The 144179-nt window shown below is 46.5% G+C and overlaps 2 protein-coding genes across 4 annotated transcripts; one reads left to right on the plus strand and one right to left on the minus strand.

Annotated features, from left to right (window-relative positions):
• Positions 1-5986: 5986 nt before the first annotated feature.
• Positions 5987-91517, minus strand: LOC142489516 (septin-10-like). Of its 3 annotated transcripts, none has more exons than XM_075590443.1 (11): positions 91422-91517; positions 78257-78316; positions 73139-73256; positions 60164-60359; positions 58849-59035; positions 43877-44038; positions 43355-43451; positions 41662-41833; positions 9967-10099; positions 8881-9065; positions 5987-7660 (listed from the first exon to the last, which is right to left on the minus strand). In XM_075590443.1, the coding sequence occupies exons 2-11, from the start codon at positions 78293-78295 to the stop codon at positions 7651-7653; spliced, it is 1299 nt and encodes a 432-aa protein (XP_075446558.1). In that variant the 5' UTR covers positions 78296-78316; positions 91422-91517; the 3' UTR covers positions 5987-7650. The 3 variants fall into 3 exon arrangements, with proteins under 3 accessions (XP_075446558.1, XP_075446557.1, XP_075446560.1); XM_075590442.1 differs by lacking the exon at positions 91422-91517 and adding an exon at positions 91252-91344; XM_075590445.1 differs by lacking the exon at positions 91422-91517 and adding an exon at positions 88785-88934.
• A 33869-nt stretch (positions 91518-125386) lies between these two features.
• SOWAHC (sosondowah ankyrin repeat domain family member C) lies at positions 125387-128674 on the plus strand. Its single transcript, XM_075590446.1, has one exon. It carries the CDS (start codon positions 125602-125604, stop codon positions 127078-127080), a length of 1479 nt encoding a protein of 492 aa, XP_075446561.1. The 5' UTR covers positions 125387-125601; the 3' UTR covers positions 127081-128674.
• Positions 128675-144179: the final 15505 nt, after the last annotated feature.

The raw sequence follows: 144179 nt of genomic DNA on the forward strand, positions 1-144179 counted from the left end.
GACTGCAGGGTCTCTCTCTCTCTCTCCTATGTGACTGCAGGGTCTCTCTCCTCCCCTATGTGACTGCAGGGTCTCTCCCCCCCCCCCCTATGTGACTGCAGGGTCTCTCCCCCCCCCACCCCCTATGTGACTGCAGGGTCTCTCCCCCCCCCCCTATGTGACTGCAGGGTCTCTCCCCCCCCCCCCCTATGTGACTGCAGGGGTCTTTCCCACCCCCCCCCTATGTGACTGCAGGGTCTCTCCCCCCCCCCCCCTATGTGACTGCAGGTCCTCTCCCCCCCCCCCCCCCCCTATGTGACTGCAGGGTCTCTCCCCCCCCCCCCCTATGTGACTGCAGGGTCTCTCCCCCCCCCCCCCTATGTGACTGCAGGGTCTCCTCCCCCCCCCCCCTATCCCCCCTATGTGACTGCAGGGTCTCTCCCCCCCCCTATGTGACTGCAGGGTCTCTCCCCCCCCCCCCTATGTGACTGCAGGGTCTCTCCCCCCCCCCCCTATGTGACTGCAGGGTCTCTCCCCCCCCCCCTATGTGACTGCAGGGTCTCTCCCCCCCCCCCCTATGTGACTGCAGGGTCTCTCCCCCCCCCCCCTATGTGACTGCAGGGTCTCTCCCCCCCCCCCCTATGTGACTGCAGGGTCTCTCCCCCCCCCCCCTATGTGACTGCAGGGTCTCTCCCCCCCCCCCTATGTGACTGCAGGCTCTCTCCCCCCCCCCCCCTATGTGACTGCAGGGTCTCTCCCCCCCCCCCCTATGTGACTGCAGGGTCTCTCCCCTATGTGACTGCAGGGTCTCTCCCCCTATGTGATTGCAGGTCTCTCCCCCTATGTGACTGCAGGGTCTCTCTCTCTCCCCCTATGTGACTGCAGGGTCTCTCTCTCTCTCTCTCTCTCTCTCCCTCTCCCTCTCCCTCTCCCTCTCCCTCTCCCTCTCCCTCTCCCTCTCCCTCTCCCTCTCCCCCTCTCTCCCTCTCTCCCCCCCCCCCCCTATGTGACTGCAGGGTCTCTCTCCCTATGTGACTGCAGGGTCTCTCCCCCCTATGTGACTGCAGGGTCTCTCCCCCTATGTGACTGCAGGGTCTCTCTCTCTCCCTATGTGACTGCAGGGTCTCTCTCTCTCCCTATGTGACTGCAGGGTCTCTCCCCCTATGTGACTGCAGGGTCTCTCTCCTCTATGTGACTGCAGGTCTCTCCCTATGTGACTGCAGGTCTCTCTCTCTCTCTCTCCCTATGTGACTGCAGGTCTCTCTCTCTCTCTCTCTCCCTATGTGACTGCAGGTCTCTCTCTCTCCCCCCCTATGTGACTGCAGGTCTCTCTCTCTCCCCCCCTATGTGACTGCAGGTCTCTCTCTATGTGACTGCAGGTCTCTCTCTCTCCCCCTATGTGACTGCAGGTCTCTCTCTCTCTCTCTCCCTATGTGACTGCAGGTCTCTCTCTCTCTCTCCCCCCCTATGTGACTGCAGGATCTCTCTCTCTCCCTATGTGACTGCAGGGTCTCTCCCCCCTATGTGACTGCAGGTCTATCTCCCTATGTGACTGCAGGTCTCTCTCTCCCTATGTGACTGCAGGGTCTCTCTCTCCCCTATGTGACTGCAGGGTCTCTCTCTCTCTCCCCTATGTGACTGCAGGTCTCTCTCTCCCTCCCTGTGACTGCAGGTCTCTCTCTCTCTCTCTCTCTCCCTCCCTATGTGACTGCAGGTCTCTCTCTCTCTCTCTCTCTCCCTCTCTCTCTCCCTATGTGACTGCAGGTCTCTCTCTCTCTCCCCCTATGTGACTGCAGGTCTCTCTCTCTCCCCCTATGTGACTGCAGGGTCTCTCCCCCCTATGTGACTGCAGGGTCTCTCTCCCTATGTGACTGCAGGATCTCTCTCTCCCTATGTGACTGCAGGGTCTCTCTCTCTCCCCCTCCCTATGTGACTGCAGGGTCTCTCCCCCTATGTGACTGCAGGGTCTCTACCTATGTGACTTCAGGGTCTCTCTCTCCCCCCCTATGTGACTTCAGGGTCTCTCTCCCCCCCCCCCCCCCCCTATGTGACTTCAGGGTCTCTCTCTCCCCCCCTATGTGACTTCAGGGTCTCTCCCCCCCTATGTGACTGCAGTGTCTCTCCCCCCCTATGTGACAGGGTAGGGTCTGTCTGTCTGTCTCTCTCTCTCTCCTCTCTCTCTCTCTCGTTCTCAACACTGGCATTTTTATTCACACACTGTTACTAATGTACACATTACAAGTCTTATATATGTTAATACAATTTTATTATTTTTTCTTATCCCCCTTAGAGGTAGTTATCTTGACCGGTCTTTTTCATTGGTCCGAATATAGCCATGGTCATTATTCACCTTCTGAATAAAACACCAATACCAGTTTGTTTAAGACTTTAATAGGTTGAGTGCAGCGTTTAAGGGGGCGGTGGTGAGGGGAGGTGAAGGGGGGGCAGAGGGGAGGTGAAGGGGGGGCGGAGGGGAGGTGAAGGGGGGGAGAGGGGGAGGGTTAGGTAAGTGACAATGTATCATGTGGCCGCTTGCTCCCCCTTCCCCCAGTGTCTGCCGGTCGTCTGTGTGTCCCCCCCCCCCCCCCCCCCGAAACCTTCCGTCTGTTGTGGACCTCTGCAGACGGGGGCGCGTGCATGCGTCGGCCGCTCCCTCACCCGTCCGCCCGCTCCCACGCGGATCTGAGGCAGGAGGCAGCGTGTTGTGGCCGCTCCCCCGCTGATACTAGCGGCCGGGGTGTGAGCTTGGAGGCAATGCGGGAAGGGAGGGGAGGCGCAGGGGTTGGAGGAAGCGGGAGGCACAAGGGTTTTGCGCTGGGAGGGGAGGCGCAGGGGTTGGAGGAGGCGAGAGGCACAGGGGTTTTGCGCTGGGAGGGGAGGCGCAGGGGTTGAAGGAAGCGGGAGGCACAGGGGTTTTGCGCTGGGAGGGGAGGCGCAGGGGTTGGAGGAAGCGGGAGGCACAGGGGTTTTGCGCTGGGAGGGGAGGCACAGGGGTTGGAGGCAGCAGGAGGCACAGGGGTTGGAGGCGGCGGGAGGCACAGGAGTTGGAGGCGGCGGGAGGCACAGGGGTTGGAGGCGGCGGGAGGCACAGGGGTTGGAGGCGGCGGGAGGCACAGGGGTTGGAGGCGGCGGGAGGCACAGGGGTTGGAGGCGGCGGGAGGCACAGGGGGTTGGAGGCGGTGGGAGGCACAGGGGTTGGAGGCGGCGGGAGGCACGGGTTGGAGGCGGCGGGAGGCACAGGGGTTGGAGGCAGCGCGAGGCACAGGGGTTTGAGGCGGCGGCAGGGTGTGCGCTGGGAGGGGAGGCGGCGGTTTAGTTACTTACCTGAGCGGGAGGTGTGTGTGTTGGACCTTTGGCCCGTCACTCCGCCTCAGGCCAATGAGAGGTGTGCGGGGGCGGGCGGGCGGACAGGCCAATGAGAGGTGTGTGGGGGCGGGCGGGCCAAGGGAGCCATCTCATTGGCCTGAGGCGGAGTGACGGACCAAAGGTCCAATGCGATTGCCCCTAGACACAGAGAGACACAGGACAAACAGACACGCATACAACGGTTTGAGAAATATATATATATATATATATATATATATATATATAGATGAGTGCCTTATTTGTGGTTTCTGTTTTTTTCATGCATTGTTCTGCCTCTCCGGTGCACAGCTAGCTTTGCATTAAACCCTTTGAATTCTGCTAGTGGAGTAAATAAAAATACCACTTGTGGGAACCCTGCCTTTCCCCATTATCTCTTAGTATACAATGCTTTCACTGCAGCCTGGGATTCTGGGTAATGACATGCAAATGAGCACACAATGTGTCACTTTTTACTTGTCCATTGGAGTATGTATGTATGTATGTATATCTTTTTTTATATAGTGCCTTACAATACACGTGACATAATATTATAACACAATGGGAATAAGCGCTTCAAACAAACAATAGGAAAATGCGTCACTGCCACGAGGAGCTTACAATCTAAGTGTGTACAGAGAGTTGATAATGGGTGCTCTAATAGTTCTAGAACAGAGAAATTCAATAATAAAGTCTGAAAATAAGACCGATAGTAGAGGAACTCTTGCATGGAGTGGGTAATGAGGTGCGATAAGTGACATGCCCTGTCTTGATTGATAATAGCCCTCCTGAAGGAAACAGTGAATGAAGGTATCCCACAATGCTGTTGCCTCATTGGAAGTACAAATACACATACATCAGTAAGACAAAATAACTCACATTACCTCTTAGATTGATTCTTTCTTCTGTAAATTGCCCAAGGTATATATCCTTGCCCACTCCTAGAGCCTCCTACTGTCCTTGTGAGGCGTGATGAGCTGCAAGTTGAGAAGTCCAGGTAGAGAAAGAAAAACAGCAGCGCCCAGCCAAGGGAGCCAGATTGAAAAAGTAAAAAAATCTTTATTTAATAATGCAACATCACACAAAGGAGGTGTGAGAACCTCCTAAGTGTTTCGACCCTCACGGTGCTTTATCGATAAAGCACCGTGAGGGCGCGAAACGCGCAGGAGGTGCTCATACCTACTTTGGATGATGTTGCATTATTAACTTAAGATTTTTTTTACTTTTTCAACCAGGCTCCCTTGGCTGTGCGCTGCTGTTTTTCTCTATTTCTCAATCTAAGTGTGTAATTTAGCAATTGTGTAGAGTGTTTGTGCTCCAGTGCGAGGTGTATTTGGGTAAGAACAGTTACTTAGGTTAGCAAGGTACAGTCAGCTGTCTTTCTGGCTCAATTCATACACAGATGTATCTTAACCCTTTTCAGAAAATGGTTTCTCTATATGTCTACAGTGGGATGGGAGCTGCAGCCTTAAAGCAAGTTAGTAGCTGTTGACATGCAGTCTTCTACCTTGCCTGATGAGCTCTGTTCTTCCTGGCACTCACTCAGATTAAATTCTCTGAATATTGGCACCGTTGCTATATATATGTTTAATATTGTATCACTAGGCCAGTAATATGAGTGTAACAAATGGATAAAATAAAAATATAATAACTTGCACTGTGTTACAGGGTTGCCTAAACTCAGACATGCGTTTGTTGTGATAATGTTATGAGAATGAACTTTGCAAAATCAGACACAAAGGCAAAGTACAGAGCTGGTAGTTTTCTTTCATACTGTAGCTTTCCTCTTTGGGATACAAATCAAAGTTTGGGATGATTCCTACATTTCTCCCCCTGATAGATTTTTCCTTAAATAGGCTAATCAGATCCGGCTGGGAAAGCAAAGCCAATTAATCAAATGTCGCATTGAATCTCAAGGCAGAGTTGGATAGTAAGTTTGCAGTGTTTTGATAAATTGGATCAGTGGTATTCAAACCTGTGCTCTATGGCATCTATGCAATCCAATGTTCCCCCCAGGAAGTCAACTGGACTTCCACAAAAACAATACTTTAATGCAGCATTTGTTCATTTTTCCAATTCAGTCCAACTTCTTTTTATATGTCTTTTTAACACTAGTTATTCAATGCGATATGGAAAGCAAAAATTGCAATACTTTGATGTTAGATTATTCTGCTTAAATCAGGGATATAATATCCAACCTTGTTGTTAGCAGCCTGCCTTCTCCTGAGCAAGCACATGTTGCACCCCAACTCTTACCTTAATGCAGTGGTACCCAATATTTTTTAAACTGGGCCTCCCAAAAGCATTTGTTTTGCATTTGGCCTCCAAGTTCTGTATTCACTGCACAAATGTTAGGGCTAGACCTCCTAAAATTCAATGGACAAAAAAAAGGATTCCACACATTGCAATAAATGAATTGGGTTATTGAGCCAGGAAACAGTCTTCCCATTGTCACTATTGCTAACCCCCTCCTATCTGTTGGTCACTGAGTGACCCCCTTTTATTTTCCATTTTCTGTATGTCCCAGTGTCTGTGTCCCCTCCTGTCCTCTCCTTCTAAACCTTCCACATTGGAAAAACATCATCTTCATGTTTCATTTAAAGATGAGTCTCATGACATTACATCCACCCCCCTCTGATGTCAGGTGACCAAAATGCATCAGATGTATTTACATGAATGATTCTTTTATTAATGTTTTATTCTGAAATGTATACTTTTTAAAGTCTTTTTCATCTTCACAGCACTGTTTTCAACGGGCATGCCTGGAATAGGATTTCACACACACACACACTTGTACTCAAGGCATCAGGCACCATGCAGTTAGCTTACCACCTAATTTAAAAAAAATGGGTTATTCACTCTCTTATGTTCTCCAATGGAACACCAGCAAAAAGTTAGTCCGGAAACACAAAAAGTCATATTTGCTTTAATGTCGCTCAAGCAAAAGTGACATACTGAGTGTTTAAAATACAAGTTCTTTTTTCTATAAGTTTACTTTTTCTTTTTTTTTTATAGAAAGGGTTAATGTTAAAAATATACATATAAAAAATATTTGTTTATATAGATGCCTGCCGATAAAAAAAAAAAACCCCCCCATCTTAGAAATGTCAAACATTGTAAAACAGGCCTTCTATAAACTCATATGAAACATACCTAACAGAGATCAGGAACCATTTGAGATGTGACATTACTGCAAAAATCAGCTAAAAGCCAAATACAAGTTTTGGCATGCTTGATAGAAACAATCAATATTTTTAAATTATTTGTAAGAAGGGAACATATGTCTGCTTGAAAAACGCTGGTTTCATTTGCATGAAACAGGAGTCTTTGTAAAGCTCTGCAGCCGATTCTGGCAGAGGAGACGATGTCGTATGTCTGCTCTCGTGGCAGTAAATAATGTGTACAATACGTCCATGTACAAGCAGTTTCATGCACGCCCCTGATACATGCGAGCATTGTTGGCATTTATGCGCCAGCCCTTACCTCCACCCCTAAAAAGGAATCAGACCTATTTGTGGAACCCTTTCACTGCGGTATGGGGACATTTGGTCACAACCAAAACACAGCCGGCGTGCTGCCGGGGCATTTGGTCGCAGGGCAGTTCGCCGTGATGTCCACTCCTACGCCCGAACGCCAGCTCGACGCAACAAGCCGGCCGCTCCGACAACTGCATGTTTAAATGCCTCGAGCGGGCAGTCGGGCGCGGCAGACCTGGCTTGACGGGCGCGGACATCGTGGCGATGTGTCCCAACGGCGTTTTGCTCGCGGCCAAACGCCCTAGAGCGCTTTCACTGATGCCAAAGTATTGTGCCATCAGCAACAACATTGTTATTAACCTTTTGTTTGTTATGGTAACAGATTCACTCTTTTTAAGAAAAAAAAGATTGAAAAACTGAAAATAAACCTAAATTCAATTGTCAGGGAATTACTATTACTATTGTAACAAAGCTGAAAATATGCCCACATGTCTTCTGGGGTTGAAAGCAGTGCTCTGTCTGTATTTCTCTTTGGTACCAGGCAATAGTGCACAGGCCTGGGAAATCCGAGGCTACACAAAGATCTGTAGGCATTAAGGAGTTACAGGAAAGGCATCAGGGATAGTTTGATCAGACTCTGCACTATTTCAGTTAAATGAATAACCCACATTGAGAGTACTGGGGCGGCCCAAAGCACACTGCATTTACCATTTTGCATTTCTTCCGTGCGTCTTTTGGACAGCGGCTGTGCGCACGAAATACATTTCATTTGATAAGAATACATGGAAAGAGAAAAGTAAATAACACTCGTGGCGGAGTTCTTGTTGTTTTCGTCATAGTGGCGTCTTCTCCATTACATGAAACTGTTAAAGAAATAAAGAAATACGAGAGAAAATAAACAGAATTGGATAGTGAATATTTCCAACGAGACTGAGCTGGTTGAGAAAGATTTCCTACTCTCTTGTTGACTTTTATGACTGATGTCATTAAAGGAGCAATCAGGCAGTTTGTTCTTTTTTTTTAATACAGGATTGAAGCAGGGGGTCTCTGCAGTTGAACTCAATTTCAGCTCCGGTGACCCTCTGCTTCCAGAGATACTTATCTCCAAAGGGGGCTGCCGGTATCTCTGCCGTTTAAAGCTCCCGGTCACATGGGCCAATAGGAAGTCGCACCGGGTGACGTCACGGCTTCCTATTGGCCCGCAAGGCCCGGGAGCTTTGAAAATCAGCCATAATGTGAACCCTGGGGTGACTACCAGCACCTACTACAGAGGTAAGGACCTGTATTTAAAATAGGCTCAGTTTGCGCTTTTTAAAATAAAAGTGCAAAACATTAGTTTAAGTACCAGTGTCTTTAAATGGGATGTTACTAAGGACTACCACAACTCTTTATTTAGAAACCAAGAGTAGCAATACAATTTATAGTAGAGGTTCTCAACCTTCTTGTCTTCACAGCATAAATATTGTATAAATATATCTGAAATGCCCAAATGTTTTAGAAATGTAGACGTTTCTGAATTAACAGCCGTGCTTTTCATGCCACTTGGACCACTGATGCATAATATATCATTTTTGGGAGGATTGTGTCCTCTTGTTTTAGTATCAACTCATGCCATAAATGTTGTGCTAAATGGCAAGGACACCCCATATTTGCAGTCAAGGAGGGTTTCCTCTATAAAGATAGCAGAGGGAACAGTAGCCAGAGAGAAAAAAAAGTGTGTGTTGGCACTACTCATTTTGGGTTAGCTTTCATATGTATGGTGGCAGGATTCCCATCTTGTAGCGAAGGGGTGTAATTATGATGAGAACTTTCCACACAGATGCTGCCATGTTAATTTTTTTTTATACAGAACATCCCTACTATCGTCGATCACAGCAATAACACAAAGAGGCGATCTAAACCACAGCAGGGTGCTTGCTGGGTAGCCCAGGCCAAATGGGAAACAGCAGCTGTAATTATCGCAGCTATAAAGGACTGCCATGTTGGTACGTCATTGACTGCAAATGCATTTTATTTTGTATAACATTCTCAGGGCTTCTGCACGAATACCCTGATAACTAATTGTAACAAACACGACACTTACGTTTTGCGATCCTTTTTCAAACTGGTGTTCCCTACACTTCCGAAACCCTGTGCTTGAAGGAGCTCAGCAGCCGCTCTTCTTTTATTAAACTCGTTCACTTCCTCTTGCAGATCTTTCCTCTTGTCCTCCAGGTTCCCCCTTTCATCCTGATGAAGCCTCTTCAGTTGTTCAAATCTGTTCTGCAGCTGAAATACATAGTCCACACACAAGATGGCAGCCTTGGTCGTGCTATCATTTATCATATCGTTACTTATGTCATACAGACACAGTTATGGGTTGACTCAGCAGTTAACTAAACCCATCGCATTTTGACTTCAAAATGAGATTGGGCTGTTTTAGTTCAAATCAAAATAGTAGACTGCAACATGGTTTTAGTTTTCTTACAAACTAACAGATTGACTCCATGATATTTGTAGTTATAAACTATGTTGCCATGTAGTGGTTTTTTTATCTTTTCAAAAAGCACGGTTGTGGCTTCACCTTTTGACCTGAAAGAACACGTGTGCAGAATGTTATTCTGCAGGCGCGCAGAACTTCGATTTAGGAATTTGACGCACTTTGCCCTATTGTGAGTAAGCAGGATAGTGTGTAAAAATGAGTGCAAGGTAAGAATCTCACCCTACAAAACAATTCAAAAGCTTTTAGAATGTGCTAAACGGTGCCTTGTTTGTTTGAATTTTTACCCCCAAAAACAACAATAGTAAGTACAACTTTGTTATTATTACGCCGGGAATTATGGTGATAATGCAGCATTGCTACTTATGTTGCCAAACATACGGTGCAGATTATAGGTCTCTGGAATAACAGTATCCTAGTCCAGGGGCGGAATCCCTCTTAATACTAGGGTAAGTATATCAGAATTTACCATTTGTAAAGGCTGACCATGTAAATGTCACATTGTTTTGTTGTCTTTTTAATGACTAATCATACAAGCATGGCAGCAATGAAATGGTGTCCCGCTGTGTGACCATCAATACACAATCAGGTACAGTAGGGTGATGACGTGTTCCTTCCCTAGAGACATGCAATAAAAAGCTTATGTACTGTTGTTTGGGGCAGGACACAACGATATATATTCAAATGTACCTCTCTCTCTGCTTCTTTAAGCACGGTTTCTTTCTCTCTCACTCGCTGTACAAATGTCTGCCTCATCTCCTCCTCCTTTCTCTGCTGCTCTTCAAAGAACTCGTGTCTCTTGGCTTCGTAGGTCTCCTGCAGACTGAAGTACAACGACAAACCATAGCATGATACCTTATGCAGGACAGACATCATTAAAACCAGTGTGAGGAGGAACAAATAGATGTAGCAGCACTGCGGGTACTAAAGGGGTGAACTTTCTCCTCTGTAGAGGTTTAACGGGAGGAGTTAGAAGGAGAGCTATAAATAGCAGGTTTCCTAGTAATAACTTGAGTGTAAATTCAGAATAGGGCAACCAGTTACATGCCCTGAAGTAAAGTCCAGCTTATACTTTAGAGTGCAACAAAGGAGCACATTGTGTCTATGGACAGTGCTAGGGGTCAGCGGTAAAAGGAGATAGTTCTGCCCTATTAGTCCGTGATGGATTTACCTAGTGCAGTGTTTCCCAACTCCACTCCTCAGGGAACCCCAACAGGTCAGGACTTAAGGATATCCCTGCTCCATCACAAGTGGCTCGGTCAAAATGACTGAGCTGCTGATTGACCCACCTGTGCTGGAGCAGGGATATCCTTAAGACCTGACCTGTTGGGGTTCCCTGAGGACTGGAGTTGGGAAACACTGACCTAGTGTGTAACCCCTGGGAAAGACTGTTTTGGACCACTCGCCGGACCATTTAAGATTGTGCCCCTTTTAGACAGGACCACAGGATCTTCCTGTTAGAAGCAGTTTTTTTCTTTGTTTGGACCCAACGGTTTTCTGTCCTACCTAGTCCAGCGCAAACTCCCTTCCGATATGGCTAACTCAGGAAATAACCGTGTGTTCACATGCACCTTCAGTGTCGGCTCTAGAGATGTGTGAACCTGCAGAGATTCGCTTCACAGCAATTCAAAAAATCTCCCAAAAAGTTGATCTAACGTTTGACATAAAAAGTTCTACTGAAATGTCCCAAATTGTTACAAATTCTCTATTTCGCCTTTGTAAAGCGGCAAAATAGTTTGATAACAGTTTGAAAGTCCCCAAACATGCAATACTCATTGACTTTTCAGTGGTAATCGAATTTGACACAAACTCAAAGCGAACTTCTTCACCAAATCGAAGTAGGTGATATTTCTCAAGTTCGACTAAGCGCACAAACAGTTTGCACATCTCTAGTCAGCACCGCCCTGTAATTAGTCATTGAACCACAAAATCTCTGCCAATACCAGAAGGGTGTTTACATAGACAAAGAAACCAAGTCAACACAAAACAAACACAAGATGTGGTCAGATAATGTGCTCCAGTTAGCAGGCACTTGTAAATGTTAACGTCATTATTATGTTTTTACAGTTTTTGTAGACAGTGGTGCTGTCTAATTTAGAGGTATCTTTCTAATCCCAGGGCAGAGGCACGCTGACGCCAAGATGAGTTGGATAGGGTGCACGTGGGTTGGATAGGGTGCACTTTATTGACCCTTGGACCACCTATTGACCCCAATCACATCAGAACATAAAAGAGACGGCTTAAGAGAACAGCAGCAGAGACGGTGGATTAGAAGTACACCATCATCATCATCATCATACATCAAATACAGGCCTCCACTTAAGGGGGCATCACAAAAAACGTTTACAGTCAGTTTGATAACAACCACAATTAAAAACAATTTTTTTTTACACGGGAACAGACAGGAAAAGCCAGAATTATAATAATAATACATGGTTGCATTAAATGAACAAAGGTTATACATTCAGTTTGCAGACATTTCATAGACAGAGATATGAAGTACTGTGACGGTAGGGGGTCTTCATTAATAAAGGTAAAGCCCGGATGGCTGCCCCTAAAAACCGTATGTCAAGGGCTGTCAGCTCTTGCGTCTAGTTGTGCGCCTTGATGTATTTCCCGGTATTTCTGTTCCCATTTTACCGTCCCCTGCAGGAATGTAAGCTAGGGATGCCAGGTATAGTTATGATCCCTGTTAGGAAATAGCTACAGGGACTTTGGGAACAGGAGATTAAGGGTGGATATTAGGGAGTAAATAGGGTTAAGTGTATTAAGTGTTGCTGACCGGAGTAGCCGGTAGTACTGTTATGTTACCCGCAAATAGTGTTAAATTTGCGGGTACCCGTCTGTAGATGAAGACGGGGTGTATTATGGAAGTGCCGTGCAAAGCAAAGTCAAAACATGACCTGTTTAGGGGCTTTACCTGTTCCCCTTGTCCCAGAGACACAAAACTTCGGGAGTGTAAGTTTTTGGTGGGATATTTGGGTTGAAATATATTTTTGTTTGCAGGAGTTTAGGGGACAAAGTTACCGGAGGTCCAGTAATTCTCCCCGACGTGTTTGGTGAGTGGTGACAGGTCCAGAGCACAGGGGGCACCCCACCCGAGCCCCTTTGTGACTGCCAGACCTGGTGGAGCCTGCCCCAGCGGGTGGCAATAGGTTAGCTGGGGTTAAGATGCTGCTCGTAGGCGCTTTTCCCATTGACTAATTCATATTTCCTGCCCCCTCCTCTGACATCAGCAGCCAGACGAGCCCCCGTTCTCATTGGTTGGTGGGAGAAATTCCCACGGTCTGATTGGCCGCTAGTCCCAGTTCCATGTTAGACATAGGACACCAAGGTCTTTGTAAGGGACTGCCTGATCAGAGAGCTCTCTCTCTCAGATTTACAGGCAATCTTGGCACTTGGTCCAGTGACGCGCCGGCAGGCTTTCCAAGGTGTTTTGCTCGCAATAGCAAAGCACTAGGCATTGAGGTGCCGGAGAAGCCTAGCCAAGAACAAGTTCTGAGGACCAATGTTACTTGCTCCATGCTTAGTCCAGTGATGTGGAGCGGACAACGTAAGCCTTCCTGAAGCAGGCGCTGTCATGGGAGAGGGGGTTTGGCCCGGTATTAAAGGGGTTACACCCCATTTGGCCACCCCCTGCTCTCACTTGGGAAGCAAGGGGTTAACTGGACTGCGGTCCAATAATACACGGGAGTTGATGCGGGACGGAAGGGGTTAATGTTAATTCAGTGTTTATAGCCCTTTGTTCCCTTTTCCCGCCTTTTCAGGCTTCATTTTGCAGCCTCTCATTGGTCGCCATTGCAGCTCCATGCATTCCAATGGCGGATCTGGCGGTTTTGGGCCTGTTTCCAGCGAAGACCAGCAGGTGGCGTCCGAGAGGAGGAGCGACGGTTTCCCATTGTAAGTCAATGGGGCCATTGACTTCAATGGGGATTCCTCGACGCCAACCTCCAGGAACGGGTTGGTAGCCATCCAAACCGCAGACCGCAAGAGCGGATACAATGTCTTTGAAAAGAGCTTTTATCACTGAGGTCAAGTTCACCTACAATTGGCGTGGGAACCTTAGGTTCTAGGGCACCCAGAAATAAAATTCTTGTTGCCCCTAACCCCTAGGATCCCCCACACACGACCACCACCGGGTCCGAGAATGAGGGACTTCCGTAAAGGGTCGAGCTCAGCAAGAAGGTCGCGCCATTGACTAATGGCGGAGCGGAGGTCCCATTGAATCCAATGGCGGCGCTCGCCCATTCATTTCCTATGGCGGCGCCGGCCATTGAATCCAATGGGAGAAAAGCCGCGTGGCGTTAAAACGGCTAAGTCCAAAACGGAAAATGTGTAAGTCCATATCTCCGGTTCTGTGAGGACCAGAGGGCTGGGATTTGGGTCGCATGTAATCACTGCTCCGGCATGACTGCATGGCCATTTCCAGCCCTCTCCGAACAACCAGACAAAGTATGGGCCAATGTAAAGGTTGGTGATTTTCCTGATAGACTTCAATGGCGGCGTTACTCAATTGAAGGGCTATGGCGGAAGAACCCTATAGACTTCAATGGCGGAGTTTCCCCATTGAAAGACTATAGCGGCGGAACCCATTGACTTCAACGGCGGAGTTGCTCCATTGGAAGCCTATGGCGGTGGAGCCCGTTGATTTCAATGGGAAAAGAGTGAAAAGCAGAGATTCATTTTTGAGCGGAGAATCCTGTATTAAAGTAATAAGAGTTTTAAACTGTTTTTGTGTATCTCCGGTTCTGGGGGCCACAGAGAGCTGAAACTTGGCCACCATGGAGAGTCACCTCCGGCATGAGGGACTGGCCCGTTTCAGCCCCCTGGGCCCAACAGAACGGATTATATTAATATGTGAAGATATTAAAGTATGAATTGTATTTTGGGTCTGGTATAAAAACTCAGAGCCCATATGTTATGTTAATGCTCAGGATGGGAGACAAATGGTCGATCATAAACTCCTGATCAAAGACTCCCCCACCCTGCTTGTGTATGCGAACACAAAGGAATGCAGGACATGGGTGATTGATTAAGTGTTGTACTTCACACCTTGGACAAAGTGTATCCTGGCAAAGTCAGACTGGAAGACGCCAGTCTTGTGGGAGGGAGGCTGAGGAAATAAGCCCCCTGATTAGAATATTACCCACCCAGTGGGCAGGTATTACGGTGCCCCTCAGGTGAGGTGGTAAGGAGAGATTGGGTGCAGGTAATTGTTCTCCAATGGCCTGCACTCAATAATAAAGTATAGGATTGGTATTACATATAAACCAGTGTCCAGCCTATACTCTGTTGTCTTCGTGTCTTTTCGTGATGTCTACATCTGAACCTGTATTGTGGAAGAAATTGCCAATCCTGTATCCTGATTGCTTTCTTGTCCAACCCCTTAAGTAAGTGTCTATATTTTGCCTGTTATTTGTATATCTTGTGTGTTCACCTTCTTTAAGGAATAAACTGTATTTATTATATCTAAGCCATGTTCAGTTCAACCCAGTTATTTTGGTGTATATTATAGCCTCTCACAAGTTCCCGTGACAGGCGCCCTGCACCTATTTGAGGCTAGTTTTCACTCCCAGTAAGTGTGTATTTCAACTGTATTTTGTATTTCATTTGTGTGTACTCTCACTGCACACACTCCCAGCACTCACTGCACACTGCTCACAGCACACACTCTCACTGCACACTCACACTGCACACACTCCCAGCACACTGCTCACAGCACACACTCTCACTGCTCACAGCACACACTCACTGCACACTGCTCACAGCACACAGCACACACTCTTACTGCACACTGCTCACAGCACACACTCTTACTGCACACTGCTCACAGCACACACTCACTGCACACAATCCCAGCACTCACTGCACACACTCCCAGCACTCACTGCACACTGCTCACAGCACACTCACTGCACACAGCTCACACTCTCACTGCACACTGCACACATTCCCAGCACTCACGGCACACACTCCCAACACACTGCTCACAGCACACACTCACTGCACACTGCACACACTCCCAGCACACACTCCCAGCACTCACTGCACACTGCTCACAGCACACACTCACTGCACACTGCTCCCAGCACACACTCTCACTGCACACTGCTCACAGCACACACTCTCACTGCACACTGATCACAGCACACACACTCTCACAGCACTCACAGCACACTCACAGCACACAGCACTCACAGCACACTCTCACAGCACACAGCACTCAGCACTCACAACACACTCTCACAGCACTCACAGCACACTACACTGCACAGCACACCACACCTCCCACTCCCCCTCCCTACCTTTGGTGTCGGCTGCTGAGATCGGAGCGGAGCTGGCATCAGGAGGAGGGGGGTGTCAGGAGGAGGGGGGGGGGTGTCGGGAGGTGGGGGGGGTGTCGGGAGGTGGGGGGTGTCAGGAGGAGGGGGGGTGGTGTGGATGCCAGTAGGGGGGGTGAGTGAGGAGCAGGCTGGGAGTCGGGAGGGCCGCGTGGGCTAGGCCCAAAACTGATTATGCCGCGGAGGGCCGGTAGGTGTGGGGGCCTCAGGGGGGGGGGGGGGGGAGGAAGTGGATGCCGGTGGAGGGTGATGGATGCCGGTGGTGGGAGATAAGGAGCAGGTTGCGGCTGGACTTGGAGGGCCGTTGCTGGGGGACGTCTAGGGCTTCCGGCCACCTCTTTCTTCCTTCCCTCCTTACTCCCTCCCAATCAGGCGCGCGGCGGCCATTTTTTTTTAAATTAGCGCGACCCCGGTTCTAGCGCGGTCGGATCGGGTGGCCCCCGAGGACGGCGCTATAACGGGGTTTAGCTGTACCATTTACAGATAGGATTAAAATTGTGTTAGGAGAGTAAGGATTAGCCTGCAATGTGTTAGAGGCCCTGCCTCAAATAGCTTACAACCCAAAGAAGAGGATACTGGCATACAGTAGTCACAGAGAAAAAGGTGGATCTTTACAATGTTACAGAAGAAAAAGCAACAGATTTTAGCTGGAGAATGAATGTGAATGGAGGAGAAAGGCACCACATGTTGCGTAAGAAAGTGGATCAGGGTTCAGTTTTCTGTTTACTGTTGTGGAAGAAGGGGATATAGAGTATATGATATAAACATTCAAATATATACTGTACATCTGTGAAATGTATAGACTTATCTGAGGGGACGCATTAGAGAGATACACGTTTTAACCGTTAGGTGAATGGTAGTCTCATTATTTTAGGGGTACCGGTATACTAGCATGGAGATAAATGACACTAATAATGTGATTATAGTTATAGTTACTAAACACTTTAGTGAAGTTGGGATATATTGCGTTTAATCTGCAGTGTTACCAGCATGATCTTCTAACAGGGGTGAGCAAACTTCTTGCCTTGCGTCCCCCTGCCAGCTCTCCCCCACTGCTCGTGCCCCCCTTACCAGCTCTGAAGCGTCAAGTGACGCTGCGGGGTCATGTGACGTCACGTGACCCGGCTGCGTAATTTGACACCACGGCGACGTGTAGCCGACTGAATCACGGCAAGTAAAGTTGCAGAGGCCTTGCGCGGTCCCACATTTAATTTAAATCCCTTGGGGAAGAGCGCGGGGCCTCTGCAACTGCCGCGCCCCTAAAAAATCTCGCCCCCCCCAGTTTGTGCACCCCTGTTCTACATTAATTTTTCTCTTTTACTCTAATGGTGAAATATTACACAGTTAATCTCAAGCACACTTGGTTAATGTGTTTGAAATTAAAACTAATGTAATTGATGGACAAGTGCACACGGATTTCAATCAAAAAATTTATTGTGCCATAGAACTGGGGGGTGGGGGCGTGAGATTTTTCTGGGGGGTGCGGGCGGTTACAGAGACCCCACATTTTCCCCCAAGGCATTTAAATTAAATGCCGGGGGATCGCATGAGGCCTCTGCAATACTAAACGTACCGAGATTCAGATGGCTGTGACGCGTCGCCATGGCAACACGGTGTCAAATGACGCAGCGGGGTCATGTGACGTGACCCTGCAGCGTCGTTTGATGCAGCTGCAAGGTAGGGGGGCGGGTGCGAGTACCGGGGCAGGCAAGACAGAGGGGCACAGCAGTAAAAGTTTGCGCTCCCCTGCCATAGAACACACAAAGTGTCGGCCTGCTGGCCTTTCTCAAGTGAAGTGGCATTAAGACTAGCCATCAATGTGCTTCTCAACTGCGTATAAGGAATTTTGTGTTATATAAATTTTAGGAGCACCCAGCGGTGGTTATTCATTAAGGTCCTTTATGGGTTAATGCATCCGATCCAATGTCACCTCACATTGATTTTAATAGGTGTTAACGCCAGATTGGCCTTACCCATAACGGATCATAATGAATAACCCACAACAAAAGGTACTAGGACAAGCTAAAACATCATCATTTGTAAATCACTTTAAGAGGTGAATGAAGCAGACACTATCATCCAGATAAGTCCCTCTGTAATGCACTCAATGTCTGTATGAGAGTAACCTTATTAAGTGGCTATTGTGCAGTGAGAAGCAAATAATCTGGTCCTATATGTACAGAAGTATGATTGGTTTAAAATGCTTATTACATTAGAATACATTAAAAATGTCTTTGAAAATTGTTTAAAAAAAACAAATGCTACACGTATTTTCTCATAGTACAGAACTGATTTATTTAAAAAAAATACACATGTAGGATATTGCTTGAACTGCAGCTTTAATTGACACTTTATTTATTAACAGTAACCTGAAGTTGGCGTATAGTAGTAGCAAGCAGCAATATACAGACAGTAGGTGGCAGCAGACACCCACTGAAGGTGAGCACATTTTTCACCAAAGTTGTAAATTGGTGGGGGGAAAAATATATACAGCTAAACCCCGTTATAACGCGCCTCGTTATACCGCGATTCGGTTATAACGCGGTTTTCCCGTGGCTCCCGTTTTTTTAAAAAAAAAAAAAAAAAAAAAAAAATTTTTTAAAAAAAATTTTTTTACATTTTTTTTTTTGCACACTGCACACACTCACTGCACACACACTGCTCATTGCTCACACTGCCACACTGCACACACACTGCACACTGCACACACACTGCTCATTGCTCACACTGACACACTGCACACACTCACTGCACACACACTGCTCATTGCTCACTGCCACACTGCACACACACTGCACACTGCACACACACTGCTCATTGCTCACACTGACACACTGCACACACACTGACCACACTCACGCACACTCACACACACTTACGCACACTCACGCACACTTACGCACACTTACAGACACTCACACACACTCACACACACACACACACACTTACACACACTTAGACACTCACACACACTCACACACACTTACACACACTTACACACACTTAGACACTCACAGACACACACTCACACACACTCACACACACTTACACACACTTACACACACTTAGACACTCACAGACACACACTCACACACACTCACACACACTTACACACTCACAGACACTCACACACACTCACGCACACTCACACACACTTACGCACACTCACGCACACTTACGCACACTTACAGACACTCACACACACTCACACACACACACACACACACACACTTACACACACTCACACACACTCACACACACTTACACACACTTAGACACTCACAGACACACACTCACACACACTCACACACACTTACACACACTTACACACACATAGACACTCACAGACACACACTCACACACACTCACACACACTTACACACTCACAGACACTCACACACACTCACACACACTTAGACACTCACAGACACTCACAGACACTCACACACACTCACACACACTCACACACACTCACACACACTTACACACTCACAGACACTCACACACACTCACACACACTTACACACACTCAGACACTTACCCACACTCACACACCCATATACACACACACACTTTCTCTCCCATATATACATACACACACACTCTCTCACTCTACACAGACGGGCCGCGACCAGCACCACCACCCGCTCCCCCCCCTCCTCCCGCGCAGGCAGCGGGAGCACCGGGGACAGCGGTGGGGAGAAGAAACCCCCCGCTACCACCTCCATGCAGGCAGCATGGTTCTGAGGTAAGCGGCGACCTGAGGGGACATCCCCACTCCCATCTCCTGCCCCGCGGCCTGTCCCGAGGTGACAGGGGGAAGCGGGGACAGGAGAGACATCCCCGCTCCCATCTCCTGCCCCGCGGCCTGTCCCGAGGTGACAGGGGGAAGCGGGGACAGGAGGGACATCCCCGCTCCCATCTCCTGCCCCGCGGCCTGTCCCGAGGTGACAGGGGGAAGCGGGGACAGGAGAGACATCCCCGCTCCCATCTCCTGCCCCGCGGCCTGTCCCGAGGTGACAGGGGGAAGCGGGGACAGGAGGGACATCCCCGCTCCCATCTCCTGCCCCGCGGCCTGTCCCGATGTGACAGGGGGAAGCGGGGACAGGAGGGACATCCCCGCTCCCATCTCCTGCCCCGCGGCCTGTCCCGCGGTGACAGGGGGAAGCGGGGACAGGAGGGACATGCCCGCTCCCATCTCCTGCCCCGCGGCCTGTCCCGAGGTGACAGGGGGAAGCGGGGACAGGAGGGACATCCCCGCTCCCATCTCCTGCCCCGCGGCCTGTCCCGAGGTGACAGGGGGAAGCGGGGACAGGAGGGACATCCCCGCTCCCATCTCCTGCCCCGCGGCCTGTCCCGAGGTGACAGGGGGAAGCGGGGACAGGAGGGACATCCCCGCTCCCATCTCCTGCCCCGCGGCCTGTCCCGAGGTGACAGGGGGAAGCGGGGACAGGAGAGACATCCCCGCTCCCATCTCCTGCCCCGCGGCCTGTCCCGAGGTGACAGGGGGAAGCGGGGAGCGGAGGGACATGCCCGCTCCCATCTCCTGTCCCGCGGGATGAATATGCGCTAAAGCGCGGCGGCCATTTTTTTTTCTCGCGACCCCGTTAGTAACGCGGTGGTCTCGGGGTGGACCCCGAGACCCGCGTTATAACGGGGTTTAGCTGTATATATATATTTCAGCAGTTTTAAATAGTCGCAAAATTCCCAGAGTTTAAAAAAAAAAAACACCTACACCCTTCCCCGTCAATTTAGGAAATGTTATTTCATTATCCAGCAGTACTGCACTCATCTTAACTTGGAGACCAGCCTTTCAAGTTATCAGCGTTTCATTCTTTCAGTTACAATAACAAATAAAAACAAGATGTCCCCCCGAGTCACGCAATAGAAAGCCACAATGCCACGTTCCAGTGATGTTTGGCTTTCTACTGGTCGTTAGAGGACGGCTGACCACTGTGGCCATCGTGTTACTTTTGGATAACAATTCACCCCTGAAAATTGCTCCAGCTACAGAGCACCCTTAATTCACATACAGATGTAAGAAGACTTACTGTCCCCAGCGCCGTGGCCCAAAAAGCAAACGGCCACAGCACTGGGGACCGTGCCTGCCGTGATCGCGCTGCGGGTTGGTCCGTGATTCCCCCCCCGTATCATTAATCCGCCCGGGCTAAGATCGTCGCAGGCACTGGAATGCACGCTGCCTCAGCAAGACAAACAGTAAGGCATGTAATATACTAAGCACATGCGCGCTAGCGGACATTGCAAAATACCTGTCTTCCTACCACAGTATATCCACTGCCGAGGCGCGCGCACGGCAGACTGCGTTGGCGCGGCAGTTTGGTGGAAATACAAAGAAATTAGTATCTTCGAGCGGCTGCCGTGCCACTGTGAGCCAATCACAGTGAGACCTACGCTTGTGACGTCATGGCCACACCTCCTAGCAGCGCGCATCATCGTTTGGCCTATAGGCACAAAAGGCGCGCATCATCGTTTGGCCTATAGGCACATGAGGCGCGCACCATCGTTTGGCCTATAGGCACAAGAGGCGCGCACGCGCAACGTCGTGCGCTTAGTATAATACATGCCTAAGACTCGCTATATCTGCAATATTAAAAAAAATAATAAAGATTATCAAAGATTGTGTCTCTAGACCAAGTTATCCAACAGGTCTGGTTTTCAGGATATCCCTACTTCAGCACAGGTGGCTCAATCTGTGGCTCAGTGGAAGACTGCACCACCTGTGCTGAAGGATATCCTAAAAACCTGAGCTGTTGGGGGGGGGGGGGTCTTAAGGACTGCAGTTAGCCACCCCTGCCCTAGACCAGGGGTGTGGAAACTTCCTGCACTACGCTCCCTCTGTGTCAGGCCCCCCCATACCTTTAATGCTGCGTCAAATGACGTCACATCACCACACGGCGTTGCCATGACGATGTGTGGCCCAAAGCCGGCTCATTTCAGGTAAGTGAGTTATAGAGGCCTTGCGCTGAAGAGCACGGGGCCTCTGTAACCGCTGCCCCCCCCAAAAAAATCTTGCGCCCCCCAGTTGCGCACCCCTGCTCTAGACTGTAAGCACTCACAAGCAGAGCCCTTATTACCTTTTGTATCTGTTTGCGCTTGTTTCTCCTTATTTGCTATGTGTTGCAGGGTACATGCAACCACACACGCGGGTTCTCTTTAAGGCTTATTTATTGAGCCTTAAATCCGTACAGCACACAAAAACAAAATAGCTTCTCTTCAGCATACAAAAACAAAATAGCTTCTCTTCAGCATACAAAAACAAAATAGCTTCTCTTCAGCAGACAAAAACAAAATAGCTTCTCTTCAGCATAGAAAACAAGGCAGCTTATCTTCAGCATGCAGGACACAGACAGTTATCACACATGTACTTTGAAAAACAGACCTTATAGCAGTAATCTCTTCAGTATTTCACTCCTGTCCCCTGGCCAGCTAGCCTGCATGTGTGTACAGCCTGGGGGTTTAAAACACCTTGATATGCAGCTGGGGTCAGACTAATTAAGCAGCCCTTATCAACTGAAACTTAACCTCGTCACTGCTGCACTGCAAGCCTAAACATAGGTTTGCCAGGTATATGGCTGGTGACGTACATTCACCCTGTCACACTATGTCATTCTGCTTAACTAATATATGCATTACTCTGTCCCCTATTGTACCTCGCTGCAGAATAGGATAGTGCTTAAAAAATAAGCGATAATTGCTGCTTTAAAGAACCAATTGCAACCAGCTTCAGCACTAATAGATACACGTGTTCATGGTCATTATTTCCCATATGCTTGTTCCATTGTTTTTATGATTAGATTTTTCCCTCATCTCAAAATTTTAATCAAGAGGAGGATTTGCATGTTTAGTGTGCAGTAGGCATTTTAAAGTAAGTCTTGTGCACTTCCAACTGGATATAGTTTCATGACAACGGCTGTATTACTGACGAAGGCTAAGATTATAGTACCTGCGTGACGGAGCGCATAGCCTGGCGTACTTTTGCTGTCCCAGCGATCTGTGAAGTTGGCTGCAAGAGATTGGGGAGGCGTGGCGGAGGCGTCACAAAGCTGTTTCGCCCTCATTGGCTGAGCCGTTTCACGTGATGCGGACGTCACGCGACCATCACTTGGAAAGGCAAAAAATTTTGTCTTTCCAAAACGCGGTCGCACACACTATGTGCACTTCCATTGAGATGAGGTATTTGTTCCGGCAATCACGGCCTTAAAAGTCTGTGCTAATCGTACTTATATATTAGCCTGTTAGCTGCCACAACACTATTCACAACAACGCTGATACGTTAGCTTTCTTCGTAACAAAAAAGCTGTGTGTGCTGTGCACGCGCATAGTAAGTGAAACTTCTTTGACTTTTGTCACAGAAATTGTATTTGTATTGTGATGTTTTTATTAAAAATCAAAATACAATTTCAGTGACAAAACGCAAATAAATTTGACTTATAATGCGCGTGCTCGGCACACATCCCCTGTATTAGCTATTTGCACTAAGTGTGAATTCCTCGTGTGTATGTGTGTCAGCCAGTGTGTGTGTGTTTGTGTCAGTCAGTGTGTGTGTATGTGTGTCAGTCAGTGTGTGTGTATGTGTGTCAGTGTGTCAGTCTGTGTGTGTCAGTCAGTGTGTGTATGTGTGTGTGTCAGTCAGTGTGTGTGTGTGTGTGTGTGTGTGTGTGTGTGTGTGTGTGTGTGTGTGTGTGTGTGTGTGTGTGTGTGTGTGTGTGTGCGTGTGCCAGTGAGTGTGTGTATGTGTGCCAGTCAGTGTGTGTATGTGTACCAGTCAGTGTGTGTATGTGTGCCAGTCAGTGTGTATGTGTGTCAGTCAGTGTGTGTGTGTGTGTGTGTCAGTCAGTGTGTGTGTATGTGTGTCAGTCAGTGTGTGTGTGTGTATGTGTGTCAGTCAGTCAGTGTGTGTGTGTGTGTGTGTCAGTCAGTGTGTATGTGTGTCAGTCAGTGTGTATGTGTGTGTGTCAGTCAGTGTGTGTGTATGTCAGTCAGTGTGTGTGTATATGTCAGTCAGTGTGTGTGTGTGTGTGTGTGTGTCAGTGTGTGTGTATGTGTGTCAGTGTGTGTGTGTGTGTGTGTGTGTGTGTGTGTGTGTGTGTGTGTGTGTGTCAGTCAGTGTGTGTGTGTATGTGTGTCAGTCAGTGTGTGTGTATGTGTGTCAGTCAGTGTGTGTGTATGTGTGTCAGTGTGTGTGTATGTGTGTCAGTCAGTGTGTGTGTGTATGTGTGTCAGTCAGTGTGTGTGTGTCAGTCAGTGTGTGTGTGTGTGTCAGTCAGTGTGTGTGTGTGTCCTACTGCAGCCAGGGGCGGGGTGTAACATTGCGCACCACCTTCCCCCCCCCTTCCGCAAATTCTGCGTACCCCCCCCCCTCGCGGTGTACATGCGCCCGGCACGGGTATGAGTGACTGCGGGCGAGAGGTGAGGTTGCCTGTCCGCTGCCCGGCCCACCCTTTCTTGCAGCAGCAGGAGAATGCCCCCGGCGCCGAGCCCCTGTGCCGCGCGGGTTGCGCCCGGGTTTGACCCGTGCCACCGCTTCCTGCGGGCGCAGGGGGCCCGCGAATGCTCACGTCAGTTGAGGGCGGAATGGCGCCGTTGCCAGCCGCTTCTGCGCATGTGTGGCGTCCGTCAGCGGCGCCATCACAACTTCGCATGCGCGGCATGGCAGCGGGCGGGGAACAGCGGCTGTTAGGAGCGGCGGCGGCCGCATGTGACAGGGGACGTGTGAGGGGAGCGGCGTCCATTACATGACGTCACTTCCGTTTCACATTTCGCCCCCCATCTCTCCAGTTTTGTCCCATCAGGACTAGGTGCCACTAAAGAAGTTTCACTTCAACAAGAGTTGGCTAGAGTGAATTTAAGGTCAACAGATAGGCACTTAAAAAAAAATCAGCTCATACTTTGAGTACACAATAATAAACTAAAACATAAGGGCCTCTGAGACTTACTTACTGTTTGTGAACTGGTCTGATTAATGGGCTATTTCGTGAAATGGAGGCAGAACAGCTGCTGTGAATTCTCTCGCTCACTGTGTTGGTAAAAAGTGTTTGGCTCTGCTGTGGCCTTCAGTATTTCCTGGCACTTTTGCCAATGTAAAAAAAATGGCATTAACAAACATTTTTGTGTTTATACTGTTATTCAAATGAATACCACAGGTCTTCTGCGGTGCAGTCTTTCTAATAATATTACATTATGACAAGGGACAGTGTTTTCCAAGAGGGCCTTTTTAATGACTCCTATTATGAAGTTAAGTTACTGTATGCCTCAGAACATTAAATGTGACGTAGAACGCAATGAACAAGTCACAATGTGGAGCATATAATATGGGCCCTTAAAACCAGATTTCGCCTGACCACGTGACAAACCTGTTAACCACCATGTCCCAATCCCGACTGATAATATACCATAAATGTAAGTTTGGATCTAGTGAGTAATACATTTACAAATACTGTTTTTCATAAGTGATTCCCATGGGGGTGGGGTAATTTTCAAAAATAAAAAATATAAGATGAAATATTTCACAGACTCTTAGTTATATTTTAATGTCAAGTGGAATTAACATAACAGGATAATTGTAACTCCACTCTGAATCAACAATGGCCATTTCTCCTATATGTTGGTTTTGCCTGTGTTACCTGCTCTTGGCATATGACGAGAATGTGCCCCTACACAAGATAAGTGAGAAATTCTCTTTGGAGGTATAATATAGATCAGGCCTGCACAACTCGTTAAGTGAGAAGGGCCGAACTGCTCCAAGGAAAACAGATTTGGGCCGCATGGGTAAAATCATCATCATCATCTCTCCTCCAGCACCCCTCATCGTCTTCATATATCTCCCACAGCACCCCTCATCATCAATCTCTCCCAGCACCCATCATCATATATCTCCCCCAGCACCCCTCATCATCTTCATATATCTCCCAGAGCACCCCTCATCATCATCTTCATATATCACCGCCAGCACCCCTCATCATCAAACCTTTGCGAGACTCCCCATCTATCTCTCATACCCCCAGCTCTCCCCCTCACCCACACACAATACTCCCCCTCCACAATCAACACACAATACCCCCCTGCACACCACACACATCCCTCTCCCCCCCTGCACCTCACATCAACCCCCCCGCACCTCACATCAACCCCCCCTGCACCTCACATCAACCTCCCCTGCACCTCACATTAATCCCCCAGCACCTCACATCAACCCCCCAGCACCTCACATCAATCCCCCCAGCACCCAGGGGGGGGAAGAGCGAGAGAGTGGACTCCGGAGGCGGAAAGGAGACAGGACTCAGGGGGGAGAGCGGACTCTGCCGGGGGAAGCAGAGCGGGAGAGCGGACTCCATAGGTGGAGGGGAGAGCGGACTCGGGAGGAAGGAGGAGGGGGGGAAAGCCGCATGTTGGGAGGACAGTGAGTGCGGGCGGGCCGCATGTTGTGCAGGCCTGATATAGATAGATCTGCATCCATTTTGCATACAGTAAGTAAACTATATTTCTTTACTGGTATATAAAGTGATGTAAAATAGGATGGTTATGGTGACGGTAGGAGCAGCCTGGCTCAGTATATTAAAGGTTAAGCCTGCTAGTTGCCCTTACCTATCAAGATGGCGACCTAGTTATTGGGTCAGACTGGCCACCTTACTACAGACAATAATGGCTGCCAGCACTGGTAATGTGTTCCCTCTGGTAGCCATCTGTACCAACTGCTTATTTGATGTTTGTGATTCATTGTAGGTTGGGCCCGTAATTCACTAAGCAAGGCCAGCCTACAGTGAAGCCAAGGATTGTACATCGTATTGGGCCAGGTACAGTATTGCGAAACAAAAGGGAGTTGGGTTGGGACACAACCCCCTGCTGGGAGAGTACACACTCCAAGGCCAGAGTATTGTTATCTACCCGGCAGTTGGGTGTCTCGCCCCGCAGGAGCTATGGAGCTTAAACTGGGGAGTAATGCCTGGCCTAGCCATGTCTTCTTGATCCCTATTGGCCAGTTCATATTTCTCTCTCCCTCAGGCCCCGCTCCTTGGGATCGTCCTAAAGCACTGTACCAGTCCCCAGTCCTGATTGGTTTGTCTCTGACAAGTCCTCGGTCTATGATTGGCTCAGCGAAGACAATCTCTCTGCTGATTGGTTTTCAGGTGGAATCCGGGGTTCTATGTCAGCCGATGCCAATCAGAGTTCCACAGTCATTCGTGGTTGGTGTCGGTATCAAGTGACCAACTGGAAATGCGAATAGTGACCAGTTAGGCAGTGATCCCTTTTAACCGGGATATCCTGAGATGGACGGATCATAGAGATCCTGGATAAACTTGTTCTGGCAGCGCCAGCACCTAGTAAGCTAGGAGTCCCCCCGTAACCACCTGTCTTAGTAAGTTGTGACCATGTTAAGCATCTGTGTTGCTTCCTGTTGGTTTCAGTCAGAATAAACCTAGTTTATTTAACCTCCTCGTTCTGTCTGGTGTTTGCAATCTTGGTGTAATTCGTCTGGTCTCCCGTGACAGTTATAAACCCAGGTTTTTTTATTTAATATATTGATATGGATTTTAGGACTCTATTATGCATATTTTGATAATGCAATAACAGAGTTCAAGGGAAAGGTGCAATATTGATGACCCCTCTCCCTTGGGCTTCCCACTTTCTCTCTCTAAACTCTTCCTTTGGCCTTGACCAATGGACTGCAGCAAGCACCCACAAGGATTTTCACAATCTGGACTTGGTTTTCACAAAATACTGTTCTTGCTCTGAAGTCTTCATTTCCACCTTTCCTCTTTCTGACCATCACCTAACCTCATTTACTCTCTCTGTTCTCCTCTTCTTCTTCTCCATTTCTGCGGAGACTTGCGTTCCAATAATCTATTGGCTCTTGACACCACGTTGTGGTCCTCCATCTCCTCTCTGTTCCGCTACAGACTGACAACCTGGTCAGGAACTACAACTCTGCCCTATTCTCCTGTTGATCTACATGCCCCTCCTTATCTCTACCATTCTCACTCTCATAACCCCAGATCCTGGCTAAACTGCCACACAAGCATGCTCCGCTCCTCTGAACGCCTCGGAAGGCAATCTCATACTCTTGTAGACTTTCCTTCACTACAAATTGATCCTATCCTGTTTCAACTCTGCCCTCTCCCAGGCTAACCACACCTACTTTTCTTCACTGGCCACAACATAAAAGAAGGGAACCCGCACACTCAATAAGAGACACTAAGAGGATATGTGAATCAAAGTTATTTTACTGAAAAAAAGTATAAAAAATACCATACAAAGTGAATACACTTACACAGATGAGTAAGCTCAAAGCCACAATAATGCAAAGAATAAATCAAGCAACCTAGCCAAGGCCAATATTCTAGAAGATTTTAGCCTCTCACCAGTGATAGGGTGCCTGGGTAAGATCTAAACCACCCCTCTCCCCCCTGTAGGCGTTGTGATCAGTGATGTCACTAGTAGGTATAAATAGTAAGGATAGAAGCTTCTGGAACTCGGGTTCCTAAGAGACTTACAGTTAGGTCCGGAAATAATTGGACACTGACACAATTTTGATCATTTTGGCTCTGTACGCCACCACAATGGATTTGAAATGAAACAACCAAGATGCAATAGAAGTGCAGACTTTCAGCTTTAATTCAAGGGGTTGAACAAAAATATCGTATGAAATGTTTAGGAATTGCAACCATTTTCATACACAGTCCCCTTATTTCAGGGGCTCAAAAATAATTGGACAAATTAACACAATCATAAATAAAATGTTCATTTGTAATACTTTGTCGAGAATCCTTTGCAGGCAATGACTGCTTTAAGTCTGGAACGCATGGACATCACCAAACGCTGGGTTTCCTCCTTTGTGATGCTTTGCCAGGCCTTTACTGCAGCTGTCTTCAGTTGTTGTTTGTTCGTGGGTCTGCCTTAAATTTTGTCTTCAGCAAGTGAAATGCATGCTCGATCGGGTTGAGATCAGGTGATTTACTCGGCCATTGCAGAATATTCCACTTCTTCGCCTTAAAAAACTCCTGGGTTGCTTTCGCAGTATGTTTTGGGTCATTGTCCATCTGTAAAGTGAAGTGCCGTCCAATCAACTTCTCTGAATTTGGCTGAATCTGAGCAGACAATATACACACTTCAGAATTCATCCGGCTGCTTCTGTCTTCTGTCACATCATCAATAAACACTAGTGACCCAGTGCAATTGTAAGCCATGCATTCCCTAGCCATCACTGCCTCCATCGTGTTTTACAGATGATGTGGTATGCTTCAGATCATGAGCCGTTCCAAGCCTTCTCCATACTTTTTTCTTCCCATCATTTTGATACATGTTGATCTTAGTTTCATCTTTCCAAAGAATGCTGTTTCAGAACTGGGCTGGCTGTTTTAGATATTGTTTGGCAAAGTCTAATCTGGCCTTTCTATTCTTGAGGCTTATGAATAGTTTGCACCTTGTGGTGAACCCTCTGTATTTGCTTTCTTGAAGTCTTCTCTCTATGGTAGACTTGGATAATGATATGCCTACCTCCTGGAGAGTGTTCTTCACTTGGCTGGATGTTGTGAAGGGGTTTTTCTTTACCATGGAAAGGATCCTACGATCATCCTCCACTGTTGTCTTCCGTGGACGTCCAGGCCTTTTTGTGTTGCAGAGCTCACCAGCGCGTTCTTTTTTTTTTCAGAATGTACCAAACTGTTGATTTGGCCACTCCTAATGTTCCTGCTATCTCTCTGATGGATTTTCTTTTTTTTTGCAGCCTAAGGATGCCCTGTTTCACTTGCATTGCGAGCTCCTTTAACCGCATGTTGTGGGTTCACAGCAACAGCTTCCAAATGCGAATGCCACACCTGGAATCAACTCCAGACCTTTTACCTGCTTAATTGATGATGAAATAACGAAGGAATAGCACACACCTGTCCATGAAACAGCTTTTGAGTCAATTGTCCAATTACTTTTGGTCCCTTGAAAAAGAGGGGGCTACATATTAAAGAGATGTAATTTCTAAACCCTTCCTCCAATTTGGATGTGAATACCCTCAAATTAAAGCTGATAGACTGCACTTTAAGCCCATATTCATTATTTAACTGTAACTTGAATTTATTTTGGTACACAGCCGAAAAAACAAAACTTGTATCAGTGTCCAATTATTTCCGGACCTAACTGTAAGTGGAGAAGCCTCACGTGTAAATAGGTTCACAGTAGAGGGATAGAGTATGTACGTAGATGTATCCCCATTTGTTGTTTTGTAGTCAGACAAGTGCCCCCTGAAGTAAGGTCCATAGTTATGCGAGAAATGAAGCGTAGAGGCTCCCATAGGGGGGTCTGTGTCCCTTAGGGCAGCGGTGCGCCCAAAATTGGGGGGCACGACCCCCGGGGGGGGGGGGGGCGGGAGATTTTGCTGGGGGGGCGCGGGCAGTTGCAGAGGCCCCGCGCTCTTCCCCCAGGCATTTAAATTAATGCCGGGGGATCGCGTGAGGCCTCTGTAACACTTCACTTACCGGGATTCAGCCGTCTGTGACGCAGATACCAGGGGGAGGGGGCGTGTGGGAGCGGGACAAGGAAGACGGGGCGTAGCAGGAAAAGATTGCGCTCCCCTGTATTAGGGGTTGCCCATCACATTGCCCTTTGGGGCAGGGATTTTCTTTTCTATTGTCTGAATTTGCTGTGCCTTATTGTATTTTCATAATTCCCTGTACTTTATTCTTTGAGAAGCGCCGAGTACAATTTTGGCGTTCTATAAATAAAGATATACATACATATAAATACAAGATTGGATCCATTGTTAAGAAAGCATATTTTGGATGCTGTGCAAAGGGAATTAGTTAACTCTAAGCTCTGAATCTCTGCTAGTTGTGTATAGCTGCTCTTCTCTGGTGCCGAAGATGTTAAAAAGGGAAGTGCATGGTGGGTGGAGGAAGTTATTAGTGAGATAAACATCAAGAGACCATACACAAACTCTGCCTTAAAATACACAGCCGCTGGAGGAAGAAAATGGCACTGAAAGTATCCAGTTACTACAGGACACCATCGCCTGGCAGGAAAACACAAAGTGCTGCGTGAAGCAACATATTTGGCTGCAATAGTAATTCAGAGCAAAGAATAGTAAACAGGATATAAAGTCCGAACATCCTGAGAATTTCTTTTTAACCGCTATAAAACTGCATGGGAAGCAGATTGCTTTAAAAAAAAAGCTATAAGCCATATCCTAATGCCACATTTTGGAATTTAATGCATTTCCTGAAAAACATGGCTAAAATATAAAAGCCAACGTCAAACAATGCTGATAAATTCGACAGCATAAAAAATTATACAACCAAACCCCCAAATCTACTAGCCGGATTTAAACAGTGATGTTTCTGATAATGTATTATATATATATATATATATATATATATATATATTGGTGATTGTGCCAGCTTTTTCTTCTTAATACACGTTTTTTGATATTCCTGAGTGTATATATATATACAGTGGTTGACAAATCACCAAAAAATCTACTCGCCACACAAAAAAAGCTACTCGCCACCTAGTACCAAACGTGTGCTGCTTGGGCCAATATTTACTCGCCCGGGGGTTAAATCCACTCGCCCGGGGCGAGCAAATGTATAGGTTTGTTCAACACTGTAATATATATATATATATATATATATATATATCTCACACCACACGGGGGGAGGGGGGAGGGATGAGCTCTAGTCACATTCCAAGATATATATATCTGTCGTGGAACAGGATTTTACATTTCTCTGTCTCCCTTTGCAGCTCATAGGATTCATGTCTCCCTAGTTTAGCTGAAGTAGGAAGGAAGAGCCTGGGCACTACGAATTTCTGCTAGTGAAAAAAATTTATTAAGCCAAAAATGTATTAATCACACTGGCGTAATAATTTTTTTCACTAGCAGAAATCCGTAGTGCCCAGGCTCTTCCTTCCTACTTCACTTGGGATACCAACCAGAGATTCCTGAACCAGGAATTATTATTATTTTTTTTGTTGGGGAGTGCAGCATTCATCTTCTAATTTGTCCCTAGTTTTAGCTGCCTGCTATTTTCCCTGTCCCAGCAGCTAGCTGCATGTGAAAAGGCAACATTATTGTTACATGTTGTTTACACAGCCCTAGTCAGTGTTGGTTGCCTGCAATCTCCTATTCTCCTAGCTGAGAGTGGGCTATTGCTACCCCTCTGTCCTTGCTGACTGTTAGTATAGTCTTGCTTCACTTCTAGTGTGACCCTTGCCCCTCACTTCCTTTTCACCCTGGACTCTGAGTGAGTACCTGCCTGCTATTTGCCCCAGCAAGGCCTTTCTGTTTTAACACTGCCTGATACACTGCACTTCAGAGAGAGAAGCACTCTCTACCCACACTACATCTGCAAGTACCTTTCTTCCTGTCATTTTCCCTCAATAAAACTAAGAAAGACAAAAGGACTTGTTGTGCTTTGGAAGAGGGAAGGCATGAGTTAAGCTAACTGGAATTATTCATACATCATTCGTGACCCTGGTTCCAGGATAATATCAAATAAAAAGATCACTTGTGAGCACATTCACGTCTTAGGCAGGTCTGCAAACCTGCCTTTCACCATTATCCCCAGCATACACTACTCCCACTGCAGCAAGGGATCCTGGGAAATGGCATGCAAATGAGCACACGTGTCACCTTTTGTCTGAAAAACCATTGTTACATGGAGCCCATATAAACCAACTTCACACTGATGATAGCCATTAAGGTTATAACATGTCTGTGAATGGTTTCTCTGGCTTTGTATCTGATTACCATGCTGTGCTTTAAAGCTGTGTTAACAGCGAGCACTGGCTTATATGAGCTCCATCTAAGGCTGCGTTTATAGTGCCGGTGACATGACCGATGACGTCACCCGTCGCCGAAAGTTGAACTTTAAGTTTGAGCGACATCGCTGGCAACAAGGCCAGTGCCGTCACCAAAGGGGGAGGGCAGAGTGCAGTAGGCGCTCTGTGTTTAGTTTAGAGACAGTCACATGTGGCGACTGTCTCTCCCAAAATCAAATTTCACTGACTTCAAAATTTTGGGGCGCTATCGCGCTTACTATAAGCACATGCGACGGATTCAATGTATTTGTTTTGGTGCGACGTCACCGGGCACTATAAGCACAGCCTAAGGCCTTTTATTTTTCATGTAGAACACCTTCAAAACTTTAGGGTCGTATTATGTGCGAGGCCGTTCTATATTCGGTCCAATACGGTACTTACTGCATTCCCCACCCCACTTTATGCCCTTTTTATATTGTGTGCCCTGGGAAACAGGATCTTATCCGATCGATCACAGGAGAACAGATCGATCAGCAGCTTAGATAATGGCATTGCGCCTTGTAGTAGAGGGACAGTATGGAATATGCAAAGTGATTTTAGTGTAATTAAAAACAAAATGTATTCACAACACTGTGATATGGCGCAATATTTCATAAATCACGATTTCTCTATGATTTTTGTGAGCAAATACACCCTTACTCTCCAATCTGTCTCCTCTGTAGTTCCACGGCAAGGTAAACTCGCATTGTAGTAAGAAAGATACATCTGTGTAATCTAACTTGAAAATGTGATCTTTTATCACTACAGTGTGACTACGGCGTTATTTATTGAGTCCATTTGTATTTTAGTAATGAGTGATGTTCAGAACTACATCACTGAGGAAGCTTTTATAGAAACGCATTTGATGTTTTTAGAGCACCACAAGCCACCGTCGTTCACTCAGTCAGCTACCATCTAATTGGTTACTGACCTCCACAGACGTTCGTGCGCATGCGCAAATGTACTTCCAGGTTAAGCTTTCACCGCAAGGATGTCCCATCCTGGTTGTGCACGAGCCAGGAGAACCATAAGGATAGCAACAGGAGGAAAAATGGGGCATAAGGAGCGGATAAAAACGGATGCCGCCCAAGTCTCTACACTACAGGAGGAGGAGGAGGAGGAGGAGGGACAGGCGTGCATGGGCTGAACGGAGTCGGAATAAGACATGGCTGGAAAGATGAGCACACCCAGCAACAAAGGAAAGGGTTCTTTACACATTGGTTTAGACTTATTTACTTTATACATATTACCCAAGGGTATACACTGAAAAGTGTGCTTTTCTAACAATGTTTTAGACTGCCAATTTATCTTCCATATTTTCCCCTGCAAAAATCCCAATTTATTCCTTGTAGATTAGTCCTCGGTTTATTAAAATCTGCCTTTCTAAAGTTTAAAGTCTTTGTTGAACCCAAGTAATATGGTTTTTGATCATTTATTTCAAATGAGACCATGTTATGATCACTGTTTCCCAAATGTTCCCGGACTTGAATATTTGCTATTACTTTTACATTGTTTGATATTACCAAATCCAGTATTGCCCCTCTTCTGGTTGGTTCCTCAATAATTTGGGCCATGTAATTATCTTTAGAACTCCCAAAAACCTGTTTCCTTTTGTTGTAATGCTAATCTCATTGCCCCAGTCTATGTCTGGATAATTAGAATCCCCCATTATGCAAACATGACCTAGTTCTGATGCTTTCTCCATTTGCAAAAGTATTTTAGCTTCCTCAATCTCACCGATATTTGATGGTTTGTGGCACATCCCTACAAACATTTTCTTTGTACTTTTACCTCCACTGCTAATTTCTATCCACAAGGTCTCTACATTTTTATCATTCCTTCATAAACATCTTCCCTTATAATAGGTTTTAGACCCGGTTTAACATATAAACATACTCAACCTCCTCTTCTATTTGCTTGATCCTTTTGAAAAAGTGAATAACCCTCTAAATTAACTGCCCAGTAATGCGTTTCATCCCACCATGTTTCAGTAATGCCTATGATATCAACAGTTCGTTATCTGTTTCTTGTCCCTCCCCCCTCCATCCTAGTTTAAAATCTCCTCCAACCATTTTAACATTCTCCCCCCTAGCACAGAAGATCCCTCTTCATTGAGGTGCAATCCGATCCCTATAATAAAGATGGCACCTCTCAGAAAAGGAGTCGCAGGGCTCTAAAAAACCCAAACCCTACATCCTACACCACTTTCTTAGCCATGCATTTACCTCTCTAATCTCCGACTGTCTCCCTGGGGTAACGCATGGCACTGGTAGTATTTCAGAAAATACTACTTTGGAGATCCTTGCCTTAAGCTTTCACCCTAGATCCCTGAAATAATTTTTTAGGACCCTCCATCTTTCTCCAACTTTGTCATTAGTGCCAACACCGCTGGGTCAATCCCAGCCCCCGCCCAACAATCTGTCTACCCGATCCGTAATGTGCCGAACCAGTGCACCTGGGGGACAACAAACTGTTCGGTTAATGTGGTCATGGCAACAGATTGCCCTATCTAAAATCCTAATAATGCAGTCCCCTACCACCACAATCTTTCATTGTATCTGAGCATCCTGAGTCCCCTCTGTGCTTGAGGAATTATTCCCCTGGCTGCTAGAGGAATCAGTCTCCCCCAGCCTTGCCATTCCTGCTCTGACACTCCCAATATCTTCACTCAATATGGCAAATCTATTGGCATTGGCCAGCTCAGAACTGGCCTGCCTCGTCCTCTTCCCCTTCTAACTGTTATGTAGACAAATAGATCCAAAGAGGATCAGCAAGGTCCTCCACAAAGAATGCACTCATTAGCATGTAGGGGAAAAGGTACTAACCAAACGAGTCCTGCAGAGAATTCAACTGCTATGGCTCTTAAACTAGGATCAATTGAAAAATAATAAAATATTTATTGGTCAAATTACTGACAAATGTATTAAAACATAGGTAAATATGTAACAATGTGTATATTAAAATATTAAAAACCCCGTAGTGGAATTGTAGTGTACAGTATAATGTATGTGGGTGTACGGTATGTGACCCAGAGAACTTAATTAATTTGCATTAGTATGCTAGTCTCTGAAGGTAACACCCAAAATAATACTCTTGACATCAGTGTAGTAGTGGAAATAAAGATTTGTAGGTTGGTTTAACAGCCTATATTGGGATAAAGCTGTTACAATTGCTATGATAAATGCAACAAAAGTGACACCAATTCAATGAGTCCAAAAATGTTACAATGTAATTATTAGCTCTGGTTGCCAAAGCTGTTCATGTTTGTATATTAGTGTGTGTATCATATGGGTCAAAAACACAGATCTCTATGAATATGTAGCCAACGTGTCGCCGAAGAGCCGGCTGACAGCGGTAGGAGATGTTAGAGGCATCACGCCTCCCCCCAACTTCTGTAACCGCCACGCCCCCCCAGAAAATCTTGTGCCGCCCAGTTTGCGAACCCCTAGTCTACACCACTGGTGCACAATCTTTCCCTGCTGCGCCCCCTTCTTGCTTCCCTCCCTGCTCGCAACCCCCCCCTTACCTTCTCTCCGGCATCAAATGACGTCACGTTGCCATGGCAACGCATAGCCGAAAACAAGGTAAATGGAGTTGCACAGGCCTCATGCGATCCCCCTGGTGAAGTGCGCGGGTGGCCTCTGCAACCGCTGCGCCCCACCCCCCCCAAACAATCTTGCGCCCCCCAGTTTGCGCACCCCTGCTCTACACCAGAAGTCCCAGCCAAGGCCTGCTCAGTGAGCAGCAAACTCCTTTCAAGATTGTAAATGTCTCTTAATATTGCAAGTTTCCTCTTCAGATCAGCAATCTCTGACTCTAAAGAGACCACCCGCTCACACCTGTCACAGCGGTATGCTCTCAGGAACAGCTGCTCCAAGTGCACATACATGTGGCAAGATGAGCATTGAGTGGCATTCTCAATCATGCGCAGTTGCAACTATGGAGTTATAAGTAGTAACAATTAACTATACTTAAATATACTATACTCTCAATATACAACCAGCCCTCCTTGTGGTGCACTAGTTCCAAGCCTATGTTTATGTTAGTTTGAGTCTTTCCTTTTCTGGTTGGTCTCTTGGCCAACCAGATGTTGTATTAACCGATTGGCTGTCTTACAATATTCTGGTTCTAACTCCACACTTCCAGCCCTTGAAATCCACCTGTAATTGTGACGGTTCAGGGGATTCCTTCCTCTCCATGTGTCCCCGTCACCGCGCTTTCCCCTGCCTCTGATCTTTCCCCCTTGCCTCCTCGCTCTGCTCTCCCTTCCTCCTCCTGCACCCGTCCCTCTGCGGCATGCCCTGACGCACTCCCAGCTGCCGTGCGCGTTCCCCGCAGGGTGCGCGCATGTTCCCAAACACCCGATCCCCTCCGCGGCACTCTCTGCTCGCGGCGTCCCTCTGTCTCCCCTCCGGTCTCAATACCTTCTGCAGTCACTCCTCCGGTTCTCTCTCCGCGCGCTTTCTGACGCAGCATGTTCCCGCGCACCCCTTCCTTACAGAGGGCGCGCACACACGCTCCTCTTGTAAACCTCCCCAGACCTCTGGCTCCGCCCCCCATGCTGTACAGGCTATCTCCCTCTCTGATTTACCTGTCTCCTCCCTTTCTCCTTCTCCCCTATTCCTGCTGCCTCTCACTCTACCCTCTACTCTTCCTCTCTCCTCCATTGGTGTTCCCTCCTTTATAACCCCTGTCTGTCCTCTCACTCATTGCTCTGCATAGCTTCTTGTGACCCCTGTGTGTGCAGTCCTATGCTTGGTTCTCCTGTCTCTTTCAGCGTTTGTTCCTGTTCCTGCTTACCTCTGGATCTCCCTGGCTTGAACTCTGCTTTGTACTGGATTACCCTGCTCTCTCCTGCCCTTGAACCCTGCATCCGGATACGACTTCGCTGCCTTCTGTTACCCCTGGACTCTGGCTTACGGACATCACTATCCTGCTCTCTTTTGCCCCTGGACTCTGGCACACGGACATCACTATCCGAACTCTGAAACCCAAGGCGTTGCAAGTATACCTTAACCTTCTTTCTACAGGCCCGGCAACACACTACCACACTCCGGGCACGCTCTCACTGCTGTGGGTGCGTGTTATAACCGTACCCACCTCAGTACTGGGGACTGGCCAGGTCTGCGGGCATACAGGTGTTCCAGTAATCCAGTCACACAGATCAGGACACGCAAGCTCAGGATTCATTACAAGCCTCTGTTTTAAATAGGAAGCGACACCAACCAGGTGTGTTAGGTTAGCAATCAACTAACCACACCCACTAGAGGCTCAATCAGGCAAGAGAGAAAAAAAAATTTAGTAACAGGCTTTCAATTACCATACCATTTTAAAATAAATTAACCCACTGTACACTCCTTAAGTGTTGCTTTTGCATTAGTTGTATACCAGTTTGCAGCAAGGATACAGGCGGTCCTCGCTTTCCGATGAATGGATAGTACTGATGATTAAGCAACATACTATCAACATCTATGTTTCCCTATTTCAGACGTTGTCTCTCTCAGGTGGGCACTCATATTTTGTTCTTAGAAACAAAGGCTGCAACCAGCAATATCTTCATTTGCCATCTCTCAGAACCTGAATGTGACAAGACTTAGTGAATGCTGGTTTATAGGACATCTCTCTACTGTACGTTGCACTCTACACAAGTCGAGATACAGTAGCAATCTAACAAATAATACATCAACTGATTTGCATTTGTGCCATTGTAAATGACTTCTAAAGCAATGCATAGCTCACACTTCTATTCTGTGCTTGTGATTCTGTTTCCCCTCATATTCCTTCCACCCACAATGATTCTGCTCCACCCTTATATTCCAGTTCCTGTGTATCAGCTGATCACTCCTGGGAGCAGCTGCACTGTGTGTATGTGCAACAGGTGCTGGGGTCAGCAATTACGTGAGACCACAAGAAGAAATAATCAGAGCTCAATCCTTTAATCTCTGGGGCACAGCAGAAAATGCTTAAAGCTGCAGTTCAGTCAATATCCTGCATGTGTGTGTTTTTTTTAATAAATCAGTTCTGTAGTAAGAAAAAATACTTTTAGCATTTTCTGTTTTTAAAAAAACGACTTTGAAAGACCAATTTTCTTGTATTCTATTTTAACAGCCATTTGCTAAGGCACTGCCCCTTCATGTCCTGTCACAAGCCCTGGCACACCCCTCTGTCAGCCCTGCCCTCCCTCTAGCACTTGTCAGTGCAGGAATGCTCATGAATATTCATGAGCTTCCACTGCCAGTCAAGCAGATTATAAACAAATCCCAGCTTTTAATATGTCACCAAATTTCGACCTATCAATACATGGAAAACGAATTGACCTGCAGCTATACAGTTCTTTAGCTAATTAGAGATTGCACACATGAAACTATTGAAGTAAAAAAATAAATATTAAAAAAAAAAAAAAAAAAAAAAAAAAGACTGAACTGCAGCTTTAAGGGGCATCTTTAACCTTATGTATTGTCCTTGGTGCTTTTTCCCTCCTTATAAAGTGTTGTAAGCATTTAAAGCAGCTGTCCCTTTTAATGTATCTTTTGTTTTTTTTTAATCCACTGATTGTTATTCCTTTTATTTTTGGAAAATCTAAATTACAGTCGGCAATGTTATGTCAGTGAGCCAATGAATGAGGGGAACATTGTTATATTGTGCAGCATTCTCCTCACTAATTGGCTGCCTGGCCTGCATCTACAGTATTTATGTTTTATGCCACAAGAAACAGAAGAGCATTTACCCGGAGCCAGGGCTATCCCTTTGATGAGACAAGTTAGGTTCTGGTCTGCATCAATAGCAATAAATAAAGCTATTGAGAAACACAGGGATTCTGAGAACACTTAAATATTCAGGTCCCTATTTTTACATAAAGCATGTGTTGCCAGACCCCCCTCTCAGGCGCATTAGCGGGGCTGCAGGAGGGACCGGCATGGGGCTGGGGATCAGGCGCCAGCCATGTTTGTCCTCGCGCATGCGCGGGACACAGGTTGTGCGTGCGCAGAGATGCCAAGATCCCGACGGCCACAGTGAGGTTTGCGCATGCGCAGTACTGATGTGAGCATGCGCAGAAGCACGAGAGTTGCGGTGGCCATCTTGAGGCAAGCTCCGCATGGGAACTGCAAGTCCCATAGTACTTAGGGGCGGTATACCACATGGGCAGTGTTAGCCAATAGGGCTCCTCGGACCTCCTGAGGCAATATTGATACATTTGGCGCGCTCAGGACCTCGCGCTCAGTCGGTAGGAGGGTAAAGAAAGCAAAGTCATAGGTAGTGTCCAGAGGGCAGTGCTCCTCTGGAAAAGGCCTAGATTTGCCACTTAGGCCCCGACCATTGGTAGTTTGTGGCTGCTACAGGGCAAGGACATCTCCACAGTAGCCCTATCAGTGTTAGGCCCCAGTGACAAGATGCCGCGTGGTGACTTGCGGCCTGTGGTATGAGACCAGACCACCCCTGAGCTAAGAGACTTTTACGGTGAGACCCTCCAGTGGGAGCTCACCCCACGCAGAGGCGGACGCCTTCAGGGACGGATCGGACAGACCTACGTCGGTGGATCTGACGGATCCTTTTTGTTATTCGCCGGTACCTGGGTACTGGAGTGCCCGGGGCGGGATCACATCTAAGTGCACCAACTGGCAGGGGTAGAGCTACTCCCTACATTTTGGGTGGGGACTGACATTGGGTAAGGGGCACCAGGGATATTGGAGCCATGCACCCTATGTACTTTGGGGATACTCACCCTGTGTTATTGTATTGTGTGTGTGATACACTGTGGGGTACAGGTTGCCGTATCCTATGTTTAGTAAACCAGTTGATATACATGTGTGTGTTTACTATTGGTTCCTGTGAGGGGCTTATCCCGCTACGCTGGGATCCCTCGCAGGTGGAGGCGCTGCACTGAGGCAAACAAGAGATCACCCCAGGCTCCCAGCGGCAGAGGCTCAGGCCTTCTGTTAGCCAAGCAGGTAACGGCAGTGCCAGTAGTTCCTTTAGTGACGGGGAAAGGTGGCTACACATGTAATGTAAACATTTCATTCTGCAAAATCTGTTCTTCCTATGAGAGAAAATAGCAGCCATTTTATACACTCCCCAAAAGAATTAAAAAATACACGCCTGAATGTCCGGAATACAACAACACACAGAAGCAAGGAAAGAATCTCCATGGGACTGTGTGACCGTTACCAAACCAGAAACCTGAACAACAGTCGTGGATTGCACCTTCCGTAGCGAGGTGATACGTTTCACGTCGTGTTAGTTAGCTTAGACTGTCCTCAAGGTTGTTATTTTGCGTGTTCCAAGCAGCATGTGACTCAAAGGGTTCACGGATCTTTGGCGGGAGACTCGCATGACATACATTGGAGACTCAGAATGCAGACAAACACTCATCTTAAAGCACTAAAGCCCCAAGAAGCCTACATGAGTTTAACTCATATAATATTAGTATCTTGCCTACTGAGAAGTCCGGCTCTTTTTTCTTCTAGTGTTAAAAGAAACATGAATTTCTTAATCGTTAGCTTCTGAGGTTACCATGGTCACCTTTACACTGCACTGGGCTCTGGGGTAAAGCCTAATTATAACTTCCTGAACATAACATTTCAAACACATATATCTCCTGAACCCAGCATCGGATGTGAAAAATAAAAACAGCTTTAGAAAGGGCAAAAAGAGAATAAAATGCAATACAATGGCGGTCAGGCTGCTGCTGTAAACTGGGGCAAACAGACGGCATCCGGTGTAGGAAGGGTTTTAACCATCCACACCCCCGAAATGTTGTGGCTTGACCTCCGACTCAACCAATGGTGCTTCAGGCCCAATCCCTCTCACTCCCCCTGCCCAACAACTCGCAGAGGCCCATGGCTGGAGTCCTGGGCTCCGGCAAATAAGTAGACTCTCAAAAGCAACAGCTACAACACTAATCAATTTTTTTTAAACTATATGCATTGCCAATTTAAGAGATCCACCTTATCTACTACGTGGTGTCATCATATACAACTAGTAAACCAGAAGGGACAAATGGCTGGGAACTTTAGACTGCAGAACACACAGTCTTATTTAATTAAATGAATAACGAACAGAAAGAAAGAGGGAAAAGTTCCAACCACGGAACTAGTACCAAGGCTCATATGCTATCAGACGTTATTCTTCCTCTTCTGGGCTAAAGCGAGAGAGAACTGCAGCTTCCTGCTAAACGTCATATAATAACCATAATCACGGCATTGATTCTACTGAGCAGGATAGAGATTCAGCAGCTCACCTCACTGGCTTCTCTCCAGGACCCATGTTGTCTTGGAATCCCATCTCTTCCAACTTGCAGCGCCGGTACAGTTCATAATGCCTCGAGTGGGTCTGATCCCTTAGGTCTTCCATATTAGTGCAAATCAGCATCTCGCGCAGTTTTACAAAATCACAGTGGCTCTCATTTTCCACTAGTCAAAGGAGTGAAACAGAATAGTTACCCAGATAGATGATACAAGCACATTTGACACATAGCAAGATTTTGCTCCACTGCAGATAGTGCTTCAGTTTAACAGAATCACTGGTGTTTTCACCAAAAATAAATGCGGCTGCCCTTTTGTCCAGTGAAGAACGTCAATAAAACTTAAACAGACTTTCTCACTTTATACAAAGAAAATGACTTGGAAAACTTAATTAAGTTCTCAAGTCTGCCTGTATGTCTATTTTTAGTAGTTACGTGATCTTTTTGTACGGCTTTCACCGACGTCTCATATCTCTTTCATGCTATCTCTCTAGCTGTAACTTGTGTGTGTGCCAATTTCTGGTGCCTGATATTAAAGATTTTAGCAAACTGTGACTACAAGTCTCTCCTCAGCTTAAGTTCAGCCATGATTTGAGGAGCAATAATTCAACTGATGATAATATTCATTTTTTATCAATACTCAAATCTGGTTTGCGGTTAATGCAAGTTAAATTTGCCCACAGATAGGCCTATTCATTAAAGGGGAAACGTCTCCAATTTTCATTAAAAAACAAAAAAAAAAAAAAACCTGTTAAAATCAAATGACACAAAATGATTACATTTGTTTAGGTAAGCCAATTACACTCCTACATTACTTACACATTTTTTTTGTAACCTTATAACGGGCAATGATTTGTTTGCTCTGTTCACATTTAATTACATTTGATAATTACTTTGTTTTACTTTCCAAATCATTATTAGATGACTTTGGCTGCCAGCTCATTTAACCGATATATTCCCCAAGTGAATGTAAATAGTTTTTTCTCCCCTATTGATATTTTTTGATGCAGTTATTCAGTTGTAAATGTTATTGTAAGTGATCATCGATGCCTAAAAAAAAAAATATACAATTTTTGAGTGAAGCTTTTGTGTGAGATGACAGGAGTAATCCTCCAACCCTTAACTAAAAGGTTCCAATGCCAGATAATAAAATAACAGCAACAAAGCCCACAGTTGTACAGTGGGTACTAATGCACTGCAGGTCTCTGGCTGTGAATGTGCGTGTACTTTGCAGTGTGTGGTAGACCCGTCTGGGAACAAATACAGTAGGTTAGAATGAGCTGCCCATGTTATCTGCCTACGCAGCAAACTGCTTTCCAACGCAAGCTTCCTCCAGTGACAGGTGTTTTGGAACAGACAACAGGGATTTTGCATGAATCAATGTCTTCCCTTTCTATATTTAGTTTAACATTAACATGTTAAGTGATTTGACTTTCACAAGAAAATTGTTTCCTAGATTCATTTTCCATTCTGTTTAAAAAACAATAGAAACAAAAGCAATGACCTTTCAGAGTCTGACACAACTATAACTTCACAAGGTGAATGTTTTTTCCATTAGAGAAGCATCATGAGGGGGGGATGGGGGTGGGGCATTTTAATCCCGTTTAATAACTACATTTGGAAAGATTACAGCTGGGTTTTTAGCCTATGTTTATGTGCTATTGTGCAGTGAAACAGAGCATGTTCTTACCTTGTACGATACCCCAAGGGTACATCCGAGCTTTCACCATTTTGTTTCCAATCTTGATCTCCTCCATGCTTCCCACCACTGCAAATGGGAGCTGTGCCTAAAAACAAAATACCCGCATTCATTTTCTACTGCCTTTTACCTTCCTACACAAACAAGCAGATACTCTGGTGTCCATGTAAAATGTTCCTCATTTTTTTTTATGACTATTAAGTTCGTTTCTCAAGTATTACATTTGTACCCAACGATGGGTATTTTGCCCAAAAATATATGAAAATTAAATGAAAAAGAATAATGAATTTATGTTTCAATTAACTAATTACATTTGCAACTACTTTGTCAGTTATCTGATAATAACACGAAAATGATGTTAATGAACCTATACAACATATGCTCATATGCATTATTACCCTCTACCAATTATAACTTGTTCACTGCCAGAAAGTCACAAAACTAATTGCAGACTATTCTTTTTTTGGGACCTCTCCTGAAATGTTGGTGGTTAATGTAGCTATTTATACTTACATTCATGGATGAGTTCAGTTTACTAATGGTCTCATCGTAAGTCGGGAACTGGTATATCTGTACTCCGTTGCTGACCAATTCACTCATGAGTTTAATTTTGAACTTGTGCAGTTCTGATTTAGAAATCATGTCTGCTTTAGCTATGACCGGAATGATGTTCACCTGTGAAGAGAGCACATCACCAAATAAGGGATAGAACATGGAAGGTACTTTACACAGAATCCTGCCTACGGGAATCACTGGTGAGTCCAAGGTTGACAACGTTTACAATGCAGCACAAAGGCAGTTGTCTATGTACAGACTTTACAATGCATAGTATGTATGAATCATCTCAGAATAAACATGCTGCAAAATCAAGCACTATAACATGACAAAGCAATAGTATAAACACCTTAAAATTCAATGCCTTCCCTTATCTCTAGAAGTAGAGAGGTAGTCTTATCAGGTTTGTTCCCAAGGTTGGTTCCTTGAAGTCAACGAGTGTTTTTTGTGTGTGTTTATTTTCAAGGACTGAGATGAACAAAAATAAATGTTTTGGACAGGGCACTCACAAGCAAATAGTTATATTCGGCAGATACACTGGAAATAAACTATCCTACAATAAACTACAATAACAAATAGAAGGGAGAAGGAGCAACTCACTGAGTAAAGACACGGCCTCTGTAAACAATGACACTGAGTTTGAATCAGGGGAACCTGGTTGAATTCCCGGTGTCGGCTACTTGTGACCTTGGGCAAATCACATTGTTTCCCTGTGCCTCAGGCACCAAAATCATAGATTGTAAACTCATCTGGGCAGGGACTGTGTCTGCAACAATCCCTATGTGCTGCGCACTGCACACTGTACTGTAATTGTGAAGCGCTTTGAGTCCCATTGGGAGAAAAGCGCTATAGGAAATAAAGTTATTATTATTACACAAAACAGCTTGTCTTGATAAAGGTCCACAATGGGACACAGATGTTGACTCTAGCATTCATTATAGTTGGGGGAAAAAGGTGTCCAGAAAAAAAAAAATAGGGCAATGGAAGGCCAGAATAGTGTGGTGTCAATATGGGGTCAAATGATGAAAGACAAGACCTATAATACCTGCTCTGCAAATGAAACCCCAAAACACGAATTATATATCACTCCCACTTATCACATCTGTTTTGTTCCTAAAATCATCCATAATTCCTTCTATGTCAAACTGAAAAACCTATAATGTGGTTGTAACAGGGACTTTTCCCTGTTTAAATAAAGCAGCCGTAGCGCTCTGAGAATCCAGTAGAGAGATAGTTAATTGAAGCCACTCAATTAACTAGTCTCCACCTGGACTATTGAGAGCTCTGTAAAAAGCCTCATGTGTGACACAGGAGAGATTCCTTACCTCACAATTGGGCAGACATAAGAAGAAGGACAGAGCAGAGATTTCCTTAGCCAACTGGGCTGACTTGAGGAAAATATGATGTCTTGATGCACACAGAAGGAATGTATGCTGACAGCAAGACAAGGGGACAAGACCTCTATACCTGGACACAGAGAGTGCCATAGCACACAAGGATGCTGGCCCAGGAGAACAGAGGAGAGGCCTTCCCTACAGCTACAACAGCAGAAACAGATAAAGAGACTTTCTTGTTGAACTGTTGTATATCTATCTATATATATGTTTGGGTGGTAATCAGCTTAGCTACCCACCCAGTTAGAGAGGGCTGGAGTAAAGGGTTAGATATTCTCCAAAGCGGAGTAGGCCTTTATTTTGTTTATTTTGAATGTTTTGCCTTGTTAAAGGAACAGGCGCAATAAAGCCGGGATTTAATTTCACCCTAATTGGTCTCCATTAAATATACCTCTGCACACATCTCTTACAGTGGTGAAGAAGTATACTGTTGGTTATTATAAACTAGAAGAAAAAGGAAACCTAGTAAACAAGCACTCAATCACAAGGAGGGTATGTTGTTGTATTTAAAATTATTCTTTATTGTCATCAACGAATATAAAATATAGGGGTTTAAAATCAAACAGCATTGACTGACTGTAATCAGAGTGACATTGCTGTAACAGCTCTGTTGATTATACATATGGGAGATTCATGACAAATAGTCAGAATCTCATGCTGTATATAACAGCCTATTGAGGAATAGAGTAAAGGGGCCAGTAATTGACACTGCTGTATAGTAGAAACTGCCTGAACGGCCAGTGGTATCTGTTCGTGAAATATTCAGTAATATATAACTAGGTGGGTATGAACTGAAGTACCAGGACAATAAAGAATAATTTTAAATACAAGACAATAAAGAATAATTTTAAATACAATAGCCCTGGTACTTCAGTTCATACCCACCTAGTTATATATTACTGAATATTTCACGAATAATATATACAGCATGAGATTCTGACTATTTGTCATGAATCTCCCATCTGTATAATCAACAGAGCTGTTACAGCAATGTCACTCTGATTACAGTCAGTCAATGCTGTTTGATTTTAAACCCCTATATTTTATATTCGTTGATGACAATAAAGAATAATTTTAAAAAGAACATACCCTCCTTGTGATTGAGTGCTTGTTTACTGGGTTTCCTTTTTCTTCTAGTTTATGCCATTGTACCCTACCTAGTGAGCACCTCACTCTTATACTCTCTAGCTGTGCGGGGGCTCCCATCTCTGTGTGTAGCTACTGTTGGTTATTACAGTGAAATATAAGGCAGTGTAGCACCACAAAAAATCAACATGGTGCCACAACAATGGTGTGTGTGCCTGTGGCACTTGAAGCTATATTTTCTAGAGAGCTACATAGAGCTGACTTGTATAGAGATGATTTCCATCTAATTTTTTCCGTTAGTAGACAACATTGAATTGCAAATTCTCAATAACAGCAAGAGTCAATCAAATTCTGTGTCCTTTCTTCAACCATTGCCAGGCTTGGGGGTTCTGGGAAAATATTCTACGGGCATATATGGTCAAGACTTCTATAAAACCATTCTCTGCTTATGGCGTTTGTAGGTATATTTAAACTTAAAACATGGAGTTGACATTCCTCTGCGTGTCACTAATTGCCAGCTATGTACTTATCCGTCACAAATATCTAATCCACTTTAAAACTTAGTAAGACTATTTGATGACACAACATCCAATGCCAACGAGTTCAACAGGATTATTGTGTGCAGAATGAAAGAGTATTCTATGACGTAACCCTCAACACATTGCGATCGAGCAACACATGATCGTGATGTCACAGATCACGCGAATGCAAAAGGAGTCCTTCTCATCCATTCAGATCGTGTTCAGCGCTAGATGAGATCTCCCCTAGCACACAAGCAAAAAACCCATAACGTAGCTATTATGTCAAGGGACCACTGACATGCCAGACCTCATGTCAAGTGGCTATGTCATGCATTGCGACCATATTTTCCCCTGGGACATATGGGGACAAATTGTGCGTGAACGGCGAGCACCGACCGCTCATCCTCAAAACAGCAAGCGCTGAAAAAACTGGCCATTTTTTTTAAAAAGTCGGGACCCAGGACAAAGTCCAAAAAGCCGGGGCTGTCCTTACTAAATTGGGACGTCTGGTCACCCACTACCCATAAGCCTGAGTTTAACTCATATAATGCTAGTATCTTGCCCCCTCGATATTTCCTGCTCTAAAAAAGTTTAGCGTTAAAAATGATTCCACTGTATTCTTAATTTCTAGCATAACTACAGACTGCATTTGTCTCTGAGGAGACATCCATTTCCATCTTCCGGACACTTAATATTTCAACTGCACATATCTCCTGAACCAAGCATTGGATTTAACAAATGAAAACATCCACTCAGAGAAAAATAGATATTGTACAGTATAAGTGTATAAAATATTAATCTAAAATAATTACAGGCATACCCCGCATTAACGTACGCAATGGGTCCAGAGCATGTATGTAAAGCGAAAATGTACTTAAAGTGAAGCACTACCTTTTTCCCACTCATCGATGCTTGTACTGTACTGCAATCGTCAGATACGAGCATAACTGATGTAAATAACGCATTTGTAACAGGCTCTATAGTCTCCCCGCTTGCGCACAGCTTCGGTACAGGTAGGGAGCCGGTATTGCTAACAGGCGCAGGCGCATGCGCGAGCTGCCGTTTGCCTATTGGGCGATATGTCCTTACTCGCGAGTGTACTTAAAGTGAGTGTCCTTAAACCGGGGTATGCCTGTATGCACTCCTGTTTTAATATGTTTAGTTGTTTTTATATTTCTAAGGTGAAATGTCTCTTTACCTAATTTCTTAACCTTGTTTTTTTGCAACAGTAATGTTGATGCCATCATCATCAGCCAAACAAATGGATGACATGCTCATTTACATGTCATTCCCCAGAATCCCTTGCTGCAGTGGAAGCACTGTATGCGAAGAGATAATGGTGAAAAGCAGTGTTGCAAACCTGTCTGAGACATGCAAATGTGCTTACAAGTGATATTTTTATTTGCTATGATAAAATAAAAATTTCAATGAAGCTATTGAAAATAAAAATATTTATTTTTCACGGGAAAAGGAAGATTTTCACTTTAAGGTTAATATAATCTTTCTAGGAGAGCCAATAACATGTACATTAACCCAACTGCGGTCAGAGCAAAAAGGTTAAGTTCTTTTTGAACTGTACAGTGAATAACATCTAGTCACGGCTGGTTGTTGTTAATATTATGCTTATATATTAAGTCTAATACGTTTTGCCATGTTACACAGATTTGGTATGAGTATCCCCAATGTCTTATCACGTACTTCCCAGTTTGAACAAGAATTTACGCTTCAACAAACCCAATTTACACCTTTGAATACATAGGGGCCAATTCTATAAGCTTCGATAAGGGGAGAGACAGGGACTTGGAGCACAGCAAAAAGACAGGCTGGCGGCAGTGACTGCGTGCAAAAGCTTTATTCCGGCAACATTGCCATTAAAAACAGGACAGGTTCTCTGACGCGTTTCGTCTAAGAGACTTTTTCTCAGGCCGCCAGCCTGTCTTTTTGCTGTGCTCCAAGTCCCTGTCTCTCCCCTCCTCTTACTCACCTGTTCTGGGACGGATGCACGCTCCAAGAGAGCAGCGGTGAGGTCCCCTCCTCTGGAACAGACAGCCAGCAGGCACCAACGAGCCAGCTACACGAGTCCCTGCACTCCCTGCTCGAGGACCCGCCGGGAACACGTGATCCGCCACAGAAGGAACCGCCGGATGGGAGAAGCACTCCGGTCAGGTTAGAGATCATTTTCCTTATTATACGGCTATCCGAATTGTGCCTTATTGTGCTCAAAAGAAGTAATTCTCTATATAGGGGTACCTATCTCACTGCTCTCCTTTATCACCTCAAATCTGGCAAATCTGCCCTACCACTGCTACACTGAGGATTAAACAGTCCTCAATACCGACACCAATTTGAAGCACCACATTAGGGGTTAACTCCCTTATCTACCTATAAGCTTCGATAAGCCACTTATCGGCCAAAATGCCTTCCGCTATTCAGTAAGCCTCAATAAGTGGGCAATAAAGATATACATCGCCCAAATTTTCAGCAGTCAAAAAAAGATCGCCAGGTGAGCGGCAATAAGGCACTTATCGGGGGGTACTCGCCCGTTTTGGAAATTTTGCTATCACAGGTAATCGAGGCTTTCTGACTACGGTGATAGCAACGCTCACATTTTTTTATGAAAGCTTATAGAATAGGCCCCATAGGGTCCTATTCATTAAACTCCGATATTGCTGATGGAAAATTGGCCGAAAACAGCATACATGTACAGTATATATAAATGTACATATCGCACGGAATTGCGGTACTAACTCGCGTAATCAAAATCCGGTTTGGAAATGCACGTGCCTAGTTTAATAAATAGGTCCCCATAGTCATCTTGTTACACATTCATGAAGCGCTTGAAAGTAAAGGACTGCTTTGAAAGCACTAAAAATGTACCATGTCCTATGCAGTACACTAGAAGAAACCTACAAGGTTTCAAAAGTTCAACTGTGACGTCGGTCCCCTAAAAGGCATCACAACCGACACTGAATCTGCTTCTCTCTAGGACTACTAGAAGTCTGGAGCAAAATTCAATACTCAAATAATTTAGAGATATATTGAAGATCAGATGAACCCTTTGGGTGCCCTACGAAGTACTTGATGGGGTCTGGCACTCCAGGGGCCCCATGATCTCGTGGCTACTTACTGCCGTTTTCTAAGGGGAGCTCAGCGCAGAACGCGAGCTGAAACCCCGGAATCCTCTTCTGTTTACAAATGAAGTGACGTCGCAGTCATGTAATCTTAATTTGCCAGAGGGGACATGCAACCAAAGGGTTAAAGATGCTGTTGCACTTAACCTAGTCTACGTATGTGTGTGTGTGTGTGTCTGTGTGTCTGTGTGTGTGTGTGTGTGTGTGTGTGTGTGTGTGTGTGTCTGTGTGTGTGTTGTAGTTAGGCTTTTCGGGGCCTTTTTATCCATGTCTCCCATCAGCAAAAACGGAGCAAAATCAGTGCAAAAACAGCACCAGATTTATGAAAAGAAAATAGATTACTTTTAATGGAATTCACTTTCACCATTAAAGTGAGCGCTGGTTTTTGCTCCAATTTTGCAGCCGGGAGACCCCTTTGTGTTATGGCTTTTGGGTTGTTGAGCTTGCTAAGATTGGGAGTGTCACTTTAAATTGCTTGCAACTGGTGGAAAAGTTGGAATCAGGAACCGGTGCTGAGCATCGATTTCCAGGAAGCCAGATCTGCACGCTGGCACAACACGAGAAACTGCTGATAAAGAACGTCTAGAATAAAATCAACAGTGCACTGCAGAGTCACGGAAAGTGCTTTCTGGCCACTAACACGTGCTGGTCTCACGTGTGAAATCAAACTTGGCAAGAAAAAATGCAATGGCAATAACTCCACTAGTTTCGGAGCATTCAGATACGTTTGAAACAATGCCTAATAATGAAACTGCACAGGCAGGTTTTTGTTTTTTTATCCACTTACTGCAGATCCATATTCAACAATATGATTCGGCCAGGCCAATGCTGCCACCCTCAGATGTACAGGTGGGCCCTCCTCCCCACCCTTGTCAGCCTGGGGCCCACATTTACACGTCAGTCCTGGGCGCCGGGAAAGCTATCGGCGGGCCAGTGAGCAGGCATGCGTCGAGACTGACTTTTGTTTTCTACCTTGGTTTTGTCCTTTTTAAGAAAAATAAATAATAATATTTAGGAAATATCAGGTAAGATATCCTGTACGTTCAACTCCATTTCTGCTGGAACACTCAAGCCTCCTTTAACCAAACATTCTCATTTACATTTTTTTTGTCGGGTGAGGGCTCACCGCAGAGGGGCTGCCACGGGGGCCCCTCTCGTGGCGCTCCCCCTCCGCCCGGCAAGCCGGATGGACAAAGGCTTGGCTAAAGGGATGACTTTCAATAGATCGCAGCGAGGTAGCTGCTCTGCTACGCACGAAACCCTGACCCAGAATCAGCACATCCACGAATGATTTAGCATCAGAGGCGGCCCCCTTCTGTCCGCGCTCCGGTCCGAGGCGAGCGACTCTGCCCACCGACCAGCTGGCCGGCTATCCCAGGCCAACCGAGGCTTTGCGGTATAGTCACGTTTAGTGGGGATTCTGACTTAGAGGCGTTCAGTCATAATCCCACAGATGGTAGCTTCGCCCCATTGGCTCCTCATTTACTCTTCTTAACGGAACACGAAATTCTTTGTTATTGTTTTTCTGTCTTGCACCTTTTAATTGTGTGAGCCACTTTAATGTGCATACGTAGAGAAGAACATCATATATAGATAAGTGGTGAGTCACTTGGTAACACCTTTTGTGAGCCTAATGCTATATGAACACACAGCATAGTTTCCAAAATACTAAACCCATTATGAAGTGTAATGCCTGTGGCAATTAGGCGAGGTTACAGATACATTTACTGTAGCAGCACAATTGTATTGCTATAGTTACAAGTCTCTGATCCGTTAAACGTTAAATGCGTTGTTCGTTCGTTTTTTCTTATATTGAGCTGGCAGTGTACGCAGCGCTGTACATAGAAGTTTGCAGGCACAATGAGTTCCTTTCACGTAGAAGTAACAATCTAATTTTGGTGCCTGAGGCACAGGAAGATAAAGTGACTTGCAAAGGGTCACAAGGAGCTGACACTGAGTTCCTGGTCTGTGTCATTGTTTTCAGAGTCAGGGCCTTTAGTCACTGAGCCTCTCCTTCATAAAGAATTGTTGAAAGCAGATGTATTTGCGCACAGCTGTTGTTGGTGTTACTGCCTGACATCAATGAAAGAAGCAAAAGCTGAGTCAGGTCAGCAGCTCTGGGTGACAACCGTCCTGCCGGTTAGATCACTGCGATCCCCAGCGGGGCGGGAGTGTAAGGAAACACACATCAACTCAGCTGCTCATTTACTGGTGTAAACTGGTCACTTTTTTATCCCCTATCCATATCAGTCTGCTTAAAAGATTACCAAATATTGCCTATACGGGCCGAACTGAAACACCCGATACGATATGATGAAAATGCACTGTTTTGTACTCATTCCCTTATGAAAACCAATAAAAAATTTAAAACAAAAAAAAAAAAAAGATTACCAAATAAATAAATTAATGATTTCATGCTGCGGACACATTCAGCACTTGTGAAGTTCATTTAATATCTTCAGCCTACAAACCTCTGACAAATTGCGGGACTAAAGTCGTCGCTTTATGACAGAGTTCATTTTCACATGTGGGACAGGATTATACCTAACCACAAACATATGTAAAAAGGTAAAGATTGGAAATGTGTGTATATATATTTTCTATATTTGATAGAAGACACAATTTTTTTTGCCTGCTTCCATCTTTTCTGCACTCCAGTCCCCAGCGGTTTGCACCAGGCAATATATTACTTTCAGTGGAGTGCACAGATTAAAATAATCTGATAATAATAAGAGATGTGAGTCTCTGAAATCAGTGCATCAGAGTGTAGGATAGCCTTATAAGATATGTTTTCTTCTTAGTGTCTTTAATTTGGAAAACAGTTATAATAGTATCACCAGTGAGTGGAGAAATAGACTTGCGTGAAGAGCTCATTAATGGGATAAACAGAAATGCCTGTGTGTGGAGCTTTTGTGAGCCACAGACTGTCTGTAAAACAGCAATGGCTAAACAGTTCCTGTTAACAGGCAAATCACCCTAGAGCTATTACAGTTCAATCTTCATCCATAGAAAGGCCCTATAATGCCAGAATAAGTCATGATTTGCTGAAAAACTGTCTTCTGATGCGTGTATCCAGCCAGGAAATGTAGTAGAGAAAGGATCCAAACCAGGAAAAAATGCGGAGCGCTGCGTTGCAAGCGCAAACAAAAAAGATCGAAGTGACTGCCGCTCCAAGAGAAAAAATGTTGGAAACTCACCAGCTAGTCGAAGTTAAAATCCATTTATTGAGCCACGTAAAAAGCGGACAAGAATAGAACATAACTCTTCCTCCCACGCTTTTCACGCCCACTGTGGCGCTTTTTCAACTCCTATTTTTTCTCTTGGAGCGGCAGTCACGTTGATCTTTTTTGTTTGCTCAACTTATCCTGATCGACGATGCCATCGGGGGACAGGAAGGTGAGCCTGCATGCAAGCATTCAACCTGACTCACCACAGCAGGAGGAGAGGCAAGGCAGTGTTACATCGCGAGTACGTGACTCCACACCACAACCGGCCGGAGACGCGGGGAGAGGACTGGCATAGCTTTTTGCAGGGGTACACATTTAAGTGGGGACCGCTCACTCCGTGTAAGTACCTCGCTGCTTTGCCTCATTATTTCTTCATTTACCCCCATTCAACGTCTCCATCTCCCAGCACATGAATTATCACTTCCATAACCCGTTACGAGCTCCGCTTTTTATATACTATTATTCATCTATACTCATTACCCTTTACTACATTCCTTGAGCTGATATTCGTTTTTTTCTTTTCACTGCGTTGCAAGAAACTGGGGCTAAGCAAATCTAAATTTTTAAAAAATGCTTTATTTGTGGGGCGACAACATGGAGGTAAAGGAGGTTAGTATTCTAACACGTTTCACGCTATTACAGCGCTTCGTAACAGTGTGAAACGCGTTAGAGTACTAACCTGCTTTACCTCCATGTTGTCGCCCCATAAATAAAGCATTTTTTTTATTAGATTTGCTTAGCCCCAGTTTCTTGCAACGCAGTGCTCCATATTTTTTCCACGTTTGGATCCATTCTCGAGTGCACAAATTATATTTGTGTTATTATATATTGTAATATAATATATTATATATTATAATATAATCCTATATAATAAAAATGAAAGCACTGTATGCCTGTCTGCATCTTCCTGTGTCCCTAGGGGAAATCTCATTGGTCCCTTGGCCCGCCCGTCCCAGCACCTCTGATTGGCCTGAGGCGCAGTGACGACACACACACACACACACACACACACACACACACACACACACACACACACACACACACACACACACAGTGTCATACACACACACCTCTCTCTCTCTGTCCTCTCCCACCCCCCATCACACTCACCTCCCCCCCTCAGCTCCCCCCCGGTGCTCCGCTCAGCTCCCCGCTCAGCTCCCCCACGGTGCTCCGCTCAGCTCCCCGCTCAGCCCCCCCCCGGTGCTCCGCTCACCTCCCCCCCCGATGCTCCACTCACCTCCCCCCCAGATGCTCCACTCACCTCCCCCCCCCGATGCTCCACTCACCTCCCCCCCGATGCTCCACTCACCTCCCCCCCATGCTCCACTCACCTCCCCCCCGATGCTCCACTCACCTCCCCCCCGATGCTCCACTCACCTCCCCCCCGATGCTCCACTCACCTCCCCCCCGATGCTCCACTCACCTCCCCCCCATGCTCCACTCACCTCCCCCCGATGCTCCACTCACCTCCCCCCCCCGATGCTCCACTCACCTCCCGTCCTCCTCCTGTCCACTGTCCCGTCCCCCTCCTGTCCACTGTCGTCCCGTCCCCCTCCTGTCCACTGTCATCCCGTACCCCTCCTGTCCACTGTCGTCCCGTCCCCTCCTGTCCACTGTACCCGTCCCCTCCTGTCCACTGTCCCCGTCCCCTCCTGTCTACTGCCCCCCTTTCTGTCCCCTGTCCCCCCTCCTGTCCACTGTCGTCCCCCTCCTGTCCACTGTCGTCCCCCTCCTGTCCACTGTCGTCCCCCTCCTGTCCACTGTCCCGTCCCCCTCCTGTCCACTGTCCCATCCCCCTCCTGTCCACTGTCCCGTCCCCCTCCTGTCCACTGTCCCCGTCCCCTCCTGTCCACTGTCCCCTGTCCCCGTCCCCTCCTGTCCACTGTCCCCGTCCCCTCCTGTCCACTGTCCCGTCCCCTCCTGTCCACTGTCCCGTCCCCTCCTGTCCACTGTCCCCTCCTGTCCACTGTCCCCTCCTGTCCACTGTCCCGTCCCCTCCTGTCCACTGTCCCGTCCCCTCCTGTCCACTGTCCCGTCCCGTCCACTGACCCGTCCCCTTCTGTCCACTGTCTCCCCCCCCTCCTGTCCACTGTCTCCCCCCTTCCTGTCCACTGTCTCCCCCCTTCCTGTCCACTGTCTCCCCCCTTCCTGTCCACTGTCTCCCCCCTTCCTGTCCACTGTCTCCCCCCCTCCTGTCCACTGTCTCCCCCCTCTCCTGTCCACTGTCCCCCCCCTCCTGTCCACTGCCCCCCCACCCTCCTGTCCACTGTCGGCCCCCCCTCCACTGTTCCCCCTCCTGTCCACTGTCCCCCCCTCCCCTCCTCCGGTCCACTGTCCCCCACCCTTTCCCCCCCTCTCCCCCCCCCCCCTTTCCTAGCGGGAAATTTAACTCACGGGCAACGCCGGGTCTCTCAGCTAGTATGTTATATATATATTCACAAGTAATATTTTTTATATGCTATATACAATACTGTGGAGGTTTTTTAGGCACCTTTTCACCCACCATAACCTAAATAATGTGTGGTGAAGACCTACCCAAGTGTTAAATTGCAAAGCCAGTAAAACCAACCTCAGACTGATGAGACCCACAAGGTGGAAACAGTCTGTCTGTGAGTGGGTTTACTGGCTTTCCATCTCTTCCCTGGCTATGTTCAAAAGCTGTGTTTAAAACAGCGAGCATTGGCTTAAGGGTTCCCTGTAATAATGGCTTGTAAGACAAAAGGTGTGCTCATTGCATGTCATTTCCCAGAATCCCTTGCTGCAGTGGAAGCACTGTTATGCTAGGTGATAATTGTGAAAAGCAGGGTTGCAGACCTGTCTAAGACATGTGAATGTGCTCACAAGTAATATTTTTACTTGTATATAGTAAATATATATATCAATAGTAAATATTTATCATATAAAAATATTACTTGTGAGCACATTCACTTGTCTTAGACAGGTCTGCAATCCTGCTTCTCACCATTGTCACCTAGCATACAGCACCTAGCAAACACTCGTGTGAAAACGGCTGCGTAGTGTCAAATGACGCCATGATAACGGGACGCTACGTGATGTCACATTGGCAAGTGCATTTTCTTTTCAGGTGAGCGACATTTCTTATGATTTGTCGAGCCCTACAGGGCCCCTGTAGGGCTCGACAAATCATAAGAAATGTCGCTCACCTGAAAAGAAAATGCACTCGCCATCGTGACGTCACGTCTCATTGTCATGGCAGCGCAGCCGTTTTCACAAGAGTTCCAGGGGGAGACACTGGAGATTGAGGGAGAGACACAGGAGCATGCAGGGAGACGTCGCACCATCCCGCCGCTGGTAAGACTCGACAGCAGGCAAAATGCACTCACCCCAGGTGGGCGAGTGCATTTGTGGAGCCCTGTATTTATATGTATATGTATGTATGTGTGTATATATATATATATATATATATATATATATATATATATATATATATATATACAGACAAAAGACCCCATAACAAGCAAAGCAAAAAAAGGCCCCTTGATAATATGGGGTCATTGGGGCATAGATAGACACACTGGGGGACAGTGGCGCTGCGATGCACATATTGTTGAATTGTTTGTGATAAGCTATAATACGTGGTGCTGTAGTCCAGAGTTGCAGTCCAGGGTTTTGCTGGAACCTGCCTTTACGTGGCTGTTGTGGCCATTTTAGCCCCTGGCAAATCTCTCCCTGGACTTTGTGATTGCCTGCACCTGTTCCTGGGCTTAAATTGCAGCCTAAGCCTGCCTTTAGCGGCCAGCTGTGCAGCTTTGCAACTATTGGCTCTCCCTGCTATTTAGGGTCAGCCTCTCCCACCTGGAAGGGGCTGAACATAATCCTTATAACATGTGCTAGTCACAAGCACGTCTTCTTTGCCTTGCCTGGCCTATCCTGTTTCCCAAGGCCTATCCTGTTTCACGAGGCCAACCCTGCCTACCTTGTTGCTGAAGCCTTCCCTGTTTCATGAGGCCTTCCCTGTTTCCTGAGGCCTTCCCTGTTTCCTGAGGCTTCCCTGGTGTCGACCCCAGCCTGTGACCCCGACCATCGCTCCTGTGCCGCATGCCTTGATCCCAGCCTGTATCCTGACATTGCACCTTTGCCGCCTGCCTTGAATTCAGCCTGGATCATGACTACACTGCTCCCTCCTACGCTGATCCAGCTACACACAACTACGAAACCTGCATTCTGAACGCGGCTTCACGGCTCCAGGTCGGTGTTTCAATATTCCCACCTCGGCCCTGCGGTCCTGTCCTGTTTGTGGCGAGCGCCCGTTACAATAGGATCCCCACGATTGAGTATTGCAAAAACATTTATTGTGTTGCTATTTACATGTCTTGTCATATTGTCTGACTTCAGCCATGCTCTCCGCCGGCTGACTAGTATCACCTACACGCAGGGGATTAGGACTCAGGCCCCCACCCTAGTATACATCTAAATCAGTCTAGGGAAATAAAGAGGGGTAAAAGAGGGTGACATTAAGATTATCATATGTCTCCCTCTACTTGAATTTATTTTCACATCTAACAAACCAAACCATTGAGAACATACATCCTATGACCTCCTAAAACATCATTTGAGATGGATGCTTGGATACTTGCAGCTTGCCGTGGTAGAAAGCATACATTCATCCTCCCCAGGGAAAAAGCAGGAGGTGGAACACATTAGTACGTTTTCCACTGGAGTTCCAGGAATACATTTTATGTTACCCCTCAAATGCAGGAACTGTGATGAGACCACTCAAAAAGGGGAACCTTAAGTTGAAGAAAGAGTAACACCCAGGTAATACCAGGATTGTCTCTTTTTAAATTGTTTTACAACATTCTTCAGGCTATTTAGCACGTCAAGGAGAAGTCACAACTAGAATTTTAACTCCATTGACTTGCATCCTGCCTTTCAGTCCAAACAGAGCGAGAGTCAAGAGACTGAGGAGATTCTAGAATGATTGTAGGTTGTGCCGTAAATACATGCCAATCTGAATTGATGACGGCTCTTCTTTACAGCAAATAAAAATATCACTTATGAGCACATTCACGTCTCTGACAGGTTTGAAACTCTGCCTTTCCCCATTACCCCTTAGCATACAATGCATCCACTGCAGCCAGGGAGTCTAGGTAATGACACGCAATTGAGTACACAGCGTCACCTTTTGATTCTTGTCCGTTTTAACATGGATCCCTATAAGCTTATGCCTGCCGTATTACGCAGCTTTTTCAGCACAGGGTGGGTTAAATAAATGTATAGCCAGTAACCCTACTCACAGACAGCTGTTTCGACCTTTTGGGTCTTATCAGTGTAAGGATAGTCACTGGCTTTGCAATGTGAAGTGGAAATGGCTACAACCAGACACTAATAAATACGTTATGCTGAGTAACAAAGTGACAAAAACCCTCTTCTGTAAAAACAGTTTGCTAATAAATCCAAAGGCACGTCAACAAATAAACTACAGTGCATCAATGACTTCTTAGCCAAAATCAGAACAATGTACACTATTCTTTTTAAAGAGACTACCTTAAATGCCAACGCTCACAAAACTTTTGAGAGCACAAAAGATCAGTCTTAAAACGTTACCTTGCTGTCAAGCTTCTTCATAGTGATCAAATCTAGGGACTTTAGGGAATGGCCGGTGGGAGCGATGAAGTAAAGGCACACATGAATGCGTGAATCATGGTATCTGTATAATAAACGCTTAATCTTTAATTCTTCTTGCAGGTAGGCTTCAAATTGTGTGTCAATGTAATCCACAATGGGCATGTAGCTGAAAGATATTGTACGAAACATTATATAAGTGAGTCATTTCATGTCTATTGTGAGCTGAACAACAACATAGGAAATCCTTCATTTCCTAGCTCACACTCCTGTTTGTAAAGCCGCAGTCCCGTCTATTACTTTATTTTTTTTACATATTTGGAACCGGTGGGGACCTCCTCCAGAGCTGAACCATGATATTTTCGGCTCCAGGGACCACTTTGTTCCTGAGATATTTATTGGTGGCCTCACCAGTGCTGACGTTCCCTCCTAGTGGAACAATATGGCCTCGGTTTTCAAGATAATTACAGATACTTGCAGTTTTCTGTGCCGGTGTTTAAAGCTCCCACCAGAAAATCAATATGGCCACTAGATCTGGCGGGTCAATAAGTAGCCACAACGTCATTGGTTGTGGTTTCCTATTGGCTGACTCTGGCGGCCACGTTGGATTTTTCAAGATGGAGCACTGGTTCCGAAAACTGAATCTTGGGAACAGATGGATCCCTGGAGCTGAAAGTAAAACGGTGTCGCTCTGGTGAACCTGCCGGTTTCAATTATGTAAGAAAATATACAATGGCGGGACTGCTGCTGTAAAGCAGCAATTAATGCTGCGTGTTTTTTGAAAGGATTAGGGGGCGATCCTGGGGACCCACGGAACTCGACCACGCTGCTCCCATTTCCAGGGCTCCCCAGTTGCCATTCAATTAACCCCTTAATTTTCCACACAAGAATACTTGCCTTGAGAGAATATTATGGCCGCGAGTCAACACCAGTAAAAAACTACAAATATAGCCCCTGGGATCACCAATAAAGAGCCACAATATTTTATGGGGTTTGGGGGGGGGGGGGGGGGGGGCAGGGGGGTTTTTGGTAGAAAAACTACAAAACGGCAGTAGCGCGGTTGAGATCCGCAAGACCTCCAGATATTTTTAGGTACAAACAGAATTTCATGTTGGAGGGTGGGGGGTTACTGCTTTAACTGGCTCTTGCTTTCCAATAATCCAAGGTCTTTTCCTTTATTACTTTAAAAGAGCAAGTTAATCAGTGTACTCAGCAGACCAAAAGACTATCCACATACATAGAGGGGGTGGGGGAAGCAGAAAACATCCCCATAGCCTTGTATTTGTTGGAAACAAACCTGTCTTCTTTGTTTATCTGGTCTCCAAATCCTACTGTATTTACAACGGTCAGTTTCAGGTGCACGTTGCTTTCATTGATATCGTAGGTCTGCGCTTTCAGCTTTACTGACGGCTCAAAATGAGTGGATTCGTGTTCCTCAAAGTTAGTGTTGAACAGTGTGTTAATTAGTGTTGATTTGCCAATGCCCGTCTCTCCTACAGAAAAAACAAACATGGAAATAATAGAACAATTTAGTTCCGAGGTCCAATCTCGCCCCCAAATCAATGTGAGTGGACAATTATAACATACATGATAGAAATAGATTTTGACAGCAGATAAGAACCATGTGTAATCTCTTGTAAAACATCCTATCTGATCCGAGGCTATCCCTATCTGATCCGAGGCTATCCCTATCTGATCCGAGGCTATCCCTATCTGATCCGAGGCTATCCCTATCTGATCCGAGGCTTTCTATTTTTTTTAGAATAGCCTTCTGTCTAATCCAAGTATTTTGGAATTCCCTTACTGTATTAGACTTTACCGCCCCTGCTGGGAGGTTATTCCGCGAATCCACCACCCTTTCCGTGAAGAATGACTTCCTCCCATTCCTCCTTCACTCCCGCACTTTGTTGAAATCCTTTACATAATTAAAAGTTCCGATCATATCCCCTCTTCCTTCGCTCCTCCAAACTAAACATATTTGCATCCTTTAGTCTTTCTGATAAGCTTTATAATAATAGTACTGTAGTTGTATTAAAAAATCTCAACATGTTTAAACCCAGCAGTCATATATACACCAGAAAATGGTCTCATCTTCACCCCCAAAACATTGTGTCATTCCTTTCTGCTCGAATGTGTGAATAAAATAGCCAACACCTCTGTTTGTAGTGGCAAATACCTTGGTGCTGCAGTCGTTTGCCTTTTAAACCCAGCATTCACCCTGAAAGAGGGGAAAGGGCGGCTTTTTCCAATTGTTCCCATTTTTGTTACTCAGACATACAAATTCTAAGAAGAAAAGGCGTTCCTTTTAAAATGATAAGAAATTGGACAAATCCAACACAAAGGAAGTTAGACAAACGTTAGCCAACTTATAAAAGGACAAGTAGACTATAAAATAATATTAGATAACAAGATGTCTGTATGGGTGTTCAAGCGAAAACAAGAAAAAAAATATATGTGCTCAAAAGCGATTCAATAAAACCTACTGAAATAGTGGCTCCCGTTTGGGTGACATATATGAAATGGGTCTTACACTCTTCATAATGTATCCGTGATAAAGCACCAACTGGCGCGAAACGCGTTGGAGGGCTTTTGTTCCTCCTTTTTCTCTATGGCATAACTACATTCATAATTTTTTTTTTCATCAACTCAACCCCTGTCTCCGTTTGGCTGCGCGCTGCTTCAATCTCTCTTTAGATCTTTAAAATAATATCAAACGAAACCATAATAAATTGACAGACTTTAAATGGTTTTGCACATCTTTGACTAGTTTTTTTTGTTCAACCGGGTTCCTCATAGTTTGCATGTTTCACTCTTTTTCATGCGTCTTCATGTTTTCTCACTTTGCTCCAAGCATGATTTCCATAGTTACTCTTTCTCCTTTCCCACCCTTTTTTTTTTTTTACTTGCAATTATATCAGTACACCCGATTTTACACAACACAGCTTAAGCAATTTGAACTCATCATTAAGATAACATGTTGTGCCTTCAAAACCGTTGAAAATGTTGTCCTTGTATCACATTTAAATATACACTACATTTAGGGAGAATTTTTATTGATGTTGTTACCTCTCTGTAAATCGAAGCATGCGTCCCTTACATAGTATGTGTTGCATCATTAATAGCATTTCTTCATGTCCTCTATATTCGGAGGAGCTTTTTTATCCATTGCCTTAGTATTCATTTTTTTTCACCATGGTTATTATGACTATTAATACATTTGGCAATGTCCCCTTATTTGTTTTTCCATAGTCTTCAGCATTTCCAAATAGTTGGCTAATGAAAGATTGAATATGCTACTTATGAAAAGAATAGTTTTGTTCCAAAATTTGGCAAACTTGTCACATGACCAGGTTCAATGGGTAAAACCTGCTCCGCTGTGACCGCACCTCATACAATGGCCCTTCTTCTCCTGCTTCTACCATATATTTCCTTTGTCTTATGGTCATTTAAGCTCTGTTTATTATTTTAATATCTAGGACTGCTGAATTAAACTTGTGTTAAATGTTTCTCACAGGCCCGCACAGTTACCTCTTAAATAATAACATGTATACATTCCCGGGAGATTACTTGTTGTCGAACAGCCACAGTCCTATACTAGGAGGCCCCCTGGTCAGGTTTCATAAAGTGGATTAACATGTATTAGATGCTTCTCCTGCAGTGCACACAAAATAAATCAGGCTTCAGGCATCAAGTTATTCTTAGCAGGTACAGCTTGCAATTCTGTACCTCTCTGTACCAGTAACATAGCGCCCTGATGTCCATGTGCTTAGCTTATATAAATAATTGAAGACCAGAAAGCATGCCTATTGTTTCAAGCGGAACACCTCCCCCGCCCCTAGAAGCCTGTATGAGTGTAACTCATATAATGTTAGTATCCTGCCCCCATAGAGCGTTCTGCTCTATTTTTTCCTTAGTGTTAAACATCATGATTTTCTTAATCCCTAGCTTCTGGGGTTACCATGATCACCTTTGGACTGCTCAATTTTAACCCCTTGGACTAATATTTCAAATGCATATATCTTCTGAATGGAGCAAATAAAAAAATTAAAACCGCGTTGGAATAGGCAAGAAGAGATCTATTTAAGTAAACAAATTAAATGCAAAAAGATGGTGATCCCCACTGCAGCTATTTTAAACACTTGCTAAATGATTCTGTGTACAAATGACACCTACTGTAGATGACCAGCCATCTAACTCATGTCATTATTTTTATTGTTGGTGCTTTCAGACCCCAACGCTTAACCTGCGGCTTCTTTATAGTGGGATGTTTATTGCTGTTTCTATTTTGTGGGAAATATTCACATTTATTACATAGTTACATAGTAGATGAGGTTGAAAAAAGACGTACGTCCCTCAAGTTCAACCTATGCTAAATTTAGACAACAGATACTTTATCCTATTTCTATACTTATTGATCCAGAGGAAGGCAAACAACAAACCCCAGTGACATATCAACCAGTGATATCTCATAAGGGGGAAAAATAAATTCCTTCCTGACTCCAAAAATTGTCAATCGGATTAATCCCTGGATCAACATCCTTCCCATGTATACTTATTTGGTATATCCCCGAATATCTTTCCTTTCTAAAAATATGTCCAACCTTTTTTTGAACAAATTTATGGTATCTGCCATCGCAGTCTCCATGGGTAATGAATTCCACATTTTAACTGCCCTTACTGTAAAGAACCCTTTCCTTTGTTGCTGGTGAAATTTCCTTTCCTCCAACCTAAAGGGATGACCCTGTGTCCGTTGTACTGCCCCTGTGATGAATAGTTCTTTTGAAAGCTCCTTGTACTGTCCCCGAATATATTTGTATATAGATATCATATCCCCTCTTAGACGCCTCTTTTCTAATGTAAATAAATCTAATTTAGCTAGCCTCTCCTCATAAGTTAGATTGTCCATCCCCTTTATTCATTTGGTGGCTCTTCTCTGCACTCTCTCTAGTTCCATAATGTCTTTTCTCAGGAGTGGTGCCCCAAATTGTACTCCATAATCAAGGTGTGGTCTTACTAATGCTTTGTAAAGGGGCATAATTATGTTTACTTCCATCCATTGCCCGTTTAATGCAAGATAAGATCTTGTTTGCCTTTGCAGCTACTGTATGACTTTGGGCACTATTAAAAAGCCTGCTGTCTACAAGCATTCCTAAAACCTTCTCCATCAAGGATTCCCCCAATTTATCCCCATTTAATTTGTAAGTCGCCTTTTTATTCTTGCTTCCCAAATGCATAAACTTACATTTATCTGTATTAAACCTCATCTGCCATTTACCTGCCCACGTTTCCAGTCTCTCCAAGTCCTTCTGGAGAGAAATTGCATCCTGCTCTGATTCTACTACCTTACACAATTTAGTATCATCAGCAAAGATGAAGACTTTGCTCTCGATGCCAACCTCATGGTCATTAATAAACAAGTTAAAAAGCAGGGGTCCCAGTACCGATCCCTGAGGTACTCCACTCCCGACCTTAGCCCAACCTTAAAAAGTTCCATTTATGACAACCCTCTGTTGTCTATCCTTCAACCAGTTTTCAATCCAGGTGCATATATTTTTACTGAGTCCAATTTGCTTCATTTTGTACACCAACCTCGTGTAGAACCGTATCAAAAGCCTTTACAAAATCTATGTAGACCACATGAACTGCATTACCCTGGTCTAAATGCCTACTTACCTCCTCAAAGAAACAAATAAGGTTAGTTTGGCATGATCTATCCTTCATAAATCCATGCTGACTATTAGTAATAATTTTGTTTTCCATTAGGTATTCCTGAATATTATCCCGTATTATAGGCTAAAGCAGTAAAATTCTGGGCATTACTGAAATCCCTGCCCTCTGATGGGTTAGAATTCCGGGCATTATTCATTCAGTAATGGCTGGAATTTTTGTCAACTTGCCAACTCACCTTTCAGAGATGCAGGGGGAGCGTGGCATCTCTGTTCCTCTCCTCTCACAGAACGGCAACACAGGCTCTCTCACACAGCACATGCAGACACTCTCACACAGCACATGCAGGCTCTCTCACACAGCACATGCAGGCTCTCTCACACAGCACATGCAGGCTCTCTCACACAGCACATGCAGGCTCTCACACAGCACATGCAGGCTCTCACACAGCACATGCAGGCTCTAACACAGCACATGCAGGCTCTCTTACACAGCACATGCAGGCTCTCTCACACAGCACATGCAGGCTCTCTCACACAGCACATGCATGCTCTCTCACACAGCACATGCAGGCTGTGGCAGGACGGCCTGTAGCCGAGGTCAGGGAACAGTCCACACGTATAGTTTCAGGATAAATAAAAACGTTCAGTGGCTTTATTTCTCCACAGTAACGTAACATGCGGGTACACTGTGCCTTTAACAAAATAAATCCTGCTTCACTTTGGGAGAAAAACTGACTAATAACACAGCAGACCTATCTAGCTGGCTGGCTGGCTAAACCAGAACCAAACCTTAAGGGTACTTTAAGCAGTCAGTAAGCAAATGAATAATCCTTACTTTAGTTGAAGTAGTCTTTGGTGAAATCCCTCTGGCTAAGGGCTCACGCAGCAGTGTGCTTCTCTTTCTCTCTCTCTCTGGCAGCTACTGCCAGTCACATGATCCTTATCTACCTTGCTGGCTCTCAGGTGTCAGCTAAAGAGTTCTGATTTCCTAACCTCCACCTGAGTTAACCCTTATGAGTGCTGGATGAAGCACTCAGACATATGTCTCCCAGGCGTAACTGATAGGAGTTGACTTCACTCTGTCACATACCTCCCCTGTTTGTGTGTGGCTAGTGTTCCACACGGCTGAAGCCCGACCCTCCACTCCTTCCCTTGACAAAAAATCAGCATTTCCATCGTCCTTTCCAGGTCTATGCTGAATATCAAAAGAGAAGGGTTGGAGGGCAATATACCACCTGGTCAACCTTGGATTTGTGTCCTTCATGTTGTTTAACCACTTCAAGGGCGCATGGTCAGTGACCAGGGTGAAGTGTACTCCTGCGACATAATGTCTCAAGGCCTCAATTGCCCATTTTACAGCGAGGCACTCCTTCTCAATAACGGAATACCTCACTTCCCTTGGGAACAGCTTCCAGTTGATGAACAGTATGGGGTGTTCAACACCATCAAATTGCTGAGACAGCACTGCTCCCAGTCCTACCTCTGAGGCATCCGTCTGGATGATGAAGGGCTCTTTAAAATCTGGGCTCCGAAGAGCGGGGCCCTCTGACAGGCACTTTTTTAGCATGTCAAAGGCGTCTTGGCACTCCCAAGATCATTTAACTTGGGTCGGGGTACTCTTTTTTGTCAGATCTGTTAGGGGTGCAGATATTTCTGAAAAATTGGGGATAAACCGCCGGTAATACCCTGCTAACCCCAAAAGGGAGCGGACCTGTGTCTTTGTCTGTGGGGTGGGGACTTCCTTTATGGCGGCCACCTTGCTAGCTAGTGGCCTTACTATCTCTCCCCCAACGGCATAGCCCAAGTACTTTGAAGTGGATTTACCCAGGGCACATTTTTTTGGATTTGCAGTGAGCCCTGCTTCTCTTAAGGACGTTAGGACTGCCCTTAACCTTTTTATATGAGACTGCCAGTGTCTGCTATAGATGGCAATGTCATCCAAGTAGGCCGCGGCATATGCCCTATGGGGTCGTAGTACCTTGTCCATTAACCTTTGGAACGTGGCTGGAGCCCCATGTAACCCAAATGGCATAGTGACGAATTGGTATAAACCGAGAGGGGTGGCGAAGGCAGTTTTGCATTTGGATTCTTCCGCTAGAGGTATCTGCCAATATCCTTTCGTGAGATCTAGGGTGGAGATATACTCTGCTTTACCAAGCGAGTCAAGCAATTCATCCACCCTAGGCATTGGATATGCATCAAATCTGGATACAGCATTTACCTTTCGCAGATCCACGCAAAACCTCACCTTCACATCTGGTTTAGGGACCAACACGATAGGGCTACACCATTCGCTGTGGGACTCCTCGATCACGCCCAATTCCAACATGTCTATTATCTCCCTCTCTACCAGGTCTTTTCGGCCCTCTGGTAATCTATAGGGACGGGACCGTACTTTTACGCCAGGTTTTGTCTCAATCCTATGGGACACTAAATCAGTCTGCCCTGGCAACTCAGAAAAAACATCTGGGAACTGGTCACATACATCAAGTAGGTCTGACCTTTGTTCCGTTGTTAACTGCTCTCCCATGGGAACCTGATGGTCAGTGTACGTACTACCCTTTGGAAGCTTTGGACCCAAATCCGTCTCTCCTTCCCGAGGGTGAATGAACAGCGATCTCATCGTTTTCCAGGGTTTCAGGAGGTTCACGTGGTAGATTTGTTTACCCTTCCTGGACCCTGGTTGAGAGATCTCATAGTTCACCTCCCCGGTGCAGCAGAGAACTTGGAAAGGACCCTGCCACTTCGCAAGGAGTTTACTCTCTGATGTCGGTAGTAGTAGCATCACTTGGTCCCCAGGTTGGAAGGCCCTCAAGCGAGCATTTTTATTGTACTGCCTCTCTTGACGTTCTTGAGCAGATTTGAGGTTTTCCTTCGCAAACCGACCTATCATGTCTAGGCGGTTTCTAAGGTCTATGACATACTGAAGGGCATTCTTTGAGGGGGAGGGCTCCTCCTCCCAGGATTCCTTCAGTAGGTCGAGAATACCCCGAGGTTGGCGTCCATATAGGAGCTCAAACGGGGAGAAGCCTGTGGATGATTGGGGAACTTCTCGTACCGCAAACAACAGGAAAGGAGAAGTTCATCCCAAGCTCGCTTTTCAGTGTACACAAACTTCCAAGGCATAGTTTTTAAAGTACGATTAAACCTCTCTACCAATCCATCAGTCTGAGGATGGTAGACCGAGGTCCGGACGGATTTTACCTCCAATAACTTCAGGACATCCTGCATTAACTTTGCCATGAAATTTGTTCCCTGGTCAGTTAACATTACTTGGGGAAGTCCTACCCTAGAAAACAGTTCTAACAGCCTGTGAGCAACCTGTTTAGCAGTGGCTGATCTCAGAGGGAAGGCCTCAGGATATCCTGGTGGCATAATCAACAACAACGAGTATAAATTTATGTCCCTTCGCAGAGGGTTCTAAAGGTCCGACCAGATCTACCCCAATTCTCTCGAATGGGACGGCTACCAAGGGCAGAGGAACCAAAGGAGCCGGCTTCTGTCCTTTTTGGTTAACTGGCATTCAGGACATGTCTCACATAGTTTCATGATGTCACCATGTATGCCTGGCCAGTAAAACCGGGACGAGATGCGGTCCGTGGTCTTATCTCTGCCGAAATGACCACCCCATGGGAGAGTATGGGCTAGGGTAAACACTGTTTTAATCAACCCTTTAGGGACTAGCATCTGTCGAATGACCTCCCCTGTTTGTGTAACCTTATTCACACGATATAGTATGTCATTCAACAGTTTAAAATGTGGAAACACTTTTACACCTTGTTCATCTATTATCTTGTTGTTGACCTGTACCACCTTCTCATATTGTCTAGCCAGAGTTGGGTCCTCCCTCTGCCTCTGACGGAAGTCAGGAAGATCCAGGTCTGGCAACACTCCCGTATCTATCTGTTCCCCACCCTGGTCATCCCCGGCCATGACCTGCAGTCCTTTGGGCTGACTAATGTTACCAAAAGTCCCAGCCTTTCTTAACCAGTCCTCTTTTTCCGCACGTCTCTGTTTACGTGTCTTTGGGACATGGTGTCTACGGGGGAAAATCTCTGGGGGAAAAGGGAACAAGTCTCCGGGCTTCTCCGGTACCAGAGAAGTAGGCTCCGTAGGAGTAGGGGCCAACAATGTTTCGAGGTAGGGCCAGTCTCGGCCAAGTAGAACAGGAGCAGGTAGCCAAGGAGCAACTCCCACTAGTAGGCTAGCCTCTTGATCCTGGATACGCAGTGTAACGTTCGCCGTCGGGTATCTCTTTGTATCCCCATGGATACACTCGATATTCCAAGGAGAGTCATAAGATAGTCTATTGCTTGGAATTAGGCCCTCTAGTATCAGGGTTTTTCCAGAGCCCGAGTCCAGCATGGCGTTTACTTTTGTCCCCTCCAGAGATGCTGGGACTAACCATGGATTGTGGTCCCCTCGGAGACAAGCTGTGGCAGTGGTTCTGCCATATGAACAGTCCATCTCCTCATCTCCTGAGTCCGCAAACTCGGTCGTCCGCGGAAGCTCTCGACGGGGCTCGCTGTTTGGACCTCTCCGCTGTTGGATGGGATCCTCCCTTCTGGTTGGTGGGGTTATCCTCTCCACCGGGTGGGTGACAGGAGTCCAGGTTCTCGGGGAATACTGTGGGTGGCGGCCTCCCTTGAGTGATCCACTGGCCTCGGACCCAGGATGGGCGTCTCTGCGGGAGTTTGTACCAGGAACCCTCCGAGATGGGAAAGGGTCTTCCGATCGGGTTGACTGGATCTCCCGAGCTGGCGGGTTGTAGACCCCTCGATTGTCTGCTCTCCTACCTCTAGTATCACCGGAAGCAACTGGTGTTTGCACCGGCCGTTCCCAGCTATCCTGTTGGGTGTCGTCGCCCAGGAAGTTTTCCACCAAGCGGACCGCTGAATCCAGGGAAAATGCAGCGTGTCTTTTTACCCAGGAGCGGGAGGTGGGGGGCAGTATCTGTATGAACTGCTCGAGCACAAACTGTTCAAGGATCTCTGCCTTGTCATGTTTTCCCGGTTGTATCCACCTGGTACATAAGTCTACTAAGCGGTGGGCTACGACCTCGGGTCTGTCTCGGTTTGTATATTTGACTGTCCGGAACCGCTGTCGGTAGGTCTCTGGCGTGAGGCCTAGGCGATCCAGAATAGCAGCCTTTAGTTTCTGATAGTCCATGGCCTCGTCCGCTGGAAGAGCCTGGTAGGCTGCCTATGAGGAGTGGAGCCAGAGTCGTTACCCAGCGATCAACTGTCCAGCCGTGGGCCGTGGCTACCCTTTCAAAAGTGAGGAGAAATGCCTCTGGGTCTTCATTTGGCTTCATTTTAGGCAGCATCACCGTTGGGTTATTTGGAATCCCTGGTCTGCCTGGGGTTGGGCCTTCGACCAGCAGTTGGAGTAGCTTTTCCTCTCGCCGGGCCTGTTGCTCATCTTGCTGGGCTTGTCGCTCAGCTTGCTGGGCTTGTCGCTCATCTTGCTGGGCTTGTCGCTCTGCTTGCTTCTCTGCTAGCTGGAGCTGTTGCTCAAGGAACTGAGAAAAAAATTTCTCCATTTTTTCCATTTTTTTTTTTGTGTGGCCCTTAAGATACAGGGGCCGTCCGATATCCCACTTCTGACACCCCCTGTGGCAGGACGGCCTGTAGCCGAGGTCAGGGAACAGTCCACACGTATAGTTTCAGGATAAATAAAAACGTTCAATGGCTTTATTTCTCCACAGTAACATAACATGCGGGTACACTGTCCCTTTAACAAAATAAATCCTGCTCCACTTTGGGAGAAAAACTGACTAATAACACAGCAGACCTATCTAGCAGGCTGGCTGGCTAAACCAGAACCAAACCTTAAGGGTACTTTAAGCAGTCAGTAAGCAAATTAATAATCCTTACTTTAGTTGAAGTAGTCTTTGGTGAAATCCCTCTGGCTAAGGGCTCACGCAGCAGTGTGCTTCTCTCTCTCTCTCTCTGGCAGCTACTGCCAGTCACATGATCCTTATCTACCTTGCTGGCTCTCAGGTGTCAGCTAAAGAGTTCTGATTTCCTAACCTCCACCTGAGTTAACCCTTATGAGTGCTGGATGAAGCACTCAGACATATGTCTCCCAGGCGTAACTGATAGGAGTTGACTTCACTCTGTCACACAGGCTCTCTCACACAGCACATGCAGGCTCTCTCACACAGCACATGCAGGCACTCTCACACAGCACATGCAGGCACTCTCACACAGACTCTCACACAGCACATGCAGGCTCTCTCACACAGCACATGCAGGCTCTCTCACACAGGCTCTCACACAGCACATGCAGGCTCTCTCACACAGCACTTGCAGGCACTCTCACACAGCACATGCAGGCTCTCTCACACAGCACATGCAGGCACTCTCACACACAGCACATGCAGGTTTCCACTCTCCCCCCCCCCCCCCCTGCAATTGCTGTCAGAAGCTGGTGGGTCCCAAATAGTAACCTTGTCACTTGCAACAAAGTAATATTTCTTCCACCACTTGCATAGCTTTTGCTAAGGTCATTTGTATCTGTTTTTTTTTTAGTTTGTAGTTAAAATCACTGTCCCCCCACTTCTCTTCCCAGTCTCCACTTAACCCACCTCTCCCCCTCCCCTCTTCTCCCCCCCACTTCTCATCCCTTAACCCCCCCCATTTCTCATCCCATTCCCCCCTCAACACCTCCCCCTCCCCGTCACCTCTCCCCCTCCCCTCCCACCCCCCTCACCTCTCTCCTCGCGCTCGCTTCCCCCCTCACCTCGCTTCCCACCTCCACCACCTCCCTCAATCCCCACTCACCTATCTCTTCTCCCCCACCCTTGTCTCTCCTCCCCCCTTGCCCCCTCACCTCTCTTCTCCCCCCCCTCACCTCTCTTCTCCCCCCCCCCCACCTCTCACCCCTCTCATTTGCTACTTTACTTCTTTTTCCTACACAGGCGCATCACCGTAGTTCCGAGTTATATATCATAACAAAAGTGTCAATTTTTTATTAAAAAAGCCTACATTTAGCCTATAATAGTAATAATCCCCTCAGAACAGGGCATTACTGGCCAATAATGCCCTGCCTGGGTTAAAGTCCCTCGGCTTCGCCTCGGCCCTTCAACTCATCCAGCCAGGGCATTATTGGCCAGTAATGCCCTGTTCTTTGGGGATTATTACTTAATTAAAACTTCAAGTAGTTTGCCCACTATTGAAGTCAGGCTTACAGGTCTGTAATTCCCCGGTTGTGATCTAGCTACCTTTTAAAATATAGGCACCACATCTGCTTTACGCCAATCTTGTGGTACTGTGCCTGTGGAAATGGAGTCCTTCAATATTAAATGTAATGGTTTGGCTATTACTGAACTTAACTCCTTGAGAACTCTTGGATATATGACATTGGGGCCAGGTGCCTTATTTACTTAAATTTTTTCAAGCCGCTTATGAACTTCTTCCTCAGTTAACCAATTGTTCATTAATATAGAGGTTGTGGCTTCCTCCTGCGGTACCACTATTGAACTTGATTCTTCCCTGGTAAACATAGAGGCAAAGAATTTGTTTAATACCTCTGGTTTTTCCTTATCTCCAATAATCTGCCTACCCATCTCACACTGAAAGGGTCCTATATTTTCTTTTCTCATTTTTTTTGTTATTTATATGCACATTTTTTTTGATACCTCCATTTTTCACTCAAATCTAGACTTTTGACTAGAAGAAACACTGCGACCCTTCAGGGTATTTGAAGGATGTAAGTGGATCCTTACACATTATTTTGGGCTGTTTGTTACTAAGCTGAAATCGTCAATATTACAGATTTGTATTACATTGCGTGTGTGCAAAAGCTGGCAAAAAAATGAGAAGTGGAGTTTTGTCTAGCACCAGGGGCCCATTGGGCAAACTGGAAAAACAATATGGCTGCCGGGGTCAGGGCTCACTCTGGCAAACACCAGAGAAGCCACAGCGTCATTCTATTGGTGACCCTTGCAGCCATGTTTGTAATCTGTCAATGTATTTGTAATTTATTCTTGTGGCAAAACCGGCACACAAAAAAACCTACAAATATCTCCTGAACTGGAGGATTCTGGATAGTTAGGGGACCCCGAGTCCAGGTAAGATAAAGAAAAACTAGAACCCGGGATTGCTGCATGATAATTTTCAAGGGGATACCTGTACAGAAATGCACCTTTAAATGGCCCAAGCATGTCGACATTGGAATATTAAGATCAGATTGACATAACTAAGCTCATGTATGTGTTTCAAAACTCCAAATTGTTAAGCATGATGAAAAATGAAAATATGGGGCGTGGGGTTTGCAGACATTATTTTTTTAATTTCCAAAATAACGAGTCGTCATTTGATTAAATGTAAACACAAGGGCTCATTCAATATACTCTGAAGCGGCTCAAACAGTCATTTGCGTCAATGTATATTGGAGTATAATGAATCCGCACCCAAAAATCTTTTCAAATGACTCCTGAAAAAATAATATGAAAGCATATTGCTAGTATATTTATCAGCGCTATAGAAGCAGGGATTATAGCTTGAAAGATGGTTTTCTTAATACCCTTTGTTCGATTGACAAAAGTACATGATAACATAGTAAAATACAACGTATACAATGTGTCCACCACCTCTTACCAATGCAAAGGATGTTGAAACAAAATCCCTGTTGGATTGATCTGCGGACAAGCTGGTCGGGTAAACTGTCAAACCCGACATGACCAGAGAGAGGTAAGGAACGGACATTTTCACTGTGCTGCGAGGGAGAAAACAGTGTTAACAGGGAATAAAAGACCATATATATGCTCACACACATATCTTAGTGACCATGTTATTGCCTTTGAATGGGGCCCAGTTCAAATCCCAGGGTTATCGCTCCATGTGACCTCGGGCTAGTTACTTTATCTCCAAATTTAGAGTGTAAACTGTCTGGGACAAGAACAACGACTGTAGTTCTGGGAAAAGCTTTCCTCTTGATTTATAATCATTATTTCACTTTTGCTGTAACTCACCGAGTCTTCTTAAGGGCTATAATATAGCGTGCGCCTCAATGATAATTGCAGGGTATGACCCTGCAGTTGTTATACTACAGGCGCGCACACACGGCTGCGAGCGTTGGCGCGGCAGATCTGGGAAAATACAAGAAATTTGTATTTTCGCGCTGCTGCAGCGCTGCGAGCCAATTACAGCGCGGCCTGACGCTGTGATGTCAGAGCCACGCTACCTAGCGGCACACACCACCGCGTGCGCTATATTAACTAAATGCGCACGTGCTAAGCGCGTTTAGTTAATATAGCGCACGCGGTGGCATGCGCAGCTAGGGGTCATGGCTGACGTCACAGCGTCAGGCCGCGCTGTGATTGGCTCGCAGCGCGGCAGCAGATCTGCCGCGCCAAAGCTCACGGCCGTGCGCGCGCGTCTGAAGTATAGCAACTGCAGGGTCATACCCTGCAATTATCATTGACGCGCGCGCACGATATTACAGCCCTTACAGTCTGCACCTGGCAGAGGACCCCCTTCAATATGCTGAAGCTTTGAAATATAACTAGCACCATTTCCTGATGTGTCTCCATTGCCGTCCTTCTACATTGTAAGCTCCTATTAACCTCTTCAGTGCCCTAGTGACACCAAGAAAACTGGTGCCCAAGGGGCCCTTATTACTTCATTGGCCTCTGCTCAGTTTTTAGGGGCTGCACTGAAGTGAGAGAGCCCCCTCCCCGTCACATCCCATCAGGTCCAACACCCGGAACAAAAACCTCATTACCGAGGAGCGGTCACCTGATGCGGAACTGTTAGCACGGCTCTTTGGCACTGAAAGGGTTAGCATATATGTATCCCTTTGCCATACAATATTATTTTCCTCTCTCCTCATTGTACTGCGCTGTGGAATATGTTGTCAGCACACAAGAAAAATACAATAACAGTTTTTTTACTTCCTCACAATATAGGTGCCCCGAAAAAGGCAACAAATGTTGTTTTTTCTTTTCTAATTATGAGTGCTGAAGCCCTTACCCTATGCCAGGTGCACAATCACTACACCCTGTGGGGACAAACACCGAGTATCCTTACCCTATGCCGGGTGCACAATCACTACACCCTGTGGGGACAAACACCGAGTATCCTTACACTATGCCAGGTGCACAATCACTACACCCTGTGGGGACAAACACCGAGTATCCTTACACTATGCCAGGTGCACAATCACTACACCCTGTGGGGACAAACACCGAGTATCCTTACACTATGCCAGGTGCACAGTCACCACACCCTGTGGGGACAAACACCGAGTATCCTTACACTATGCCAGGTGCACAGTCACCACACCCTGTGTGCACAAACACCGAGTATCCTTACACTATGCCAGGTGCACAGTCACTACACCCTGTGGGGACAAACACCAAGTATCCTTACACTATGCCGGGTGCACAGTCACTACACCCTGTGGGGACAAACACCGAGTATCCTTACACTATGCCGGGTGCACAGTCACTGCACCCTGTGGGGACAAACACAGAGTATCCTTACACTATGCCGGGTGCACAGTCACTACACCCTGTGGGGAGAAACACCAAGTATCCTTACACTATGCCGGGTGCACAGTCACTACACCCTGTGGGGACAAACACCGAGTATCCTTACACTATGCCAGGTGCACAGTCACTACACCCTGTGGGGACAAACACCGAGTATCCTTACCCTATGCCAGGTGCACAGTCACTACACCCTGTGGGGACAAACACAGAGTATCCTTACACTACGCCAGGTGCACAGTCACTACACCCTGTGGGGAGAAACACCGAGTATCCTTACACTATGCCAGGTGCACACCCTGTGGGGACAAACACCGAGTATCCTTACACTATGCCGGGTGCACAGTCACTACACCCTGTGGGGACAAACACCAATTATCCTTACACTATGCCGGGTGCACAGTCACTACACCCTGTGGGGACAAACACCGAGTATCCTTACACTATGCCGGGTGCACAGTCACTACACCCTGTGGGGACAAACACCAATTATCCTTACACTATGCCAGGTGCACAGTCACCACACCCTGTGGGGACAAACACCGAGTATCCTTACACTATGCCGGGTGCACAGTCACTACACCCTGTGGGGACAAACACCAATTATCCTTACACTATGCCGGGTGCACAGTCACCACACCCTGTGGGGACAAACACCGAGTATCCTTACACTATGCCGGGTGCACAGTCACTACACCCTGTGGAGACAAACACCAATTATCCTTACACTATGCCGGGTGCACAGTCACTACACCCTGTGGGGACAAACACCAATTATCCTTACACTATGCCGGGTGCACAGTCACTACACCCTGTGGGGACAAACACCAAGTATCCTTACACTATGCCGGGTGCACAGTCACCACACCCTGTGGGGACAAACACCAAGTATCCTTACACTATGCCGGGTGCACAGTCACTACACCCTGTGGGGACAAACACCAATTATCCTTACACTATGCCGGGTGCACAGTCACTACACCCTGTGGGGAGAAACACCAAGTATCCTTACACTATGCCAGGTGCACAGTAACAACACCCTGTGGGGACAAACACCGAGTATCCTTACACTATGCCAGGTGCACAGTCACTACACCCTGTGGGGACAAACACCGAGTATCCTTACACTATGCCAGGTGCACAGTAACAACACCCTGTGGGGACAAACACCGAGTATCCTTACACTATGCCAGGTGCACAGTAACAACACCCTGTGGGGACAAACACCGAGTATCCTTACACTATGCCAGGTGCACAGTCACTACACCCTGTGGGGACAAACACCAATTATCCTTACACTATGCCAGGTGCACAGTCACCACACCCTGTGTGCACAAACACCGAGTATCCTTACACTATGCCAGGTGCACAGTCACTACACCCTGTGTGCACAAACACCGAGTATCCTTACACTATGCCGGGTGCACAGTCACTACACCCTGTGGGGACAAACACCAAGTATCCTTACACTATGCCGGGTGCACAGTCACTACACCCTGTGGGGACAAACACCGAGTATCCTTACACTATGCCGGGTGCACAGTCACTGCACCCTGTGGGGACAAACACAGAGTATCCTTACACTATGCCGGGTGCACAGTCACTACACCCTGTGGGGAGAAACACCAAGTATCCTTACACTATGCCGGGTGCACAGTCACTACACCCTGTGGGGACAAACACCGAGTATCCTTACACTATGCCAGGTGCACAGTCACTACACCCTGTGGGGACAAACACCGAGTATCCTTACCCTATGCCAGGTGCACAGTCACTACACCCTGTGGGGACAAACACAGAGTATCCTTACACTACGCCAGGTGCACAGTCACTACACCCTGTGGGGAGAAACACCGAGTATCCTTACACTATGCCAGGTGCACACCCTGTGGGGACAAACACCGAGTATCCTTACACTATGCCGGATGCACAGTCACTACACCCTGTGGGGACAAACACCAATTATCCTTACACTATGCCGGGTGCACAGTCACTACACCCTGTGGGGACAAACACCGAGTATCCTTACACTATGCCGGGTGCACAGTCACTACACCCTGTGGGGACAAACACCAATTATCCTTACACTATGCCAGGTGCACAGTCACCACACCCTGTGGGGACAAACACCGAGTATCCTTACACTATGCCGGGTGCACAGTCACTACACCCTGTGGGGACAAACACCAATTATCCTTACACTATGCCGGGTGCACAGTCACTACACCCTGTGGGGACAAACACCAATTATCCTTACACTATGCCAGGTGCACAGTCACCACACCCTGTGGGGACAAACACCGAGTATCCTTACACTATGCCGGGTGCACAGTCACTACACCCTGTGGGGACAAACACCAATTATCCTTACACTATGCCGGGTGCACAGTCACTACACCCTGTGGGGACAAACACCAATTATCCTTACACTATGCCGGGTGCACAGTCACTACACCCTGTGGGGACAAACACCAATTATCCTTACACTATGCCGGGTGCACAGTCACTACACCCTGTGGGGACAAACACCAAGTATCCTTACACTATGCCGGGTGCACAGTCACCACACCCTGTGGGGACAAACACCAAGTATCCTTACACTATGCCGGGTGCACAGTCACTACACCCTGTGGGGACAAACACCAATTATCCTTACACTATGCCGGGTGCACAGTCACTACACCCTGTGGGGAGAAACACCAAGTATCCTTACACTATGCCAGGTGCACAGTCACTACACCCTGTGGGGACAAACACCGAGTATCCTTACACTATGCCAGGTGCACAGTAACAACACCCTGTGGGGACAAACACCGAGTATCCTTACACTATGCCAGGTGCACAGTCACTACACCCTGTGGGGACAAACACCAATTATCCTTACACTATGCCAGGTGCACAGTCACTACACCCTGTGGGGACAAACACCGAGTATCCTTACACTATGCCAGGTGCACAGTCACTACACCCTGTGGGGACAAACACCAATTATCCTTACACTATGCCAGGTGCACAGTCACTACACCCTGTGGGGACAAACACCGAGTATCCTTACACTATGCCAGGTGCACAGTCACTACACCCTGTGGGGACAAACACCAATTATCCTTACACTATGCCAGGTGCACAGTCACTACACCCTGTGGGGACAAACACTGAGTATCCTTACACTATGCCAGGTGCACAGTCACTACACCCTGTGGGGACAAACACTGAGTATCCTTACTTTTCCAGTCTCACGTGTGGGGCTCTGAGGAGATCTCATTCCAAGATTTGATTGGGGAACCTAAGCAACAAAAAAAGAATACAATTCATTAACTCATGTCGAAACTAGTACCATGATCTGCAAATACTATTCCTACTGTCAGGTCCCTATTTTATTTGAAGTTCACATTACAGAGTTGGTGTACCTTGTCATTTTAGGTCACTAAAATGCTGCTAACTAAACTGTCCTTTTCACAAGCCTCGGCAACGTGTAGTGAAGCCACGAATGTCACGTAGCCAAGGTCAATTATTTTATTTTTTTAGCGCATGCTAGAGATTCATTACAACTGCTGTCCTCATCCACCAACCTGATACAGATGCAGCAGCCGTTATCCGAACATTTCACGAGTTGTATTCCTGGGCATACCCAGGTCGTGCCGCATTTCTTCAAACTTTCCCGCATTAAGACGCGTTTTTACTAGTGTTTTTATCAGGTGTAGAAAAGTTTAGCGTTGTCTGCCATGTAGCAAGGATTGCCGTTCACCAGGTTTTCACCGACGGTCGGACCGTTATTGCAAGCCGGTGCCGGTACATTGCTGGATTGGGATAGGTGTGACTGGTGTGATTGGCGGCATTTCCGGCAGCGTTCGTGGAAGAATACCGAGTGAATGCCGCGTGGAATACAGCAGAGTTCACGAAAACGGCTCCGTGAAATGTTCAGATAACAGCAGCTGCATCTGTAACGTGGGATTCATGGAACCTATCTAATCATTTTACTGTCTGTCCCTCACAGCAGCCTGAGAGGTGGACAGAGGGACAAGGGGTGAATGCAGTTTATCTGTGAATTATATGGAATATGTATTTTTTTTTTTTTCTAATAAATTGAAATGAACACAGAATTTGAATATCTCCTGTTCAAAAATCATCACGATTACAGAATGCAGAATAGCTCATTTGTTAACGTTCACCCATGCGTAAGGCATAAAACAACACCAGCAATGTGTATGATGACGAGGGTGGCTCAAGATTTGTGTTTGGCTAGAGATAAGGTAGAAATTCATCTTTCATTTTATTTAGTAGCCAACTTACATTTTACAAGCACACCGTGTATATTTTCTTATTGCGCTGGGCTTCTCCTGAAATTGTACAGACATCGGCAAATGTGCTCTAGTCTGGCAGAGCACAGAAACAGGCAGTGCACACTCACATACTGTGCTGTGCCATATGTCCCATAAAACATTGCGTCAAACACAAAACGGAATGAGTCACACAGGACCCATTCAATGCATAAGACATGGAATAGTGGATTCAAACACCGGTAAAATGGCTTCGTGTTTTACTGTCCCAGCTAAGCGCATTTTGTCTATAGACATTACAGTATGGTCAGATACTGCTCACGCATAGTACACAACTGCTTCGTTTTTATCTGATCTCTTGAATACAACAAACTCTACCTGCAGGTGGAACACAATAGTCAGCAAACAAACAGGTATCGTATGTCCAGTGGTGTGATTTTCCCAGTGACTCATATAGACAGGAAGCCAGATTTAAAGTTAGAGATGGGGGAGGGAAAACAAGTAAGGAATGTCCTACTGCCAGCAAAGGAGGAGGGGGAGACGTTTGGCGAGATAAAATCCCAAGCAGTGGCCATTTATTTCCTGTCAGAGAGGCCTGCACCACACATTATCCATCAGTACAAGAGAAATGACAGAACAGATGGAGGCTAGGGACAGTCTCTCTGTGGTGTGCTTGTCCTAAGCATGGCTACCAGTCTGTGGTGCGGACATTTTTAGATGCACCTGGTGCTTGGAATACATAAGCATTTCACCAGATATATATATATATACACACACACAATGACACTGCCTCTATCTGTTGGCCAGACTTCCTTGTCAGGGAACATTTTGCCAATCCTGTCAATTGTAAATATTGAAATGACCTCCACAATCTGGAACATGACTGTACAGGCCATGCACCTGGAAATTCATAGCTCAAAATATAGAATAGGTGAGTAACAACGTGTTATAGAAAAAGTGTGAAAAAGAGCACAAACCTCATAGTTTAGTATTTAATTTTTTTTTTTTAAATGACAAAAATAGAAGAATCACACTCACAGACGTCCATAAATCAGACAGCTTAAAATACAGGGGCTAGTGGGCAGTGTTATCAGCATTGTCTGAGCGTCCCTTGAGTCCACCATCACTGTGGGAAACCCTGATCATTCCGCAACACGTGCTGTGCGTCTTGACGTCACCACAGTCAGGTGGACCAAGTTACAGGGAGTACTTCTGCCTCCTCGCACAATCACTTCCTCGCTCGCTTTGCCGTCACCGCACCATACCAGTCGCCCTGAACCGCGTTTCGAGGAAACATCTTCCCTTTGTCAGGGGGTGTAGTTCTTCATGGAACTTCCCACTGTTTAAATGCCATTTGGTAACCCATGGCAACTGTGACATAACATTGCCATGGTGATCTGTAGCTTGGCTGCTCCCATTAGTCTACATCATAGAGGACTCAAAAGCCTCAATATTACACAAAACCATTAAAATATATAGTGTTAACATTAAAGTCTCACATTATGTAATTAATCATTACGCTCTTTATCAATGTAAAATTTGTAAGTACAGTACATTGATTTTATTCCTTCCTGCTTATATAAAGTGATTTACAGAATTCTGCTATATTGGCATTTTATCTTTGATCTTTTTCATATTTGAAAGATCCTGGAGTTATTCTATGACTATCCTATACCAAGACCATCACCACATATTCCACCATTGGTTCATAACGCTGAAAAGAATTTGGAATTTTTCCAAATTCATCTATTGAAGAGGCAGAGGCCCCAGCATGGGGTCGTAGGCTCCTTAAGGGCTGCGACGTCCTGATTGGCGAGAGCTGGTAGGGGGGGTCGGCTAACCCCCCTCCCCCTTCCCACACGGAGTGGGAAGGCTGCTTGTCCCCTCCCATGCAGGGGGAGGGGGGAGAGGGTATAAAGAGTGGGGCCCCAGGGGAGAGAGACAGAGCTAACGGAATTCCCACTCACCCATCCCTAATGTTTGGCTATTGTATTAAACTGTTGGAATGTTATATTAACATGATTTGTATCACACAGGAGCAGTTTGTCTCCTCGTCACAGCGGAGCTGCCGCGCCAGCCAAGCTCACAAGACGGAGAACGGGTGAGGACTTTAGGGTCCGCCTGTCAGCTGGAGCCCCTAGAATAGCGCGGCAGGCTGGAGGCGCCGGCTGTAGGGCCGGGCCAGCCTATGCCCAATCAAAGCTGGTAAAAGGCTGGGTGCCAGCTTTAGGGCTGGGCCTAAGCTGACCCTAGGGGCGGGAGGGGGAGGGAAGCAGCCCAACATCGGCTGAATGAGGATCTCCCCCTCCCATTTTACAGTGCTTTTGGGCGGGGGGAGGGAGCGGGCCAATTGCTGGCTGTCTGGGCAAGGATCTCCCCCCCCATGCACATTCTACGGGCGGGGGGAGGGAGCGGGCCAATTGCTGGCTGTCTGGGCAAGGATCTCCCCCCCATTTTGCATGGAGCATACTTGGCTGGCGGGCAGGCTGGTAGGATTTTAACAGCGGATGTTAAAATAAAGCTGTGACCTTTTCTTCCAACATTGTGTGGTCTCCATTATTTGGTTTAGCGTCACAAAGGAGGGGTGGATTAGTAGTTTTTTCATATATACACGAGAACTCATCTCATGAAGAAGAGACGTTTCCTCGAAACGTGTAGGGGTCGTTTTCTTTTGCCCAGTAGTGTTTGAGGGCGACTAGTATGGTGTGGTAATGGCAAAGTGAGCCAGGAAGTGATTGTGCGAGTCGGCGGAAGTACCCATGGAAGTTGGTCCATCTGACTGTGGTGACGTCAAGACGCACAACACATGGTGCGGAAGGTCCGGGGACTCCCACAGCGACGGGGACACTCAAACAACGCTGACAACACTGCCCACTAGCCCCTGTATGTTAAGCTGTCTGATGTACGGACGTCTGTGAGTGTTATTCTTCTATTCTTGTCATGTTTTATTAAACACTACACTATGAGGTTTGCACTCTTTTTTGAATTTTTTTCTATATTCCTTTCGAAGAATTTGGAGTTTGTCTCCTTTCTGAAGAGACCTGCATCCTCTGGATTCGACTATTACATTTGGAGTCAAGATAAATATATCCATGACTTTTTGTGAACTTATATATCTTATATACGTGTGTGCCCAATTTTGTGTTTTTATATCTTTATACTGCTATGGAATTTTAATTAAAATGTTAAGCTAATTTGTATCGGATTTTAGCGCATGTGGCTTTGGCTATTATAATTTGATTGGTAATAGTGTGTAGGTATTTATCCTCTTTTTACCACTTATAGCCTTGGGTTATACCTAGAGTGTTTTAGTATTGATTATTCATTTGTAAGCCAGTTCTTACATAACTGTCGAGTAACAAAGTATTATAGGCCTTCCCCCTCCTGTCTTTAAATTCTTATTTTAATAGTACTAAAGCTCAGATTGACACCGTTTACCCAATACAGAATAATAGTCAAGTATGTCCTTTCAAATTGATCTAGGGTCAGTTCTAACATGCAGTAGTATATTAAAATATATGGAATTGTGTTTCCTATTTATTTTCTTCGTGTGTAATGAGTATATATTTCTTTTGTATTTTGGGTTGCCAAATTCCTACCTTGGAATTGCATAACATCTTAAAGAAGCTATGTCCGGCTATAAATGATTAGACGATACCGTTCTGTGGCTAACAAAATGCTTTTATTTGTGCGAGTTTTCGAGATGCACTGATCTCTTCTTCCGGCGATGTTACATTGAATAAAGCAGGCAAGGGGTTTACTCAAAAACAGTGCAACTTGGAATGTGACGTGTGTGTGTGTGTGTGTGTGTGTATATATATATATATGGGAACACGTAACATTCCAAGTATATATATATATATATATATATATATATATACACACACACACACACATCTTTGCTCTTAACTAATATGAGCAGCCAGTTTTTACATGTAGTGAAGCAGTTCCACATTTCAGATTTTGCACTGAAATTCAACGGGCGCCTCTGATCTGCCTTCATCTTGCAAGTTACCTGCGAAAACTGTCAGAAGAAAATGTTACTTTTCAGAGGAATTTTGAATGCAGCGTCACTTTTCAGCATGAGACCCTTCGTCCGCAGGACTGTAACCTCCCATGAACGAAGTCTTTGCTGTGGGTTGCTATATCTTTATAAAGCGAGTACAGTAAGGCAGAGGCCTTGGGAGGAAGCTGGGGCAGTCAGAGCTGAGCTGCCTGGAACAGCCCACATTCTTATGTCACCAATTACAACAAAGCAGCGCAGTGAATGCACAGATGGAAAGCATTACTGCAGAAAGGAATTCCAGAAATAAGGAGTGTCTCTGGCCTTAACAATCCCTTCAGCCATGCCTAAACATCCCTTATGTTGAGCTGTTAGAGGCAGTGTATATTTTCTACCATAACAAATGACATTAAACAGTCATGGTATGTATGAAAACGACAGTACACGTTGCTATCGCAGCCGGTACAGTACGTTGTTAAATACACTCAAACTGATATTATTTGCCACTTCTCTGTCTCGAGGGCTGCTACATACCGTGTGCCAAGGGGTTAGGGTTATTCTACCAGTTACGGTAGTAAAATAACAGGGATTTAACTTATTAACTCAACTAACAATATTGTGTACTGTAATATCAGGACTGAGTGCTGCTCCCCTCTCCCCCCCTCCCCATGTTACATGGACCATAGTGTCTCCTGTAGCTGGACTGCCCCAGTTTTACCACCGGCAGACTGCTGCTTCATCTAATCTTTCGTCTGTTCTTCCCCGATTAAAAATAAAAATGGCGGCCGGCAACTTCTGTGCAGGTAACGTAAAGAAAATGTAATGATTTGTCACATTTCACTCATCCATTGACTCAGAGATTATTACATTGCCCGGAGCCATGGGACAATCAGGTCAATTATCTCCCGATCCAGAGGAGAACTGGGGCTTCCTGCTCCAAGGGAGCTTTTAATTCAGGTAAAGTTAAATAAGAAAAACATTTAGGGTGGGAAGGAGGCAGCTATAATATTTGGTTCCCAGACACGTTATACATTATATTTGAATAACATCACTTAGTAATTGTTCTTTACATTACTCCTCCATAATAGCTTTATACTGATCGATTTTCACATCCGATGAATAAGAAGATAACGGAAGCTGGGCTTGTAACACGTTGATTTCTTTTAAAAAAATGCTGAGTTGTCGATCGACCCGTGTGTTTTTTTTATCAATAAATCAGTTCTGTACCATGAGAAAATACTTGTAGCATTTTTTTATTTTTTTTAACAACTCTGAATGACATTTTTTATGTATGTATGTATGTATGTATATAGCGCCATTAAAGCAGACGTTAAAACAATACCCTGCATGTGTTTATTTTTTTATTTTTATTAAATCCGTTCTGTACTATGAGAAAATACTTGTAGGATTTAAAAAAAAAATGTTTTAAAGACATTTTTTAATATTTCTAATGTAGGAAGCATTTCCAAAGTGACAGCCCCCTTCCCCTTCTGACCGGCTCTGGCTCTTGAGCCCTGCCCTCTCTCTAGCAGTGCGCCAATTGTATCTAGTAACTGCCCTGTCAATCATATTCCAGGACTACATTGCCCAGAATGCTGTGCAAGAACTGAATTAAATAACCCGGAGCAAGCGATCGATTACAGGAGAACAGATCGATCTGCAGCTTAGCTAATTACTTGTCAGTGTGCAAATTGTATTGATGCACATATTGAATAGGGAAAAAAATAAATATGTTTTTTTTTTTTTTTTTTAAACGGCAGCTTGAACTGCAGCTTTAATGTACATAGCTCTTCACAGTAGTAATACACGTGACAATCATAAAAATAACAAATAATACAAATAACAGATCATGGGAATCAGTGCTTCAAACATAAAAGTAACATTTCGGAAAAGGAGTCCCTGCTCTGAAGAGCTTACAATCTAATTGGTATGTAGGAAGAACGTACAGAGACAGTAGGAGGGAGTTCTGGTAAGTGCGTCTGCAGGGGGCCAAGCTTTATGTATCATGTGTAAAGTATTAGCCACGGTGCTACTCATATGCTTCTTTAAGCAAGTGTGTCTTAAGGTGGGTCTTAAAGGTGGATAGAGAGGGTGCTAGTCGGGTATTGAGGGGAAGGGCATTCCAGAGGTGTGGGGCAGTCAGTGAGAAAGGTTTAAGGCGGGAGAGGGATTTAGATACAAAGGGGGTAGAAAGAAGACATCCTTGAGCAGAACACAAGAGCCGGGATGGTGTATAACGAGAAATTAGGGCTGAGATGTAATGAGGAGCAAGCAGAAGAGTGTAAAGCTTTAAAAGTGAGGAGGAGAATTGAGTGTGAGATGCGGGATTTGATAGAAAGACAGGAGAGGGATTTCAGCAGGGGAGACGCGGAGACAGATTTAGGCTGCAGTCCCAGTGCGTTCTACAGGAGAACAGATCGATTGGCAACTTAGCTAATTACTTATCATTGTGTGGATTGTATTGATGCAAATATTAAAGGGGGATTTTTATATATATACATGGCAGCTTGGACTGCTGCTTTAAGACCCCAATCCCAGTGTAAACATCTGGACTGGCTGGCATAGTCAGGTCCTAGTAGAGCTACTGTACTCCTTTGTTATCAGTGAGGGTTTTCAAGCTATTTAACCCACGTTTTCAGTTTTGTCATGCATCTTATTCTGTGTGTCTTACTTTTAGCATTAGGTGTTTAATAGACTTCAACTGAGCCTAGGAGACTGATGATGCTGGAGTCTTCAATATAGTCCAGATTTTTCCAGCAAAATGCTGTCTCTTGGCCATGAACCCCCCCCCCCCCTCCCCCTCCCAAATCACCCTGGTTTAGGTTATTGGAATCTGCATCTCTACTTCATTGTACAAAAAACCCTTGTTGATCTTCATGGCAGTAAAGAGGTCGAGAATAAAATGGCCAGCTTCTGCATGAGCATACTATCTATAAGGGATTCAGGCCCAGATCCACACAGGAGGGCTAAGCTTTAGCATACCTTTACTCCTATTCATATGTATAGGGGTAAAGGTGTGCTTAATCGTAGCACCCTTTTGTGGATCTGGTTCTCAGCCGGCCTCTTCTAAAGTGCACTACATACAAGTTGATGTGAGTAGTTGTGCGCTAACCTATATATATGAAATGCTCATGCTTTGCTACGTGCCACTTCAGAGATGCCAACCTCCAATGACCCAAAGTAGTGAGATTTGAAGTTTCTGTACAACAACAAAAAATAGGATTTTTATGGAAAACGTATTACTTCTACCAGTGAGACTCTATTGAAGTCCACGAGGCAGCTGTTGCTAAAAATGTGTGAGGCTGACTGCAAATTAGGGAGACGAACAGAAAAATCAGTGAGAAGGGTTTGCAGTCATGCGTTGATTTTGGGATAAATACATGGTTAAAAATATATATAAAAAATACACATGTATTGACTGGCTAAAGTTACCAAAAACAAAGAGCCCCAGTGGGGTAGAGGAAAAAGCCCCTTACATGAAGCAATACTATTTATTAAACAGAACAGCTAATTTAACTGTTGGGATCTAGGAGCTGACAATTATTAGTTGGCAGTTTCCCTGATCTACTTTGTAGCTGCAGTTGAACTTGTCCCGGCTTCATATGAACATAGTATGTTTAATTGATGAATGTGATTTATTTCGAACATTTATTATTAAAATTAGTTTAGAGACTATTTTAATTACACAGTTTTACATCTTCCCCTCTGTATAGCACGGTTTCACTTTCTGTGTGTACTGTATTATATGTCTATCCTGCCCGTCTTATCATATTAGTATTTGAGATACAGTTATCCTCTGCATATAATAAACGCATTGATTTTTCTAGTAGCTGTCACCATCTAAGGTGCTTTTTCTCTAACCCACTGGGGTTCTTGGTTTTTGGTCACTGTTTCCCTTTGATGCATATATGTACATGTACATGTATATGTACACGAAGCTGAGTGGGGGCCTATCTGTTTTGTTTATACAGTGTTCTGGCTAAAGTTAGGCATTAACTCTAAATGAAGTGAAAAACACACCTCAAAGTTTCCCATCTTCCATGCATTATTCTATAGCAGGAATTCTGACATTGTGGTCCCGGGATCACTGTTAATCACTGAAGCACAATTTCGGTTCAAGCCACTCTCCCCTGCAGCCTGGGTATGCCCTTGGAGCTGATCAGCAGTCCTCCGAACTCCTGGGAGCCCCACGGTTTCCAAGATATTTGTCATTTTTTCCACCAAGCAAGGTCTCTTTTGTCTCCAGGTGGAGAGAAAATGGCAGCTGCAGACAGATTTACTTCTTCGGCCAATAGACAGCGTTCTGTTGTTACTGTACTTGTTTTGTGTCCACACCTGGCACACACAAAAATATCTCGGAAACCAGGGGATCCCAGGGGGTTCTGGGAAATAGAAAAAAATGTATATGCTGTACTTAAAAAACGGGGATTGGTGCTTTATGGTGATATATGACAAAGAAACATTTCAAACCCCTTTTCTATTGTTAAAACAGCAGTTACTTCTGTTTATATGCTGTTGATGGCGGAAGCACGTGTACTCTGGTTTGTTTAAACATGATTTAGCTTCTCTTAAATGCCTTTTCAAGGTGTAATTACTTTTGCTGAGCGTAGTTACATCGGTCACATTACAAATTACATACTGGCATTATTCTAAGCAATCAAAGTGCATTAGGATGCAGCTGCTAGCGCAACACAAGTCAGATAGCGCAACACAAGTCAGATAGCGCAACACAAGTCAGATAGCGCAACACAAGTCAGATAGCGCAACACAAGTCAGATAGCGCAACACAAGTCAGATAGCGCAACACAAGTCAGATAGCGCAACACAAGTCAGATAGCACAATACAAGTCACACAGCGCAACACAAGTCAGATAGCACAACACAAGTTACACAGCGCTACACAAGTCAGATAGCACAACACAAGTCACACAGCGCAACACAAGTCACACAGCGCAACACAAGTCACACAGCGCAACACAAGTCAGATAGCACAACACAAGTCAGGTAGCACAACACAAGTCAGATAGCAAAACACAAGTCACACAGCACAACACAAGTCACACAGCGCAACACAAGTCAGATAGCACAACACAAGTAAGGTAGCACAACAAAAGTCACACAGCACAAGTCACACAGCACAACACAAGTCACACAACACAACACAAGTCAGGTAGCACAACACATGTCACACAGCACAACACAAGTCATAAAGCACAACAGTTTATATGAGAAGTATCTTTGAAGTCTGGATGGAAAACCGCTTTGTTCTGCCTGGTGGTGTAGAACAAGAATAAACAGCAGAAGTCGCCATGTGAATACATGTATTCTACTGCAGGCCTTTTTAAATAAACATTTAAATACAAATACAGTTGCCAATCTACTTTAATGGCTATCACATTGAGCTTTACTTTACACCTATAAATCATCTGGGTGAAATGCATGCATCAATACAGCCTATATGCCATTCTCACCATAATATTAATTGCTCCAGACCTAGCAAAGGTCTCCGTGCTCAGGAGGAGGAGACTGGCACCAAAAAGGAGTCTGGGGAAGTGTCCACCGCTGTTACAGAAAAAATGACTGTACAGACGGAGAGCTCTCACAGTCACAATGCAGTTATGTACTGCTGCAATGAATAGAAATAGCATGCTAATTTATGTATGCCTGCCAATACAGACAAGTGTTTTATTATATGCCCCAGGAGGACAACACACAATACAAGCCAGTAAGAAAAACTAGGGACAATATTCAAGAAATGTATATTTTCTTTGATAAAATATTTTCTATATACCATGATAAAGCCGCATTTGAAAAATGACTTGTGATAACCAACCACTTGAAGGAGTCTTATAGAATAGCACTGCTGAGTAAACCTGGCCCACAATCCTTCAAGCCCAATACAACTAAATATTATAAGGTTTACACTACCAAAACGGAAGTGTTACAAGCCCGTATATTTCTGCTGTTTCTTGTTAAGATAGTCTAAATGCAAGTACATATACTGCTTTGTGTTGTGTTATAATGTTGTAGGAAAGTAATAATCTGCTAACTATTTATTGCACAAAAGACTGGGCTAATTTGTTCCATTTACATATCAAATTACCTATGTATTTTCCTGTCATATTTATGCTTATTCTAGAAACCTAACCCATTTCGAACAAAACAGGAAACAGACCTGCTGAACTAAAGTAGGATACATCAACCTCCTGTGTCTGTATGTGTGTAGATGTATGTATATGTGTGTAGATGTATGTATATGTGTGTGTGTGTGTGTGTGTGTGTGTGTGTGTGTGTGTGTGTGTGTGTGTGTGTGTGTGTGTGTGTGTGTGTGTGTGTGTGTGTGTGTGTGTGTGTGTGTGTGTGTGTGTGTGTGTGTGTGTGTGTGTGTGTGTGTATATATAGAGTTTAAATTTGAATTTATGAAATGTCACTGTGGAGTTGTTGCAGGACCAGCAATGTATTGCAGATACCACACTAGCCCTGAAGTGAATGAAAACGTTTGTTTTATTTCCACGCCCTGTGTTGGTAATCATGCAGATGTGCTCATCTGGTATACATAGTTACCAACTCATTTTCTAACATTTTACTGCAAACTAAAGATGAAAAGGTATGTATGTGGATTCTACGTTAAAACAACTGGGTAGAAAACGCACTGAATAAGGAAATCCATTGAACACATCCTAGAATCTGCTGCTTTTTATAAGTGGCACTGGGATGTGCAATAAAATGCTCTGAAGAACCATCAAAAATGGGCTTTTTTGAAATGGAAAACAACACATTGATTTATCAAAGCTATAATTCAGCTAGGGAAAATACAGCTATGGATTTATCAAGGTAGGCATGACATGACTTTTGGGTGAAATCAGTCGATAAAACTGAGATCAGTAAGCCCCAGCTTATTGAGCATACACTATTAGTAGGGGGGGTAGTTTGAGCAGAACACATATGAAGCAATAGTGCACACAGTCTTCCCAAACTATGGACATGTACAAATTGGGCTGTGAAATTCAGAGCAAGCACAATGAATGGAACTTAGTTGTGAAAAAGGAAAGGCCCCAGGCAAGAGAGCACAGAGACTGGCTGTGTCTGCTGCATGTCCCATCTCTGTGCCCCTCATACTGGGTGTGACACTGTCGCATCTCTGTGCCCCTCATGCTGGGTGTGACACTGCCCCATCTCTGTGCCCCTCATACTGGGTGTGACACTGCCCCATCTCTGTGCCCCTCATACTGGGTGTGACACTGCCCCATCTCTGTGCCCCTCATACTGGGTGTGACACTGCCCCATGTCTGTGCCCATCATCCTGGGTGTGACACTGACCCATGTCTGTGCCCCTCATGCTGGGTGTGACACTGCCCCATGTCTGTGCCCCTCATGCTGGGTGTGACACTGACCCATGTCTGTGCCCCTCATGCTGGGTGTGACACTGACCCATGTCTGTGCCCCTCATGCTGGGTGTGACACTGACCCATCTCTGTGCCCCTCATACTGGGTGTGACACTGTCGCATCTCTGTGCCCCTCATGCTGGGTGTGACACTGCCCCATGTCTGTGCCCCTCATGCTGGGTGTGACACTGCCCCATGTCTGTGCCCCTCATGCTGTGTGTGTCAGACAGACCCATGTCTGTGCCCCTCATGCTGTGTGTGTCAGACAGACCCCTTGTGTGTCCCTAATATGGTGAATATGTGGTACTGACTCTCCGCCCCCCCCCCTTTTTTGTGTGTCCTTCTCAGCACTTTTTATCTCAGTTTGTCACTTGAGTCACAGAACACAACTAACTCCTGCACACACACACACATGGCTCAACAGGACGTGAGGACGTGTACATGTGCGACCGTGACACCTTTGTATACACACAAGTACGTGTACACACAAACACACACACATATATATATATATATACACACACAAATACTAAACACAAAGTTGTGTCTCACCAGATGCCGGGGGAGCTCAGGCGAGGCGTCCATAACTTTTGTACAGCAAGAGACACAACCCCAGACACACAACTCCGCCCCAGAAACACAACTCCGCCCCTGACACACAGCCCCGCCCCGGACACACCCTCTCCCAGCGCCCTGCACATACACAATCACAACCAACTTACCGTACTGCACAACACGCTGACCACAGCTAGTCAGTGTAACTATACACATGAACAACAACACAACCAATCTCACAATCTGCAGATTATCTCTCCAACTGCCATGGAACGTGCCCAGGAAACAACAGCACAACAAGGCACATTGCACACAACAGCACAACAAGGCACATTGCACACAACAGCACAACAAGGCACATTGCACACAACAGCACAACAAGGCACATTGCACACAACAGCACAACAAGGCACATTGCAACACAACAGCACAACAAGGCACATTGCAGCACAACAGCACAACAAGGCACATTGCAACACAACAGCACAAGGCACATTGCAGCACAACAGCACAACAAGGCACATTGCACACAACAGCACAACAAGGCACATTGCACACAACAGCACAACAAGGCACATTGCAGCACAACAGCACAACAAGGCACATTGCAACACAACAGCACAACAAGGCACATTGCAGCACAACAAGGCACATTGCAGCACAACAGCACAACAAGGCACATTGCAGCACAACAGCACAACAAGGCACATTGCAGCACAACAGCACAACAAGGCACATTGCACACAACAAGGCACATTGCAACACAACAGCACAACAAGGCACATTGCAGCACAACAGCACAACAAGGCACATTGCAGCACAACAGCACAACAAGGCACATTGCAGCACAACAGCACAACAAGGCACATTGCAGCACAACAGCACAACAAGGCACATTGCAACACAACAGCACAACAAGGCACATTGCAGCACAACAGCACAACAAGGCACATTGCACACAACAGCACAACAAGGCACATTGCACACAACAGCACAACAAGGCACATTGCAGCACAACAGCACAACAAGGCACATTGCAACACAACAGCACAACAAGGCACATTGCAGCACAACAAGGCACATTGCAGCACAACAGCACAACAAGGCACATTGCAGCACAACAGCACAACAAGGCACATTGCAGCACAACAGCACAACAAGGCACATTGCACACAACAAGGCACATTGCAACACAACAGCACAACAAGGCACATTGCAGCACAACAGCACAACAAGGCACATTGCAGCACAACAGCACAACAAGGCACATTGCAGCACAACAGCACAACAAGGCACATTGCACACAACAAGGCACATTGCAACACAACAGCACAACAAGGCACATTGCACACAACAGCACAACAAGGCACATTGCACACAACAGCACAACAAGGCACATTGCACACAACAGCACAACAAGGCACATTGCACACAACAGCACAACAAGGCACATTGCAACACAACAGCACAACAAGGCACATTGCAGCACAACAGCACAACAAGGCACATTGCAACACAACAGCACAACAAGGCACATTGCACACAACAGCACAACAAGGCACATTGCAACACAACAGCACAACAAGGCACATTGCAGCACAACAGCACAACAAGGCACATTGCAGCACAACAGCACAACAAGGCACATTACAACACAACAGCACAACAAGGCACATTGCACACAACATCACAACAAGGCACATTGCAACACAACAGCACAACAAGGCACATTGCAGCACAACAGCACAACAAGGCACATTGCAACACAACAAGGCACATTGCAACACAACAGCACAACAAGGCACATTACAGCACAACAAGGCACATTGCAGCACAACAGCACAACAGCACAACAAGGCACATTGCAACACAACAAGGCACATTGCAACACAACAGCACAACAAGGCACATTACAGCACAACAAGGCACATTGCAGCACAACAGCACAACAAGGCACATTGCAACACAACAGCACAACAAGGCACATTGCAGCACAACAGCACAACAAGGCACATTGCAACACAACAGCAAAAAAATGCACACAACACAACAGCACATTGCAACACAACAGCAAAAAAGCACACTATAACACAACAGTGCACATTGCAGCACAACAATGCACACTGCAGCACAACAATGCATACTGCAACACAACAATGCACACTGCAACACCACAGCACAACAATGCACACTGCAACACAGCACAACACCACACCAATGTACACTGAATCACACCAATGTACACTGCAACAGAACAACAACAATGTACACTGCAACACAGCAATGCACACTTGCAACACTACACAGCACAACAATGCATACTGCAACACGAATGTGCACTGGAACATAACAGCACAGCAATGTACACTGCAACACAACAATACTCACTGCTTCCAAGCACAACACAACAATGTATACTGCAACACAGCACAACAACAATGTACACTGCAACACAGCTCAACACCACAACAATGTACACTTGCAACAGTACACAACAATGCACACTGCAAAACTACAATGAACACTACAACACAACACTGCAACACAGCAGAACCACAAAACAATGCATATTACATCATACCATAACAATGTGCACTGCAACACAACATCACAGTCAAATAACAATGAACACCACAGCACTACACCTGGCAACAAAACAACAAACTACAGCATACTGCAGACCTACAAACTGCAAGAGTACATACTGCAACAACACAACACAGTGTAACAACTATACACTATAATAATACACACTGCAACAATGCGCTGCACTCTACACCGCCCAGTACGACAACGCTACACACTTGGGGACATCAGCATCCTGAGACTATTTTCCTTTTATACATATTGCAGTTTATACATGTACAGATACATGACTGTTCTTGTTACAACATACTGACTATTACTCGTTTGAATGGTGTTTCCTGAGTGTTTCTGGTTTCTACTTTAATATTTTGTCTCAATTTTATTTTTTAAATCTTTACATTTTATCGTATTATTTTAATGCCCGCTCTCCTTCCTCCCGTGGAGTCTGGTTCTCATCCTTTCTCATTCATCGTTGTCAGTAAGAGGCTTCTCACCAGTACCATACAAAACAAACGCCGTTAAGATTACACATTGTGCCCTTGCTGTTGGCAGCATAGACCTCTGTTCAGGCGACACATTGTGTGCTCAAACAGTTTTTATATGTTTAATTTCACCTTCTTTTGGCAGTCTGTTGATAAACCATCCCCATTTCTGGAAAAAAAATTCCGTCTTTGCTCCTTTGTGGAAGCTGGTTTCCAGCCTCTCTAAGCTTATCAGTCTAAATAGATATGTCTGTACTATCTCTATTGTCAGAAGGGTGGGTGAGAACCATTGAAGGATTATTGCTTTTGTAGCTGCTAATGAAATAATTTCTGCTGCTCATTTTGTTATCGTCTGTAGTCAGCCATGGTTCTATATTTGCAAATATTAATACCAAAGGATTGTTGCATTTTCTACGTTTCCCTGAGGAAGGTCCTCTTGCTGGGACCGAAACGTTGGAGCGTGTGTGCTTTGCTTGTGTTTTAATACACTTACAGTCATGTGAAAAAGAAAGTACACCCTCTTTGAATTCCATGGTTTTACATATCAGGACATAACAATCATCTGTTCCTTAGCAGGTCTTAAAATTAGGTAAATACAACCTCAGATGAACAACAACACATGACATATTACACCGTGTCATGATTTATTTAACAAAAATAAAGCCAAAATGGAGAAGCCATGTGTGAAAAACTAAGTACACCTTATGATTCAATAGCTTGTAGAACCACCTTTAGCAGCAATAACTTGAAGTAATCATTTTCTGTATGACTTTATCAGTCTCTCACATCGTTGTGGAGGAATTTTGTCCCACTCTTCTTTACAACGTTGCTTCAGTTCATTGAGGTTTGTGGGCATTTGTTTATGCACAGCTCTCTTAAGGTCCTGCCACAGCATTTCAATCGGGTTCAGGTCTGGACTTTGACTGGGCCATTGCAACACCTTGATTCTTTTCTTTTTCAGCCATTCTGTTGTAGATTTGCTGGTGTGCTTGGGATCATTGTTGCATGACCCAAAGATTATTCAAAAGTGGAAAACATTCAAGACAGTTGCCAATCTTCCCAGGAGTGGACATCCCAGCAAATTCACCCCAAGGTCAGACCGTGCAATGCTCAGAGAAATTGCAAAATACCCAAGAGTTACATTTCAGACTCTATAGGCCTCAGTTAGCATGTTAAATGTTAAAGTTCATGACAGTACAATTAGAAAAAGACTGAACAAGTATGGTTTGTTTGGAAGGGTTGCCAGGAGAAAGCCTCTTCTCTCTTAAAAGAACATGGCAGCACGGCTTAGGTTTGTAAAGTTGCATCTGAACAAACCACAAGACTTCTGGAACAATGTCCTTTGGACAGACGAGACCAAAGTGAGAAATGTTTGGACATAATGCACAGTGCCACGTTTGGCGAAAACCAAACACAGCATATCAGCACAAACACCTCATACAAACTGTCAAGCACGGTGGTGGAGGGGTGATTATTTGGGCTTGTTTTTGCAGCCACAGGACCTGGGAACAGGTGAAAAGATACAGTGCGCAACTAAATAAAACTATAATACAATAAACAACTAGTGTAAAAGTGAATATAATACACCCTTGTATGAACCCTTAATCAAGAATAAAGTAATTGTGTCATACAGTATCGGTGATACGTGTCATTGGTGGCTGCAGCTGTATCATACGAGGTGGCTCAGCACTCCGACAGCACTAGACAATAATTGACAAAAACAAGAGCGCAAAACCGCAATAGTGAAGTATATAAACTATAATTAAGTAAAATAAAAGGTGAGTATTCTGCGTACATTTAGTAGATAAAACAAGCGCATTAAGTGTATATTACAGAACGGGTTACCACACGACAGAACTGCGGCAGGTGAAGTATGCCCTCTGATAGCCCTCGAATGGAATCGTGACGTCAGCTCCGCGACCCGAACAGAGTGCCTCTCGGAGTCAAAGGCAATGGGAGTCCCAGAATGCAGAGCAGCGTCACCACTCGAAGGTGCAGCAATCACATGATGGAAGGTCCCTTGCGCATGCGTTATGCGGAATATCAGTCCAAACAACACAGGACCCGGATAATAGCCCCACAGTGGCACTTAGAACGTAAAACAACCACTACACCGTCACAGCAGATGTCCAAAGCTCTTCCGTCAGGCAGAAGCGGAATATAGGGCTAATAATTTTCATACATCAGGGAAGTGATGAAGTAGCGTTATCAGCTACGAAACGCATAGGATTAGTGTTTTTATATTGTGCAAGTGTTCATTCCAGCTTATATGTGAATGAAATGCCCAGGAGGCTGCTACTACATAGGTGAGACGGGACAGGGGCTAAACAAGAGAATGTTCAAAAAAGTACCCGGGCGCTATCTCTATATGGTGTGTATAGGATGTTAGAGTTAGATGGTAAAGTAAAAAAGGGGTGTAATACAGCCTTAGGATAATTTTCTTATGATGTCCTCGTGTGACTCGAAACTCCAACAGGATCTATCCAGGATCCTTGATGATAATGGAACACAAGAAAAATGGGGGAGCACAATGTGAGGAAAGGTAAGTTGATGGTGTGTCCTCTTTGACTGATGATCAATGTGGTGAAAAACCCCTCTATTAAAACATCAGTCTATGGAATGGACTCCGTGAGTCGGAGGTGAACATACAATAGTGTGTGTATGTAGGTGGAAAGATAAAAGAATAAATAACTTACACTGCCTTGTGTAAGTTCTATCACATCAAGGTTTCTTTGGATCACGGGTCTTCTTTGGGATATAGATTCTCCTTCTGTCGGATCTTCTTTTCTCGTTGTGCCTTCAAATTTCTTCGTTGGATAGATTCCCCCTTCTCGGTGGTTTTTCCTCTCGTGAAAATGAAAAGGTAATTAGATCAATACGTATATACAGCAGCTGCGATATAGGGGAGGGTGATGAAGCAATATACTATTGCAGTCTAGTGATATAATATGACACTCACCCGGGCCAATGTGAGTGTTCTCCTATCATGGTATCTTGATATCGCCCGTGTCAGATGTTGATGCAGGGCTTCAGATGGTAGTGTCTGTTGATATCTTGCAAATGATTGCAGATAATTGTGTATGTTTAACCTAAGAGTCACCTGGTGGTTGAGGTGAAAGGGAGTGATGAAAGATATAGATATAACAAAATACTCACACGGGCCAGTGTGAGTACACACTAGTAGAGGTTTCTTTCCGCTTCCGGTTTCTGTTGTGGGATTCCCCTGAAACTATAGGACACTGTGGTCTATGGGATGTAAAACTTTATTAAGTAAATATTATGTTAAACAAATTATTAGAATTTTTTATTATTATTTATTATTATTTCTTTTACCTGATAACAGTCAATCTAGGTACCTATTACATTCAACTCTGACCGGCCGTCCTCACTGGTTAGTCCACTCTAAAGAGAAAATAAACAAATATTAATACATAATAAGATACATTAAAGTGTCACTGTGTGTATATATTCATACCCTTTACCATACCTACCTGATTTAGACATATAGATTGTAGCACTACCATGGAATAATTGGCCTATTGAACCTATCTGCTCTGTACCTTTCCTTTAGAGGCCATATAGACAGTTAATGGTGCACCTAAAAGCATATCTGTCATCCACTCTCACCATAACACAATGGCGAAGTATACTATTCTTTTTGACCCGATTGGATCTCGGGCATAAAGCACGCCCCCTTGACTTAGAGGGGCGGGACTTTTCTCCTATAAATATCATCCGGCATAGCTAGGAAATACACTCCTCCCCTTGAAGAAGCGTGTCAGTCTACGCGAAACGGTCGTCGGGACGTGATGACGTCATAGAGTGACGTCATCTGAAGTGGCAGCGTCTGCGTGTAGAGACAGCAGCAGAGAGATTCGAGCCAGGCTTGTATTCATGAAGGATACATTTTGAATTTGATCTTGAATGCGACACTAAGTCTATTTATCCTTGCCCGTGGTGGGGGCGTCCTGCTCTTGTGGGTGGCTATGAAGCATATATACTATACCAGCGGCATGAGAGCATAGAATTTAAGATACATTATCTCATACTTCCTCTCCTTTGGAGCGGAGCTCCTTGCACACGTTGTACTGTATGATAGACTGTGTAGCAGTTTGCCTACCATTCCTGAGCTGGAATATACACCTGGTAACAGAGGTTTATGCTTTATATCTCTGATACCACTTAGCCTGTAATTATACCCATCGTGAATTTTCACTGTATAGGCTTAAAGGGATACTGACCTGCTTGTCTTGGAATATTTACATTCTGTAATAAGACGTCTGTGGATAGCAATTAACCCTATATATTATATTGATACCAATTGATTTATTGCTTACCTTACCACTTCACAATGGTTTTTTTTTAATGTTTGAATGTTTTATATGTGTTTTTAACCTTACTATTTGAAATGATTTGAAATTATCTGAATAAAACTTTATTATTTTTCTTAGCTTTTTCCGGTCATGATGGGCCTAATTTTGTCCTATCAACGGTATTTAAACCGATAGACCACTGTGAGTCTTACTACTGCACCCCAACATTGAGTGCTCGATATATGAGGGAGTCTTACTTCAAAACTGCTCAGCATGCATTGACACCAGGTTAGTAAAGGTTACATTTCAATACAGTATGGATCTATTTGTTTAAAATGTCATTGATATAAAAACACATTTGATATGTAATAAACAATGTCAAATCAATTCAAACTCTTTTTACCCCACTGAGCAAATATTTTTTGCAGTAGATATATAGTTATGGTGGGAATTTCTTTGGTTATTGTCCACCCCTACATCCGACTGCTTTTAAACAGCACAAACACGCATGCTTTGCTATGTATGTATACTTTTACTTATGTAGGGCCAACAGTATATGCAGCCCTTTACAAAAGAGATAACACAATGGAGCGAATTAAAATACAATAAGTGCAACAAACAAAATCAGACAAAAGGAAAGGAAATCCCTGCCCCCCGGAGAGTTTATTGACATGAATAGCAGTTAATGCGGGGTCACAGCGCGACACCCAGTAATGAAGCTTAGGGAAACTCACCCTAAATGTGAAATCAGAAATGGTACCTCATCAACACACCCCAAACACATACAGCATAAACAAACAGCAGTAGCAGCGGACACGCTTCAGGAATGAAGGACATGATGACAATCCAAATTGTCTGATTGCCATCAGAGTAACAGTGAGTTCTGTCTCATTTCCTCCTGAAAGTTACATTACATTTGTATCTTTCTTAGAATATGAATTAAAACAATTCAGGCACGAGTCATTTTCCACAAGAGCTTGCTTTCTAATGTATTTAGAATGAGAGGCCTAGTAGCAAACGCATATGCTTTTCCGGCAAAAATAACCGGATTCGATCCTACTGTCAACAGCATGTGACTATGGGCAATTTATTGTATCTTCCTGTGCTTCTGAAGCTAAATGACATTTTAAGTGCTTTTGGGTTTTTGTGCTCTGTACCTCGTATTTATGTAATGCAACGTCCACTTAAATTGTAATACATTAGTGGAATTTATTTATTTATAAAATATTTTACCAGGATGTAATACATTGAGAGTTACCTCTCGTTTTCAAGTATGTCCTGGGCACATAGTTAAGACAAATAATACATGGTTACAAATACAGTTACATAATGAGCAGGGTATACATTATATACAAGTCAGTATTACAATTTTTTCCAATCCCACCTTCACAATGCCCCGATTTTACATTTTACTCCATCCTATCCTTCTCTGCTCATATTCATATTCTTGCAAAGTCCTTTAAAAAAAAAAAAATCCCGTACAGCATAGCTAAAATACCTTTTTCAATCTACAGCTAATCCGTTACACCAGCCCTTATACTTTCCTACCTCAACTACTGTAACAACCTAGCTGCACTTCCTGCTCCCTCAATCTCTGTCTCACATTCAATCTATTCCAAACAATGAGCTAGAATTATTTCTCTCCTTTTCCAAATTTGCCTCAATGACCCTTTGCCTGAAAACCAAGGGGTGGGCAACTCCAGTCCTCAAGGGCTACCAACAGGTCAGGTTTTCAGGATATCCCTGATTCAGCACAGGTGGCTCAATCAGTGGCTCAGTCGTTATGACTGAAGCTGGGATATCCTGAAAACATGACCTGTTGGTGGCCCTTGAGGACTGGAGTTGCCCACCCACTGACTCTTTATAAAATCATGGTTTCCATCACATTTCTTTGGTCTGTCCAAGCATTCTGCACCTCTGCCCTTTCCTAGTTGTGTGTGTAGCCAGGTCCCATCTGCGTGTTGCTGCCCCGCGACCTTCCCCCTCGTTTTCTCCGTTGCCGGGGGTCACTCGATATACCCGCCGGCATTTCTGGAGGGTGGGGGCCAGTGCAGGGAGCGGGTTAGCGTTCCGGCGGTCCCCGGCGGCTCCCGAGCAGGGCGCCGCCATCTTGTGATAGATCGCGCATGCGCAGTAAGTCCCGGCGACCCGGCAGAGTTCGCGCATGCGCAGGATAAGCGCGCGAAGCCCGACCCTATCAGGGAAGGTATTAGCCAGGGACTACAGATCCCTTGGGGACCCCATGTGACGCCAGGGAGCCAATAGGGCTGCAGGAGCTCCCTGCTTGCAGAGAATTGATACTTTTCGCGCGCTGAGCCACGCTAGTCAGTGCAGGACCGGGAGAGCTAGGGGAAGGAGGTGAGTGCAGGGGTCAGTGACCCACTGCAATAGGCCAGAACACCCCTAGGCCCCAGATAGGTCCTGAACTCCCCCAGCTTGTGGTGCTTAGGGACTGGCCCTAAGTTAGGGACTATCCCATTAGTGTTAGTGATAGATAGGGACACAGCGGACGCTGCGCTCCCTGAACGGAGGCTTGGACTCAGGCCTACACCCAGAGACAGAGACTATTTCCAGGGTGGGATCGCCCCTGGCGGACCCCGTGCGAGGAGATCCGGGATCAGAAAGAATCATCAAGCGACTGATCCTTTGCGAAGTTGTTTGCTGGCCCGAGTGCAGGAGCGCACGGCAGGTACCTTCATAAGTACACCAACATATACCATCCTCACATTACCTATTCACATAGTGGCAGCGCTGACTACGGGACAAAAGGGGGTAGGCTGTGGACACGGTGTGGGGATACACGGTGGTGGGCGGGTATACTCCTAGTGGAGTAAGAGACACTGAGAGTACTGAGTTACCTGGGGGAGATAATCCCTAGAGGGGGAGTGTTATTAGTGTACATTATAAGAGTGTGTTATTGCCTGCATATATATATATTCTGCGTTACAGTAAACTGGTTATATATATGTAACCCTGGTCTCCAGCAGCCCCTTGAGACCCCCCTCCCCTGGAGCAGCTCGAGCGCGGGTGCCGAACGACCCGACGGCTGCTTCCAAGGGTGGGGGCTGGAGCAGGGAGCAGCGCGGCTTCTCCTGCCTGCGGCCGGTTGCCGGGGACGCGATCGGGCCGTTGCTAAGGCCGCGATCGCATCTCTAAGGTCCCGGCGGCCGCAGAGCAGGGCGCCGCCATTGCGGAGAGACTCGCGCATGCGCAGTGATCGCGCGACGGCAGGAAGAGCCCCAGAGACAGGGCAGAGTCGCGCGAGAGTAGAGAAGGAGCAGGAAACAGTGAGGCGGCCATTAGTAGTTCGCGCAGGCGCAGGGAAGGCGCGCACGCGGCCCCAATGTATTTGCAGCCTCCACGGGACTACAACTCCCATGAGGCTTAGGGGCAAGCACATCAGGTGCCTCCGTGTGGCCAATAAGGGCCAAGGATCTCCAGAGGGAGCAATAAGATACATTTCGCGCGCTGAGAACGGCAGTTGGAGCTGGGGAGCTGTGAGGGAAGGAAGGGTGCAGAGAGCATATGCAGCTCCTGCATCGAGTAAGGTCCCCCACATCCCAAGTAAGGCCCCAACTCCCCACCAGGTTAGTGGGTAAGTGCTGAGGGACGGCCCAGATAGGGACGCTGCCCTTAGTGCGTGTGTGTGTGCTGTCTTGTCAGGATCACGGCTGGCAGGGCTGTGAGGCCTGACAAGAAGGCATAGTGCTAGTGTGCAGCAAGTTGCTGTACGCGTTACGAAGTTTGCAGTGCGTAGCTGTTAGTGTTAGTGTTAGGGTTCAGTGAGTGTCAGGACTGGGATGAGTTAGGGGAGTGGGGCAGGTTATTACCCCGCAGGCCCTAGGAGTTTTCCCCAAGCCACCCCAGGTTGCGGTTCATCAGGGACAGGCCCTAGGTTAGGGTTCCTGTCGCTTTAGGGTTAGTTAGGGATAGACAGGGATAGCGGCGGTTGCTGTTCCCGTGATGCGGTTGGTGTTGCCGTGATTCGGTTGTGTTCCCGTGAAGCGGTGGGACCCTCGTTGGGGTTCCTGGAGAAGTACCTGGATAGGATCAGACGGATGCATCGCACGTCTGACCCTTTTAGAAGAGTGTTGCAGGCCCGAGCATTGGAGTGCTCGGAAGGTATTCAATATATATGTGCACCAACAGGCCTAACACATTAATTAGTGACTGCGCAGTCACCCACGTTCGCTATTAGAGTGCGGGACATTGGGTGGGGATTCTCGGGACACTGGGTGGGATCACCTAGTGTTGGGAAGCGTCCTGCGTAACGCAGTAAGTGTCTCCTCTAGAGAGGGGCACAGGTTATGATGTTGATATTGCTGTGATCTGTTTCTTGCATGTTGAGTAAAGTCACTAGTTAATATATATATCTGTGTGAGTATCGATTATTGTGATTGTCCTGCGAGGAACCACTCCCCCTATGGTGGGAGCCATCGCAGGTGGAGGCGCTGCATCGTTGGAAGTAAGTACCCCTAGTATAATTGCCCCAGGTTCCCCGTGGCGGAAGCTCAGCCCTCCTGTGAGCCCTCCTGTGGTATAGCACCACACTTAGAAGTAGTCAGATACACCTACACACCTCAATCTCACTTAGGGTGGGGGTAAGAGGGCTACATATATATTCCTGAGTACGTGGTTATTGTATATGTGGGTCCTGTGTAGACAAACTTCTATATATCCCTAGAACCCTACACAGGTGGAGGCGCTGAAACCAAGAACGATCCAGAGGATTCACCCCAGGCTCTCACTGGCGGAGGCTCAGACCTCCTGTGAGCCTGACAGGTATAACGCACCACACCTGGTAATATATAGGTTCCCCCTTACATTATATATATATATATATATATATATATATATATATATATATATATATATATATATATATATATATATATTGTGACAAACGGCTTACTCCGGGGCTCCGCCGTCTGTCCGGGACTGTTAGAACACGGTCTTTTAGGGTAGGTTAAATGATGAGACGTCACGTACTGTTCCTTTAAACAGGCTATGCCTGGTTTATTCAGTCCCAGGCACTGAGACTGCCACAGTTTAAACAGAAAACAAAGCCAAACAAAAAGCTGCTCGTCTGAGCGATAACTTAAACTTAGATGTCCCTGACTCAGAGTTGGAAGTGGCTTGTCCACTTCCACCAACAAAATAAGTACCTTTGCAGTCTTTAGACAAACTAACAGAATGAATGAAGCGATTTGGGAAAGAGGCTTTCTCACCCCTCTGCAGTTCAGCAGCCTTCCAGGCTCTTGGGCGGGGCCCAGAGGAAACAGGAAACAGGTCTTATATACCTGAACTCTAATCAGCATGACAGGTGACAGAAAACAGGCAGCAGACAAACTGTGGAATGGAGTGCCTGTACCACGAGGCTGCCCTGTTCAGCTTAGACAGGACAGAAACTGTTCAGTATCCTGGGAGCCCTGTATATGGAGTTTATTACCAACCCCTGGTTTCTGTCACATATCCTCCCCCCCAGCTCAGACCTCGAGGGGTGAGCGACCATGGAAATTAGGGAGTGCATCCTTGACAACCCGTCGGCATTGCCATGTTTGTGCCCCGACCTGTGTTCCACAGAAAATTTAAAGGGCTGTAGGCTTAGGAACCACCTGGTCACCCTAGCGTTCTTCTCCCTATTTTGACACATCCAGGTAAGGGGTGCATGATCTGTGACCAATCGGAACTTTCTCCCCAACAGATAATACTTGAGTGTCTCTACAGCCCACTTTATTGCGAGACACTCTTTCTCGACTATGGAGTAATTTTTCTCCTGGGGATTTAGTTTCCTACTTAAATAAAGGATGGGGTGCTCCTCCCCTTGAGACTCCTGGGAGAGTACCGCCCCCAGCCCTACCTCAGATGCGTCGGTTTGGACTACGAACTCTTTGGAGAAGTCAGGTGTGACCAACACTGGTTGGGCACAGAGAGCTTCTTTCAGGCTTCTAAAGGCCTGTTCGGCTTCGGGGGACCACTTTACCATTAGCGGTCCTCTTGCTTTTGTGAGGTCGGTTAGTGGGGTTGCCTTAGTTGCAAAATTGGGAATAAACCTCCTATAGTAGCCAATTAACCCCAAAAAGGTCCTTACTTGTTTTTTTGTGACTGGCCTTGGCCAATTTTGTATCGCCTCTACTTTGAGTGTTTGTGGTTTGAGTAACCCTCTACCAATAGAATACCCCAGATACTTGGCCTCCTCCAGACCAATAGTGCATTTAGCGGGGTTAGCAGTTAGTCCAGCAGACCGAACTGCGTCGAGCACAGCTTGGACCTTTGGAAGGTGGGACTGCCAATCTTCACTATGGATTACCACATCATCCAGGTAGGCGGCAGCGTACCGAACATGTGGTTTTAAAATTTTATCCATCATTCTTTGGAATGTGGCGGGAGCTCCATGTAAGCCAAAAGGCAGCACCTTATATTGAAAGAGGCCGTCTGGGGTTGAGAAGGCTGTTTTTTCTTTTGCCCTTTCTGTGAGGGGAACCTGCCAGTACCCTTTTGTTAGGTCTAGGGTTGTGAGATATCGGGCTTTGCCCAGTCTCTCTACAAGTTCATCCACCCTGGGCATAGGATAAGTATCAAATTTTGACACCGCGTTTAGTTTCCGGTAGTCATTACAAAACCTTGTTGTACCGTCTGGCTTTGGGACTAAAACTATAGGGCTGTTCCACCCACTTTGGGATTCCTCAATTACGCCTAGTTTTAGCATTTTTTTAACCTCTAAACTTATAGCCTCTCTCTTGGCCTCTGGGATTCGGTACGGTTTAAGGTTAACTCGGACCCCCGGTTCAGAGACTATGTCATGTTTAATTACGTTAGTTTTACCTGGCTGTGTAGAGAAGATTTCTTTGTTCCTTCTCACTAAACTCTGGACCTCTCGTTTCTGATGCACGGACAGTGTTTCAGCTATGCTAACCTCTGGGTCAGTTTCTTGATTCTCTGACGGACCTGGGGGTACTAGGGTTAACAAGACCTCTCTATCTTTCCAGGGCTTGAGTAGGTTTATATGGTAAATTTGCTCAGGTTTCCTCCTACCTGGCTGCCTTACCCTATAATTTACTTCTCCCACTCTTTCCAAGACCTCATATGGCCCATGCCATTTAGCAAGGAATTTACTCTCCACGGTGGGAACCAGAACTAGTACCCTATCACCTGGAAAAAAAATTCTGACCCTAGCACCCTTATTATACGTATTCCTTTGTGCTTCTTGAGCTTTCTCCATGTGTTCCCTCACTATGGGTAGGACTGCAGCAATGCGGTCCTGCATTTGGGCAACATGCTCTATTACACTTCTGTAAGGGGTAACCTCGTGTTCCCAAGTTTCTTTGGCTATATCCAGTAAGCCCCTTGGATGTCGGCCATACAATAGTTCAAACGGGGAGAAGCCTGTGGATGACTGGGGAACTTCCCTAATGGCAAATAACAGGTATGGTAACAAACAGTCCCAGTTTTTCCCATCCTTATCGACCGCCCGGCGTAACATGCTCTTTAAGGTTTTATTGAACCTTTCCACTAAACCATCTGTTTGTGGATGATAGACTGAGGTTCTGAGATGCTTGATTTTTAGGAGTTTACATAGCTCTTTTGTTACTTGGGACATAAATGGTGTTCCCTGGTCAGATAAGATCTCTTTAGGAATTCCGACCCGGGAAAACAGAAGTACTAACTCTTTTGCTATGTTTTTAGCAGAGGTGCTACGTAGGGGAACTGCCTCCGGATATCGGGTAGCATAATCTAATATTACCAATATATGCTGATGTCCCCTAGCAGACTTTATTAGGGGCCCTACTAGATCCATAGCAATCCGGTCAAATGGTACCTCTATTATGGGAAGGGGTACCAATGGGCTGCGGTATGCTTTGAACGGGGCGGTGATCTGACATTCTGGGCATGAGGAACAATAGTTTGTAATTTCTGCCAGAACCCCAGGCCAATAAAAGCTTCGGAGAACCTTTTCTTTTGTCTTTTCCACCCCTAGGTGTCCCCCCAATGGATGACTATGTGCGAGGTGTAATACTACGTTACGGAATGTCCGTCTTACCAACAATTGTTTAGTTGTAACTGATTTTCTTTTATCAACCCGATATACTAGGTCGTTCTCTACCTCGAAGTAGGGGTAAGCAAGTGACCTATCTGGTTGGCCAGGAGTACTATTCTGGTCCCGTATATTTCCCCTTGCTACCGCTAATGTGGGGTCCTCCCACTGGGCCTTCTTAAAACTCCCAGGACTGACCTCTAGGTCAGCGAGGGTCTTATCCTGTACTGGGGTGGTAAGTGGCTGATCAACATCTTGATTTGGGGTATTCCCTACCAAAGTAGTGATGGGGAAGGGAATTTCACAGCACTCCTCCTTTTCCCCCTTCTTATTTGGGCCCTCGTCAACCTCCATTTCTGAAAAAGGGAAAGGATTTGTTTCTTCTAACACTTCGTTATGGTCTGCTATTGAACTCTGGGCGCTATTCTGAGCTGGGGACCACATTTTTAGAAAATGGGGAAAGTCGGTCCCTATTAACACATCATGTGCCAGTTTGGGTACAACACCCACCTTGAAATCTAAAGAACCAAATTCTGTTTAAAAAAAAACATCAACAGTGGAATATTCATGATTATCCCCATGTATACAACAAATTGCCACTCTTTGTGAACTGTTTACCTGTTTCTTCTTAATGGGCAATAGGTATTCGGACACTAGTGTGACCATACTCCCAGAGTCAAGAAGTGCCCGAACCCTCTTACCATTAACCTTTACAAATGCCCACAGATGGTTATTCAAGGGGTCCTCTGGGCTAAGGCCCATACATTGGGACAACAGCGAATAAGGTTCCACGCTGTTGCATTGCATGGGCTCATCATTTAGTGGGCAGATTTTTGCTGTGTGGCCCCTCTCATGACAATTTACACATTTAGGTACATAGTCTGTGTCCCACTTAGAGCCTTTTCCCGGCTCCCCATGTTGGCTATTGCCCTTAGTGTGCGAACCACTGTTGCTGGAGCGGCGTGAAGGTGGTCGCCGCTCTTCAGCGCCCCTTAACCCCGGTACCCTTTTACCGTCTCTGGAAGAGTCCTGGAACCTCGGATAGTGGGGTTGCTCCACGACTGTGGGTTGCGGGTGCTCTTCTGCTGCACTGTACCTTTCTACAAGGGCCACAAGCTCATCCGCATTGTGGGGGTCACTCCGACTGACCCAACGGCGTAAGGCAGAGGGAAGTTTCCTCAAGAACTGGTCCATGACCAACCGTTCCACGATGTGGCTTGCTGAGTTGATCTCGGGTTGTAGCCACTTCCGGGCGAGGTGGATGAGGTCATACATCTGGCTTCGGGTGGCTTTATCCATCGTGAAGGACCATGCGTGAAACCTTTGGGCACGAACAGCCGTGGTTACGCCGAGGCGGGCGAGGATCTCGAACTTCAATTTTGCATAGACGTTAGCTTCGGCTGGCTCTAGATCAAAGTAAGCCTTCTGGGGTTCGCCGCTTAGGAAGGGTGCGATTAGACCAGCCCACTCAGCTTCTAGCCATCCCTCTCTCTGTGCCGTGCGTTCAAACGTGAGAAGATAGGCTTCCACATCATCCGAGGGTCCCATCTTCTGAAGGTAGTGGCTTGCCCTGGTCATTTTCGGAACTGGGGCTGCCTCTGCCAGTGGAAGGTTACTGATAGTCCCCCTCAGGATCTCGAGTTCCTGCTGTAAGCCCTGAGCGAACCGCTTTTGCTCCTCTCTCAGCAGGCGGTTTGTCTCTTGCTGGTTTGCATTAGTCTCTTGCTGGGCTATTAACAGCTGTCGCTGGGTTTCACTCGCCTGTTGCTGGGCTTCATTCGCGTCTTTCTGGACAGCGACATTGCGTACCAGCGCACTCACCACGTCTTCCATCTTGTTTGGAGAGAGAGAAAAAAAAACATTCTTTTTTTTTTTTTTTTTTTTTTTTAAAGTTCTTTAACCCCCAGACCTTTCAGTGTTCTGCCCGCATTCTCCACCATATGTGACAAACGGCTTACTCCGGGGCTCCGCCGTCTGTCCGGGACTGTTAGAACACGGTCTTTTAGGGTAGGTTAAATGATGAGACGTCACGTACTGTTCCTTTAAACAGGCTATGCCTGGTTTATTCAGTCCCAGGCACTGAGACTGCCACAGTTTAAACAGAAAACAAAGCCAAACAAAAAGCTGCTCGTCTGAGCGATAACTTAAACTTAGATGTCCCTGACTCAGAGTTGGAAGTGGCTTGTCCACTTCCACCAACAAAATAAGTACCTTTGCAGTCTTTAGACAAACTAACAGAATGAATGAAGCGATTTGGGAAAGAGGCTTTCTCACCCCTCTGCAGTTCAGCAGCCTTCCAGGCTCTTGGGCGGGGCCCAGAGGAAACAGGAAACAGGTCTTATATACCTGAACTCTAATCAGCATGACAGGTGACAGAAAACAGGCAGCAGACAAACTGTGGAATGGAGTGCCTGTACCACGAGGCTGCCCTGTTCAGCTTAGACAGGACAGAAACTGTTCAGTATCCTGGGAGCCCTGTATATGGAGTTTATTACCAACCCCTGGTTTCTGTCACAATATATATATATATATATATATATATATATATATATATATATATATATATGCGATTGGGTGGGGTGGAACACCCGTTACATGTGTTTTATCATGCATGTCAAATCACTACAGGGCAGTATACTGTGGTTGCAGCCCCTTGTGTTTTTGGCCCACATAACATATGTTCCCCTCCCACAGTTAAACACAGTTACAGGAGAAAGTTCATAAAAATGTCAAGAGCAAGTGGATCCAAACAAATACAAATGCCTGTCAATAGTCACTTTTTATTGCCACTGCCAGGGTGAATACTGTAAGTACATTGCTGATCCACATGGATTACAACTAGATATGCTGGAGGTTGTTTGGTTTTATACTTTATTCGATGGACAAAGGGTATTGGAATCTGCTAGTGTTGTCCAAGATTAATGCTGCTGCCACATGTAGTTCTACAACCGAAAGACAGAGATCGATGACATAAGGAGGAGCTAAAGCTCACAGCATTATCACTGTGCACTGCTGCTCCTTATTTAAACTCCACTCATTTTACAGTCTTGGGCTGCCTTGTGCTGTGGCCATGTAGTTAACATTTCTGTATTCAATTCCGCAAACTAGATATTACAAAATAAATTATACATCTGCTCTGGTTTCCTTTACTAGTATGCAAGAAAAATCACCAAAACATTCATATTTTAATTACGATTAGCAGATACAAAATACCACTTGTGAGCACGTTCACGTCTCCGACAGGTTTCCAAACCTGCCTATTGCCATTATCTCTCAGCATACAATGCTTCCACTGTAGCCAGGGACTCTGGGTAATGACATGCAAATGAGCACACAATTTTGTTTAGCAAACATTCCTGCATAAGCTTCTGATACAAAATCCATATAAACCTAGATTGTCTTTCATTTTCATAGACCTCTACACCTCACTGTTACACAGTTCTACTTGAAACGAGACAGTGATGTTACTTGTAATTTGCACAAGAGAACCACAAGAAAAACACTGCACTTATTCCTTGACTTCAGGCGTCGTTACTGCTCACAACATGCTGGTAAACTACATGACTGCACAAGGTCTTAGCACTTCAGGCCACTAAATACAGAGTGTCCGTCACTCAGGAGGTTCAGTGACAGCTGGGCCACACAGGGGCAGTTTACAGGCTTTATATTTTCTTTTGTACTAACAAAAAGTCAATAACTATACTCTATTGGAATAAAAACAATCATTTGTGTGCATGATAAAAGTACTTTCTTATTTTGCCCTGTGTTGTGGAACAGGAAATCGACCATTATCCTCCGGACCCAAATCTGGTTGCTCTTATCCTTGTAGGAGTTTAGCTAGGATCAGATAACCTAGGCATTTTGTCCATATGGCCTGTCTAAATGCAGTCATATGATATCTGGGGGGAATCAAACTCCTGCAGTGCCTCCTCCCTGGGGTTATACCAGTTAACAGATGCACAGAATTTTCATTGCAGATTGTTCACAAAAGTGCATCCTCGAAGTGACTTTCAAAGATAAAAAGTAGTGAAAGAGGAGCCATTGGAGCAGCTTCAAATAGCAGTGTTTTTCCCAAGAAATGACCATTATGTTTCCACATGTTTGCGGAGGGGGAGGGGTGAAAAATACTAACATGTCTTTTGCTGAAATAGTAACTGGAAAGGGAGGAAGAGCAGAAGCTAGGAAATACCTCGCAGAGGCAACCAAATGAACTTTGTCAGGTCATGGGTTGCTTTTAATTAAGAATATATCGTGACAAACCTCCACACCTTGTCTTTTCGTTATTTGTGTATTATTATTTAACTGTATGCCAAAAAATGTGTTTTTCAGTGTTTAAATAATATAAACCAATAAAAAATGTAGCAAAAGAACAGTATAATTCCGTGATTATTTTTTTTTTTTTACCTCACATCAATTTACATAGATATCACCTGACACGGTAACGAGGGGAGGAGGGGGTCCGTGTGCTAGGGCAAGGGGTTCAGGAACTAGGGTGTCATGTGATAGGGCAATGAATTCTAGTACTGGGGGTCAGTGTACTGGGGCAAGGTGTTCAAGTACTAGGGGGATGGTGTGAGAGATTAAGGGGTTCAAATACTGGGGGGGTCAGTGTGCTGACGCAAGAGGTTCAAATACAGGGGGGTCAGTGTGACAGGGCAACTGGTTCAAGTACTGGGGGGTCAGCGTGATAGGGCAAGGCGTACAAGTACTGGGGGGTCAATGTGATAGGGCAAGGCGTACAAGTACTGGGGGGTCAGCGTGATAGGGCAAGGCGTACAAGTACTGGGGGGTCAGCGTGATAGCGCAAGGCGTACAAGTACTGGGGGGTCAGAGTGATAGGGTAAGGCGTACAAGTACTGGGGGGTCAGTGTGATAGGGCAAGGCGTACAAGTGCTGGGGGGTCATTGTGATAGGGCAAGGCGTACAAGTACTGGGGGGTCAGCGTGATAGGGCAAGGCGTACAAGTACTGGGGGGTCAGTGTGATAGGGTAAGGCGTACAAGTACTGGGGGGTCAGTGTGATAGGGCAAGGCGTACAAGTACTGGGGGGTCAGCGTGATAGGGCAAGGCGTACAAGTACTGGGGGGTCAGCGTGATAGGGCAAGGCGTACAAGTACTGGGGGGTCAGCGTGATAGGGCAAGGCGTACAAGTACTGGGGGGTCAGTGTGATAGGGCAAGGCGTACAAGTACTGGGGGGTCAGTGTGATAGGGCAAGGCGTACAAGTACTGGGGGGTAAGTGTGATAGGGCAAGGCGTACAAGTACTGGGGGGGTCAGCGTGATAGGGCAAGGCGTACAAGTACTGGGGGGTCAGTGTGATAGGGCAAGGCGTACAAGTACTGGGGGGTCAGTGTGATAGGGCAAGGCGTACAAATACTGGGGGGTCAGCGTGATAGGGCAAGGCGTACAAGTACTGGGGGGTCAGCGTGATAGGGCAAGGCGTACAAGTACTGGGGGGGTCAGCATGATAGGGTAAGGCGTACAAGTACTGGGGGGTCAGCGTGATAGGGCAAGGCGTACAAGTACTGGGGGGTCAGCGTGATAGGGCAAGGCGTACAAGTACTGGGGGGTCAGTGTGATAGGGCAAGGCGTACAAGTACTGGGGGGTCAGAGTGATAGGGCAAGGCGTACAAGTACTGGGGGGTCAGCGTGATAGGGCAAGGCGTACAAGTACTGGGGGGTCAGTGTGATAGGGTAAGGCGTACAAGTACTGGGGGGGTCAGTGTGATAGGGCAACTGGTACAAGTACCGGGGGGGTCAGTGTGATAGGGCAAGGCGTACAAGTACTGGGGGGTCAGTGTGATAGGGTAAGGCGTACAAGTACTGGGGGGTCAGTGTGATAGGGCAAGGCGTACAAATACTGGGGGGTCAGCGTGATAGGGCAAGGCGTACAAGTACTGGGGGGTCAGTGTGATAAGGCAAGGTGTACAAGTACTGGGGGGTCAGTGTGATAGGGCAAGGCGTACAAATACTGGGGGGTCAGCGTGATAGGGCAAGGCGTACAAGTACTGGGGGGTCAGTGTGATAGGGCAAGGCGTACAAGTACTGGGGGGTCAGCGTGATAGGGCACGGCGTACAAGTACTGGGGGGTCAGTGTGATAGGGCAAGGCGTACAAGTACTGGGGGGTCAGTGTGATAGGGCAACTGGTACAAGTACTGGGGGGTCAGTGTGATAGGGCAAGGCGTACAAGTACTGGGGGGTCAGCGTGATAGGGCAAGGCGTACAAGTACTGGGGGGTCAGTGTGATAGGGCAAGGCGTACAAGTACTGGGGGGTCAGTGTGATAGGGCAAGGCGTACAAGTACTGGGGGGTCAGTGTGATAGGGCAAGGCGTACAAGTACTGGGGGGTCAGTGTGATAGGGCAAGGCGTACAAGTAATGGGGGGTCAGTGTGATAGGGCAAGGCATACAAGTACTGGGGGGTCAGTGTGATAGGGTAAGGCATACAAGTACTGGGGGGTCAGTGTGATAGGGCAAGGCATACAAGTACTGGGGGGTCAGTGTGATAGGGCAAGGCGTACAAGTACTGGGGGGTCAGTGTGATAGGGCAAGGCATACAAGTACTGGGGGGTCAGTGTGATAGGGCAAGGCGTACAAGTACTGGGGGGTCAGTGTGATAGGGCAAGGCGTACAAGTACTGGGGGGTCAGTGTGATAAGGTAAGGCGTACAAGTACTGGGGGGTCAGTGTGATAGGGCAAGGCGTACAAGTACTGGGGGGTCAGTGTGATAGGGCAAGGCGTACAAGTACTGGGGGGTCAGTTAGATAGGGGAAGGCGTACAAGTACTGGGGGGTCAGTGTGATAGGGTAAGGCGTACAAGTACTGGGGGGTCAGTGTGATAGGGCAAGGCGTACAAATACTGGGGGGTCAGCGTGATAGGGCAAGGCGTACAAGTACTGGGGGGTCAGTGTGATAGGGCAAGGCGTACAAATACTGGGGGGCCAGCGTGATTGGGCAAGGCGTACAAATACTGGGGGGTCAGCGTGATAGGGCAAGGCGTACAAGTACGGGGGGTCAGCGTGATAGGGCAAGGCGTACAAGTACTGGGGGGTCAGTGTGATAGGGCAAGGCGTACAAGTACTGGGGGGTCAGTGTGATAAGGTAAGGCGTACAAGTACTGGGGGGTCAGTGTGATAGGGCAAGGCGTACAAGTACTGGGGGGTCAGTGTGATAGGGCAAGGCGTACAAGTACTGGGGGGTCAGCGTGATAGGGCAAGGCGTACAAGTACTGGGGGGTCAGTGTGATAGGGCAAGGCGTACAAGTACTGGGGGGTCAGTGTGATAGGGCAACTGGTACAAGTACTGGGGGGTCAGTGTGATAGGGCAAGGCGTACAAGTACTGGGGGGTCAGCATGATAGGGCAAGGCGTACAAGTACTGGGGGGTCAGTGTGATAGGGCAAGGCGTACAAGTACTGGGGGGCCAGCGTGATAGGGCAAGGCGTACAAATACTGGGGGGTCAGCGTGATAGGGCAAGGCGTACAAGTACTGGGGGGTCAGCGTGATAGGGCAAGGCGTACAAGTACTGGGGGTCCAGCGTGATAGGGTAAGGCGTACAAGTACTGGGGGGTCAGTGTGATAGGGCAAGGCGTACAAGTACTGGGGGGTCAGTGTGATAGGGCAAGGCGTACAAGTACTGGGGGGTCAGTGTGATAGGGCAAGGCGTACAAGTACTGGGGGGTCAGTGTGATAGGGCAAGGCATACAAGTACTGGGGGGTCAGTGTGATAGGGCAAGGCGTACAAGTACTGGGGGGTCAGTGTGATAGGGCAAGGCGTACAAGTACTGGGGGGTCAGTGTGATAAGGTAAGGCGTACAAGTACTGGGGGGTCAGTGTGATAGGGCAAGGCGTACAAGTACTGGGGGGTCAGTGTGATAGGGCAAGGCGTACAAGTACTGGGGGGTCAGTTAGATAGGGGAAGGCGTACAAGTACTGGGGGGTCAGTGTGATAGGGCAAGGCGTACAAATACTGGGGGGTCAGCATGATAGGGCAAGGCGTACAAGTACTGGGGGGCCAGCGTGATTGGGCAAGGCGTACAAATACTGGGGGGTCAGCGTGATAGGGCAAGGCGTACAAGTACTGGGGGGTCAGCGTGATAGGGCAAGGCGTACAAGTACTGGGGGGTCAGTGTGATAGGGCAAGGCGTACAAGTACTGGGGGGTCAGTGTGATAAGGTAAGGCGTACAAGTACTGGGGGGTCAGTGTGATAAGGTAAGGCGTACAAGTACTGGGGGGTCAGTGTGATAGGGCAAGGCGTACAAGTACTGGGGGGTCAGTGTGATAGGGCAAGGCGTACAAGTACTGGGGGGTCAGTTAGATAGGGGAAGGCGTACAAGTACTGGGGGGTCAGTGTGATAGGGTAAGGCGTACAAGTACTGGGGGGTCAGTGTGATAGGGCAAGGCGTACAAATACTGGGGGGTCAGCGTGATAGGGCAAGGCGTACAAGTACTGGGGGGTCAGTGTGATAGGGCAAGGCGTACAAATACTGGGGGGCCAGCGTGATTGGGCAAGGCGTACAAATACTGGGGGGTCAGCGTGATAGGGCAAGGCGTACAAGTACTGGGGGGTCAGCATGATAGGGCAAGGCGTACAAGTACTGGGGGGGTCAGCGTGATAGGGCAAGGCGTACAAGTACTGGGGGGTCAGCGTGATAGGGCAAGGCGTACAAGTACTGGGGGGTCAGCGTGATAGGGCAAGGCGTACAAGTACTGGGGGGCCAGCGTGATAGGGCAAGGCGTACAAGTACTGGGGGGTCAGTGTGATAGGGCAAGGCGTACAAGTACTGGGGGGTCAGTGTGATAGGGCAAGGCGTACAAGTACTGGGGGGTCAGTGTGATAGGGTAAGGCGTACAAATACTGGGGGGTCAGCGTGATAGGGCAAGGCGTACAAGTACTGGGGGGCCAGCGTGATAGGGCAAGGCGTACAAGTACTGGGGGGTCAGCGTGATAGGGCAAGGCGTACAAGTACTGGGGGGTCAGCGTGATAGGGCAAGGCGTACAAGTACTGGGGGGCCAGCGTGATAGGGTAAGGCGTACAAGTACTGGGGGGTCAGTGTGATAGGGCAAGGCGTACAAGTACTGGGGGGTCAGTGTGATAGGGCAAGGCGTACAAGTACTGGGGGGTCAGTGTGATAGGGTAAGGCGTACAAGTACTGGGGGGTCAGTGTGATAGGGCAAGGCGTACAAGTACTGGGGGGTCAGTGTGATAGGGCAAGGCGTACAAGTAATGGGGGGTCAGTGTGATAGGGCAAGGCGTACAAGTACTGGGTGGTCAGTGTGATAGGGCAAGGCGTACAAGTACTGGGGGGTCAGTGTGATAGGGCAAGGCGTACAAGTACTGGGGGGTCAGGGTGATAGGGTAAGTCGTACAAATACTGGGGGGTCAGCGTGATAGGGCAAGGCGTACAAGTACTGGGGGGCCAGCGTGATAGGGCAAGGCGTACAAGTACTGGGGGGTCAGCGTGATAGGGCAAGGCGTACAAGTACTGGGGGGTCAGCGTGATAGGGCAAGGCGTACAAGTACTGGGGGGCCAGCGTGATAGGGTAAGGCGTACAAGTACTGGGGGGTCAGTGTGATAGGGCAAGGCGTACAAGTACTGGGGGGTCAGTGTGATAGGGCAAGGCGTACAAGTACTGGGGGGTCAGTGTGATAGGGTAAGGCGTACAAGTACTGGGGGGTCAGTGTGATAGGGCAAGGCGTACAAGTACTGGGGGGTCAGTGTGATAGGGCAAGGCGTACAAGTAATGGGGGGTCAGTGTGATAGGGCAAGGCGTACAAGTACTGGGTGGTGTTAGGATGTGCTCACCACAAACGAGACGGGACCGCGGTGCTGAGGTGGGATAGGATATAACGCCACCCACAGCCACGAGGGCACGTCTTGATTGAAGAGTGGTCTGGGATTCCGGATCGGAGTAGGAGAGGTACGGTAGGTAGAGAGGCCGTTAGCCAAGTCCGGGGTTAGAGAGAGGGACGTTGTCGTTTACCGTAAGCCAGGATCGGGATGCCAGAGGTGCGGAGAGTCGTGTAGCCGTATGCCGAGTTCGGGATGCCAGAGGTACAGGTAGACGTAGCGGAAGCCGGTTCAGTTCACGAGGAAGTCTGCGGAATAGACTAAGGAGGCAGGGAATGGTGAGAACAACTGGTTCTATGCTCAGCCAACGAGTCAGTGACTCTGCAGGGTATATATAGGAGAGAGGAACCAATAGCAGCGCAGCAAGGTAGGGGTGTGTGGAAAGGCCAGGTTACAGCAGGTGTAGGTTCAGAAGCAGTCCCAGGGCAGGAGCCATAAAGCCCAGCAGCCTGGCTATGTTTAGTGGTAGCCATCACAAGGGGCGCTGTGCCTTTAAGAGGCGGGAGCGCCTCCGTGTGGCCGCGCCTCCGTGAGGCAGGGCCATCGGCTGCGTGTGCGGACCCCCGCCCTGCTCTGAGAGCAGAAGAGGAAGGAAGATGTGCGCGCGCGCGCATAGATGGAAGAGCTGACGGCGGCTTGCCTCCGGAGTCCACGTGTGCCGCGGGAGACCCAGATGGAGCTGCAGGTAAGTGAGGAGCACGCCGAGAGCGGCGTGGCTCCAGAATCCTCACAGTACCCCCCCCTTCAGGGGCGACCTCCGGGCGACCATGATAAGGCTTGGAAGGATTCTTGCGATGAAAAGCCTGTAGAAGCCGAGGTGCGTGAAGATCCCGGTGAGGAATCCATGAACGTTCCTCTGGTCCGAACCCCTTCCAGTGAACCAAGTATTGTACTCCTCCTCTGGAAATTCTAGAATCCAGGACAAACTGCACCTCGTATTCCTGTTGACCTTGAATCATGATCGGACGTGGAGGAGAATTCTTTCTGGAAAAGCGAGGACTCTGAAACACTGGTTTCAGTAAGGACACATGGAAGACCGAAGGTATCTTCATAGAAGGTGGAAGACCTAGCTTGTAAGCCACAGGATTAATCCTCCTAAGTATAGTAAAGGGACCGAGGAACTTGGGAGCAAGCTTCATGGTAGGAACCTTCAAACGGATATTCCTGGACGAGAGCCATACCCTGTCTCCTGGGGCGAACTCCGGTACTTGACGTCGAAGTCGATCAGCCTGGAGTTTCTGTCTCCCTGTAGCGAGCCTCAAATTCTCCTGAATCCTAGACCATAAGACCTTTAGGCGAGAGACGTGCTTGTCCACTGCTGGCACCCCTGAGGAGAGAGAGGAGAAAGGTGACCGGGATGGATGAAATCCAAAGTTTATAAAAAATGGAGATTCTTGGGTAGAATCATTGCGAAGAGAGTTCAGAGCAAACTCGGCCCATGGAAGAAGATCCACCCAGTCCTCCTGTGTATCAGTTATAAAACATCGAAGGTATTGTTCCAGGTTTTGGTTGGCCCTCTCCGTTTGTCCATTGGTCTGTGGATGGTACCCAGAAGAGAACTGAAGCGAAATCCCCAACTTCTGGGAAAAAGCACGCCAAAACCTCGACACGAATTGAGACCCACGATCTGAGACAATGGTAGAAGGTACTCCGTGAAGACGAAAAATCTCCTGAATGAAGACATCTGCCAGCCTGGGGGAATTTGGTAGACCCCTCAAAGGAACAAGGTGCGACTGTTTAGAAAAACGATCGATGACCACCAGAATGGTATTCTTTCCTTTGGACTCTGGAAGCTCTACAATAAAGTCCATAGAAATATGGTTCCAGGGACGGTCTGGAATGGGTAACGGAAGTAGAAGCCCAGCAGGTCTGACCCGAGGCACCTTGTTGCGAGCGCAAATATTACACGCTTTGACAAACTCCTCCACATCTTTAGCCCTCTCAGGCCACCAGAAGGTACGTTGAACCAGATCGTTGGTCTTCCGTATCCCTGGGTGTCCTGCTGATTTAGAGGAATGACACCACTCGAGAACCTTCTTGCGGTGTTGAGGTGCCGTGTAGAGTCTTCCCTCCGGAACCTTGAGTCCTTCAGGAATCCGTGACTGTTCGGATTGAATTTTGCCCATGATATCAAACGAATTAGCGGAGAGGATACAACTAGAAGGAATAATAGACTCCAGCTGCTCCTCAGATTTGTCCTCCGCCAGGAACTGTCGTGATAGGGCGTCCGCCTTTAGATTCTTGGAGCCAGGAATGAATGAAATGAGAAAATTAAATCGTGAAAAAAACAAAGCCCAGCGGGCTTGTCGAGCGTTCAAACGCTGTGCCCTTTCTAGGTAGAGGAGATTCTTATGATCCGTCAAAATGGTAATGGGTGTCTCAGTCCCCTCTAAGAAATGTCTCCACTCCTCTAAAGCCAACTTGATCGCCAAAAGCTCCCTATTCCCGACATCATAATTCCGTTCAGCGGACGAGAATTTCTTCGAGAAAAACGCACATGGATGCAGTCTGGCTAAGGGAGAAGTTCTCTGGGACAGAACAGCCCCAGCCCCAATGTCCGAAGCATCTACCTCCAAGGTAAATGGGAGTTTAGGATCTGGGTGGGTGAGGATGGGAGCAGACACAAAAGCCCTTTTTAGCCGATCAAACGCCTTTATGGCGGACTCCGACCAAGATGAAGGATCAGTACCCTTCTTGGTGAGGGCAGTTATGGGAGATACGGTGGACGAAAAATTGCGGATGAAACGTCGATAATAGTTTGCAAAACCTAAAAAACGTTGCACGGCTCTAAGAGTAGTCGGACGAGGCCAGTCCAGAATAGCCTTAAGTTTCTCTGGATCCATATTGAAACCGGAATCCGAGATGACGTAACCCAAAAATGCAACAGATTTGAGGTGGAACTGACATTTCTCCAGTTTCGCAAAAAGATGGTTCTCCCGAAGACGTAACAATACTTGTTGAACATGTTTGATGTGTTCTTGAGTGGATTTAGAAAAAATGAGGATGTCATCCAAGTAAACAATAAGAAATGTGTTCAGAATGTCCCGAAAGATCTCGTTGACAAAATCCTGGAAAACTGCTGGTGCGTTGCACAAACCGAACGGCATAACCAGATATTCATAGTGGCCGTCATGAGTGTTAAAAGCAGTCTTCCACTCGTCCCCCTCTCGTATCCTTACTAGATTGTAGGCACCTCTTAGATCCAGTTTAGAAAAGATATTTGCTCCCTGGAGACGATCGAAGAGCTCCGGTATTAACGGCAGAGGATAGCGATTTTTACGAGTGATATTGTTCAAACCCCGGTAGTCTATGCATGGACGGAGAGATCCGTCCTTTTTCTTGACAAAGAAGAAACCTGCTCCGACCGGGGAAGACGATTTTCTGATGAAACCCCTTTCTAAGTTCTCCGCGATGTAAGTGTTCATGGCCCTTGTCTCTGGGAGAGAGAGAGGATAGGATCTTGCCCTGGGAAGAGGTGCACCTGGAAGTAGGTCGATAGGACAATCAAAAGAACGGTGTGGAGGTAGCATCTCGGAACGTGTCTTGTCGAATACATCACGGAATTCCCAGTACTCAAAGGGTAAGGAGTTAATTTTCTCAGATAAGGTAGACAAACCACCAATTCTCTTGAAAATCTGGGTACAGGTCTTAGCACAAGAAGGAGCCCACTCGATAGGTTTCTGATCCGTCCAGTCGATGCGAGGATTATGAAGTTGAAGCCAAGGAAGACCCAAAATCAACTCAGCAGAAGGAGTGTGGATTACATCGAGGGTAATGATCTCCGTATGGACGTTAACGAATTGTAGAAGAAGAGGCACCGTCTGTAGCGTGATAAATGCTGGTTTAAGCGGTCGACCGTCAATCGCCTCCAGTCCTACCGGCGTCCTCCTGTTGACCAAAGGGATATTGTTCAGTCTAGCAAAAGTCTCATCAATGAAATTACCTGCAGAACCAGAGTCAATGAATGCTTGTGCCGGAGTGTGAAACCCCTCTCCAGAAAGTGTAATCGGCAAGGTTATCCTGGTAGGAAGGATGTTCTGGACAATGGGAGAAAGTGTCAATATTCCCAACGAAACTCTCCGGGATCTCATTGGGAGCTGGCATTTCCCGGTGCGTGAGGACACCGGGGTACAGCGTGACCGGAATTGCCACAGTACATGCAAAGGCCGGCCTTGCGCCGACGCAGTTTCTCAGCAGGAGACAGCCTATTGCCTCCCAACTGCATGGGTTCTGGAATGTCCCCGGAAGGAGGTAACGGAGCCACGAAGGAGGGAGCAAGAGTTCTTGAGACCCGTGGACGTACATGGGAACGCTCGTATCTCCGCTCCAGCAGACGCTGATCCACACGAATAGAGAGAGCGATCAACTCCTCCAGGTTAGTGGGACGATCACGTGCAGCAAGCTCATCTTTTAGGGTCTCAGACAGGCCTTGCCAGAATGCCGAAGACAGAGCCTCATCATTCCAACCTGTCTCAGCAGCAAGGGTGCGGAACTCCACTGCATACATGGCAACCGAACGATCTCCCTGGATTATGTGGTGAAGAGCAGAAGATGCCGTTAACCTCCGTGCGGGAGTATCGAAGACTCTTCGGAATTCCTCGACGAAGAGATCGATGTCCTGTGTGATGGCACCCTGTCGTTCCCAAATGGGAGAGGCCCACGCCAGTGCCTGATCGGTGAGAAGGGAGTAGATGTAGCCGACCTTGGAGACAGAAGACACAAAGCGAGAGGGAGAGAGTTTAAATTGGACGAGACATTGATTAATGAAACCCCGGCATCCTTGAGGATCCCCCGCATAGTGTCTGGGAGGCGGAATCCGGGGTTCCGGAGCAGACGCAGACGGAGGTGTCGGAGCAGGAATAGCCGGTACAGGAGCTGCCACGGGAGACCGTTGCTGAATGAGGGTACGAACCTGAAGAGTAAGGGTATGGACGCTTTGCTGCAAGGCATCTATCCGTTTATCTGATTGGTCTAGGTAAGTCTCTAGTCTGGTAAACAGAGCAGTATGAGCGTTTATAGTGCTCGCCACCTCAGCGGGGTCCATGTTTGTAGGGCTGAGCATAATGTTAGGATGTGCTCACCACAAACGAGACGGGACCGCGGTGCTGAGGTGGGATAGGATATAACGCCACCCACAGCCACGAGGGCACGTCTTGATTGAAGAGTGGTCTGGGATTCCGGATCGGAGTAGGAGAGGTACGGTAGGTAGAGAGGCCGTTAGCCAAGTCCGGGGTTAGAGAGAGGGACGTTGTCGTTTACCGTAAGCCAGGATCGGGATGCCAGAGGTGCGGAGAGTCGTGTAGCCGTATGCCGAGTTCGGGATGCCAGAGGTACAGGTAGACGTAGCGGAAGCCGGTTCAGTTCACGAGGAAGTCTGCGGAATAGACTAAGGAGGCAGGGAATGGTGAGAACAACTGGTTCTATGCTCAGCCAACGAGTCAGTGACTCTGCAGGGTATATATAGGAGAGAGGAACCAATAGCAGCGCAGCAAGGTAGGGGTGTGTGGAAAGGCCAGGTTACAGCAGGTGTAGGTTCAGAAGCAGTCCCAGGGCAGGAGCCATAAAGCCCAGCAGCCTGGCTATGTTTAGTGGTAGCCATCACAAGGGGCGCTGTGCCTTTAAGAGGCGGGAGCGCCTCCGTGTGGCCGCGCCTCCGTGAGGCAGGGCCATCGGCTGCGTGTGCGGACCCGCGCCCTGCTCTGAGAGCAGAAGAGGAAGGAAGATGTGCGCGCGCGCGCATAGATGGAAGAGCTGACGGCGGCTTGCCTCCGGAGTCCACGTGTGCCGCGGGAGACCCAGATGGAGCTGCAGGTAAGTGAGGAGCACGCCGAGAGCGGCGTGGCTCCAGAATCCTCACAGGTGGTCAGTGTGATAGGGCAAGGCGTACAAGTACTGGGGGGTCAGTGTGATAGGGCAAGGCGTACAAGTACTGGGGGGTCAGTGTGATAGGGTAAGGCGTACAAATACTGGGGGGTCAGCGTGATAGGGCAAGGCGTACAAGTACTGGGGGCCAGCGTGATAGGGCAAGGCGTACAAATACTGGGGGGTCAGCGTGATAGGGCAAGGCGTACAAGTACTGGGGGGTCAGCGTGATAGGGCAAGGCGTACAAGTACTGGGGGTCCAGCGTGATAGGGTAAGGCGTACAAGTACTGGGGGGTCAGTGTGATAGGGCAAGGCATACAAGTACTGGGGGGTCAGTGTGATAGGGTAAGGCGTACAAGTACTGGGGGGTCAGTGTGATAGGGCAAGGCGTACAAGTACTGGGGGGTCAGTGTGATAGGGCAAGGCGTTCAAGTACTGGGGGGTAAGTGTGATAGGGCAAGGCGTACAAGTACTGGGGGATCAGTGTGATAGGGCAAGGCATACAAGTACTGGGCGGTCAGTGTGATAGGGCAAGGCATACAAGTACTGGGGGATCAGTGTGATAGGGCAAGGCGTTCAAGTACTGGGGGGTAAGTGTGATAGGGCAAGGCGTTCAAGTACTGGGGGGTCAGTGTGATAGGGCAAGGGGTTTACAGATTGGCAGGGTCAGTGTACTGGGGTGAGGGGTTCAAATGCTGGGGAGTCTGTGTGCTGGGGCAATGGGGTTGCAGTCCCTGATTGGCTCACTCTTCTTTCCCTGGGATGACTGGTGCATCACATTGTGCTGCTTTCTCCTTTCACGTGGACACTCACATTCCGGCAGCTTCACAGGAAGAGCACCAGTTTCCTAATTTTTCAGCTATTATCGGGTTTAACCAAAAATCCACAATGATTGGTCAGTGGTGTTTTATTGTCTTTTTCCGGTTAAGACAGGAAAACGGATGACCTACCGTACTTCTGTATAATGCTCATGTTTGTTTCCAGACAACACATAAATCATTGTATCCAGGACCAAGACAGCTAAGAGAGTTCTTCTTCCCTCTGACTCACCTTGTCTGCCATCTCCAGCAATGTGTTCACACGCACTCAAGGGGCAATCTCTCCTAAGTGAGCTAATAGCAGTGACATGTTTAAGTTGGCGGATTGATTAGGGTGACCATACTGTACATCCCGGTTTAGCCGGGACAGTCCTGGATTTTCATCAAATGTCCCAGTGTCCCGATAATTTTCTCAAAATCGTTCAAATCTCCGTTTTTTAGCTATTCCCTGTTTGGATGGCGGTGGCAGAGGAGGATGGCGGCGGAAGAGGATGGCGGTGGCAGAGGAGGGTGGGGCCCGTCCCAGCAGTCTGACCTGGGAGTCACTCACAACATCCGGTGTCTGCCGCAAGGATGGACCCCCCTGCTCCACAGGTAGGGACTTTTAACTGAGAGGGGGGAGAGAATATGAGGAGGGAGAACGAGGGCAGGGAGTGGGAGTGTGTGTGAAAGAGAAAGGAGGGGAGCCAGAGAGTGGGGATAAAGAGACAGAGCAAAAGGGAGGGGAGAGAGAAAGGAGGAACGGGGGAGAGGGAGGGACAGAAAAAGGAGGGGTAGAATTGTGTTGTTAGGAAACTGAAATAAAGCAATAATACAGCATAAATGGGGGCGCTATTAGACCAATACCATTATAGTATTTATTTTTAAGTGATGTAATCTGTTTTATAAATTATTTTATTATGTGTCCCGGTTTTTACTTTTGAAAATCTGGTCACCCTATGATGCCTTTTTTTCTACTAAGATCTGACACCTGTAAGTGTACATATATATTTTTTAAGTTATTAGTAAACATGTTGAGCTGAAACTTGGGAGGGGTTTGATTTGCTCTGGCAGCTCCTTTTTTTTATGTCACTGTGGGTTCAGCAAGAGCTTGTACAGCCAGAGCCCTTATCCCCCACCTGTTCTTATCTTTACTGGGTCTTTGATGAGGACAGGGTGGGATAAAGGTAAAGAAAACGTGATAAACACTTCCCCGCTCATAGGCCCCTAAGAAATGTAACTTGTTATTCATTTCCCAAAAGATCTAAAGCAGCCAAACATTTTCTATTAACATGCTTAGATTTGTTTTTAAGGAAACCAATTAGATGTACATTTTTTACAAAAGTTTTTTTTTTATTACCTGCTACGTGAGATTGCACCTTTATATGGGACACACCCTCTAACATAAAGCAAAGTGACCAAATATACTTGTTACTTACACACAGCAGCTATATGGGATCACACCCAGTAGCATAACATCAGACATCTCTCTCATCCTGTATAATATATTATAATGTAGTGCACCGTGGGACAGAGTGAGAGGTCTGTGTAGTGTAGTGTAATATGAGGATAATACATGTTCTGTATGCATAGCAAGTTTAGTTGCACAGTATGAGGTCTAGGTGTTGTATATCAGAGTATATAATGAGCTCTGCCTGCACTGCATGTTTCTATGCGAGTATGAGGTTGGTGTGCACAACACGGCCAAAGTAATAATATAACAATATTATTCATGTTTATATAGCAATGTCAGTGTGTGCAGCGCTGTACATTGAATTTTGCAAGCAAGCAATTTTGCATAGTCCCCAACTATGTTTCCCGAGGCAGTAAACATAATCACATCTCTGTTTAGTATAGTATGATGTCTCTGTACACTGTGTGTCTTTGTGTATAGTATACTGAGGTCTGTGCACAGTACAATGTGAAGGTCTGCCTGCCCGCCCTTCATGTTTATGCGTTACAGTATGAGATATAGCTACGCCGCAAGCCTCAGTCTATGTACTCTGTATGCCTGACATCTGCATACTGATCTCTGACTGAGCACACTGCAAACTGCACACAAATCTTCTCATATCAGACGTGACCAGGTAGGGGTGTTCTGATTGGTTGAACGCCCTCGGGGTGGGGACGGTACAGGTCCTCTGATTGGCTGTCATCTGCGATCTCACTCCTCCCTTACAGAAAGGACTGCCACGGCTCCCCACCCTTCTGATGATGTTGGGTACCAGGGGGGTGGATGGGCGGGCGGAAGTGAGATTCGCGGTTGCTAGGGTCCGTACAGGCAGCGGCGGCTCTGAATGAAGCCCCAATTCAGCGAGCTGGCGGCGCGCGGCGGTCAGCTGACTGTGCCGCGAGACCCCGGCGGTTGGTGACGCCGCCCCCGCCGAGCCTCCCCCAGGGGGGGGCGGAGCCGCCATGACATGTCTTCATCCACCGGCCGCCTCCGCCACTCAGACATGACCGAGCTGAACCGGGACTCCGTTATCCGCTTCCTGGCCGAGCGGGGCGGCCGGGCTCCCAACCAGGAGCTAGTGGATCACTTCAGAAAGCTGCTGACCGAGCCGCCCCCCGGCGACGCCCGCCGCAACGCCCGGCAGGTCTTCAAGGATATCGTTAACGAGCTGGGCAGCGTCCGCACCGAGGGGGACGGGGTCAAGTATGTGTGTCTGCGGAAGCGTTACCGGGACGAGCAGGGGAGCGGTAACCCAGGGGGAGGCAAGGAGCCTAAAACCGGGGGCGCCCCGCTCCCCGGGCAGGAGCACCGAGCTACCGGAGACGGGCATGAGGTGTCCGGGCAAGCACCGCGAGACACCGGAGAGCCTCCCAGCGCCGAGCACCGGCCGCCGCCGCCACTCCCCCCTCCTCCTCCTCCTCCCATCATCTCCGTGACCGAGGCCCCACCGGGATCTCCGGAGGAAGAGCACGAACCCGACTCCGGTGCCGAGCTGCTGTGCCCCGCCTCCCCCGGGATCTCCTTGCCCGGGGGAAGAACCCCCCGGGAGTCGCGGCGGGGGCTGCGAGATCCGGGCCCCGTGTCCCCGCAGCTCCGCCGTGGGGGAGGGCTGCTCCGGGCCGGGGGGCTGCGGGACTCGGACAGCTCGTCCTCCGTGTCCGGGAACGAGGAGGAGGAAGGCGGCGGGTCGGTGTCCGGTGGGTCGGCGGCGCTGGATCCGCTGGAGCACGCCTGGATGCTGAGCTCCTGCCGGGCCCGCTGGGACAGCCTGCGGGACATGCTGAGCGCAGAGCCCGGCCTCATCCCCCGCCGGGACTTCATCACCGGCTTCTCCTGCCTGCACTGGGCCGCCAAGCACGGGCAACACGAGCTGCTGGTCTCCCTGCTCGGGCACGCCCGCCAGCACCGGGTGCCCGTCAACATCAACGCCCGGGCGGCGGGGGGTTACACGGCCCTGCACCTGGCCGCCATGCACGGTCACCTGGACGTGATGAAGCTGCTGGTCGGGGCGTACGATGCAGACGTGGAGATCCGGGATTACAGCGGCAGGAAAGCCTGGCAGTACCTGCGCCCGGACACGGCCCGGGATGTGCAGGGGCTGGTGGGAGCGGTGCCCAGCGGCGGGGAGGAGGGAGAGGGGGAGGAGGAGGGCAGCGCGGGATCGGGCCGCTGGCGGCTCTCCAGGGTGCTGCTGCCCCCTCAGCTCATCGTGCACCGGCTCTCGCAGCTGCCCCCCGGGGACGAGCAGGACGGGCCGGGGGGCCGCAGCAGCATCAGCAGGAAGGGCTCGGGCAGCGGGCGGGGGAAGCCGCGGCTGAACAAGATCAGGTTCAGGACGCAGATCATCCACAGCAGCCCCTCTGCCCCCAGGGACCCCGATGAGGAGGAGGGCAGGCCGCTGAAGAGTCCCCTGAAGCACAGACCCAAATCCAATGTGTTTGGGTGATTAGTAGGGCGGCTTTGAATACGGACAGCGTGATGTGCCAAAGGGGTGCAGGGCCTGGGACGGAATCCCACCCCAAAATACAAACAGGTGTCACACACCTCACACTGCACCCTGCCTGGTGCCCACAACCAGCAAGGACGATAGCAAATAGTGGGGTTTGCCTTTTACCCCCCACACCCTGACATGGACCAATTTAACGTGCACCCGCTGCCCTGAGACTAGCTATGTGCATATAGAGAGATTATATATCGGGGGTTCACACGGTGACATTTGGGGCTGTTTACTGGAGGAGAGCTAAACATGAATGAAAGGTGTCGCATGAAAACCACGAGTGGCCGCTTCTTCCTCCTGAGCGGTGGATAAAGCACGGGAGTTGCAAACAGCTCACTTTGACCACTGTTTTTACAACCAATACCTTATTTGAGGTTACACAATATTTTAAAGGACTGCCAAAATCTTAATATTGGGAGTTGCCTTTTCCCTCTCATGCCCCTGTGTTGTCCATACTAGTCTATACTGCCATGCAAGGTATGATACGCCAATAATGTATGTATATACTGTATGAAGCACTACTTTGTATGATATCTAGTGTAGATATCTGGAGTTTGCAGTGTTGGTGTGTAGGAAATATATTTTATTAGCGGTGTCAAGGTGGGGATCAGAGCTGCTGTATGTTCTAGTTACAGGATAGCTCCTGGAAAAGTGTAAATATGTAACAGCTTGTGATGTCTTCAAAATGACCAAGAACATTTTTTCATAGATGACATTATATGCACAGGGTTTTCAAAATGACACAGGTCTCTTCATCATGTCTGTTACAAATCACCATAACCTACAACAAATTAGAGTATCTTAAATATTGTCATTATAGAAACATGGGCTATATTTTTGTAATCACAATGCACATTTTTTTTAAATTTTGATCTCCAAGGTGTTTTTTTTTTTTTTTTTTTAAGGTCACTTTTTCTCAGACAAGTGTCATTTTGTATATGTCTGAGGTAAGCACCTGGACTTCTGTTTGCATATAAAGTAACACGTTTTATAACATGGTCACACCTGCCAGTGCACATCAGCAAAACATAACTATATTTTGTATTTCTGTACTTGATGTGCCATATGACACATTGTAAACAAGGATTCAACACAGCATCTTATCAGCACCTTTTTTTTCCTAAAAGCCTGTGGATGGTAGTACAATATAATAACCTGTTGGCTACCTTGCTCAGCAAGAACTTGTTTTGGGATTTATGTACATTCCTGCCAAATGTATAATGACTTTTATTTTAGGATGTGACACAGAGAAAACTCCCTGTGGAAGATGACTCTTATGTATAGCACTTATATAGTACCATTGTAATAATTTCTGTATACAATTGCATGCGTGCACAGCCTAATTATGTCTTAAAGAAATGTATTACTGTTATGATTTTTTTTTTTTAATAATAATAACTTGACACTAGCCTAGTCATTTTTTCAATTAGAAGATAATGACAAACTACAGGACCAATGGTACAGGCCTATTTATTTAGAGTAATTCTTGTTTAAAGAGGGGGGGGTTAATTCTTCTTTTTTTTTTTTTTTTTTTTTAATATACCGTACAAAATATCAGTCTTGTGGGGAAAAATGATTTAACTTCTTAAATGTTCCAGTTTTGCATCTGCTTTTCTCTTTAAAAAATAAAGGGATACTTGACAAATCTCGACAGTAATGCTGCTTCAGTGCATAACTGGATTAATAACTGGAATTCCTTCACTCAGACTGCAGTAGCTTCTCCCCTTTCTTTTTAATGTGTATATACAAGAAAACTCGTACTGGACAAAGAAAGAAGGGCTTTTGCTTGTTTTATGGCATCGCTGCACCACGCTCTTGGTAGAGAGTGCTAATGTTTCCCACGTTTCATTGGTGGTGGGAAAGCGGCTGATGAATGGGGGCCTTTGTTTTATAGAGCACTGTTCTCCTGAATGCTACCAGCCTAAGAAATCCTATTAACTGCATGTCTACCGGAGGACACTGCAACACTATGCAGGACAGTGCATTACAGGCCATTCCTGCAGCAAAGAGCTTTTCCCATGTGGAGCCAACCGCTTGGCAAGTCCCATTCAATAGGTCTTTCACTATTTCTACTGATGGTACGGAATAATTTACCATGTTGCAGTAGATTTCTGTTGGCTCTTAGAGATGTTGCTATGTGAACAAACTGGTTGACACTCCTTAATGAATGCCTAAAACAATGGTGGTTCTGTAAAGAAAATGCACGTTGTCCTTCAGAATGTGATCTGCATCAATTTACTGCCCATCCTTTCTTTTTTTTAAATTTTTTTTTTTTAGCCATAAGTATTTGCCTTGCCCTGTCATCATATTTGCCAAGTTCACACTTTCAACCATAAAGTTGTAGTTTGGCAGTCGATACAAGGATTTTAACTAACATTTTATAAAGCCACCAGAAGTCTTCTTACAACCTAACAGGATTCGATGGGAACCAACCATGCTATTTTTAAACCATTATGTAAAAATAATATTGTTCATTAAGGAAAAAATGTGTACTAATCTGAATTACACAATCCATGTGGTGTTCATTCTATGAATACACAAGGCTTCATTGTTGAGGTTTAAATGACACTAAACATATGAGATGAGGTAGAAATTCTGGTGACATCTATCTATACTATAATTCTAAGTTGGATTCCGTCTGTTTGTATGTCCGAAGCATCGACATCTCAGAAACGGCACCACGTAGCACAAGGAAACTTTCACTGTACATTCTGCTGCGGATTTGTAGGTCAACGCAACTATTTTGAGCTTCCAATGTGACTCACCTCCCAAATTATGGACATTCTAAGTGTCCTTTGGCTGTTCAGCAAATCTATTAGAGCAGGGGTGTGTGGCTACTAAGGGAGGGGGCATGTCTCTGTGTGTGATGTGCGGGGGAGATGTCCCGACAGCAAGGGGGAGATGTACCAACGGGGGGAGGGGGGGCAGTAAAATGTGCCGCCAGCGAGGGGAGATGTACCAACGGGGGGGGGGGGGTGGGGGGATGTGCGGGGAGATGTGCCACAGCAGCGTGGGGATATGTGCCGGTAGGGGGGGGGGGTGGGCTGGGGACATGTTCCGGAAGCGGGGGGAGACAGGCACACACAGACAGAGACAAATCTCACTCCTACCTACTTCCAGGAGGGGGGAGGGGGGGCAGGGGAGATATGCCGGTGGGGGGGCGGGGACATGTATTCAAGATTACATTCCCCGGGCTAAGCCGGGCACAAAATCTAGTTTTATTTATATAAGTATCTGGCTGCTACTGCTGTTTTTCCTGTAAATAGTAATACGTCCTATTTAAGGCTGGTCCTGTATCTTAAAATTATCATTGCTTTGTTGATTGAACCAAGCACAACACCTACATCCTTAACACATCACATTTACTCATTCTATTTAGTTGCTAGAGCTGATTTAAGGAACGGCCTTCTGCTTGGGTACTTTTTAAGCATCTATAAGGTGTGATACTGTATAAAGCAGTAGCACTTAAGTAAAAACCTGTTTGTTCCTTTTTTTTTTTTAACACAATTTGAAATATGAACTTGTAACTATATTTTAGTGTGTGTTCGTTATCATAATCTGTGCTCCCCCTCCCTTACAAAGTATGAATACAGAAAATCAGGTGGAGTGTGACTACAGGCAGGAGAGTTCACATTTTTTTTCCCCCTGAAGTAACATTGCAGCAACATGCATCAAAGTTCTGTTAACACTATATTTCAAATACTCTGGCTTCTCTATTTTACATGTAGCTTATTAAAATAATTATTTCCTTTAAAAATGTGTTATGGGTCATCTATTGTTTTATTATGTTTCATGTTGTACGTATTTTGCCTTATTCTCATCCTTACTCCCACATTGTACAGCTCTGTGTTATGTTGGTGCTATATAAATAAAAGATGATAATAATAATCTACAGTCATGGTTGAGGCTGGCCAGAATACTTGGGATCATGAACATCAGGCAGAACGTAGAGGTCCATAAACAAATTATTTGGCTGGGGCCAACAGTGAACCACACGTACAAAACACAGCCAATAGGTTCCAAAATGGGGATATACAGGGGTACTGCTAGCTCCCTAGATGCATGATGTTGCCAAAGCTAGCTTATGTTGCATGACACCTCCATTCCGGTTCCCAAGTACAAGGGAAGTCCACCCCAGGTCCACATAGTTCATGTTTTCCATTTGGTCTCCAGACCGAAACCAACCATTAACTGTGGGGCTTCGATTAGTGTCCGCTTCTACACTTTCTCTGCCTCGATTTGGTTGGCACCAGATTCTCCTTGTTTCCAATCAGTGGAGTCCATTACTCAGCTGAGCTAATCAGGAGCAACATTGGTGTTTGGAATTGACCAACAAGGTTAGGGGTGGAGCCAATGCTGAGGGTTGGGTCCTGGGAGTAGGAAATTAGAGCTCATCAATGGGAAGCGGGCCAACGGGGGTAGGACCCAAACAGCGGTCCCCACATTCAGTTCCAGGCCTCTCGCCTCATTAGGCGCATCACTGCCGGGGAGGGAACAGTACTCTGGCTTTGGAGTGTGTACTCTCAGCAGACCGTATCACACCCCAACTCCCCATTGTCCCTTAGCACTGCACCTGGCCTATACAAAGGCTAGCCCTCTGACTCTGTGTGGCTGGTACACAGCCATTGTTGCTAGCCCAGTCACACAGATAACACCTAACAACGTGTAAAGCACATATATGTTTCTATCAACATAAGTTGAATAAATAGTTCCAGGGCTGGGACAGAAGATTAACCAATGCCGCGAGCCATTTTGGCTGGCAGAGGCAGCGATCGGGCTTAATTTTTATTTGGGAATGCCACGCTGCCCCTGCCATTGTATTGTATTGTATTGTATGTCTTTATTTATATAGCGCCATTAATGTACATAGCGCTTCACAGCAGTAATACATGTGGTAATCCAATAAATAACAGATAATATAAATAACAGATCATGGGAATAAGTGCTTTAGACATTAAGGAAGAGGAGTCCCTGCTCCGAGGAGCTTACAGTCTAATTGGTAGGTAGGGAGAACGTACAGAGACAGTAGGAGGGAGTTCTGGTAAGTGCATCTGCAGGGGGCCAAGCTTTATGTGCCATGTGTTCAGAATAGCCACAGTGCTATTCATATGCTTCTTTAAGCAAGTGTGTCTTAAGGTGGGTCTTAAAGGTGCATAGAGAGGGTGCTAGTCGGGTACTGAGGGGAAGGGCATTCCAGAGGTGAGGGGCAGTCAATGAAAAAGGTTTAAGGCGGGAGAGGGCTTTAGATACAAAGGGGGTAGAAAGAAGACATCCTTGAGAAGAATGCAAGAGTCTGGATGGTGCATAACGAGAAATTTGTGCTGAGATGTAAGGAGGGGCAGAAGAGTGTAAAGCTTTAAAAGTGAGGAGAAGAATGGAGTGTGAGATGCGGGATTTGATCGGAAGCCAGGAGAGGGATTTCATGAGGGGAGATGCTGAGACAGATCTAGGAAAGAGTAGAGTGATTCTGGCAGCAGCGTTAAGGATAGATTGTAGGGGAGACAGGTGAGAGGCAGGAAGGCCGGACAGCAGGAGGTTACAGTAATCAAGACGGGAGAGAATGAGGGCCTGAGTCAGAGTTTTAGCAGTCGAGCAACAGAGGAAAGGGCGTATCTTTGTTATATTGCGGATGAAAAAGCGACAGGTTTTAGAAATGTTTTGAATGTGAGGGGCAAATGTGAGAGAGGAGTCGAATGTGACCCCAAGGCAGCGTGCTTGGGCTACTGGGTGAATGATCGTAGTTCCAACAGTAATGTGGAAGGAGGTAGTAGGGCCAGGTTTGGGAGGAAGTATGTGGAGCTCTGTTTTAGCCATGTTGAGTTTAAGGCGGCGGAGGGCCATCCAGGGTGATATAGCAGAGAGACATTCAGAAACTTTGGTTTGTACAGCAGGTGTAAGGTCGGGTGTTGAGAAATATATTTGTGTGTCGTCAGCATAGAGGTGATAATTAAACCCAAAAGATGTTATTAGGTCACCTAGAGAGAGTGTATACAGAGAAAAGAGAAGAGGTCCCAGGACAGAGCCCTGGGGTACCCCCACAGAGATCAATAGAGGAGGAGGAGGTATTAGCAGAAGATACACTGAAAGTACGATGGGAGAGGTAGGATGAGATCCAGGATAGAGCTTTGTTCCGAATGCCAAGAGTATGGAGAATGTGAAGGAGAAGAGGGTGGTCCACGGTGTCAAATGCTGCAGAGAGGTCGAGTAATATGAGCAGAGTGTAATGACCTCTGTCTTTGGCAGCATGGAGGTCGTCAGTTATTTTAGTGAGGGCTGTTTCCGTGGAGTGAGCAGTGCGGAAGCCAGATTGTAGAGGGTCTAGGAGAGAATAGGTGTTGAGAAAATGGAGCAAGCGAGCGAATACAAGACGTTCAAGGAGTTTAGAGGCAAAAGGCAGGAGGGAGACAGGCCGATAGTTAGAAAGACAGGTAGGGTCAAGCTTGCTGTTCTTGAGTAATGGTATGACTGTTGCATGTTTGAAGGAGGATGGAAAGGTTCCAGAGCAGAGGGAGAAGTTAAAAATGTGCGTGAGCGTAGGGATTATACAAGTTGAGACCCCTGGGATGGCTTTCAGGGTCGATGGGAGTCCATGGCTGTGTTACCAAGCAAGGGTCATCCTGCTGGGATACACCATCAGCGTTGCCGTGGCCTCTGCCCATCTAAATCGTAAAAGCATGCTCTTGCAGGGCCAAGCTCCACAGCAACAGTTTCCCATTTCCCACCAACACCGGTGTAGCCAGTTGAGGGTTGTGGTCAGTCACCACCGTAATGTCTCAGCCGTACACATTTAACTTTTTCAGTGCCCAGATAATTGCCAAGCACTCCTCTATAGTCACGTAGGCAATCTCCTGATCCAGGAGCGTGCGGTTCAAATAGACCAACAGGTGATTGATCCATCCTCGCCTGCCTGGCTGAGGGCTGCACCTATGCTGAATGTAGAGGCATCGGTCTGTACAATAAACTGCTTGGTGTAATTGAGGGCTGCTAGAACAGGAGTACAGAATAGGGCATCTTTAAGTGCCTGGAACTTGTTCTCGCACGCCGGAGACCATGTCACGGTGTGGGTCAAGTCAGTCAGGAGCTTAGCAATAGCACTGTAATGGGATGCAAACTTTCGGTAATATCCATCCGTCCCCAAGAAAGTGAGCACTTGCTACTGGGTATGGGGACTTGGCCACCGGAGGATGACCTCTACTTTGACCGGCCCTGGCTTAAACTGTCCTCCACCCACCTGGTGTTGTAGATATAGGACCTCAGACATGCTGAGCTGACACTTGGTGGGCATCAGGGTCAATCCTGCATCCGTGATACGGCATGATACCTGAAGTTCTCCTCCCACATTTAACTAAATACTTCCAGATTGGCTTGGGTATACCCCTGCATCCCTTCCAGTAACCGATTGACCAGGCACTGGAAGGTAGCCAGAGTGTTCTTCATCCCAAATGGAATTATGGAAAACTTATACAAATCATTGAGGGTGATGAATGCCGACTTCTCCCACGCCTCGGGGGTCAGTGGGATCTGCCAGTACCTTGGCTGAGATCCATGGTACAAAATAGCTAGCTTGTGTGGTGCTAATGACCTGATGTACAGACAGAAGAAATGTATAATTTTTTTTTTTTTTTATGCTTTCAGGTAATGAACCTCTGGGATTGATTGCTGAGATATGGACAGGTACTCAGTGTGGCATACCTGTTCAATACCTAACACTTGGAATAGTGAAGGGAATCTAAACACATAGTCCAGAAACCGTAGCCAATGAAAACACTCTTTACATACCTAAAGTCCAATAATAATAAAGAGCTGGGACCATGTATATAAAAAATGGATTCACTTGAATGTTGCCACATCCACGTGGAAGTCCCTTTCCCAGGTTCACAGTGTGCACCCGTAGGTAGTAGATAGATAAATGAGGAGAGGATAACAGAGCACTACTTATAGACATCAAAACAATTAAAAAATAAGAAAAGTACGCATACCATAAAAAATTAAATTATTTTAATGGTTATATGAAAATGGACAGCGAAGGTGTCCCCTACCTACGTGTTTCGAGCCTCAGCTCTTTACCAAGGTAGGGTGACACCTTCGCTGTCCATTTTCATATGACCATTAAAATAATTAAAAAAATTATGGTATGCGTACTTTTCTTATTTTTTCATTGTTTTGATGTCTATAAGTAGTGCTCTGTTATCCTCTCCTCATTTATGTGATCCATGGTTGTCAGGTCCCTAGGCAGCATGCAACTTGTTCTGGCGAGTGGGCTTCAGAAATAAGATATGCTGCCCTGGGATGAACGCTCTACTACGGGCATTCCTATCATACCAGTGCTTTTGCCTGGTCTGAGCCACCTTGGGGTTAGCCTGAGCCAACCCTGTGAGATCCTCTAACAGTGCTCTGATTTCCATCATATAGTAAACTGCTGAAGTATCAGGCATGACGGTCTACCCCTCCCAGCCCTCTTGAAACAGGTCCTGCAGTCCACACACCCATAGCCCGTACTTAACCCAGCACTTAGCCCAGAGACACAGAGCACTTCGGACATGAACTGCATCCCCTGATTGATGAGGGTCTTACTTGGGAAACCTACCCTAGCAAAGATATTGATCCCCACCTCTGCTACCTTCTGGGCCTCTATAGAGGAGAGCATTCCTACCCCTGGGTACCGACTCAGTATCATCAGGAGCAAAATATCCAATGCTACCTGCTGGAAGGGTTCCAATTGAGACCAGCAGCGGAGATGAGGGCGAGCAACAAGGAAATCATTAGCCATCTCGGCTGCATGCTGGCTGGTGGCAAGTTTTCGGTCCAGGACCCATTCCCTTACCTCTGGAAGGCATCGTAGCAGGAACTGTTCTTTGATTAACGATCCTGTAGCTCTTTCACAGTAGCAATCTCGCTGCCAGCCACCCACCGCTTTAGATAATGGGTTAGACGGGACAATAATTCAACATGTGTGTCTTGGGACCCTCTCTGTAGAGACCAAAACTGCAATCGGAATGACTTCGGGGCAGAAGTCAATAAACAAAAGCTTATTCGGCCGGAGCCAACAGTGAACCACATGTACAAAACACAGCCAATATGTTACCAAAGCGGAGATATACAGCAGTACTCCTAGCTCAGGAGGTGTCCCTGGCAAATTAAACATTGAGAAATGTGGATTTTCTTTTTTGTGTGTGAGTAAAATCCTGAATGAATTTAATATTAGTGGAATGCTGATCAACAAATCAAGTTAATTGACCTTTCCATACACACCTATACAACATTGCCATCGTTTTATTCAGTGTGTGCCCCAAATTTATATATACCTACTTTACATTTTGTGAAGTGTAAAGAGATTAAAAATGGAAATGTATCCAGTCATCAGGGTTTATTAATTTAGAAATTTTTGTAACGAGCTACTCACCAAGAATCTCAGTACAAGAGCCCATGTAGGAACTTAGGGAGGACACCCATCCCAGACCTACAACCAGGACCTACCAAAAGAAAACATATAGGGAAACATAAATGGGAGCAGGACAGCTGTCTTCCAGGGAATTAGGGTCTGTTTAAAATGGAAGGTTTGTAATTCCTTTCTGGATGGAAGTAAAGATACCTGATTTCTTAAAGCAGCAGGGAGCTTATTCCACAGTCTTCGGGCAATTTCTGAAAAAGCTCTCTTTCCATCTTTACTGACCTTAAACCGAGGCTCAATCAGTTGAGGAGCAGTGGTAGATTTAAGGGACCTGTTGCAGTGAGTAGGCAACAACACGTGGGGTTTTGAGTATAAGCTGTTTATTCAGCCTTAAAGTGTGGAACACAGAAAGAGCTTACATTCAGCTTATGTGCAAAATAACATAAAGCAGCGAACTTTCAGCAGGATTAGAATAGTCCATTCAAACAGCCCATAACATGGCTGAGCCCTTGGTCCAGAAGGCTCAATCTTTAAGCAAGAAAAGGGTTCTGTGATTCCTGTAACCACGTGGTCCTGCCGGGATCCAGGGTCAGGCACAGACGGCAGCAAGTCCCAGGCCTTTAAACCTTTCTAAGGGCTGTTATATAGTGGTTGCGTGCGCTACGCCGTGCGTGTGGCACTTAGAATTGGCTAAGGTTAGTCAGCCCTTCTATACAAGGGCCACACTCGCATGGCAGTGAGCGTGCATCCGGCCGACAGCGAGGAAGACGGGGAAAATAATCTTTTTACGCCGCTACCGGCGCTGTAATGTATGTATGTGTGTGTGTGTGTGTATGCATGCATGTGTATGTATGTATGTATATATACTGTATATGTGTGTGTGTATGTGTGTATGTATGTGTGTGTCTGAACGTGTTTGCACAATGTTAATAAAGATTTTATTTTTACGAAAGTGGTTTATTTATTTAAAAAATAATAAATTACACATACATATACACCCACACATACATACACACAAACACACAGAAACACACATACACACACAGTACCTACACACAGCTCACAGCTCAGCATATACACAAAAAGCGTGCGGCACGTGCACGCACGTTCGCACAGCCGCACACTCTATAGAACAGCCCTAATGTTGCAGCTAATTACTTCAGCCTGAGATTTAACCATCTCAACGCTGGAATCAAAAGCTACACATGCAAAGTAATTAGGCAGTAAAACTACCCTGTCACATGCCTGATTGGGGGTGTCACTGATTAGGCAGCTCTGAAAGTAAGTGGGGGCTAATCCATGGGGAGCCTTAAATGTAAGGGTCATGATCTTAAAATGAACCCTTTGTTCCACCGGAGCCAGGGTTTTTGATATCGGGGGAAATACCTATTCCTTCCAGATTAAATCCACTGTACAGCTAGAACGATGTCAATACGACATGCCTAGTAATCAAATGAGTGCGTCTGACTTTCTGTAATGTTAAAACATGCTTGAAGATGAACCTGCCAAGTGATTAGCTTTTAATATGTTATGTTTTAGTCAAAGATTTAAGGTGTCTGTGCTAAAATGTATCTGCAGTAGCTGGATACCCTATTAAACATGTTCTAGCGCTGCTATAAATAGTTTATTTCCAAAAATATTTGTAAGGTTATGTAGTTGGCTGTCTCTTGCACAGACAAGAATACCGTATGAGGAACAAAATAAGCTAAGTAGCATGTTCTCAACACTGTGCTTGAACAAATGATTTGTATTTATTTGTCGGATCTGAAAATACATATTGAACATGCATCTGATAATATCAACACATCAAAGTACTTTGCACCGATGTTGCCACACTTTCATCAGTGATCATTTTGAGGCAGAATTGGATATTTGGTCGCAGACGTCTCACCGCGAATAAGTCTCCGCTGGTGTTTAGCTGACGAGGGACCACATGCTGCAGCCACCGGCCGTGTCGCCAATAAGGTAAACTCATTTAAGGGGTTTTAGCGGTTAGGGTAGGGGGTTAAGAATAGGGGTTTTAGGTAAGAGGTTAGGTTTTTAGAGTAGGGAATTAGGTTAAAGGGTTAAGGTTTTTAGGGTAAGGGATTAGGGTAAAGAGCTAGGTTTTAAAAGTAGGGGATTAGGTTAAGAGGTTAAGGTTTTTAGGGTAGGGGATTAGAGTACAAGTTTTAGGATAAAGGGTTTAGGGTATGGGTTTTTAGTGTAAGGGGTTAAGGTTTTTAGGGTAGGGGATAGCATTAGTATTAAGTTTTAAGATTAGGGAGTTTTAGGGTAAGGGGTAAGGTTAGAGGTTTATCTTGGCGGCGAAGCGGCCAGCGGAGAGATGTCCTGGCGGAGAGGTAAGTAACGGCTAAAAGGCCGGCTGAGATTTGGATAGCGGCAAAACAGCTGTGACCAAATGTCCTAGACCGATTTTGAGGAAAGGTTATGTGGAGGTATTGTAGAAGTTACTTGACACCCCTACTGTATTTATGGAGTGGATGAAATTCGGTGTCTCCGACCCCTATTTTCTCCCCCTATTGTTAACACACAAAAGAAAAAAATCAGGGCTGTAGTGCCTATTTTTTGGGAACATGGTACACATCCCCCAGAGCATCCGTAAGCAAACCTACTACTGATCAAAGTAAGGGGCTTCAACAGCTTCCTCAGTCTGAGGGCTATTTATCAAGTCTCCCACCTGGTAAAACAAAAACCAGCAAGCTTTGCACAATTGAATAACCTTTAGTATCATTCATATCTTAAGATCTCTGGAGTGAGATTCCTTAAATGTCAGGAGCAATACCATTAAACGTTCAATATTTGCAATAAATGGAGATGGGAGCAATGTATTGTAGGTCACTTTTTAATCAGTTAAGAAAGCCCTGGACCTGTAGGGGAAGGGGCAGTAGGACGAGGCAGAGGAGCTCCTCCCCTTAGGACCTGTGAGGTCAGGCTAGGGGTGGGGGGTATAAAAGGGAGGGGAAAGGATCTTACCTCCCTCTTTCTTCAAGGATCTATTGAAGTGAAGTTCAAGTTCCCAGTCTGGAATATACTGGCATCCTATTCTGATGGCTGCGCAGCGGGGAGGAAGATGGATGAGGTCGGAAGGCCAAGCAGAGAGGATTATGGTGGAGGCCGGCAGCAGAGAATTGTGGATGTGGGAGCTGCAGGAAGAGGCAGGGCGGCACAGTCCAGAGTGGCTGCTGGCCCACGTATTCGGCTGTGAGGCAAAGGTGTCAGCCAGCAGGGTTCCCTGGCTGTACGCAGGCGATCCCAGCCTCCGCTGAGGTTGAGCCCATCAGGGCAGGAGAGATGGGCAGCAGAAACAGCGAGAGGAGCCAGGATGGCGCAGAAGTGGACCATGCCGGCCTCAGAGCGACGGGTGGCGGGTAAATCAACCCAGGGGAGGGACGATGACAAAGAGCAGGTAGGGTCTGCTTCAGAGGGCAGGTTCAAGAGATACAGGTGGGAATGGAGCAAGGACGTGAGGTATCAGATGAGGGGAAGAGGGGGGCAGTGGTGGGGAGGGCATAGTAAGAAGTGCGAAGTGGTGATGATCACCCCTCCACCCGGGCATGAATTTACATTGGGGTGTGAGGTGTTGAGAGGTGAGGGGGGTGGGTGGGCACAGTACGGGTTTATCACAGGGGGAGGCGGAGGAGAAGAGGCATGGAGGTCTGTAGGAATTAATAGGGTTATTGGGGAGTTAGAGGGGGGAGGTGCGCATTCAGGGTGGGCTGGCTCAGGGGAGGGAATGGGGTGAGATGTTTTGGACCATGGGGGAGTTTTTTCTGCAGTGGGGGCAAAGGGGAGAGGATGGGAAAGTTGCGGGTGGTGGGGTACCGGCTGGGGGGGGGGCTGAAGGGATTTTGAAGGGGACTGCAGTGACAGCACTACTGGGGGGGGGGGGGGGGTCAGTGTCTGTGGCGGCATCAGCTTAAAGTAAGAAGGAGTGAGGACTCGAGGATGCTGGATTTAGGAATGCTTATCTTTGTTAGTCCGCTGGGGATGCATCTGGCTATTGGTAGAGTTTCCGGACTTCATGGCCAGTCAGGAAGCTGGTGGAGCTGAGGGCACTCGTGGGAATTTATCGGGTTTAGAAAGGCCACACTGAGGCGGTTGGAGTCTTTGCTGGGCCACCTCAATTTCGCAACCACGATCCTCCCCATGGGAAGGGTCTTGTGGAGATGATTGTCATTCACGATAGCAGGGGTGAAATCACCACACCATTTCCTCAGGGTGCAAAACATGTCAAAGGGGACCTCCAGGTGTGAGACACCTTCTTGCGGAGTTACAATGGTCGCACATTGGCTTTGCAAGGGGTGGTGGAAAGCTGGCAGATAAAACTCTTTATGGATGGGTCAGGATCAATAGGTTTTGGGACATTGTTTCAGGGTCGCTGGTGCACGGAGCACAGAGGGGAAGTCATTTTCAGGATGGAAAATATGAGGAGGGGAGTGGGGGTGTCATCCGTGAATGAGCTTTCTCCTGTTCCTGCTCTCCGCTGGAACCCTGATTCACTGCGATCCTCTGCACAGCTGATAGGGTCTGATAGCTGCCACTATCTCAATGTTACTTTGAATGCAATGAAATAATACTAAAAAAAACAAGTAAAAACACCACAACTTTAAAAACGGAAACATAAATAAATAAATACATAAATAATACTGGTAGGTAGGCGTGTAGATGACACTGGGGAAGGCAAGCCAAAGAGCGGCCGGGGGAGGGGGGGAGGAGGCAAATGGGAGAAGGAACAAAAAAGGGGATGGAGGAGGGGAGAAGAGGGCAGGGAGGTAGCAAAGGGGTGGATGAATGCATCCAAAAAAGGATTGCCTGTGTGATATTGACAGTCCACCAAAAACACAAACAAATATTACCAGATACCAACAGTCAAATAAACAGATAGTGATCCAATACTAGTATACTGCCTGCATGGGACATCTCATAAACATGTTACAGCTCCAAATGTTATGATAAGTAAATTGCTCTTCAGCAAGGAATGTGAGAATAAGATAAAATGACCCAATCCAAGCCATGTTATTGCTTCAGGGTCACCTGATACATTAATAAGGTGCATGGCTGAGCCAGAGTGTCAGTTCCTGGGAGGCCTGGTGCAGTGCTCAGGGGAAGTTTTGCTTCTTCAACCAGAGCCTTTATACACAGGAGGTGACCTGATTTCATTATCTGTAGTCTGACAGGTCCAAAGTTCAGCTGTTGCATTTAATGAGTTCATAATGCTTACCAGCATAGCGATGCAGAGCATCACCAACTCCTCTGTAATACTGCCAACATTACTCAGTGTCCCATTGAGATTTCAGTTCATGCATGGTTCTCTCATCCCTGTCCTACTGTCTTCTGGTCGCCATAACCCTGCAGCTCTACATGCACTTTACAGTCTATGGGGGATAATAATGAATGTCATTAACTAATTGTTGAGAATTTAAACAATATTAAAGAATGCATTTGCAGCATACGTCTATTGACGTCCATAGAAAGGGGGTGAGAGAAGAGGAGGGGATGAGGAGAATCTACTTGAGATTGTCCCATATGATATTGTACAGTGTTGGGCTATATCAGTTTTTTTTCTCTTTATATAGCCACGGTCTTAATCGCCTGGTCTAATTGGAGCATCATCTGCAGCTCCAATGAGTCAAACGTTTGCTACAGTTAACAGTTAGTTAAATACATTGTCAGCCTAAAAATGGATAAGTGGCTTTTAAAGGCTGGTGTAAATGCTACAACTGCTACCTCATCAAATGAAGGTCCATCCAAAAAAAGTACAAAAGTTCACAACAAGTTCACAACATTGCTGAAAATACCAAAACAACAGAATGTCCAAATGTGCAAATGGAATCTTCAAAATAAGAAAATATAAAGAAGACTATCTTAAACTTGGATTTTCTTGGACAATGATTAATCATGAGCAATGACCACGGGGTGTATTATGTTCTAAGATCTTGGCCAATGACAGTATGAAACCAACAAAACTCACACGTCACATGGTTACCAGGCATCCGGAAGATAAAGATATTGCCTTTTTTAAGCGACATGAGGAATCACAAAAGTCAAGTGCAAGTATCATGTATATATATGTGACAATATCGTCAAAGGCCCAGAGGGCATCTTAAGAAGTGTCTCAACTCATTGCAAGGACAATGAAGCCATATAATATTGGTGAAACATTAGTACTTCCAGCTGCAATAAAGATGTGCGAAATTATGCATGGTGGCAAATATGCTGAAGCCTTAAAAACGATACCGTTATCTCGTGACACAGTAAAGAGATGTATTATAGATGTATCTAAGGACATTGAAACACAACTAGTAATGCAAATTCAACAAAGTGTAAAGTTTGCAATCCAACTGGATGAAAGCACTGACATTGTTAACATGGCACAGCTAATCATATTTTTTCGATACTGTTATGAAGGTGAAATCCTAAAAGAAATGTTGTTCTGCAAATTACTTGAAGGACACACGATGGGAGAAGATATCTTCACTGTTGTGTAAGAATTTTTAAGGCTAATGATCTGCTCTGTCATGATTGTGTTGGTGTGTGTACAGATGGTGCGGCTGCAATGATGGGACATAAGAAGGGTTTCAGAGTAAAGGTGCTAAACCTCGGACCTCATGTGAAATTCACACATTGCATGATAAATCAAGAAGCACCTGCTGCAAAAAAACTTGAGCCCGAAGCGAATGAAGTTCTTAATGATACATTAAAAATAGTGAATTTTATTAAAGTTCGACCTTTACAGAGCAGGTTATTTTCCATTTTCTGTAAGGAAATGGGCTCACAATATGACAACCTCCTTTTGCATACAGAAGTTAGAGCAGGGGTGGGCAACCTATTTTTCAATATAGCCACAGGTGTGGCGAATTAGAAGTGAAAATAGCCACACCATATAAAATTGAGGTATTATGTTGCGCATGCGAAAATTTTAAACACACACTGTTTCTCAGGGCCGTTCTATAGTGTGTGCGCGCGTGCCTGTGCGAACGCGCATGCACGTGACGCATGCTTTTTTTGTGTATGCTGTGAGCGAGTGAGGCACTGTGTGTGTGTGTGTGTGTGTGTGTGTGTGTCTGTGTGTGTGTGTGTGTGTGTGTGACTGTGTGTGTGTGTGTGTGTGTGTGTGTGTGTGTGTGTGTGTGTGTGTGTGTGTGTGTGTGTGTGTGTGTGTGTGTGTGTGTGTGTGTGTGTGTGTGTGTGTGTGTGACTGTGTGTGTGTGTGTGTGACTGTGTGTGTGTGTGTGTTATAAATACGTTTGAAATAAATAAAGAAATACTTTAATAAATTATTTATTAACATTGTACATACACACACATGTCAGCGGCGGTAGCGAAATCTTTCTTTTCCTCATTCTCCCCTTTGTCAGCCGGTCCCACGCTCACTGCCGTGCGCGCGCGGCACCATTATAGAAAAATATATGACAAACCTCGGCCAACTATAACTGCCACGCGCGCACACGGTGCAGCAAGCGCACACACTATAGAACGGCCCTCAGACCGCAACCCCCCCTCATCCTCTCATGCCACCACCACTACCCTCCTCATCATCATCTCCTCACCCCCCCCTCATCACATCTCATTTAACCCCCCTCATCACCATCTCATTTAACCCCCCTCATCTCCCCCAGCACCCTTGATCTCCCCCCGGCACCCTTGATTCTCC

This window comes from Ascaphus truei, chromosome 3 (assembly GCF_040206685.1).
Source record: "Ascaphus truei isolate aAscTru1 chromosome 3, aAscTru1.hap1, whole genome shotgun sequence".
NCBI lineage: Eukaryota > Metazoa > Chordata > Amphibia > Anura > Ascaphidae > Ascaphus > Ascaphus truei.

Coding starts and splice junctions, on each gene's coding strand:
- LOC142489516 (XM_075590442.1), bottom strand. CDS start 91,284: ATGGACGCCTCGCCTGAGCTCCCCCGGCATCTG. Junction 43,452..43,876: donor AACTGAACTCATCCATGAAT/GTAAGTATAAAT, acceptor TTTTGTTTTTAG/GCACAGCTCCCATTTGCAGT. Junction 41,834..43,354: donor CCCTTGGGGTATCGTACAAG/GTAAGAACATGC, acceptor TCCTTTGACTAG/TGGAAAATGAGAGCCACTGT.
- SOWAHC (XM_075590446.1), top strand. CDS start 125,602: ATGTCTTCATCCACCGGCCGCCTCCGCCACTCAGACATGACCGAGCTG.